The 144,179-nt window shown below is 41.2% G+C and overlaps 5 protein-coding genes across 10 annotated transcripts; all 5 read right to left on the reverse strand.

The window, feature by feature from the left end:
• Positions 1-744: 744 nt before the first annotated feature.
• LOC142938199 (transmembrane protein 65-like) lies at positions 745-29,946 on the reverse strand. The gene is made up of 8 exons (XM_076081453.1): positions 29,675-29,946; positions 29,031-29,356; positions 18,127-18,171; positions 14,930-14,997; positions 13,584-13,638; positions 9,468-9,510; positions 3,570-3,675; positions 745-2,835 (listed from the first exon to the last, which is right to left on the reverse strand). The coding sequence occupies exons 2-8, from the start codon at positions 29,314-29,316 to the stop codon at positions 2,686-2,688; spliced, it is 753 nt and encodes a 250-aa protein (XP_075937568.1). The 5' UTR covers positions 29,317-29,356; positions 29,675-29,946; the 3' UTR covers positions 745-2,685.
• Positions 29,947-31,127: 1,181 nt separating this feature from the next.
• Positions 31,128-80,987, reverse strand: LOC142938196 (protein MTSS 1-like). 5 transcript variants are annotated; one of them, XM_076081450.1, is made up of 17 exons: positions 80,506-80,987; positions 78,894-78,955; positions 73,961-74,034; positions 48,683-48,767; positions 46,962-47,053; positions 46,608-46,682; positions 45,564-45,575; positions 41,211-41,368; positions 40,944-41,051; positions 40,680-40,777; positions 39,026-39,155; positions 37,333-37,446; positions 36,789-37,049; positions 36,355-36,552; positions 35,714-35,873; positions 35,349-35,606; positions 31,128-35,046 (listed from the first exon to the last, which is right to left on the reverse strand). In XM_076081450.1, exons 1-17 carry the CDS (start codon positions 80,575-80,577, stop codon positions 34,490-34,492), a joined length of 2,514 nt encoding a protein of 837 aa, XP_075937565.1. In that variant the 5' UTR covers positions 80,578-80,987; the 3' UTR covers positions 31,128-34,489. The 5 variants fall into 5 exon arrangements, with proteins under 5 accessions (XP_075937565.1, XP_075937562.1, XP_075937566.1 ...); XM_076081447.1 differs by having other exon boundaries at positions 39,026-39,290; XM_076081451.1 differs by lacking the exon at positions 45,564-45,575.
• Positions 80,988-82,168: 1,181 nt separating this feature from the next.
• mal2 (mal, T cell differentiation protein 2) lies at positions 82,169-87,284 on the reverse strand. The gene is made up of 4 exons (XM_076081431.1): positions 86,952-87,284; positions 85,741-85,911; positions 84,450-84,650; positions 82,169-83,790 (listed from the first exon to the last, which is right to left on the reverse strand). The coding sequence occupies exons 1-4, from the start codon at positions 87,066-87,068 to the stop codon at positions 83,719-83,721; spliced, it is 561 nt and encodes a 186-aa protein (XP_075937546.1). The 5' UTR covers positions 87,069-87,284; the 3' UTR covers positions 82,169-83,718.
• A 1,794-nt stretch (positions 87,285-89,078) lies between these two features.
• LOC142938183 (CD209 antigen-like protein C) lies at positions 89,079-97,263 on the reverse strand. Of its 2 annotated transcripts, XM_076081428.1 has the most exons (6): positions 97,066-97,263; positions 95,184-95,364; positions 94,922-94,990; positions 94,549-94,770; positions 90,910-91,131; positions 89,079-89,675 (listed from the first exon to the last, which is right to left on the reverse strand). In XM_076081428.1, exons 2-6 carry the CDS (start codon positions 95,287-95,289, stop codon positions 89,296-89,298), a joined length of 999 nt encoding a protein of 332 aa, XP_075937543.1. In that variant the 5' UTR covers positions 95,290-95,364; positions 97,066-97,263; the 3' UTR covers positions 89,079-89,295. The 2 variants fall into 2 exon arrangements, with proteins under 2 accessions (XP_075937543.1, XP_075937544.1); XM_076081429.1 differs by lacking the exons at positions 89,079-89,675; positions 90,910-91,131 and adding an exon at positions 91,371-91,958 and having other exon boundaries at positions 97,066-97,262.
• A 566-nt stretch (positions 97,264-97,829) lies between these two features.
• Positions 97,830-106,903, reverse strand: colec10 (collectin sub-family member 10 (C-type lectin)). Its single transcript, XM_076081434.1, has 7 exons — positions 106,804-106,903; positions 105,207-105,278; positions 101,801-101,872; positions 99,989-100,042; positions 99,273-99,368; positions 98,303-98,514; positions 97,830-98,081 (listed from the first exon to the last, which is right to left on the reverse strand). The coding sequence occupies exons 1-7, from the start codon at positions 106,901-106,903 to the stop codon at positions 97,830-97,832; spliced, it is 858 nt and encodes a 285-aa protein (XP_075937549.1).
• Positions 106,904-144,179: the final 37,276 nt, after the last annotated feature.

The raw sequence follows: 144,179 nt of genomic DNA on the forward strand, positions 1-144,179 counted from the left end.
AAATCTCCAATTAGTGAAGCTTCCAAATCTTCTGAAACCAAAGCTCCAGGCAAACACGGAAAGCAGACATGATTTAAAAAGAACTTCAAATTTTGTCATTTGTGTCAACAAAATGAATATAGGCAGCCAGCTTACAATGGACAAAAATATCAGCGGACAAATAAGGTCCTTAACTCAAGACCCACGATATTGGCTACTGTATTTCACCAAGGAGGCAACCCATGAAGAATCATTTAATGTGCTTCTTCAGTCTGCTGTGATTTAACATCCCCCTTTTTTTCAAACAATAAAATTACATCACTTCAAGATAATGTATCGACTGAGTTTTCATAAACTGTAAATCGTTTTCCTCCCAGTAACACAAATAAGTTCAGTGATGCAGTGCAAAGTGAAGATAATCGCCCCCAAATTACAGTGTTTTGACACTTAGATTATATTTTCTTACCATGACTGAAATTGCCCAAAAGACGGACTTAAAGCACCGAGACGGGCAATTTAATGATCCGATACTCCTCTGCACGGATACACAAAAACAAACCTGGTTTTATCCGTCCTATTTTCAACTATAGCTTTGTAACTGTTTAGCCATAAAATACATATTTTTATCACATCAGTCAATACATTTTTAATTTGCAAGTTAATCAAGTTACTTGTTCTTTTTTTAATCACCTCTCGTGATTTGGATCCAATGCATCACTTTTAGAACATACTACGTTTTGTTTTGATTCTTACACAGTAAACATGTACAATAGGGTTTGTTTTATTAGCAGTGCATGCAAGGTGGAAATCAAGCAATCAGATCAAAAATCCTAACAACATGAATACGTTCAATTCTTTTCTCCGCTGTTATTACTGTTAGAACAATCTTATACAGGGTAAGTCTTCAGCGCATGTTTAGCATAGGTTTAGACATGGGCCGTAACAGAGCGATCAGTTCCTTCCTGTTGAAAACATACTAAGAAAAGGTGTTTTTGTGCTCACAAATATGTTCTATTATTTACTGTCCTTTGAGATAAAGAGAATATCCAGTGAGAACACACATTAGTACAACTCTGTATATTATAACAAAAATAAATACATTTTCTGCGAGGAACTTCCATTCAGTGGCACGTGCGCTGCTTCCTTTCTTTTCAGCTTCTAAACAGATTCAACACCATCAACAACAGTCCTGCTGATGAGAGTAGCAACCTGTGCCGAGCAGGTGACAAAGAAAACTCTTCAAAAGATAAATTAGGAAATCAGTGAGAGCTGAATGAGGACTTGGCTGGACTAGATGGATGGATAGACTTGGCCTTCATGTTTCATGGCTGACTGATGCTGCAGATTACTTTGTAAAAAACAACAACAACAACAACAATAATCATAGTGATATAGAGGGGCTTGAATACTAAACAGGAAAAGCAGATAACTGATGATTCGCGCTGGAAGAAACTTGCAATTTCCTCTGAATTTCAGCCAGCAGAGGGCAGTAGAGCAAAGACAATATAGCATACAAATGGAGAAAAATGTAGTGTCAGTGTTAAAAAATGTAACATCTTTTTTACAGAATGGAAACAATAGGTAACAAAAGGTAATACTCATCTCATGTACTGTGAAGACACATTTAAACTATCCACAGGGCTGTAGTTGTAAGTAAGGCCCCATAAGAGAAAGTAGACTAGAGGCCTGCTGCTATCTCATCCTGCACAGGAGAGGTGTGCTGTCGTTCAGCTGCAGGTTGGCGAGGAGATAAATCATATCGTATTGGAGCCAGAACATCGGTGCAAATGGGACAGAGGTCTCAGGTGGTTCAGTGTTGCTATTGCTTGTCTACGTGCCACAGCGTCTCCCTGTCTCTTCCTCCCTTTGCCTCTCTGTAATTCTCTCCTTCCCGCTCAACTCTCCAGAAAAAAGTAACAGACTGCTCTTCAAAAGGTCAGATTTCTTTTGAACTGCGCCTACCTGGTTACATTCAGCACACATGGGAGACATTGGGGGCATGTTACCGCTTTGGGTGATCATCACGCAGCATATAATTCTAAGTGAAACCACCAAGAAGAAAAACATAAAAATCTAAAGTGTTAAAGAAGCAGTGAGCAGGTGTCACCTATTTAACAGCCTGCATTCTCACCAACATCAGCTGACTGGTTGTCATGGGGAGTGAATGAGACAGGCAGGACTTATTAAGACTTTGACATCATCAAAAGGCAGACATGCTTGTAAAACTGAAGGGTAATGTACTGGATGTGGAAGTGTGCATCTTAATATGCAGAAGTGACCATCTTTCCTTGGCTCACCACCCTCAAAAACTGACTAGGAATTAGTTTAACACTGGATTGCCTCTTTGTTCAGTCGAACAGACGTTCATATATTCAACAAACCCGAAGCAGAGGAGAGAAAGAGGCCACGGCAGTGTGTTTTAGATAAATGAGTTTCAGCTCGTGTTGGTCAGACAAGACAAAGTGAGGTTACGGTGCAATAGCTGGAGTAGCAGCAGTCCAATGAATCAACCACTTCGTGTCTCTTCAAGAGACGGTCAGGTCCCCGTGCTTTGATCGTTTGACTGGGCCAACCGACGATGATTAGATTGTTACGGGTTCAATTACATTTCCATACACTCCAGTCCACCAGACAAGCGCAATCAGTCCCAGTTTAAAGTATTCTAATGGGCTCCAAATAGATTTTGTCTCAGGCGAAATGAAAGTTTCAGTTTTTGCTGCTCTCTGTTGGAGCAGGTTGTGTTTTCTCCTTTTCCTCCATCTGGCCTTTCTTCTTTTTCTTCTCTTCATCGTCCTTGAAGAAAAAAAGAGGAAACATGCCGAGGATGCAGCCGATGCCAACGCCAATGGCTTTGCCCTGCACAGAGGTGAATGGAAGTAAGGAAATATTACTGATAAGATATTTTGAAATAATCCACACAAATTTTGACATTTAAGTATCAAGACAAGTTCGGTCTAAATGTATCAATAAACAGGGATGATGTATCATCATTTTATTGCACATTGTATTCATGCAGAACCTGGACTGTAAAGATTGAGCAAGAAAACACAACAGGCATTGCCCAACATGCGAGGACAATTGCCATGACCTTTCATTCACTCTCAGCAAAGAGCCTTTCAGTGCTAGACTAATCACTCAACCTAATTACAGATAATTACATTTCACACTTTAGCGGTCACGGCATATTAACAATCATTCGGGTTTTAACGCACAATGAAGGAGCGATCGAAGGGGCACGCCACAGAGACTTGTGTTCCTGTTGTCGCTGCACAAACCCCCTTGACCTGGTTTGATGTTTAACATCCACAACAAACAGTCCCTCAAATGCGGATTGGGGACAGCTTCATTAATATTCACTCTGACTGAGGACTGTTTCTGTTGAGTGTTTATTAGTCTGATAGGCTCTTGTCTGTCCTTCTCACACACACACACACACACACACACACACACACACACACACACACACACACACACACACACACACACACACACACACACACACACACACACACACACACACACACACACACACACACACACACACACACACACACACACACACACACACAGTAAAAGGTGATGATACTGACTGCATGAGAGCTGACTCTGGTCTGCCACATGTCAGCCTGTTTTGGGCTCAAGTCGGGAATCGGCATCCCCAGCCGATAGGCCAAGGCCTCCACATAACCTGCCAGCCTAAAGAGAGGGAGAGACAGACAGAAGAGAGAGGACTCAAACTTAGTTACAACATGAATTACTTCTGGACATTTCCCAAGATGGAAAGCCTGTTCAAGCAGCGCAGAGAGTCGGGGTAGACGCAAAGGTCAGCAATAGAGTCACGTGAATCCGTTATAGACAGAGAAGCCTCAAAATGGGAGTCAGTGTGTTCAGGCATGTGCACAATGCAAAATATAAACACTGTATACATACAGTAGTTGAGTCCTTGGCTCTAAGCTTCGCACTTTATTCAAACGTGAATATAAAGAGATTCAAAAGTTGTCAACATCCTGTAAACATGACAGCAATGACTTATGGGAATAAATTGCATCACTAAAACAATGTGGTAGACACACTCGCAGGCATATTAAAATTGTGTTCAGGGTGTAAATCGCACATAAATTAAATTGACAACCACTCATTTGTCTTTGTTTTGTCTCCTTTAGATGTTCTTCTACATCACGTCATGATCCATTAAACCACACGGCAAAATAGACGACCAAAGTAATCGATATTAACGGGGAAAACAAACAAGTAAATCAGCAGATGAATGTTCCAGTCTGCGCCTTGTGGATGCCATCTCTCATAAAACCAGAGAGAGAGAGAGCGAGAGTGAGAGAGAGAGCGAGAGAGAGAGAATAAATGAAAGAAGTGCTTTACACAGATGACGGAGCAAAGACAGACTGCAGCAGATAAAGAATAGTGTTCACCAAGCAATAAAGAAACTCATTAATCATGCAAAACTTGTTTATTTCAATTGTAAAGTTGTCGGTTTTGTCTGATGTGGATCCCTGAGACTGTGTTTACATGTACAGATGGTGAGTTTAGTGTGTCTGAAAAATAGTCGCAGAGCCACAATTTAGTGTATGCCCCTGATACAGTTTTCTCACAAACAACATTGAGCCTTTGGGACCTCTGAGGGTCTGGGGCCCGGTTCACTTGTCCACCTAACACAGCAACAGTGTGACGAACGTACTAATAACTCAAACTAAAAGTGTATGGAGAACTGTTGTACCTTACTGTCATGTCTCCAGTGTGAGCAAAAAAACAAAGTTGAGAGCATGTCAAGCAGTTCCAGGGTGAGAAAAGAAATTCAAGTGAATATTTTGACCCAGGTCTGGTTCAGTCACTGGCACGAATGGATCCTCAGATCACTGCACACACAAATAAGCTGCAGCTGGAGCTGCCGAGTCAAGGGAGTGATATGCAGCAAGTAGCATATTTGAGAGAGAGATAAGGAGACGAGGAGAGGAGGCCAGAGTGTGTGTGTGTTGAGCTGCATGTGTGTGTCTGGTGGCAATAGACTTTCATCACAGTAAAACAGAAATGGTAAAAGTTATTTAGGAGAGATTTTTATCATTACAGGTAAATCCAAACTAATCATGCGGACAATAATTACACAGCAGACAATCATTATATATAGACAATCATATCATATCATATAATGATTGTACATTGTTCTTCTCATTACCAATCCAAACACTGACTCTCATATTCATACAAAACAATGTAATATATCATACCTTGATGGAACACTAATACAGACACCTGCCTTTGAGTCAAACCCAGTCCAAATATGTCACATATTTGCAACAGAAGACGGCAAAAGAATTACGGGCAGCATCAGAGAATAAAATACCTGCAGTTTTCAAACCACTAAAATGATTACATTTACTTTTATCTCGGGCTTTGGATCATTTGTGAGCCCCAGACTCACAGCGTGAGAAGCAGACAGAAGGCTGAAGCTCAGCCTGGCTGCACCAGAAGCAATAACAAAACCTTCCTGGAACAACAAAGAGAATCTATTAACATCATCAGGTGGGCAATATCTAACTGTGTTGGATTTAAATAGGTGCTGCTCTCATATTCATGGAGCCATCTCTGAAACAGTTTGATGCAGAGAGCAGTGGTGCCATTGGCAGGCATGTGAATCAAAATGAGTGAGAAAGAACTATCAGGAACGAAAATGTTACAATAATAAATGAGCTACAATCGATGGTTACTGGAGTGTCATTACAGGAGTCCTCCTTCGTCAGGATAAACTAGGATAATGCCACGATTTAAAGAAGCATCGGCCCTACTGACGTATCCTTGAGAATTACTGAGTCCCTTCTTGTGTGTAACAGATACTGGGCTTTAAACCTCCTCAGAGGAAGGCAAGCAAACCAGGCTTTCTCTAAGCGGATGGATGAAGTAGCACCCTCTGTTAGTCCTCCTGGTACCCTTATAAAGACAAATAAATGGATGCATTTAACTATTAATCATCCATTCATTAATTGCCTTTATCTGCTTTTTATAATACAAGGTCATGGAGTATGCTCCAACTCAACATGCAATAGTTGTAAAACAGAAATACAGATATGACATCACAGGGTTAAGTCAAGTAAGACCATTCAAATTTGGGACCCCATTTTGTATTCCTAGAGCCCACTAATATGTTTCTTGTAAGTGTTTTTGTCCTGTTTTCTAACTTGGCTGAATGTATTAATGCTTTACTGTCTGCCTCGTCTGCCCCACTAAGGCATTAAGTCCATAAGGAACACTAACAGCAGCTGAGACTAAGCTGTGCAGGAGGAGCATCTGCAGGCTGAACGGTCAGAATGACTCACGAGCTAAATTATGGACTTCAACGAGGTTGAGCTGGTACTTCTGTCAACACACACACACACCCACCCACCCACCCACCCACCCACACCCACACACACACACACACACACACACACACGCGGAGGATAAGGAAAATCTTACAAATCCACCCAAGCATGACCCGCTACACACAAACGCATATGTGGATATAGTTGCACAGATTGCTCACCACAGGCACCAACTCACACACGAGACATTTTATACAAGCGCATAAGTCAGTCAGTCGCTGTCTCTTGGTCGAGGAAGACAGACGTTGAGTGGGTGGTTTACAAACAATCGCTGCAATGTAATCACCACATTATCGACCCAAGAGACTCCAGAGGAACGTGCTGTATTGACAGCTACATTTATTTGTGCTGTTTGACTACCTGACTGAGAAAATCACTCGAGCGGATAAACTGGTTCCTTTGACTTTCACTGGGAGTCCCTGAGGATCAGCTGGATAATTTGCACATGAACCTGTTTCACATCCTCTCCTCATCCCTGCGCTCACCGTTTCCTGTCTCTAAAGAATTTCTTCTTCTTCTTCTTCTTCTTGCGACCAAATGTGAACTAAAGGAAGCTGAGGTTAACACTAAGCATGTTAGCAGCATTTTAATTAATCTCTAGAGATTTTCATTTAGCTTGTTTAGACGGGCGAGGACACTTTTAACTAAACATCATTACAGCCGGACTGCTTGAAAAGAGGGATGTTGATTCTCTTCCAAATTAATTGGTGTGTTTTGTTAGAAGTGAGAGTGTAAACCAAGCCAACTGCAGGAAACAAAAAAATGCAAATTTATGGGTACATGGACAGACTGATAATTCAGTTTTTTTTTTGTTTTTTTTTTACATTTGCTGTTAGCGAAGACACTGAAAGGTTGAGAACAGTGAAGAGTACATGCTAGAGCTGCAACGACTAGTCCATTAAAGGATATGTCAATCAACAGAAAACATTCAAACAAATCATCTAAAAATTTATAATTTGTTTTTCAAGCAAAAAGGCCACGAATTAACTGGTTTCAACGTATACAAATGTTAAATTAGCTGGTCTTCCTCTTGAATATCTTTGGGTTTCGGACTGTTGTTCAGACAATGTTAATTAGTTGCAGCAATAGCTCATTGCACAAGCCATTCACGCTCAGCAAAACTTGTCACTGTAACTGTATCAAAGCCGGGGGAGTAGCAGTCAGGTCCAATGAGCTGTTCAATGTTGAAATGGTTCACTTTGCAAATGGCCAGTGTGGATCGAAACAAACCAAATGAAAATGCAACCAGTTTACAGTAAAGAGGCATCTTGGGTCTCCTCGTCTGTCGGCTTCTGACAAAAGTACCTACAATCCACTGCGCCTCCTATTTAGCTCTCGACTGCTACTAAAGTGCCACTGACTCCCACAGTAATCTGAATCACAGGGTTTATTGTGTGTTTACTTTTGAAAAAAACATTAACGGTGATGCAAATGTTGCAGGGATGGTAGGACTCCTTCAGGAGCTCCACTGGCACTCAGTGGCAGACAAACAGCCTCCACACACACTGGTTTAAATCCATCAAAACAGAAAAGAAGTCTCTCTGGTCTGGTCCAATCGAGTCTCACCTTGACAAACTGGCCACAGGGGCTCTGCTTCCCCATTATGATTGAGTGGCTCACACAGACGCTCACACAGAGACACAGCTGGTGGTGTGTGTCCACTGAGAGCGTTTGCAAAGTCCAGAACAACTTAGCTAATCTATCACACTAAAACAGTGCAAAGGCAACAGCACAGCCTGTCTAGTTGTCTTTCTATTAGTCAGTCTATTTACTACCGTGTCTGTTTTACTGAAATGTCTGTATTTTAATGAGAGCCTGATCCCTGATAATCACTGGAATACAACCAGTAGGTTGCTGGTGACACGTGGCTGGATGCCTCTTCTATTACTGTTGGCAGGTTAGGAAGCTGAGTCGTCAATCAGCTGATTGAACCCAGTAATGCATCGCAATCGTTTGAATTGATCCAAAACTGACGGCTTCCACTTGTGATGGTTCATTATGCTTTTATTGAACAAATCTGATCTCATGCTGCAGACGACCGTGACAGTAATTATTCTGATTCAGTTGTACTTCATTAATTCATTAACTATTTTTAGATTGTTTTGTTTTGTTTCTGTCAGTGGAAATGGAATAAAATGAAGAGAAGTGAGGCAGAAAACAGAGATCAAAACAATGGATTTTAATCCTGGTTAGTATTAATGAGGCACTTTGACAGAGTTAAAACAGAGTATAAGACTGATGATTAGAACCTGACTTACATTAATGCAATAAACTATACTAAATGCATTTATTAATTAAATGCATTTACAACGCACAAACCCAGAATGTCAATACATTACCGGTTGACAAAATGTGCCTGATCAGACCTTAAATAAATAATGTTGCATCACTCCTTGTACAACAACATCCAATGTGATCCCAGTACGATGAAATAAACGAGGAACATAGTTAAGGAATATATACATTTTTTATAGATTCAAATTACTTTGTTGAACAATTTCTTATGATTGTTTTTATGTGCATCAAACTGAAGTGTTCTCAACATGGGTTGATAACTAGTTTAACACCAATATTTAGTTCTACAGTACAGTCTACTGTAGTTTCTTTCTGTAGCTGTAAACTTACACAATTCACAGTTAAGTCGGGCTGCATACTCTCCTCATTTACACCCTTTTTCAGACTGTCTGATAGGTTTAAATTATTTGGCTTTTCTGATTCATAGTAATCACCCCATTTTTTGCTTTGCATATAGTCTTCTGTCCTCACAGAGTCCTCAGAGGGACTCAAACCTCTGTTGACTGTGATTCCTTTCCTCCCTTGCTGCTCGTGCTTATCGTCCTCTGGGCTTATTCAGTAATTACCGTTTAATGTTGAGCAATTTAATGAGTTAGCCTTCACCAAAGGGAGTGGAGTGAGATGATACATCTTTACCTTAGCTTTTCTTCACATTTCATCATTTGAGTGAATGAGGGTAACGACTCTAAATCTTCCGTCAACTTGCCATGATTTGCAGAAACTTTAAGGGTCAAAGCTGCCTGTCTGTATGGTTGCGTGTGTGTGAGTGTGTGTTTTTTGGAAGACAATGTGTGTGTGTGTGAGTGTGTGTGCTATTCTTACCCTAGTCCTGCCAGATCAGACACCAGGTTGCCGAGGGCAGCAGCTGTAGAAAAAGCGAGAAAAGAAAGAGACACGTTTACAAAATGAGTTCGGAAATTGATGTTTGTATCTACGACTCTAAAGAGGCACGACCCTGGAGTCATCTGGTAAATTCATTCCCTTCATTATCAATATAAATAAGGCGTGATGTTCGCAAAAAAGATTTGCTGAATAAGAATAGCGTAGCAACATTACATGTGCATCAGAAATACTAATAGAGTAGGCATAATATTTAGCCCCATAATTACCAATAAAGCCTCTTATCTAAATATAAAGTCAGTAACTACACTGGTTATTTTTTACCATGTTGGGTTTTTGCACAGGACATGATGGACAGCCACAGTGCATTCAAAGCTCATTAAGGAGGCAGATGCATCGCATAATAACTTCTCATGAATATTCAGAGCAGTGTCGGAGGAGAGGGGGATGAGGGAATGCTGAAATGACTAATGAGCAAATATGTGTCAATATCCATGAGTGGGGAGATGTTGCGTTCAAGAATCTGCTTGTTCTGTTGCATGTACGTTACTGTAGTCGTGGCTCCAAAAGGAAAATAAAGTCTGTGCTGGGCTCAGGAGGTGCTCTCTGTTGTCCATGACCCTGAGTTCAGAGTATTGCTCGAGCTGTCGCAGCGACACGGACATCCTCAGGGGAATGGAAACGAAGCAGCAGTGCCATTCCTGCTGAGGAACAATCTCCACCCAACTCTGGCAGGAGGTCTTGGCTGCTTCAATCCAATGCAGTGACTCTCTTCCTACACACAACCTGTAGTTGTACGTCTGAATAAATTACCCACAGAGAGGAGTTCAGATAAGACTTTAAAGAGCCACAGTTTAATTAGTGAAGCCATAGAGTGTTGTTTGCCGTGTGTCTCAGCAGGCTGAGGACCCTGGCCTTGTTGAAGAAGGACTCGCCTGCCTGCTGGAACAAAGCATCAGCTACCAACAAGCTGCAGGTTTGTCTGTATTTGGCTCCAATCAACCTCTTTAGCTTGTTGCTCTTTGAGACGCTCTTTGGATGACTTTATCACTACTTCAGCGTTCAAGGAGAAGGGCAAGACAGGAGGGGGGAAATGTGCAAGTTAGCGATATAAAAAAAACCAAAAAAAAACCCGAGCTGTGTTTTAGAAAGGTAATCTTTTTTTGTGCCAGATTGTATTTGTCAAGCTGTGTGTTTAGTTATTTTCATGTCTGACAAATGTTGCATCACTGTAACGGTATTTTTGCCAAACTATATAATGAACTGTCTGGCTGCAGCACACACTGTATATTCTCTCTATAATATGATGGCTGATACTTTAGAGTAATGACGTCTTCTATTACATGGAGGTACTGTATGTCCTCAATGTGAAATGTACTTTAATAAACTTTGTCGGCTGTCTGCCATTAGCTCGCTGTTCTCCCTGCTGCTCACTGTCTGCATTAGATCAAGTCCATCTCCACAGGGTGCTGAGAGGTGCAATCCAAAGATGTTGCCAACTATGTAACAGACACGTACTTACAACATTCGAAGCCTTGTACTTCGCCCATCACTCTCACTAATTAGAAAAAAGAAAGAGGGACTCGCAAGGGAGAGTAAACTAGGTTTGGGCATAAGTGAGAGAATACAACATACTTTATATTCCCTTCGTCATGATGATAGCTGAATATGAGCAACACCTATCTATAGCCAGAGGCTTTCTACAGCAACAATAACACACACCTACACGTACCTGTCCAGACACAAGTGTTTGATGTATGTGTGCCCACAAGTGTGTTTGTATGCAGTTGCAGCTATGGAGAGGCTTAATTAAGGTAAGGCAGGTGAGTGTGGAAATTGGTCTTAACAAACCAGTAAACCAGAGACCTGGAGGCATTTATACAGTCTGTCATGTTAATGCAGGATGTTATTAAAAGCTGTATTAAAATCATAATGACGCAATATAAACATGTTGATGTATAAAAATGTTCCAACTAGTTGCAATTTGTAATGAAGTGTTTTTTTTTTACATTTTTATCTCTGTTTCAAGTACTATAAACCAATTCAGCAGTAAACCACCATGGAGTGGTGCAGCGTCCACCTTCATTGAGCCAGCTGAGCCACATTTGCCTCCGATAGAACATGTGTGATTGGTGGACTTGACTGCAGGCTTGACACTAGCATTGCATCACTCTGGAATGGGCTAGATAACTGCAGCATCTTGATTTGCACACTCCCACATGTCCCAAATGTAGCAGGAACAAGAAACACTACCACTGCTGTGAAAAAGGAGTCTGAGTGATAGAAACTAGGCTGTGCTTGAGGAAGTACAGACTCTCTTTCTGTTTTTAGTCTTCATGTAGCTGTGCTCAAGCTGGTAGTTTCCTGCAAATCATTTATTTACTGGGGATTTTTGCAGCTAGAGCTCGCTGTCAGATCTCTTAGTAGAGATAACAGGCTCTAGCTGTCAAACTAGCTGAAAAATCAACTTTACATTTTCTGGCTGAGTTTGCAACCTGATAACACTTTGTCGCTAAATCCCACCAGGCCTGGAATTGCTCTCTTGGCTTAATCATAATCCCAATCATCCATTCATTGTAGAAGTTTCAAAAGAAAATGAACAAATACACATTTTTTTAAACTGAATTTCTAATCTACAAGAGCAGGATCAAGTCACAAACGTGTTTGATACAATAAGCACCTCAAGTAAAGATTCAAATACCTCCTCTCTACGGTGGAGGCATCGCTCCTTGCTTTAGTCTGCACTGGTCAAGTTTTCTACATCTCTCCAGTATAAAACAGGCTTCAGGCTTCTCCTCCTCTGCTCTGCGACAGCATCAGCTTTGACTTCTCTTTGTCTTTCAGACGGATCAGTTTACTGAGACAACTTGATCTTTAAAAGCTTGAGCCAAAAGCAACCAAAGCTCACTGTTGCCACAAAAGAAGCAGAAGGGGAAGGCAGAGTAGATGTGGGAATGCCAGCTGACCTTAAACTCAATATTGTTTTTGTACCCCATAGACAAAAACAAAGGGATTTGACTAGGTTCATTAGCAGGACTCCAATGCTGACTGAGTGATGGCGGTGGTTATGATTTGCCAGCAGTTATACATAATGGTTGTTTCTTTCATCACCATTAAGTATGTAAAATGGTGAGAGTCCTTCTGCTTCAGTAGAGTTCATCTCCTCTTCTCAAAGCTCCGGTCTGCATTCACATGCAGTGATATGTGACATAACCTCAGAGTCTCTCCCAGACGCGCTGAATAGAAACAAGTGATAACATTAAAATGTGCCTCTTTGAGCTTAATGGATATTACACCCATTCAACCTGCTCGTGAACAGTATTATCATACATCTCTCCCTCTGATTCCTTTCTCTAATGTTATCCCACTTCCCTTTTTTTGGATTAGTGTCACAGCAGTGTTCAAATTGTGACTTCATCATTAAAGCTTCATTATCAGACTGGCTATTCTGTCAACACTGAAATTGAAAATGCCTCCTTCTATCGTTGTTTTAAGGAGTTGGAGTCCGCTGTGGTTTGGAACACCGTCACTCTAACGAGGAAGCAGACAGGGAGTGTGACTCGCAGTCTGGATGGCAAAATGTATACGTCAACCTAAACCAAGTCGACGGTAATCGTGTGTTTGTGTCAAATCTAGATTTGCTTCAAGATTTTTTTTACCTAAATCTGGCTGTAATGTGAGCAATTCAATTATAAATTTAACTGGACTGATTATGTCTGCAAATATACTAGAAAGCAAACCAGAGGGATTATTAAAAGGCGTGTTTAGAGAACCGATCAAAGTTGGCTTTGCAGCAAGCAACATGGATGTTTCTCTTGTTGTCAGTGCAGGTTTAACTTTGTACAATGAAAACCATTCATGACTATAAATGACATTCAACGAGATAAAAATCAAGGATGTTTTCAAAAGCTAAGATAAGAACAGAATAGTGAAAACACAATGCTTCATTGCCCCTCCAGAACAAAAAACATCTCTCTCCCTCACACTCGTGCTTTTGAAAGCCTTCTGGACTGTCTGAGCAGAGAACTTTATTGATTCAAAAATATAAACATTTGTTATTAGATACTAAGTTACATTAGGGTCATGAGATTCTCTTACCAGCCATAGTTGAAATGCCGAGGATCACGCCGATGGATAACTCAATATGTGTGCCCTGCGAGAAACACACACACACATTATGGTTCATTTGTAAGACAGGAAAGCTTTCAATTTATTTCCGTCATTCTATAATACAAACCATCAGTGCAAGCTAATGTATGACATGAAATGCATTTGTTCACATGTTCTTTCTCAGTTATATTCAGAGAGGAATACAGATGTTACTTATCTAATTGAGGCTAACTTCGTTATCATAAGAGGATAATTTATGGTCCATGATAACAGTATGCTTTAAAAAAAAATATATCTCTAGTATTGACAACTTCCCTGGTTTAATGTCTAATAACATTGGCTATAGGTCTCTCTTCTCTTTACTTTTTAACTTCAAAGGTATTTTCCAAAATGGTTGCTTTAGCCTTTAGCTAAAAATAAGTACTTTTATTGGAAGCTTCCATCGGCCATTTTCTGGAAGCTTTTAGTCTTTCTGTTTATGGTTTCCTGGCTTTAGTGCAGAGCTCTTATGGAAATCAGCCAGAGGTCTTCAGGCAGGATGCATCACATTACCTCGCAGACATTTACACTCACTTCCATTAAAAAGATACATTTTATCAAATGCACATTTCACAGGCAAATCAAATCAAGCCCAAAAATGTGATTACTTATTGATTTGAATTTTCATACTTTTGCAGTCTACTTTATGAAGAGAAAAGGCAAAAAAAATCTACATAGTGTTTATAATACACACATATTCTTACTTTACATTTCATTATACTCAATTTATTGTTTCAGTTTATTCTCTTTTGTTTATTTTATTATATTTTTTCACTGTCAATTTGTTGTTCCATCTCTTTGTAGAGGCCTCCAAGAATTCACTGCATCTGTGTTAAAAAAAAAAAAAAAACTGCAGTGAAGGCACTCTTTTGTTGTTGAAAAAAACATACCGCTCTTCATTCTCCGAGCAGATTGTTCCACTTTATTTGATCAATTTCACAAAGACTTAATAAAGAGTGGGTATAGCTTGTGGCAGGACAATTATAAAAAATTGTGTCAGATGTTAAAAGACAAACGAGAAAAGTAAGGACTCTGAGAAACAGAGACGAGGAAGAGACTGCCAAACAATGACTGAGAGAAAACAGGAAATACACAGAGATGTAAATACAGCAGCAGCAAACAAAAAAAACACTTATTTTTCTTCCTCTCCCTCAATGTTTCCATCCAAAGAAAGCTTCCTACAGTAACTCGTTCTTTGTGCACAGGTTCCCCCTGTGGAAATCAAACTCCCAACACTGAGTAAATCTTTACACCCACTGAGCTGCAGCGGAAACACATGACGCCGACAGACTTACAGCGACAATCATGATGCAGTTGTCCAGGAATCCAAATCCAACGAATGGGATTGCATTGTGCAGCAGAACTGTAAAATAACACAGAAAACAGAAAGTATGCAGATTGTGTTTATGTCTTCTTTAACGAATAACATAATTGAGCCTTGGGGACAGAATTAACACAAAGAAGATACAATAACATTATATCAATGGACGCAAAATGCTTCTGTGCAGAAAAGAAAATGAAAAATATACAGCGCCTGTTGGGAGATGCTCGTAATAAACTTGTATTCATTAATGTTTTTAATATGTTGCTGTTACAGATTGAACCGTGGAAGAATATTACAAAAACAGCTGCAGTGTGCAGATTTAATCCATAATCGTTATACGTGTGACAGAAAATTAATTATTAACCCCCGGATGTTATTTAGAGTGGGTAAGTCATCATATCTGATTTCTGTTGCATGGTCATTAGTAGCATTGGCCACCACACAGACCAGCAACAAAACAATAAAGTCCTTTTTCTAAACTGGAATGGCTTTTATCTTTGAAATAAAAAAAACCTTGACCTTATGTGCAAATAGAGTCATAAATATCAAGCAGCTCCACTTCCAGACCAAACAGGCTATCAGAATGTACACATTTCTACATGCACAAATAGGTCTTTTGTGTGTGTAGATGAGATATAACGTCTAATATACAGCTGGTGGAGTGAAAGTGAATTTTAAACGTCACCCACCGCCCCCAGGGAGGTTGAGTCTATTCTAGTGGAGTGTCTAGTCTGACTTGTTCAAGTCTAGTTCAAGTCAAGTGATTTGCAGAAAGGTGTTGGCTTCGAGCATAATCGCTGCTGAATACCAGTCACTTCTTTTCTCAAGGTCTCGTTCTGCTGCAGCTCTCCTTCATTGCCCATGAAGCATTTTCAATCTTGCTGCGTAAGCTCACAAATCCCCTGTCATATATTCATATCTTAAACACAGACTCTATCATAATATAACACCAGGGGCAACTTTCATTGAATTCTGAAGAGCACTGCATCTCTCGGTGGCGAGACCTGATGCTTCTCTGCAGAGAAGACAAAGTAGAACCTGAGAGTGAAGTCTTCTCTGTGCAGAGAAATTAGACCTTTTGCCTCTTGGCTCGCTCTAGTATCCTTTAGTAGAATATACAATTTAGTGACAACAGGTCACGTGACTGCGTTTTAAACATCCAGCACAGATTTGGTAGCTGACCATGAACTGAACTTCAAACTAGCCACACAGCTTTGATGACGACAGCTATCACCAAGGTCTCAACATTCTAATTTTCCCAATGAGAACCTCTTATCTCCCCCGGACTCCTCTGGCTATAGCAGTTCCAGTTACTGCACTTTTTGATGTACTTGGGAATAAATTATGTAAAGCTGTTTAGGGAAGATTTTTCAGTGTTAGTGCAGAACTTGTAACAGAACTTATAACCTATAACAGAAGTTTTATGGGATTTTTCTTTTAGATTTTTCAAATTTATTTTAGTCAACTGAAGATCTTGACCCTGATGATTTTACCCTCCGGCCACACTTTGCTCATGTGGTCTAGATATCCTGCCTTGCCAGAGGTCCGCTCCCTGTGCTCTCCTGTTTAACAATTGGATCACATCACATCCAACCTGCTGCACCTAATCTTATTTAATGGCAAAGGATAAATTCAGAGCTCTAGAGATTAAAGTCTAAAAACTGCAGAGGCACTGCTCCAACTTCAGAATAAGTTTATACCAATATACGTTTTCAAAAGGTATGTGAATTAAAAACAACAGTCATCATCTTTTTTTTTTGATCCGGTGTGACAAATGAGACCAGAGTTGAGACAATTTCTATTTATTTCATGATTTTTTGGTTTGGATTTTTCAGAATGGATCTGTCTTTATAGTTATGAAAAGAAACTTTTTCCGCTTCGACACTCGAAGCAGGAGAAAAGCAAAGCAACAATACACACAACACTAATTTGCTGTCTCGAGGAAAATCACCTGACAGCCGGCTTCTTTTTAAAGTTTCACTCGGCTGTGTTGTCTTTGTTGTAGAGCCAAAGCCAGAAAAACAGCATTTCAGCTCCAGAGAAGCACCGAGCTTTAGAGGGGAGATTTCTCACATGATGTCTCTGTTTTTTGCTAGCAGTGGAATATCTCTTTTTGTCAAACAAAAGGTTGATATGAACTACATTGGGTTTAACCAGCTTTTCCAACCTCTCAGCAGGAGGAGAGGAATCTGAGGTCATGTCAGTAACTGAGCAGCGCAGTGTGAAGTATGCCTGCATCAGCTTTTAGCTGAGTGTGTGGAGGTGGATTACATGTGTGTGAGTGTCATGATAAATCATCTGCAACACATTCTATAAATTATTACACCAAATACAAAGAGCTTCATATTGCAAGTGAAATTCATTCTTGGTATCATGGCCGGAAGTAAATATCTAAATTGGTTATCTTTCTTTGTGCGTGTCTTTTTTCCCCTCTCTCTGCTATGACTTGTGTAGTTTTCTTTTTTCTGCATTTTTACATTTCGTGTTTCTTTTTTTGAATCCTTTAATTTATGAGTGTTTATTGACCCAAGCAAGAGTTTGAGTGGAAGCAAATGGGGATCTTATAAACCATAAACATGGCTCAATAAATATACTATATAAAGGTCCATTAGCTGTCCAGACAGTGCATATTACTGTGCAGCAGGTGGAGTCTGTTTACAGTCAGGAGTTCATATCTGGACTGTTCTTTAACAGTATGTGTGTGTTTGTGTTGTCCTCTGCTAACCGTGGCCCAGCATAACGGAGCAGCTAAATATTGTGTGCTTTGTGTCATAAAGTGACAGGGCCATCATTTTGCAGCTTGTCATCTTCTCTCACCGTCATTTGTCTCACTTAAACCATGTTCTGTTACTGATATTCTCAGGTACCAATTAGTTTGGGACATCAGGGGCGATAGCTAATCCCATACCTGTTCAACATATAACCCTAATAGCCAGAGCATTTTCTTTTCTTTGGGGAGACCGTGGAAACAAAGTACGAACCACAATAACCTGCTCATTAATTGACGGTTAAATGAGGGAAGTCAATCGAGGCGGTAATGCTACAAGATTAATCATCATTTCTCACATCGGTGTACTCCTTCAATCAGCCCTCTACACGAACAAAAATGGTAAAATAAACATAATCGAAAACATCCACCAGGATGAGGAAAAAAACAAAACTGCTTACCATATCTTAACTCTGCTCTAGTAGGTGGTGCAACTTCCAGCTGCCCTGAAAAAGAAGAGAAGAAGAAGAAAAAATGTATTATAAAGCATCTGCATCTCCTGTGGCCTGTTTTTCTATGGGGGGGGGCAGGATAAATGTCAGACAGTTCTTAAATGGCAAGGCCTATCAGTCAAGACCTTTCAGACACAAGGGGAAAGAGTAGCAAGAGGGGAGAGAGAGACATTTTACATTTTAGCAATGTGTCAGAGGAGATGAAAGGGAGCGAGGGAGAGGAGCGAAGAGCATCTCCCTCGCTGCCAGACGCAAATGAGGGCAAAATTGGCGTCAGCAAGTGATAATTCTGCTGCCAATCAGGCCTCACAGGAGGCTTGCTGGCACACTGATTATAATTGGTGTGTGTGTGTGTGTGTGTGGTGACTGAACAGACACAAAGAGGTCAAAAGGTGTGGGTGCTTTGCTTTCTTCCGTCATGTCAAGTGCTGACCTCATCAGACAAGATGGATGAAAGTAAAATGACTACTGAGATCCGACCACATTTGTTCTACATTTTGACACTAAAGTTAAAGGAAAAGCGGCAAGTTAAAGAGCTGTAACATCCATCTGTTGTCGAGAGGTCGTAAGTGTCACACCGGATGTGCCACATTAACACAACAGTCGATAATTACTTTGGTTATAAGGCTGAAGACAGGGAAGCTAATTTCCTTTGCAGGTTCTGTGAAATTGGATTTGTATTACTGAGGTCAGTGGAAATGTTAGTCCACATAATGAAGTCTGCTCCATCACTTGCAGGTTATTGCACCACTGCAAGGCAAACCAGGCTGGAGCAGATTTCGCCAAACACAATCTGTCTCCAACACCCAGAAACACAAGCGTGCACTGATACACATGCACACTTGCAATCCCCAGGACACTAATCCCACTGAGTTGCTGCAAGTGCAAATGCCAAATATGCTTTCCAAGTACTGACTCTGGGACTAGCTAGGGACCAACTATTTACAATGCCATGTTTTGTGGGGCTTTCTTTCCATCTTAAGGAACTTTTATTTTGTGTTGAATGGTTGGTCCCTGAGCACCAGCGTCTCTTCAGAAAAACCTTTTATTATACTGCAGCAGGAGTCTGACGGTCTGCCCCACTCAGTCCTGGTTCTGGTTCTCCCATGCCTCTCTTCCCTCCAGCAGGTCCAGCAATATCGCCCGGATCTCCAGTTAAACGCTCCACACAGTGGACTCTAACTACATGTTTACATCGCTATCACAGGTACATTTACGTTGAAAACTGGCAAAACTATCCACCTTATAATATTAAAACTTAGGCTGGAAAAAATAAATAAATGCAAAGGCCATAAAAACAACAATATCTGCCTCCATCCTATCTGCTGTCCCCACCCATTTCTAATCTCCTTCTCACTTCCTCCTTTCCTTTCAGGACTCAGTGTCGCATTACAAGCTTCACGCTACGGTCTTCAGTTCAACCCTCGTCTCATATTGCTGACGGGCAACTGCTCGGCCTTTCCATCAGCAAGAGAGTAAAAGCACTGCTGACACCTTCACAGAGACGCACACAAACATAAGCTCACCGTCAGTGCTTACACATACGCAGCCTCTGCAGCAACGCGTGCATCTTATTTCACAGGTCTTTAGAAACTCCTCTCAGGCACTAAACAATAAACTATCAAACTACAAGACAGGAACAAACTGCCATAGAGGGAGAGTTACCCACAGAAGATGGATGGCTTCGGCAATTAATTACCAGAATACATTTATTTCCATACTAATCATCCACGGGTTGTTCTAGGATTTAATTAAAGACTTTCAATGATCCTCCTGTGCTCATCTGTGAGCCGGCGCCGTCAGTGTACTGCTGCATTAACCACACAGCTGTTCTCACTGAAACCTGACGCTGAATTGTTCTCAGCTGTTTTATGATCTAACCGCCAGGCCAGTGATCATTCTGATACATGTTTCTAATCTGTCCCATCTTGACATGATAGAAAATAATGCGATACATCGTTGTGGCCCCAAATCAGAAGCCTGTTCCTGCTACATGTTCAATCACTTAAAAAGAATGAGGCCAAACGAAAACGCAACTGAGTCCCCGACTCATCACTGGTGACATGAAAATTCCCATTAACGAGATACAGAATCTCTTGAAGACGTTTCTCTCCCAGCCCACTGGGCTTCTTCCAGCTATACGTATATTAGAACTGCGATAGCTGACACGGCTGTCTATTCCCCAAAGAACTCCTCTGGTATCAAGTATTGATTGCATGGTCCCTTTAATACCCCCGAGGCTGCTTTCTCCAAAGAATTCGATTCCGGCAGAAACGAGTGGTGAAAGTATCGAACCACGAGCATGATTAAATACCTAAGCAGCCATGTCTCATTCTTCTCAAACCTTCTCTTCTCTTGTATCCTGCTACTGCAGAATCATCTGCGTTGCCGGAATTGTGCTTCTTTTGAAGTGTTGCTGCGGGTTCAATTATATGTCCGCTGGTTTTGTATGCAAATTACATGAATATATAATATCTATGAATAAAAATTCAATATTTTAACTGAAATGATCTACAGTTCCTATTCAGACAGCCAGATGGCATTAACTCTAAAAGGCTCACACTGAGGCGCTCACATCCATCTCCAAACATTTACATCTTTGTGTGGTGGTTGGTTGGCTTTTACCGCAAGAATTCACTTTGCTGTTTTTCTTATTGCTTCCTCAGCTGCTTGCTGCTCAGAAATGTCTGTTTGAGGAATCAAACACTAGCACCCAAGTCCTCTTTAGCTGTGATTGCTGTAAGGCGAGGCAAAAGTCACACGTTCCTGCCTTTGTTTTGCCGTGACAAATGGCTCATTCCACACTTTGTCTCTTGGTGCCGACACACCATGAAATTGAAGTGGGAACAGAGTTTCGGAAATTGGAGATAAGTCTGTAAAGGAACTGAGAAGCCAAGTTCTCTCTCAGCAAAACTGTTATATGATATATAGAGGCAATAAGATTTTCTGCAAATTCAGGTGTTGGTGTTACAGTGGTAGAAACTAGAACATTTTCAGGGGCATTTTTCATCACTGTGCAGCAGTACAACGCAGTTTGTGTGTGTGTGTGTGTTTTGTCTAGCAAATGTAAAATCACTTATTGATTTTTGAGTTGCACTCACACGGAGGAGTGATTCTCATGATCAAGAGTGTGGTTTGATACAGCACCGACTGTTGTGTGAAGGGGCATGGTGTGTGAATATAATGTGTTTCAGTATGAATCTATATCATCTGATTATCTGCAGGTTGTGTGTGACCGAGCATGCATTCATGTGTGTGTGTGTGTGTGTGTGTGTGTGTGTGTGTGTGTGTGTGTGTGTATGGGTTCAGCAGAACAGGAGCAATAGAAGGCTTTAGCAATTCATCAACCGCACTGCACCTTGCTATTCTCCTATGATTTATGCGACAGGAAGGAGCAAATTTCACAGCATGGGTCAAGATGTCAGGGACAATTCTTTTTTTGGTGGCAGCACTTTTGGAAAAGTTTGAGGTTGAAATGAATTTGTGCTAGAATGGGTGATTAGATTTTCGAAATAACTAGCAGAAAATATGTAAAAAATGTCAATTTAATAAGCAATCAATAACAAATGTCTGTGTCTAACTGGATTAGATTTAGCTGGTAGTGTAATGTAGTTTAGACAAAATGACTGAGTCCACCTCAAGGTTGTGATTTGCATATAAACGCTCATTTTGAGGAAAGCCTATTTATTTCTGTTTGTCTGCTGAGCTTTACCAACCCCTCACATACGACTGCTACTGGAGGACACGTCACAATTTAAAATACTTTGTCTGCTGAGGGGAAAATATTAAGTATAATCCAAGTAAATGCAAAATAAATCAGTCAGTATATACTGTACATGTGAGAGGAAAATACAAAGCATTGGGGCATAACGCCACACAAACTGGAGCCTGAGAGTTCAGTGAACTCTATATATGGCAGGTAGACAAATATATATACACACACACACTATTCCCCCAGTGCCAATTAAGAAAGCTGTGGAGGCCTGAAACAAAACACATAAAACCGACAACAAATCCTTGAAAATGTCCCCCTGACAAATGGCAAACCACAAGCGACAGGAGTAACAGACGAAAATAGCCTAATTTCCTCTGCATCTTAAAGTGGGCACCCAGCCAGTAGCAGCAAAGGACAAAGGAAGACGAGAAAAAGAGACACATTTTTAATTGAGCAATGGGCTGCTTATACCTCACACCAAAGGCAGTTTACACTGACTCCCCCTGCGGTTTCTGGTAACCCACACAGATACATAGTTCCTGGGAGACCATGCATTTTACATCACAGGATGATGGTGCTACACAGATTCCACCTATACTGTATTACAGTAAATGCTCACCACATAGTTGTTGCGAGTGGACCCAAATCGTGCAGCAGCCCTCTCGTTCACAGTAATGGTTCTCAATGCTGGCAACAAAAGTCAAGCTGGTTTTCTATCGTTTAAGTTAATTGCAGTTAATTGCACACACCTGGCCTCATAGATGTGTAATAATCGTTGATCAGATTGCTACAATTAACACCCCTACTCACCAACGGTACAAACAGAAACGCATGCACAGGTGTTTTCACTTATTCGTGCTTATGAGAACCGCTGCGTAGGTGTTTACAGACATCTTCCCGACTCCCTTTTTTTTTTTGCTTCTGCTTAGTGTGGGACAACTTTACATTTGCATGATCCAGCATGCTGCATGTTACTGTTCATATCAGCAAGTGCAGGGAAAACTATACTGACTCACAAACCATTGAGAAAGCTGCTTATTGAGGGACAGTTTTACAAGACGAAGCTGCATCTGTCAGCTCGAGCATAACATTTGCAATTGTTATGCAGAATAAAGCAGTAATACTTCCATGTGGTTTCAGCCATGTCTATCTCCATTGTTTACCATACTGCTAGTAAGCTACATGTTGTATTGTGCTTGCCACACTGGAACAATACAATATTCTACAAATAAAGTAGAGCGTTACATTTTGGCAAAAAGCTGTTAGGAGAGTGAATATTGGACTCAGTAACTGCTGGATGTGTAAACACGCTGCTATTATAAATCCCTTCTATCCAACTTCAATATCGTTGAGACAGGCCAGTCAAGGAAGCAGCTAGTGAAGTCAATTCAGCAGCAAGGTAAGCCACTTAGTATCTTCTTGAGCTAAACCTACCAAGCAGTAAATGCAGGGCCTGAAAGGAATACAAACCTTAATACCTACTGTGATATTGGCCCAGGTACAAACCAAGGAGAAAACTGGGAGGTATGATGTGTAGTGTGTTTTGGTACATCTCATGGAAGTGTGAAAGGGAGGGACAGAATGAGAGCAGATAAGAGGAAAAAGACAGCGAGTGAGGAGGTGATACAGCAAAAAGAAAAGAAAGAGGCAACAGTTTGGAGGTAACAAAAAAGTGAAGGTGTGTTGCCTTTAAAAGGTCATATTGTGCCATGAAAAAAGCAGAAAACGATCCATCACTGTCTTTTACGCTCTCAAGATCATGACCTCGTGATTGAATGGAAAAGATCACGAAAACAAACACCACCTTGAATATCAAACACATGTAAAAACTTGGGGATCTCAGCATGCCTCAAGTTCCGTGTGCAGCATGCAATTTGTGTTGATAAATCAGAAAGCCATGCAGTATTATGTTGCTACAGTAGCTCGCTAACGCATAGCATTAGCTCGCTAACAACTTACTCGTCCCGTCATTATTTGAGTCATCTCCTGCACCTCTGGTAGTGCTAAGATAATCTTTTGACACGCTAAAATGTAATGCTTTTAGCTAGCTACAGGCATCTTGTTAGCGCTTCAGCCCTCAGTTGCATATAGAGGGCAAAAGCACACCTGTCTACCATCAGCTCAGCTCATCACTACACCTGCCTGTCATCTGCTCATCAGCTTGCAGTACATCTACCCAGCCATTCAACCACTCCTCGCCAGATTGTCGTTTCAGCCTTAGTGGTAGCTACACTTCAAGGCCAGCTCAGTAGATATTCCCAGTGATTCTGCTTCATCGTGTTTCGTATGACTACCCTGTTTCTCCTGTGTCTGTCTGTCATCCAGCCAGCTATCAACTAGCTTCAAAGCTACAGCTGCTTTCCACGCTTCTCCCACATTTCCCGCTCACGCCATCATCTCTATTCCTTCCCGCTGGCACCAGATCCTCTGTTACGATAAAAACTCTCTTCTTTCCACGTATCCGTGTCCCGTGTCCATGTGTGTTCACAACAAAAGTAAAAGGAGAAAACTTCACTCATCAACATCACACTGCCTATTTTTTTTTTTCCAGCATCAGCAACAACGGGTATCACTTAATGTTTTGGGGTTTAGCACCCACTGCAGTTTAGGGACGTCTCCAATGAAGAACTGCTTAGTCAGACATCTCCTTGGCACACTGACACTGATTAGTTATTAATGACTGCAGCTCTGTTGTTGGCAGCAAACTGCAATCAAAAAATACACACAGCACGTTATTGCAGTCTATGTGATGAATACTGTGTTTTCTGGACACAAATGACCAGACAAATGTCCACAATAGAAATGACTATCTGGCATGTTACTAACACGAGTAATTCAACGTGAATCACTGCTGCTATTTAGAAAGTCAAGTAAAAGCACGATGGCAGCGACATGACACTGCAATTTGGAAATGTTCGACAATGCGGATGCCTCCACTCTTATTTATAACAGACTGAAGAGAGTCACCTGTGTTTGTGCGTGGGTCACAGCAGGTGAACTGTCACCATGGACTACCATTATGCAGCAGCGTATATGAATTAGACATACAACTCGCATAAGACTGCATGAGCTGAGGAAGAATGGAGGAATAAAAAGGTGCTCTCCTTTGTCCCCATAAAGGACACGGCTTCACCTTTCAACAAGGAGGAATATATTATCACCAAGCACCACGAAAGCAATGCTGTAAGCATAGAAAATATGAGCCATGCAGGGTAAGTGCTTCCATCTTGTCTCCTCTCACATTTTCTTCTCCACCAGCAGGACTGAAGGAAAGCTTTAGTGTAGTGGATGTCACTGAGTCACTCAGTAGCTGATGATCACAGAGGGCCAGATGGAACAGAAGGATCTCTGATTGCTCTCTCATTCATTCAGTCATTCATAAAACCTTTGCTTTGTTTCTCTTTAAGGATGGAGGAGGACTCCTGTATTTTTGTAAATTGAACATGATACTTTAATATGCAATAATAGCTTCCTCTATGTTCCTGGTGTGAGAGGTCTGTGAGAAATATGTTTTCCTATTCCCACAAAAACATCAGTATAGATCATCCTTACTCCTGGTAGATTATTTCTCCTCTTCACGGTTTATGAACTATACAGTGTCAAGTATCATATTGATTATGCCTTAAAATGTGTTATAATGTAAAATAAAAATTGCTTTTGTGACCAGGTTTATAGGTTACTTGATAAAGTTTGTCCTTCAGGAACTCGTATCATTCAAACTAATAATTCAACTAATGTTCAAAGGTATATATCGCAGTTCTATTTACCAGAATTATCATGCTTGATTTCAACCATGCCTACTCTGGGTTGAAAATAACGAGGTTAGTATGTTCACTAAAGAAATATATTTTAGTGAAAACGATTTATTTGAGGGTTTACTGAAGGAATCTGGAGATAAGATCCTGATCGTCACAGTTACAGTGAGGTCCTTCTATTCAATATCTCTATCAATATTTTACACTCACAATGAGAATCACTAGAGCATTATCTACTGTATCCTCACTCAATAATTCATATTTTCTTTGTTTGATATGAATATCCCAGTCCCTGCATTAGCTGGTTAGTTATTTCAAATATTTATATTTCTGCTCCATGTAAAGGCCCGTGGAACAATCACTGAGCTGGTCTCTGACAGTGTCATTCCTGAGACTTCATGACAACGAGTCCTCTAAATATCTCTGCCTTCATCTCACCTCACCTCTGTCTTCTAACTGACTTTCTTTTGTTGCCTTCTCTCCTCCTGTTTCTCTTAGAACGAGGCATTTCTACCTGTACAAGAGCTCTTCAAACCTCCTGAATGGACCTTAAATCCCCTCCAGTGATGTGTAAGCAAACAACTGTTTGCTAAAACAAACTGGAAAAAAAAATTTGAATAAACTGACTAAATGTTCTGGCAGGCTTCTTGTATCGTAACATGTGTAACCTAAATCTAAGAGCACAATCCAGAAGGTGAATTCATTCAGTAAACATGCCTCAAACAGCGTGGACTTCCACTAACCCGAGGACTGCCCAGTACAAAGATACAGTATATGTAAGGGAGCTTTAAGCTCAGGCAGACAGCCACTTTCCCCACCATTCAGCAAACCTGCATATAAACATGAGGAGAATAAGGGCTTTGCTCCAGCTGTCCCTGCAGCCTCTGGGTAGAATCATGATGGCTGTTGATGAGCCTGTCTAACAAAAATCAATCTCTCAGCTGGCAAGTCAGTGAGAGAGCGAGTCGACCGGTCCAGCAATCACTGATTCAGCTGGTCTGCAGCCCGGCACATACAGGAGGTAAGACAACCCCAGAGGGTTTTTATAGCGTGAAGGTGAGGATGTCAGGCAGCGCCAGCCAGGCAGGCCCCACAGGTGAGAACAGAGGAAAGGAGCTGTCCTCTATAGTCACCTCAGTACTCTGGCAAACACTATTCTCTCATCTGTGGTTGAGAATTTATGGTGGTTATGAATCCTACAAAATATGAAGTTGTGTGTCGATCTGTTCGGGGGTTGACACAAAAACCTCACTTACTGTATAGGCCTCTTTTTTTGCATTTCACGGAAGCTCAAAATCGAGCAAAAAATGTCATAACATCTCTCCATTTTCGTGCCACGCCGTCTGCTTTTTAAAGAAGCATGATATTCTCCGATATTGCACGACAATGTCATGCTCATGTGGAATTTATCGCCGTTTGCGCGGCGTTGATATTGCACAGGGACGGCTCGCAGCATGTGGTCAGGATGCAATCATCCACATCCGACAGGAAAATAATAATGTACGATTAGGTAGCGCCGGGCGTGGACAATCTTATTGAAACGCCTCGTAATGATGGCCGGCAACAATTGTCTCTGTCATTTCCCCAGAGTCCGGATACACAGTGGGAATGAGGAAAGGGGGCAACTTTCTGTATTTCTTTTCTTCGAAATAAGGTAATTTCCTCTGTGCAATGAGGGGGAAACTATCTAGTTGGAATGGAACAGGGTCAAATGTTATTAGCAATAATGATCACTGAGGATGTGAACACTAAACAACATGGTCTGTGAATAAAACAGAAGTGCTCATCTGTTTAGCAATATAACCCTCCAAGCTTAACAATCATTGCTATTGTCTTCACGGCCATCTCTGTAATCACCACTTTTAACATTATTATCGCTGCCAAAATTACAACTGTAACCTACTGAGAAGAAACAGTACACACATGACATATTCATATAGCAACTGATGCATGTACAGTATGGTCAACATTCAGCAGTGTGATGCTGAATGGCTTAAAGCAGCCTGGTATACAGGGTACCGATAGTCCAGTTAGTTTAGTCAAGTAACAGGAAGAAGAGTATTCATAAAATAAGAACAATCCAATTGTTGGTGCAGTGGAATTGAGAGACTCTCGGGATTATTGTGATTTATAATCTTCTGATGCGTGAGATATTTGAGGCTATACCCTGCAGGGTGTCCCACAAGATGGGAATCATTTGTCCATCATGAGACACGACAGTAAACAAGGCTCCACTGTAAGCTTCTCTTACTCCCCAGAAGTTCTACAGGAATAAAGCAACAGTGCTTTTTTTCCCTTTTATCCGCAATTCTAGAGCTCTCATATCAATATCGATGTTTTCACTGACAAATGCATTTCCAGGATATATAATTCTAATTTTATTTTGCAATAGTTGCAGAGTTGTGCATTCCACATTCAAATCCAATGTCCAACAATTTGGCAGGCATGCAAATTAAAGTCATTGGACAGATTTACGAGAATCTATTTTTAGGTTGAGATGACATGAGCTCAGAGCAGCACAGGACCAGAGAGAACCTCATGTTCTGCAGAGCATCTTCCTCATCACTCATGTCTTTCCTCTTTCCCTCCCTCTATTCTCTTCTATCTCCGTATCGATCGACCCACTTCCTTCTTTCTCTCTGCGTCTGTGTGACATCCTCCGTGCTCCTCCTCTAGTCTCATCATTTCATTCTTATGTTTCATGAAACCCCCCCAAAAATAATCTGATACCGTTTTTAAACATCCGAGTGTCGGCATAATTCATCTGAAAGCCACAACCCTGGGCTTCGGTACTGAGTGACACTGTAGTCTACTCCCCACTGACATACTGTGTGAGTGATGCTTGGTGTGGAAAAAAAGAGTTAAAGTTATGGCGACACGCTGTATTGATCCGTGCCAATAGATTCTCCTTTCTCTCAGGGAGGTCAGAGGTCAGAGATCAGGGATTATCTGTCCGTCTCCGTGGAACTACGGTGTGATGTTTTCGAAAAAAATAGGCTTTACCCAGACTCTTCCAACTTTTTTAGACTTCCATTCCCCATCAGGATATTAAAATCACAGCTGTGATGCTATCAACACTATTCTCTTAACTACACTACATGTTACTCCATCTCATTACAGTCTCATTACAGTCCCCCTGATACTGGAGCCTGAAACTGTAGCTTACGTCAATAGTGATGACACTGACATTTAACCCTGACAATCAATAGCTTGTCAATGCATTTAGTGTCCAGAGGTTGACAATAGTTTTAACTAGGGCGTGCAGTTGATGATGCAAAAAACATTATCAGTTTTAAATGATTTCAATAAGGCATTTTCTGAAGTATTTTATATATTTGTCATGTATTAGGATCGATCACGCTGTACTGTAGCACATCACTTACCTTGAGCGATGGCTATGGACTCGAACTTGTGCAGCTCTCGCAGCAGACAGGTACGCTCAGACGGATGGAGAGTATAAATAAACTCCTTGGCTCCCCGGGACGAGTCGAGGGGCTCCACGGGCTCCTTCAGCGGGTGTGTGCCCAGGTTACACCGCTGCACCAGCATGAACCGCGAAGAAGAGGCTAAAGCGGGTAGATGGTGGCTGCCGAGTCCGGCTGTGGCCAACTGGGTCCCGGCTCTCAGAGAGAGGGCGGGCCGCAGGACTCTCCGCAGGCAGGGCAGCATCGCTGGGATGGGGGGGAAGGTAGAGCAATGCGCCGGGAACCTGATGGAGAAAGAGAGTGGAGGACAGTACAGCAGGCCTAGTTACCACCACATACGACAAGCCGCTTTATGAAATATTTGTGCCATCATTTCAAATATTCGCTGCAACGACGGCTCGATAACAGCCTTCACATCCCCAGTGTGGAGGCAGCTCGGGGTTATCAAAGGGCAAAACGGGCCTCACAGTAACTATTACACATGATTTAAGAACAGAAGGACTCGACAGCATCTCACAAGCCGTTTGGAAAACAAAACAAATTCGGAAAAGATGCGACAGCAGTCCGAAAATCCAACTGAAACTTGTCTTATCCGGACGCACCTCGGTCGACGCTCCGCTGTCCCGTCCGACAACCTCCACAAGAAAAAGAATCTTAAAAACACAGAAGCCGCTCTGGCACGCGCGTTTCCTATTTTCCAGCTGGGGGAAAAATGTCTCAACAGTCTCGCACGAAACCTCAAACAGCAAACTGGCCGATTGCAATTTGTACGGAATCACATATTTGCGAGCGTAAATCCCCGGCTGGTGTAACCTCTGGTTGGCAGGATGGCGTGAGGCGGATGGGAGGGCACGTCAGCGGCCAGCGCGCACGAAAATACGTTCCAATAGCAGCGCCGCTTTCCTCTGTGCGTAACTCTGACGGCACCGACAGACGTACGTCGATGAGGTGAATGAGGACGGTAAATAACAGTCAGCTGTACTCGTGTTATACTACAACACATCTGCCATAACACACAAATAAATACTGATTTGGTGCTGACAATTTAAGTTGGTGAGATAAATGGAGTCTGTTATGATGATATCAGCAGACACTGACATATTATAGTGTTCATACAGTACTGAATGTAACAGACGGACGGCTCTTTCGGTGAGAGGACTGCTTGTCTGTTGGGTGTGTGCCCATCTCTCCCTCTGCTGTTATACACGTGGGGCATTTGAGCTATTCACCCAGACTACAGTCCACACCCGAGGAAAATATGACACCATGTGGAAGATATTTGGGTCAGGGAGGAAACCTGCACACGAGGCAAAAGAGGAAAAAGCCTTTTGTCTTACTCATGAGCCGATGCATTCTTTGTTTCTCGCCTTCTGTGCGACTGTGGCAGATCGGTTGTTTTTGGCTGTACTTGTATTTATTAGACGAGTGTTTCCAGGCCTCTAAGGATGGGAGGAGTGATGCATTGTCCAAGTAGAAGCTATAAACCAGGGTTGGGTGTTAAAAGGAGTTCAGCGCCCCCTGGTGGCCGGAACCAAGCACATCATCAGTTTGCATCCTAATCGAAGGTAGAGAAGGTTTATCTTTTGAAAACGTGTTATTCTACTCTTCAGTTACTTTGAACCTGTACATGACAATATTTCACAAACCCTATCCGTTTACAGACTGGGTGGGTGTAGAGCTCCGTCACAAGCAACACAACGGGCACACAGATCAATGTATTCAGTTACTTCATGAGAGATCAATGTGCAAAAAACTATTCTCCCGATTGATTTTCAGTTGCTGCTTTCAAGGTTAGAAATGAACTGTCAAGCTCAACTCTCAGGTCACAACGGATGAAAAGTCCTAGACAGCTGATAAATGGACGTTGCAGTGAGAGTGTTTTGTCAACTATTCATCTTAAAGTTCAGGAATATCCGAGATGAAATTGATCGGTTTAAGATGTTTTAGGCCTGAAAGAATAGCAAATATGAGGGAGGTGTTGTGGTCTAGTGTTTGATACCCTTGATCCACACAGAGGTCGCACACTTGCACATTCAAGAAGTCAGTGAGGCAAAGCAAAATTTATATTTTTATTATATTGCTAAAGCTGTCATTACACAAAAAATAACAACCCTTTACTTCCTGAAACAAACTGCATTATAGCCTGTTGAACTGTACAGAGAGGTCAACTCTCCTCGGGGGGGAATAACAATAAGCTAAAAACTAAACTAGAAACCAGGGAATATTGTACTTTTAAACCCTCACAAACTATAAACGTCTTAATCATAGGATATACTGGATTTTGGCAACTCTGATAGAATATATATTTATGCTAGCAATTTAAATATGGAAGTTACAGGTCGATAATATACGTTTTAGACAGGTTGGACGGCCAAAAAACAAACAGAAATATTTACATCAACAATCTCCAGAAGCTGGGTTTCCAGAAACATCTAGGAAGTAATATCATCTCTGCTCTGTTGAAATCAGACAGTAGAGGGGCATCATGTATGCAAGTGGTTTGTGGTGCATCTCCCTGTTCACACTATGGTTCTAATGCAGGCAGAGATGAGATCTTTCTTGTTTTACAGCCCTCATCATCACCTCTTTTGCTGACATTTCTGCTATTGTACCTTTGTTTACATTAAACACATAGGAAACCTGTTTAAAATATAGAAAGGATTTTCATGCCGAGATGTCTTTGGAAACTTCAGGTCAGATCAGGCCAGACACTGTGGACAGTGCGCCATTTGTTTAAACCTAATAAGATTTGATGCCGACCAGATGATCAGTTCAATAACATTTTGCCTGAAATGAGTTGTAAATAACAGGTACAAACATTTTAAACTCATTTTCAGGGAACAGCTAAACGTTTGTCACCATCTGTTCCAGCAAACACTTGATATCAGGGCTGTTATCGGTCTGCTCTCAGCTCAGTCGCTCCAAAATATGTGTTAAGCAGAAACATATTCATTTCTAAAAATTAGAAAACGATGATTCAGGCAAACTCCTTCTGAAGATATGCTTGACTTAACTGAAACTGGTCTGGAATCAGCCCTCAATCATGCAAATACCGTTCGTCCCGAACATGTCAACCCATAATACTGATGCAGGCTTCACCATTATACAACCAAAACCTTTCTTTAAATCATGTTTCAAGAGGAACACACTTTGTTGTAGCTACTGCTCATTTTTAAACCAGCCAGCATTTACGCTATTATCAAAATGAAGTGCAATTACGCGTGTGTGAAATATGGGACGTCAATGAATCGTAGCAGGGCGGTCATAAACATTTCACTGATGAAACAACACATCATCAGATAGTACACGCATGGACAGAGGAAACAACTCTATTACTCCGATAGTTTATATATACGTATAAAAATAGGTTGAGGAAAAAACAACAACACTGAGCAGAAGAAAATAAATAAAAAAAGTGAGTTCTTGGACTAACCTGTAAAGCTGAATAACATTTACAGTTTCACACATCTTGTAGTAGCCATGGTCTCACAGTGCTTGAACTGAAATGCAAATGAAAATACAGGCAATGACTCGGAGATACGAACTGGTTTCAGCCGATAGTCTCACAACGCTGCAGTCATCATCTCCCAAACGTCTTATTGTACCCATGGTGATGGACTTCTTAAGTTCCACATCGGTGTGATCGCCGAGTTTTAAGTGTAACAAAATCCACACGTATGTACTTGCCACCTTTGTTGCTCCTGTGACAAATCCAAACACTAGAATTGGAGTTGACGGATGCAAAAGTAAAAACCTAATTAATCAACAGGACACGTGCACGCTACATGCGTTTCAAAGCAGACAACAATGAGTTTGATACAACAGCAACCAGACAGAGCGATAGAACCGGTGTGGCGTTACCAATTACAGCTTTCTACTCAGAACTTCAGAAACATCAAAAAATATTTGTCCTGAAAAAAAAAAAGAAAGTCTGATAAAATAGTTTACAATATATATAAATTTGATTTAATGTTGAGTTTTGACATGGCACATCTGTACTTTGACATTTATTAGTAATGTTATGAGCAATCAATGTGCAGTGGGTAGTAATATGGCTAATAAATGCTACAAAAAACAAGGGGCTAAAATATATATATATATATATATATATATATATATGGGCTAATATATAAACACGAACCACTGAGGAGTTCTACAAAGCTCAGCATGTAGATAATGCAGATTAAATGATTCTTACTGGAAAAAATGATGAAAATAAAATGAATTCCTGCCCAAAGGTAACGAGGTTTGATGATCATTATATGAAATGAATAACTATCCTGTTTAAAGATGTGAAACTTAATGATTGTGCCACTGTGGAGAAGCAGAAGGAAATACACAGTAAGAAGCACCAACATTAGCAACAGAGACATGCAAAAGTATTTACAAATCATGTGAATACTAAAACAACTCAAACAGGACGCAACTCGTAGTAGCTGTTAATGTCACGGCATCAACCATGTGACGCTTTAGTCACACTGTAGTCTCCTCCCACTTTGACTTGGAAGTTCACTTTAGCGTCTCGAGGAGCTCTCCATCGCCCACACCTCTGTCCGTGTCGGCTCTGTGGATATCTCAAGTATGAAGCATTTGAACAGTGAGTGGATGACAACACAGCGCCTTCCTACAGCCATCGGGGCGTCCCCTCCACGGACGCAGACGATGCAATCCAGGAGATGTCAAATGGACGCAGTTAGAAGGATCATTTGTCCCACGATGGTGAAGTGCTCCCAAAACAATGAGAGTTCGTTCACACACAGTGTCCTTTTTACACCGAGAAGAGGCGGACACATTGTCCTTGTCCAACCCTCTGCTTCAGGAAGAATACTGGCTGCATGTGTGTAAAATACGTCTCTGCTGTCGTCTTAAAGAAATGAACATACTGTGGTGTAATGCTGCTCTGTCCTTCTCTTGTGATTTATTAACATAAAAACATCCTCATGTTTGACTCTGGCATTAGACAGCTGTGGGCTCGGATATGCAAAAACTATTTTAGTGCTTAGGCCAACAACCTTTATTCAACCTCATTTCTTAGGTCTTATCTTTGTACTCGTATAATTACTCGACTTACCCCAAGTGGGCCTGTGTCCCACTTTAGGTCAAAACCAGTATTTTAACAAACTTGGCTTTACATTATTTCTGAGGCATCATAGGCCAATTCAGAACCCGTGAAGCGGAACATTAGCATATCTATGTATTTTCCATATTGAATCAAAGATGGCTTCTGCAGTGAGGGACTCTCACAGGTGAACATTTACAGAATGAGAAACAGGTGTAATACATTTCTCATACTAGCAAAAGAAGCCTTTTGATTCTGTACTTTTTTTTCTTTTCTTTTTTTTCCAAAAGCCTTTGACCTCATTTACAAACGCAACGAAGCGAGAGCCGGAGCTCACATGTGTTTTTGTGTCGCGTCATCACGGGATGCGTGGTGCGGAGCGGTCGTTGGTGAGGGTTCTCTTGAGCTTGACCCCCTTGCGGATGGCCACCAGCATGTTACCTTCCAACTCTTCTCCTGCCTCCTCACCTCCTCCTTGCTGCCCTATCTCACTGTGTAGGCGCTGCTGGTTGTGCAGGGGTACATTGGGAGGATTGGTTGTAGCCTGACCACTCCAGGACATCACAGGCAGCGTGCCAGCATCCTCCCTTCCTGCAAATGTTACAGAATCTGGGCTTTCTTCTCCTCTTCCTCCTCCTCTTCCTCTTCCCACCGCCTCTACACTCTTGCTCCCATTTACTGCTCCAGTCATATTGGGTACTGTAGGGATTTTTACTGGGACGACAGGCGTACGAATAGGAATGGGGCCTGTGCCCACAGCTGAGCCTGACCGGCGGGAGGAGGGTTTTGAAGAGGGGGTGCGTCGGATTGTGGCGACCCCCGGGGTGACAATGACAGGACCGTGGCCTGTAGAATACGAGCCACAGGCATTATAGGAGCTGGATCCAGAAAAAAATCCCTGACCTGGACATGTTCCTGCAATGATGGAACACAAATGAGAATTTAACAATTACAAAAATGCATTTAAATCATATTTAAGTGCATTTCAGTATATTATACAGCAGCCTTTGTGATTTGTTAACAATAAGAAGAAGACAATGAAGGACATGAAGAGAGACCTGAACTACTCTTCTGATGAAGTATTACATTTAGTAAATGTGTCTCAAAGGGAGTTGTTGTCATAAACCAACACGACACCGTACAAACGTACAACGTAAACAAAGTGAAAATGGAAAGATTGTACACATCCAAATGTGGCACTATCAGTGCCTCTGTACCTGTAAGGGCTGAAGGATAAGCCCCAGTGTGGACAGGTGTGGGGGGATAGGGCCCTGCAGAGTAGGCCCCCTGTCCATGGTAAGGAGTCTGTGTGCTGGGCAGGCCGGCTGTGGAGGCCGGCCGTTTGCTCTGGAACATGAGTCTGTAGGACTGACTGATGTCACTGTTTCTGGGGATGGTGGAGGACTTGTCAAAGTCAGAATGCTGCTGCTCAGACTCCTGATCCCCGGCCATTGAGAAATAGTCATAGTCTGATACTAGAAAGAACAAACAGAGATGTTAACCATTGAACTGATACAAGATAGTGTTTAGCAGCGTACTTAAACATTGTTAAACCATCCGATTCTTGATTCAAGAGTGTTACCTTGTGAAGGTATTGTGTCTTCAGAGCAGCAGGGTGTGTTGGTCTGCGTGCTGTAGCCACTGGAACACTGGATGGAGTCCCTACTGGACCTCTGGGTGTCCAGCTCCAGACCTCTGGATAAGGCCAGAGCCAATTCCTCATGAGCCTCAATATCACCAGCCTGGAGCAAAGACCAAATGAAAAAACACATTTGGTAGGGCCTGAGAGTCTCGCTGTTTGGATGCAGCCAGGCGCAATTCATTAAAGTCATTAAAAGGGAGCAGTAAATAGTGGGAGGCTCAGTCACATGCTCTAAATGCAATGACTGCAAAAACATCAGGCTGCTGGAAGTTGAATGTGAGGTCGGAAACCTAAGCAACACAGACAGCATTAAATGTAGACTGAACTATGTTAATGTGCTTCTCTCAGTATTGGCAGAAGAAGAGGTAACTGAAGCGCTGAACTATTGAGATAGTTTACAGAAAAACACTAATGTTTTCAAGCACAAAGACTCAACAGACTGTCTGAAATCATAAGGAGCTCCTTTCCATCTAACAACATAAACCAGCAATATATAATAACAATAATAAATACCTGGCAGAAAGCGCGATTGGCTTAATGAAGGCAGGCTGTATTTGAATGAGACAGGGACTACAACTGACCTTGAGCGGTGCAGCCAAAGTTCTGTTCTTCTCCTCCACTGATGACGATGTTTGTAGTGCAGCCAGAGCTGGCGCTGAGGCCGGGCCTGAGGAACGGCTGCTACCATTACTGTCCACTACAGCTGGGGTCTCCTTGTCTTTCTTCCTCCTCAGAGTGTTGACCATGGGCTGGTCATAAGGGCCTGGCTTGGCCCAGTCCTGGAAAGAAAGACATGTCAGTGTTCATTGTATTTCACATTTCTCTGATGTGCATTTGATGAACACCTAGAAATCTTTCTCACATACTGTATTTTCAGCTGCAGATTTAATCCAAAGTATAAAAGAAGCAGACTGATGAACAACAACAACAGTAAAACAAAATGAGCAAGGCTTGCATGTTGAACAAAAGGAGGATGGGAACAAGTCGAACATCAAGACTGAGGTGATGAACAAACCTTCCAGCTGGGGACTCGTGATGAAGGCACCATGGGGGAGCCCAACGGGCCGTTGTGAGGTTGGTCTGGCAGCAAGGCCGAGGGAGGACGTGACCATGAACGAGTGGGGCACGAGGAGGAGGAGGTGGTGGTGGTGGTGTAGGATGAGGAGGAAGGAGGGAAGAAGGGAAAGGCAGTGCCTGACCCTGACCCCAAACTCCCCCCGTTGGTATGCATGTAAGAGGAATTGGCCGGACTGTAGTGGTCAAAGCCATTGGACAACTGGATGTGTGCGCGTTGGTGGGAGGAGGGATGATAACAGAAACAGACCAAACAGAACAAACACAAAATGGGATAAATTATTGAAATGATAAAAACAAAAACACACCACATAACTGGGGAGAAATCATACAAAGGAACATCAACATCAATAATAAATGATAAAGTTGATGCAACGTACAGCCGGGTTTGAAGTTTAGTGTGATGAAGCTGGGGGCGTGTAATGCTGGTACCACACATTCATGTGAAAGAGGAGTGAGGTTTATGGTGGATGAGTGTGTTTCACCTTGTCAGTAGCGTGCTGAGGTGCACTAGCAGCAGCTAGAGGAGAGGGGGAGCTGCAGTCACTGTGGAGCTGCCCAGTTTCTGACACCTCAGAGGAACTGGACCTGGGACATGGCTGGGACAGCGAGAGCAGCAAGCAGGCAGAGGGACGAGACCAGAGGGGGAGGGGGAGGAGGGGGGAGACAGACATGTCAGCAGGTAGACAGAGACAAGCAGAGAGAAGCAGTTTGTTAGAGAGCAGAGGCAACTTTCCACAGTTCTCAGCAGTTAGTGAGGAGTACAGCCAAGTGACGGCTGTAGAGGAGGGCGCACTGGGAGTCGTACCAGATTTAATTGCATGGACATCATCAGCAGTGTTGCAGCTTTGTTATGGGAAGCACAGGCACAGTTCTTCTTCTTTAAGACATTGAAAGTATCCCCACAAACTCAACATGTGGGACATCTATTAGCCCTGGTTATTTTATTACCCTTAAAGGCACAATGAGTAGGATTTGTCGGTTTGCGGTTTGCAAACACAACTTCAAAGTTGGCCCCTTCTCCCCCGGCTCAAAGAGGGTTACGCTGCTCGCCAGCGGGTGAAAGCCTCGTTCTGGAGTGAACTTTGTCTGCTTGGCATTTCCCCCCCGCTAGATATGCGTTATTTTCAGAGCTGTCTGCCATTTTAACCTCCTGGATGCCCGATGTTTTTTAGGAAAATCCTACTCATTGTGCTTTCCATAATATGCCTATAGGGAAATCATCTTTTGCATGCTGCCTTCCAGAGAAGGAGAAGGAGTTTGGGCCAGTTTCAGAACTACACCCTCCATAGAAGTGGGTGTTGAAAATAGAGGGACATTAAAGATATCCACATTAAGTGGCCCAGCCTTATTGGCCCTTGGTTAAGGAGTAAGCCCATGTAAACCCTGTTTGGCCATGAGACTGCTCTCTTTCAAACAAACTACTGTAACTGCACCAAGAGTGAGGCAACAAGAGGGCTGATTCCTAGGACTGTACTGCAAATGGGTCGGGTATGGACTTGCCAAACCACCTTCACTGCATCATAAAATCTTGGAGTCTAACTACACCAATGTGTTCTGGACGGGGGAACTCTGGTCGCTGGCATGCAAAAAATAAAAATGTCTCATGGTTGATCTCAAACCACAAACCCCAAGCAGATAATCCTCTGGACGACCACATTGATGATTATCTGAAACCGTGTGTCAGATGGTTGGATAAAACTGACAGGAGACCTGCTGATGGAGACGCACTCTTGGTGCCTTTAAAATATACTGTTGACACTGTAACATGGTATTTTACTGTGATACATTTAATGAAAATACAACACACAGCATGCTCGAGCCAAACCACAATCTGTCACAGCAGTCAGCTCTTTAATAGCAGGATGGGGCTGACCTGTTTTGCCCTGGGATAGAATGGAGGCCGACTAATTTCCTGGGCATTTATGCTATAATAACAGCAGTAAAATGACTTCACCATGATCGCATACACTTCCTGCTGCCAGCTAACAGCCTCTCATAGTGGCTAGGAAGACGTGTGAGAAAAGAGTGGATTGCTGGTTTGGGGTTCTCTCTCTGTCTCTTACTACAATGACTGGAAAATCATAGGGCATATTTGGTTTTATAGTCTCAACCACGTGAATGTACTTAAAAGGCAAAATGATGGGAAAGTGTGGGTAGCCGAGGGGTTTTTCTTACCTTTGTTTCAGCTGCCATGGGCAAGGAGGATTTGGACGATGTGTATTGGTCGTGTGATGAAGAAATGAAGCCCGAGTCGTGGGAGGAGATGCTAGAGAGCCGGGCCGGGGCTTGCTGGGGTAGCGTGGAGCTACAGTACCGTTGGCGGGGGTGATGGTGGTGGAAGAGGTGGTGTGAGGAAGAGGAGGAAGAAGAGGAGGAAGGAGAATGAGAGTGAGAGCCACTGGATCCCCGGGAGTCACTACTGTTAACGCTGTTCAGACTACTGTGAAAGGGGAAGGGAGTGATGGTTGAGGGGAGGACCAGAGAAGGAGAAGTTTGGCGGTGACAGGCGGGGTGGAGAGAATCAAGTGCACCCAAAGACATGGATTGAAGAAGGAAGGTTGAATAAGAAAGATAAAAGAAATAAAAAAGAGAGGGAATGAAAGCAGGGGGTTGGGGAGAGACAGGGTGGGAAACAATTAACACAGCACACCAAGATGCAGCAGGCAGTGACCGAGGCCAATCCAGTCAAAACAACAAACCAACATAAGAGGCGTGAAACCATAATGACAATAATTACAGGAAACCACAGGATTTCATGCCTTTGAGAATAATCACCAGCGCACCCATGAAAAGCAAAAACAGCATAAACACTGGGTATAATTACTGTGTGAAGTAACTATTTGAATATCTGAAGCGGATATAAAAATGGTATATTGCAAAATGTGTATTGTAAAAAAATACATACAATATGTACCAAATCATGTACAAACAATTATTAATTGCAAAGCATCAAAAATCATAAAAGCGGCTGTGTCATGATGATTTGTGAATTCAAAAATCCCCCATCTAAGGATCAAGAAAAGAAAAGGGCCTGTGGTGTATTAAATACATCCTCTGTAGCGGGTTCAACATGTTGTGAGAACCTGGAAGGCCTTGAAGCACTCCCATCATGACATAACAAGTAATCTAAGTTTCCACTCATTCACAGAAATCCAGCAAGCCCAAAATTGACAAATGCAAAGCAATACACAACCGGAGCTTAACATTATATTTCTTTCTTTAGAGCAGAACAGTTCAGGAAAAAAAATCATTGGGAGACAAACACAAAGCAGGGAGGACAGACGGTAGCAGACGAGGTCTGAACAGCTACTCAACAAAAGTAGGCTTTTTGTCTATTCTGTTAAAGTTCTCTAACCTTCCATCCTTAGTTTTTTAATTTATTTATCTGTGCGTCTTTACTTTGACAAAGTAGGTCCACTGATTTCAGTGGAGTGACTTAATGAACAACTATCACTAACAAAGAGGAGATGAAGCAGCGATACAATGAAACTAGGATAAAGTCGCAAACTACTCCACATTGACCACTGGGTGGCAGACAGAGATTGGACAACACAAAAGCTCTTCTTCATGTCCTTATTCCTGACTGTATTACACTGATGTAGGCGGTCTCCATACCCTTTGAGAGGGTCTACAGGACAGATTTGCAGATTTCAGTAGATCCTATGTGTGTATACATGTCATGCTATCATATAATCTCCAACATGACCTAATAATACATTGTATGCTGGTTCATCTCCTCAAAACAACTCGTATGGGTAAAGTGGGTAAATGTGTACTTGAAAGACGATATTCACGGTTATGAGTCTTGTGATTGGCTGTAGGAGCCTACCTGCACATGCTAGACTTCCGGGACATAGTGGTGCTGGGGGATGAGGGTGGCGTTTGATATGACCAACCATAGTCTGAGCCTTTAAGGTCCATGATCACCTGAGAGGAAGGGACATGTTAGTCACACGTCATACTTGTGAAGAGGAACAGCTCTAAACACAGCTACATTTAATCCCAGAAAGTTAACCAATGATAAGTCATACAGGACCAAAAGGGTACGCTTTGTTTAACCGAGGACGGTTTCATCTCTGGTATTTCCCCTCACCTGTTCACTAGCAGGGGGAAGCTTGTGTGGGTCAGAAGTCAGGGCTTTGAGGTCATCAGAGATCGCCTGGAGATGGGTGACCTCTCCCAACATAGAAATCTCCTCATCCTAACAGAAAGAGAGCAGAGTGGCAGAATGAGCTCTCGTTCTAGGAAAAATAAGTCCTCTTTTGAAAGCAGCGGTTGTTTAAAAAAAAAAGGTCTGTTTTTGTTCTCTGAGTGCTTTCTGGAGGCCGAGTTCTCTCTCTCTCTGCCCCACTGTACTCACCACTACAGGCCGCAGCATGGCTACGAAACAGCAGAACCTCTGTCTGTCCTCTATAAGAGCTTTCCTCAGGGCCTGTTTCTCCGTCTCCTCCAGCAGAATGTATTTATCGCTGACATCCTGCATGGCACTGTCCAACTGGGGCTGGATATCACCACGACCTTTGAAACAAAATGGACACACAAAGAGAATATACACGTTACTACGGGTATAATAAAGTCACCAACTCACAGGAAACACCCGATTGGTCCATTTACTATTTCACAATGTTTAAAAATCAAGACACAGATACATTTTACCACTAAACCAGAGGAACCATAGTCTCCCTTAAACTTCCTTCACCACACAAACACTACAAAGAATAGATTTATACTGTAACATGCATGAAAGATCACAAGCGATATGATCACGTAGCAATGAAAGAACATTTGGTGTTTTCATCACTCTCTAGTGTTGGCTCAGACTGTTACTACTGCTCTACATGTTAATCTTTACACTGTGGACGCTGCTATCTTCAGTGCTACTATTTGAATGTCAACACTACTTTTTGGCTATCACCTCCACGTGAAGGGCCACTCTTGCCATGGAGTGTTTCCCGTCTCTTGTTATCTACTTTAGACTAATCTGTTGCTTGTCTTCAACTTCAAGCCAGTATGTCGAGACAGCCAAAAAGGGAGAACTTTTTTATCTCTGTTACTCTTTGTCAAAGGGTAAAGAGAATCTGTCTGTGCTTTCACGAATGACGGGCGTGCAAGGTGCCTCCACGACCATCTGGTCCTTGTGCCGTCTATGTGTGTGTATGAATATGTAAATCCAGGAAGGTCTTCGTCTACAGTCCCAAGGTGATTCTGTTGTTAAGCACCGTGTGCGTCTTTGTGCTGCGTGTCGTGTTTGTACTGTAGGTGTGTGTGTGTGTGTGTGTGTCTATGGTTGCGTGCACGATTTTAAGAGCGGATAGCCTGAAGCAGAATCAAGCCCTCTTGAGTTCTGTAAGGAGGCAGGACGGCTGGCGACTGCCCAAGATTACATACGGGGGACCTCAAAGGCATTATCTAACCACTTGAACTTACACACAAACGCACGCACACACACACACACACACACAGTCTTGACTTTGATACGTCAAGGTTAACCCACAGTGAACAACTATGCGGCCCGGTCTGTCTGTCTGCTGTTGCATCTGGGCAAAGATAACAAACTGGCGTCTTTTGTCGACACTTGTCCTGCGGCTCTCTATCATGCAAATCCGTAGTAAAGAAACGCTGATAGAGTTACACAGTCAAATCACCTTCACCTGAAATGTAAAACACAAGCTGTGTGCTCTTTCTTCTCCGACGTGTCCGTGCAGTTTATTCATTATGTATGATATACAGCATGTGGTAAGCTTTCCACAACTTTATCTCTCCATCAGTCCACTACACCACAATGAAAATGACAATTAACGTCGACTTCAAGCGCAGACACAAACACTAAGTTGATGGAAACGCGTCCAAATGGAAACATTTACTGTCATTATGCCCCCACTGGCACAACAGCTGACATTACTGAGAAGTGAGTGCGTGTCTGAATCACTCAAGTGCAGTGTGGATGTTGATATCTCGGAAGTATATACTGTGGTGGATTTAAGACAATGTTTGTACCCAAAGTGAGAAGAATGTGCAATTACACTGGACCATTTAGTTTTTCCATTCTTCTACTGAGTGTCCATATGGAGGGAATCCATTTGCCAAGTTAGTTTGGTGACTGCAACACTGAGAGGAATGTGAGTTATGTGTGTTTATGGCGGTTCCTCCTATATTAGTCAACTCTGGAGACCAAGATGAAGTAGATGGACCGTAGAAAGTCCAAATTGCAGAATATATTTTCAGTCTCATATAGATCCAACGACCACTTTTAAAGCAGACAAGTATACAATTACGTTGTACAAGGTTTTGTGGGAGAACTGGTAGTATGACTGAGTCTGAGAGGGCTAGACAGGCCTCAGTCATTAGTCTGGTCTCCACTTCAGGAATGTGTCTTTTTCCTCCTGTTGCCTGAGCTGACATTTCAAGTAATGTTTTGATCACTAGCTATAAAACAGCTGGTCAATCGGGTTTTGAAAGATAATACAAACATGAACCTATCAAGTGCATCTATAAAGTAAAACTGCCAACAGGTACAACTACATTATTTCAACTCTTGATGGAACAATGCTCAATACCTGCCATGACGACTAAAGATGCTTCTAGTGAATCAGGGCACTGTTGTAACGCTCAGATATACATGTTACATGACATTGAAAAATATTCCTGTTACATCACAGCCCTGCTTCTATTAACTCTGTTTAAAATGAATAAAAGACATTAGGCTTTAGGCCGAGCTCAAAGCCAGTGGTGCTGTGGTGTCTCCTTGGCATGCAGTAAAAGCAAAGATCTTACTGAATTCTGGTTTTCTCCCACTAGTTTAAGTCTTGGCCGACTGTATTCTCAGCATAACCACTGTGGGTTTGGAAGGACGCTACTGTAAGCTGCGGCACTTTGTCTGAGACAGACGGAAAGCCAAATATTTTCTTTGTTGCTGTTTTGTTAGCGGTAGAGCTGGAGTAGTGTTTAACATTATCACATCAGTCTCCCATTAGTTCCTCATGTACTCCTGTTAAAGGCTGACCGATCAAGACGCACACCATCACTTCACTCATTTAATTACATTAAAAAGTAGTTTAACAATTCTAAATATGGCTACGCTCATGGTACTAACTCATGTGCAAACTGACCATAAAGTGTAAATATTGTAAACTACTTTCAACTAACCACACAAAGACTGAGAAACATATTTAATATTCAACTACAAGCCATTGTCATTACTCAATCAGCTTGAGGCACACGTCCCTGTTGATGTAAAAGTCATTTCGGGGATGGAGGGGGTGGACACACGCAGCACACACGCACAATGCAGACACATCCTGGCATGAGACGTCAACTTGTGGTGAGCAGAGAGGTTATTAGTGCTGAACTGAACACATTCCCGGTGTCAGTGCCATAACTGGCGCAACTATGTGAATGGCAAGCCTTTGATTGCTACTTCCTCTTTCTGTTCAACCACAGACAAACACAAAGGTTCCTTAAAGGTCAAAGAGCAGCCGACTGGTGCCTGTGACGCGTAGTCTAGACTGAATATTTTGGATTCACGCCCTAAAGATGACTAAGCGATAATACACTGAAGATGTCTGTTAATTGAACTAACAAATGGTAATGCATTTTACCAGTCAATTTAGGTAAGGCTCATCACTAGGTAATTAGCTCATCCACACAACAGCCAGCAGGTAGGAGAAGCTCTGATATGTGTGGGAACGAAAAGGAGACTCCTTCAAAGTGATCAACACAGACAAATCATGTGATCGTACACTAAATACTGCACATGTTCAGTAGATGAGTGGTCACAATGTTTCCATTTATCATTTATTATCTGTTATTTATCAAAACGTTTTAGGTTAAAAACAGTGAATCGAGCTGAAATCTTACTGATAATCTATAATTGTTTTTTCCAAATTCAACTTGCCATAAATTCAGGGACTAAGCCAAGATGAATTTGTTGGGGGCCCGCAGTCTGCACACATGTGTGTGTGTTTGTGTGTGTGCACGGAAATGAGATTAGCTTCTTCAGCTTTCACATGACCAATGATTCCATTTCATTAGGTTGCAGTCACAGGCTGTTCCTTAGCAAGGCCGGGGTCTGAGGTCAGAAAAACACCCTCACAAGACACGCATCAACACATATACATACACAAGTCCCTCTTCATTTAGAGAGACTACAACTACTCGATGCAGTCTTGAACTTGATTCAAATATTTGTGTGTATTTCTGTGATACAGAGGTCACAGAGTTTACAAAGGTTTTGGGTGAAACGGGTGCAGGTAGGTTTAGTGAGGTTATCTTCGCTCAGATCTGGGGGGGGGGGGGGGGAAGAACATCTTTTCTATCTCAACTGTCATGTGGGAAAGAGCAAAGTCTTAGTTATGTAGCACGCCTTGATTTCTTGTTCAACTTCCTTTTTAAGAACACTTCACAGACACTCGAGGTGCTTAACAACAGACAATGAATAATAGGAGCCATAAAAAAAACTAATGAGAGGAGGTAGACTGAAGTAAAAACCTATAGGGGACCTCAGCTTCACAAACCATACATATGTGCTAATACGGAGTAGCAACGACTAACTGTAAACGATAGCTGTCATATGAAATAATTAGCAGCATCCACACATATTAAATCTTTGTATAAAACTCAATATCTGGTTGCTTCTTCACAATGCAACCAATATGCTTGGTTATGCATTCTAAAGTAAAAACGGACAGTGTGTCTATTCCACAAACTGACTTACCCAGATTATCAGCTGCAGTGCAGCATAAGGAGGAGGATGGCATCAGAACCACAGGGGACAGGCAGAGGGGAAAAAGATCCAAGTCAACGGAGAGAGTGCCAGCACTTAACACTAATGCATCACCTAAAGGTGCAGTCTCATGCATCGAGCTGCCAAATCAATGCACCGATATCTTTTTAAAGCAATACCAATATCAAGTCTTTCCCGCCCAGTGTCAGATGATACCGATAGATATAGAAATAAAAATAGTGCACACGTTTCCTAAATTTAAGACAAAAAGCAGAGGAGCATGACAACAATCCTAGTGATGTAGAGTATTGTAGGAAAATGACATGTGTCAGTTTAGAGTGACACGGGCAGTTTAGAGTTAAATCTACTGCATAGTAGGAATAAGAAGAACCATTGGTCTTTTCTGTGTTTTTTTAAGATACAGGTTTCTTGTACTTTTTGCTGTTGACTTTAGGAATGTGAGACATCCCCGTGAGTCATACCTAAATGATCAACATCTCAAACATACTGGAAGCATAATTCTCTAATTCCTTATTTGTGTATAGTATGTGTGTGAATGTATACGAGGAACCGGAGCCAAGAGAACTGCAGAAAGAAAAAGGCCCTTCCCTCTCTGAGTGCTTACCAAGTAAGGTAATGTTTAGCCTTACTAGAGCTGCACAAGTCTGATCACTAACGTCTTCTATACACATCACTGCTGTCTAATGGAAAAACTCAGAACTACTATTTGGGCATTTCCCCTTTTCCTATTTGAGCATATTATGCTATTTAAGAGTAATAGACTGTAGTTTCATTCTTTCTGAATAAGTTGCAAACTAGTAGAGGATAACTAAAGTAACACATTCTCTGACATACGAGCCTCGTCTCATTCTCAGGGCGTCACATCCCTCACCGTCTGATACCATCGGATAGTTTCAGATTGTTGATACAAGATCCGTCTCCCTAATTATTAGATCACTTGCACTTAGCAGTGTTATTTTTGTTAATTCAAATAAGCAGAAACAAAATATGCTTTTTTTTTTTTTTTTTTTTTACCTTTCTTGGCTTTCTTCTGAAGTTTCAGTGTGTCCGAGGACTTCTTCTTAATTTCCTGCCGGGCTCTTTTATACTCTGGTTCAGATGGACATGGTGAAAAATGTAACTGTGTGAAAACTCAGTGTCAAGGTACAATTTCCCATACTCTTGTTATATACTGTGGGACAGAAGCATGAACAAGACCGGTATGATAACCTCCATGTCAAACTATGTTTTAAGTCATAATAACATCATCATTGGGCCTTTACCTTTGCTGTAAATGTTGAACATGCATCCTCATGTCAAAGTAATTTGTGGATCAGCATGTTATGTTACTCTCCTGTGTGTGTGTGTGGTTACATTTCTTTGTCCTACCTTTAGCATGGTCCTTGTCCAAAGTGTTGACTCCTCTTTTCCACTCCTCCATCTGGTCTTGTAGAGGGTTGATCAGACCCTCCAGGAAGGCCCTGTGAAAACACCAGGATACTTACTTCTGATCTGAGGTCAGCTTGACCAGTTAAACAATTCAAGACTATTCAAGACTAACCGTTTAAAATGGTTAAATGTGTCCCAATTTAAATTCATCTAAAACATTAAGTGCTTGGGTTTACAGTTTTCATAAATGATGTTTATCCCAAATACGTCTTTATTGACCAATCAAAGAGCCTAACAACCTATTTATAAGATGTAAAATAGCAAATGCGTCAGTATATCTGTCACCTGATTGTAAAGAGGCAAAGAGAACGCCAGAGTTAAAAACCCATTAGGTCTGGTTTGCCTCTCTGTCTATACACTGTATGGTCCCGTCTGTCAATCATTAACAGCCAGAAGGAAAGGGGAGAAAAACAGACCCGAGAGGATATAATGATATAAAGTCTGCTTACGTCTGACTGTGTGTCACAGGAGGAAGTAAGAAGCTTGTGCAGTCACGTCTGTCGATCATTGCCCAACTGTGTTTGTTGTGTATTTGAGATGCATTTGTGAGTGTGTGGAAGAGGCTGTGAGTGTGAGAGCTAGGCAGCTGCAGGCTTACTGCATGAAACTAAAATTAGACTTCTGCCTCTTGCAGACATTTCTCCAAAGTGCGCGTGTGTTAGTGGGTGGTGACCACGCCCCCCCCCCCCCCTATGTACAGCCCCTGCTATGGAGATCCAAGTGGAATCTTTACTGAAATGCCAACCGAAATTAGAGAGAGACCCTTGTGTAGTGTGAGTGAGGGAGAGAGAGAGAGAGATGTATAGTGTGTGTGTGTGTGTGTGTGTGTGTGTGTGTGTGTGTGTGTGTGTGAGACTACACTGAAACATTACAGATGCTTGTGTTGCCAGACAAATCGTCTCTTGACCAGCATTCCACTACAAGGGGCATTCTCACCCACACACACACACACAAAATGTCAAGACGTGGAACATGTGGCGAGATAGGAATTTGAATGCAGACCATTATATTGGAGTTGCACTGTTCGGGGAACAGTTTAAGTAAAAGTGAACTAACTGCTACTAATATAGGAAACACAGCAAAATGAAATAACCACAACAGAGGGCTGGGCGATAAAAAGAAAATCCAATATCACAATATTTTTGACCAAATACGTCAATTTCGTTGACCATTGGTGCTTTCACATAAATACTTACACAATGATCAGTAACGTGGATACAGTGGGTAATCATCTGGTAAGTTCACAAAATGACATCACTTTACTGTAATGCTGTCTTGAAAAACCAAAAGACGACACTTATCCCATATTACGAAATCCAAAATTCACATTATAAGCAAATGTTGCATCACTTGAAAGTGGAAGTGTTTTAACGTGTGTCGAGGGAAAGTTTACCAGACATAGTGAAGTTCCTGTTAATATTCCACTTTCAGCTCAATAAAACCACCGTGATGGAGCTTATTGACGCGGTAACCCAAATTAAATCCCAGCTCTCATCAAAACCCTCTTACATCCCAGCCAATTCACCAACATTGCACAAGGGATGTATTAGATCAGATCCTGTAGACTGGTAAATGTCATTAGTGTTGTGCTGTGCAGCTGAGGAGAGAGGAATAAAGGGTAAAAGAGCACAGCCATACAGTATGTGTGTAATGTTGCTTACATGGAGAAGTGTTTGAGCTTAGCCTCTATGCTGCGATGTCTCATACACATCCTGGTCAATGCTGATCCAATGTCTTTGGTCCCGCCTGAAAGACATAAAAAATACAAAAAAATAAATCATTTAATTTACATGAATTCCTTTAAGTGACACCGATTTCCATGAGAGTAAAAATAAACAGAGAGATCCAAGTGCATCACATCAGCTTTAGACACAAAGTCTGTTTTTGGGATTAATTGTCGGAATTGAACCACCATCAAAAAGTTTCACATTTGCAACAAACTTTACATTTTTTTTAGGGCTGCAGCCCAATCATTTAGCAGAACCTTTAAATATATACGCAAGTAACTGGAGAAAATGGTTTAGCACAGCGCTAAAATACAAACATTGGGATATTGAAATATGAATAATGATAAAATATACATTTTTTACAATGTGAAAAAGATGCAACTGAACTCCTTCTGCCTCTTATATAAATAAAGTATATATCTATCTATCTCTTGTAGGTTGCTATTTATCTAATTGAATGTAAAGCAGTTTGGTAATTACATTGAAGTACAGTATGCAGAAGTTTAATGCTGTCAATTCATCAACTTCATACTAGACAGAGAGCGACTTCTTGCACTTATTGACTTATTGACCCCACTCTCTCCACTGTGGTAATCAGTGGGACACGCAGAGTTACCAACTGCACACACATGCAGGTCAAGAGAAGTGATGGGAAGTTGGAGCTGGAGCCTTGTACATGTGCTTGAGGCTGGTGTCAGTTTCCTTCACACAGGCTAACTAGCTGTCCACTGGAAGGCTTCAGGCTCTACAGCTAAGCAGGAGCTGACGTTGATTGACAGAACTATTGTCTGGCTGCTCAGTATGACTAGTCTGTTTCTCTGTGGGGTTGAAGCACTACTGTGTGTGTGTGTGTGTGTGTGTGTGTGTGTGTGTGTGTGTGTGTGTGTGTGTGTGTGAGAGAGAGACATGGTGGGGGCACAGATATCTTGTATGAAACTGTGTGGAGTTCTTGCAACATTCTGTTCAGTGTATAAGAAGCAGAGCGATACTCTCTCAGTTTGTGTGTGTGTGTGTGTGTGTGTGTGTGTGTGTTAGAGACAGTTAGGTTGTGATGATCTGATGTGAAGTGTGAATTCCCTCCAACAGAGCAAGCCATTCTGCTGTCAGCGCAGTCCTTGCTGCATGCAGAGACACACACACAGAGCTGTCACTCACTCACACTCACATTTACAACACACACAAAATTGTCTTTTACTTCCGTCAGAATCCGGACAAAACAAATGCGAGAGGCTGCTGGATTGGCCTACAACCCTCATGGTGATTTGGATGGTACAAAAGAAAAGGAAAAAATCCTCTAAACAGGGAATTCTATTAGAACAGGAGGAAAATAGTCATTTGAAGAAAACGTGATCATCATGCTGGTGAAAAAACAATATATTTCTGAAAATATGTGCACCAGGACAATTGTATTACAGACTAATCTAACATCTAATATTGGTGAGATTTTTGAAGCCACCTTGGGTGAACAGTGCATCTTAGGCTGAGGGGGAAAGATGTGTGCAAAGTTTAGAGCATATGTTCCGAATTAGTGCTGAATGTCTAAATTCCACAGGCTCTTGTGTGAAGGAAAGTTTAGAGGATAAAGCATTTTCATGTGCGTTTGTCTGTCGTATGTAAGATATATATTAGATATTTGGAGTCAAGTGTCGTGGAATTGGCACTATAAGACAAGTTTTGTGTTGAATCTCCTCTGCGTTTGTCTCTTTGGCTGAGCTCTGCATGTCTGCCAGACTGAACCAAATTCATCAGTGTGAAAATAAACATCTCCCCGTGTCTCTACTCCAGAACTACACCAGAGGAACAGCATCTGTAGTTTTGGGTCTCCATCACTGTGTGATTATAAACTGGTTTCCAGACAATCTGCATCTGTCCTGCTCTTCCAAAAGAGCAGAATTAGCTCAGTGTGCTTTTGACTGCTCAGTGAGAAGGAGGCCGAGACCAACTGTAACACAGACTTAAGTGATTCTAGATGGCAAATTACAACTTTCTCAACCATGTCACCAAGACATAATTTAACTCCGTCCCATTGAGCCCATTATGTCCTCAACAGTTTTCCTCTATCCATTCATTCATTCCTGGTTTTTCTTTTCACCCCACATGCTTGTTATTGCAGAGGGTGTGGCTACTACATGGCATAACAGACCTTCCTGTTCTACAGCACCATAATGCTCATTCATTCCTGCGTTGACTTGTTTAGTCATCCTATCCAGCCATCCATCCGCCCATCTCACCCTTACTATGACTGCTTGTTATTCTCTAGAGGGTGTGGCGGAGAGATGCCACAGTGCCACAAAGAGGCCACACGGCAGCCGAAAGGAGGAGGATTTAGTGCCGGCAAACGTTTTTCATTAAGAAGTTACTGGAGAGTTGTAGCCCACTCTGGCGAGAAAAGAGTTTGGTTTCAGGTGATTATTCATTTGTCCCACTCACACTCCTGGATTTGATACGAGGCGTATAAGAGAACCAACATGTGCTCTTGGCTATACGCACAGGTGTGCCGTTATGATAGATGGAACTCTAGCTCACACAACTCAGATTTTGTGAGATTATTGAAATAGCCCCATTTCCATTTGAATAGAGTTCCACTGAATAGCGCATTTCCTTTCAAGGGATCCTGTTTATAGACGTTAGCACTGCTCACGACGTGGTGATGGCATAAGAACTCCTCCCATGCTATGAGCATAAACGGGCAGACATTTCAGGTAACTGAGGCTTGAAACTAAAACTGTTTACACAATAGCGACATGACAATCATGAGAAAAGTCTGTTGTTGAACTTAAAAAAAAATTCAGCAATACCACATACTCCATGTGTGAAAGAGACTTGTGCGTCTCACAGCAGGTAGCTAGTCCATGTGGCCTCTGCCATGACTACCAGTCACTGTGGAAACATGTATGATTGTGTATCGTGTGTGTCCACAGCACTGCAGCGTGTGGTCGGACTAAGTCAATATTTTTGTCAGCAACTTGTGCCGGTATGAATTAGTGAAGCTATTTTGTGCGTATGACAGAGATTTGTCTGACGTAAATTTTGTGATTATCTTATATGTGATTTTGCATATTTTGCCACATTGTGATAGTGATATAGTGAAAACTATTATTCTTATTATGATATTGATTTCAACCATTTCTATACGAGCTCAGACATCACATGTGGTCAGAGGAAGTGTTGAAGGTTTGGGTGCAATTTGCCATGTTTGTGGAAAGTTGCTCTGTTGCTTTCAGGATAAAGTGGCTGCTAACACACATCGTCTAGTGCCGACTGACCCCTGGATAGAAATAGTTCCATTGGCAGGTCCAGTTCTACACACACATGAACGTGTGCATGTGTGTTTGTGTGTGTGTGTAGCATAGCTGGCTGTTGACATGGTTGTTTCAGAGGCTTGTAATTATCCCTGAACCACAAACACTTAAATAGTAGAGAACAGACACATACACTTATAGACTATAAGCTGGACTCTTTGGTGCATCTGTGTACAAACGATGCTAAACTGATGTCTTTTTTTAAAATTAAAACCCAGTGAGCAAGTAGACAGCACTAGCAACTTTGACAAAAAAAAAAAAAAGAAATGCAAATTTGGCCACAGAATGTTTGGCTAACGTTTCAAAAACCACCAACCATCCCAGGCCTAGGAAATCAACAACACTCCACAGTAGAGAGAATATACGGGAGGCTATAAAGTCAACAGATTGTCTCACAGCTGTTTATTAATTCTCTCTGTGTCAGGTTGTGATACTAATACTTGTAAGAAACCACTACTTCATACAACCCTAACAAAGCTTTGTCTCTTGGTCTGTGACATTTCGACTTTCTGTGGAAACTTTTGTCTCAATGGCCTAGGGACATTTGTGACAGAGGTGATAGTTTTCTGTGTGTGTCTGTGTCTGTGTCTGTGTGTGTGTGTGTGTGTGTGTGTGTGTGAGAGAGAGAGAGTATGACAATTTGATGTTGAGCTGCCAAGTCTGTCTCTGTCCTCAACCCCCTCCCGGACTGTTCCTTGGAATGTCACACTGTGCTGACACAGACAGCAAATGTCTCTGTGTGTGTGTGTGTGTGTGTGTGTGTGTGCGTGCGTGTTAAGCATTTTGTAAGAAAGCAGAAAAGCGACTTGAAAGGATAGGTTGATGTATCAATGCATTTGAAACATACTGCAAAACACGCATTTATTATCTACTCTCACTATGACACGTAGCCCCTATAGTTCCATTGTATGAACACCCTGTGTGAGTGGCCACTGTTGGTCTTGCAATGAACTCACTTGCTAAATAAGTTTTCTAGACAGTTTTCCCTTCAGGCAGCAGGATATGCAACTCGTTCTCTCCACAGGATTACATAAAGGTGGACAGACAAAGTGACTTCCTTTGTCTGTATTTATACAACAGGAGTACCTTTGTGGTTGCTATGAGAACGTTAAATGATTTAAGAGCATCAATAATAATAATGTCACCAATGCAGCAGGAATCAATAGGACCCTGTATGACCCTCTCCTGTGTGCCTGCAGCTTATACCTGCAGTACAATCTCAATATACCAGCACACTTACAGAACAACACATAGCTAGACCGAGGACTGTTAAAAAAACACAATTGAATTTCTCCTGTTCTAATGCAAAACATTTCAGTCATCAATACAGAAACATCGATGGCAAAAGTGTAAATGATGTAAATGATAACTTGTGCTCATAGCTCAAAGTCAAAAACACCATTATGCTTTAGGATACTGAAATACTAACAATACAACGAATACTAAATAAACTACAAGAACCCTTGTTGTGCCCAACATCACAAGAGGCAGAGGTTCATTTCTGTTTAACCAGCTAACGAAAGTGTGGAACACACTCAGCCAGTGTGCATCTCTACACAGATCTCAGCCTGTCATCAGAGGATGGAGGGAAAGCTGATCTGAAGAGTGAAATGTGAGTGATGTAGGGAGGAGGCGAGACGAAGGAAGGGAGGAAGTGTTTGGAAAGGTATATGTTAAATATCTATAGCGTACATTCATATAAAAACAAACGAAACCGTGAGGAAGAGAGAGTGATGTGGCTCGGGTAGTTTTGACATGAAGATCAGAGAGGCTTGCTCGCTAAAACTCACTCTGTATGGGCACCAGATGGTCGCTGTTAACGACGGGCCAGTGGTTACACTGATAAGAGACTGGAGACCATACAGCCACACACACACACACACACACACACACACACACACACACACACACACACACACACACACACACACACACACACACACACACACACACACACACACACACACACACACACACACACACACACACACACACACCTAATTAGAGAGCTGGAGAAAACACTAAGGCTACTAAGCCGGCTAAATTTAAGAACATATCTTTTCCTCTTCGTGTTGGCCTCCAATCCAACGCGGCTGGGCGGGTTTTCACTCCGGTAAAACGGGAAGTGGCATGATTTCAAAATGATGATGTACGTTAGATACATTCACGGACTGTTCAAGTCATCTTAGTATGATGTCTTTGGAAACATAACCCACACACACACACACTCTTAGCTGAGCAGTTGGCATGCCCAGATGGAGCCACCCACATAGTACAGATACAGGCTAGGATTTCATTCATTGATTTATATTTCTGCTCCGTCAGTGTGTTAGCCTACTCCTCCAAGTCTACAATTTCATTTTTGACTAAACAATAAACTAAGTGGCTGATTGTTAGAGGTTTTAATAATTCTGGGAGCTGTAAATGAATTGATGTAGGAGTGACTGATTACAAACTATACATCAAAGAATGATGTAACTAAAACTAATATACTATTCGTTAAAGGGAGGATATATGTGGGGATACAAGTATGCATGGTCTCCAAGGTCAAGGGCTTATAATAGTCTGCTCTAATAGTCTTCATTCATCAATAGCTGCTGACAGAAAGTGAGCTTCCCCTGACCACACACACACACACACACACACACACACACACACACACACACACACACACACACACACACACACACACACACACACACACACACACACACACACTAAGTCTATAGCCTCAACGGGCACCAACACATGCAAATGTGTGGGCGAGCAAACACACACACCTGCTGCAGTGTGACCAGTGCTGCTGACACACAAAAACTACGGACTGTTTGACTACAGCTCCCGACAGCTGTCACGCTAACACAAGAGAAGGGAAAATGACAAGAGGGTAGAGGAGGAGAAGATGAGCAGAGGTGTTGAAAGAAAAGAGGAGCGGCGGGGCCGAGAATAAAATAATGAGGTCTATTTCACATACTGCAGAAAATGATGCAAGAGTGCAGTTGGGGGAAAAGTAGTTCCTGTAACGAGACACACCTTGGTTGATGGGCGTGATAGAGCACCAATAATATTACATCACAGCTCTATCAACTGATTTTGCTTGTCTTTATGAATGTCTCTAAACTGCAGGCTTTTAAGGTGAAATCTTAATTTACTTTGTGTTGTACGATATCGGTTACAACAATCAGTTGAGCATTCTCTGGTTTTACTTAGGATAGATAGTCTATAGACCAGTGTTGAGCAGAAACAAAAACATGGACATTGGTGAAAATGTGCTGAAATGAACCAAAGAATGGCATCAAAAGAACCAATACTGAATTTACAACATCAGCACAGCTAAAGTATGATTACATTCCCACACTCAGCCCTGAACCTGCTGCCATGAACGTACAGTAGATTGTAAAAGAACATTAACACCAACTACTTCCCATTTCACGTTTTATCAGCCCTTTCTCTTGCTAAATAGCACCATGTATATTGAATAGTGACAGCAGGGATAAGAGAGAGACGGAGGGAAGGGCAGCTCGTGAGCCAGGTTTAAACCCATGATGCAATTTGTTTGTCGATGGTTTGCATCGCAGTCAAACAAGGCCCCACAAAAACTACAGGCTTATATCAGAGTGTCTTTGTGTAGTGAATGACAGTTGGCTGCGTAGCTTAGTGACAAAATATTGACAATGGACCAACAATATAGCAGATCGTTATACCGACTGAAATTTATTCTCCAAAAAATATTCAGTACATTTATGTTTTTTAAAGAACCGATAGAGACTCAATGTGAACTGTAGTTAAAATGTGTGTCACTGCAATGCAGTGAAATGCATCTTGAATAGTGATGCACGAGACTCCCCCGGCCTCCTCCTCCTCCTCCTCCTCCTCCTCCTCCTCCTCCTCCTCCTCCTCCTCCTCCTCCTCCTCCTCCTCCTCCTCCTCCTCCTCCTCCTCCTCCTCCTCCTCCTCCTCCTCCTCCTCCTCCTCCTCCTCCTCCTCCTCCTCCTCCTCCTCCTCCTCCTCCTCCTCCTCCTCCTCCTCCTCCTCCTCCTCCTCCTCCTCCTCCTCCTCCTCCTCCTCCTCCTCCTCCATTTTCCCCTCCTTTTCTGCCCCGATCTAGTTTCTTCTTTTTCCTCTCTGCTCGCCCTCCCTTCCTCTTCTACTTTCATCTCAACCTTTCCTTTCTCAGTCTTCCAAAAACACTCTTGTTCCCTTTCTTCCCCCCCCCCCCCCCTTTTTTTAAATTTTTTTTACTCCCTTCCTGCACTCCTCCACTCTATTCTGTCATCTCACCACTGATGTGGAAAGTACAAGCAGCATAAAGACTCATTACAGTGACAAATGAGTGATGTCGACAAAGATGGTTTAGAGATGTATGAAGAGTTATGGACTGATGTACACTAAACAGAGCTGAGGTTGGTAACAGTAAGTGTGTCAGTGTGCCACTGTAGAGCTGCAGCCTGAACACGAAAGGACTCTGGACAAAATTCCAGCAAAACTTTACACTCTTAACATAATGCTTATTGTAAAATAGAGACAAATGTGTCATGGGTGGGAGAGGAGGGCTGAAGAGAAAGGGGAACATAAGGAAAACATATATGTTGATTTCCGTTGTTAAGATGAGGGGGAGAGGAGAGTATCGATGACGGAGAGTAGTAATGCGAGTGTGACAGTATGTCACCTCTGTGTGGTTCTGGAGGGTGAATGCTAACGAGGTCTCGAGGCCGCAGATAAACAACAAAAGATAGCTGACGAATGCACCCATTGCTCCGCGTCTCTCTCTTCCTCATTTGGAATGCTTACCGAGCTACCGTACATCTCTACATCCCTCCTCCGTTATTCTCCTCTTTCACCATCCGCCTCACAGCACGGTGGTATGAATGGATACCAGAGCGATGGATGGGAACCAATTAAGATAAGAAGAAACGCGCTTCTCCCGACTACAAAACGCCACCATCCTTTTTCCTGCCACACTCTTTGGTGCGCTTTGTGAGATAGTTCTCATCTTGCACAGTTGCTGTATATTCAGCGCCTATTTACAGAGAATGCTGATTTCCATTTGCTCAATACATCCTCATTACAGCTATTGATATTCTGCATCTGAGATCTCTCACTGGAACAATGATATAGGCCAGGGGTGCCCACACTTTTTCGACTTGCGAGCTACTTTTAAAATGACCAAGTCAAAATGATCTACCTACATTAGAAATGCTGAATACCTGAGGACCTGCTGGAGACTGAGCGTCGCGTTCAGCCTAAAACTACCACCGAGGAGGAGATGGAGGTATTTAACTATTATCCACCAAATAATTCAGTTCAGAACAGTTTTAAGGTCTTAAATCCATCAATTGCCTAATTCCCAAACTCAGGTGCAGGTGAGATTTGGGTGTGGCTATAATTACCATACAGTACACGGGATGCAACATATTAGCATTTGAATATGAATTTGCAAACATAGACATCTTAACAATGTAAAAAGGATCATTTGTGGAGTTACTTGCAACAGCTTAAACTTTTGTTGTGACTTGTTGCATGTATGATTTAAAATATCTGCGAAGCAATAGACAAAATTATTTTTTTTAATATATACAGTGTTGTATCATTACTGCTAATGGGTCATAATGGGTGGAGTTTTGTGAAAACTGTGCCATGGAAAACATGATAAACGCTGGACTAGAAAATAGTGAATTCATAAAAGGAGACATTATCTGCCCTTGAGAATAGAACAGAATAGAATAGAATGCTGGCTGGAACTGGAACACAGCAGAGTTCTTGAATAAATTAGAATGTTGAGGTGTCATCTTGTGGATGAAGCCGGGTGCTCCACAGAGGACAGCTGGACAGCTCTGAGGTAAGCCACAGGCAAAACCACTCGTCAAAATTTCTAGTAAAGTATTTTATTTTATTTTATTGGTCAGGCTTCCTGGGGGGCTTATTACCAAATCCCTCCTTGAATGTCAAATTGTTAGCATTGATTATTTACTGAGAGTAAAGTACAGTACAACTTAGAGAGCTTTGCTTAGAGGAGTGATATTTTGAAATGTAGTATTAATTCATTTACAACTGTATGATTATAAACTATGTAAAGTTTGGGGATTTACTCTAACTTCCTACATTAGGACAGTGTTGTTATGCTCTCATTCACTCACACATCTCTCTGGCTCTCGCTCTCTGGCTCCTACTCTATCAGCTGACAGTGGGCGATTTCGCCACGGCCTCCCTCAGCCAATCATATATTTCCCATCAAACTTTAAAGACCTGTTCTCTTCTGTGCAGTCAGCTGTCATTTCAGTACAAACCGATGTGACCCTCCTCCACATTCATCATCGCATCCGGTGCTCAAGGTTTCTTCCACTGAGGGCAGTCCCACTCAAACATGCCATCATCTAGATCTTCAGCCTGCCCCTACTGTCTTCAACAACTCCACCAGCGTGGAGGACAGCTGGACAGCTCTGAGGTAAGCCACAGGCAAAACCACTCGTCAAAATTTCTAGTAAAGTATTTTATTTTATTGGTCAGGCTTCCTGGGGGGCTCCCTGTTGACGTGAAGGTCTATCATCTGGCAAATTGGCAGATGAACTTGCAAGCTTTTCAACCTCACTTCAGGCTTCTGGTGTGTCCGATGTAGGCTGCTGTGGTGAGATACTGGCACCAAACTCCTGTCGCGTAAACCAGCAGCATATCTGACCTGTAACTTTGGATTCAGAATAGACTTTGACTGCTACCACTTTTCATAATTTGGCTCAGGATGTTTGGTGCCACCATGATGATTTTAGGATTACCAAATCCCTCCTTGAATGTCAAATTGTTAGCATTGATCATTTACTGAGAGTTAAGTACAATAAAACTTAGAGAGCTTTGCTTAGAGGAGTGATATTTTGAAATATAGTATTTATAATCATACAGTTGTAAAATAATTAACTATATGTAAAATATTGGGATTTACTCTAACCTCCTACATTAGGACAGTGTTTTTATGCTCTCATTCTCTCACAAGTTTCTATGGATCATCGTTATATCTGGACACTGGTCTTGCCTCTAACGTAGTTGTGACATATGCAAGAGTATACCTCCCTGGTTGCCCTGATCGTGACAGTGAGCGTGAACTGTCGGGGAGAGGCAGACACGTATCTCCTGAGTGAGAGTCCTCCACGGTGACATGTCGCTGTGTTGGGCTGCTGTTTCAATAGTATCAAACAAGGGGATGGCCAGTCTTCAAATCATATGCCAACATGCGTTGGGGTACTTCCGGTGTCCGATGTACGATGATGGGGTAATATACTCTCACCAAACTCCTGTCGTGTAAACCAGTAGCATATCTGACCTGTAACTTTCGATTCAGAATAGATTTTGTCCGTTAGCACTTTTCGTAATTTAGCTTACTATGTTTGGTGCCACTATAATAATTTAAGGATTACCAAATCCCTCCTTGAATGTCAAATTGTTAGCATTGATTATTTACTGAGAGTAAAGTACAGTACAACTTAGAGAGCTTTGCTTAGAGGAGTGATATTTTGAAATGTAGTATTAATTCATTTACAACTGTATGATTATAAACTATGTAAAGTTTGGGGATTTACTCTAACTTCCTACATTAGGACAGTGTTGTTATGCTCTCATTCACTCACACATCTCTCTGGCTCTCGCTCTCTGGCTCCTACTCTATCAGCTGACAGTGGGCGATTTCGCCACGGCCTCCCTCAGCCAATCATATATTTCCCGTCAAACTTTAAAGACCTGTTCTCTTCTGTGCAGTCAGCTGTCATTTCGGTACAAACCGATGTGACCCTCCTCCACATTCATCATCGCATCCGGTGCTCAAGGTTTCTTCCACTGAGGGCAGTCCCACTCAAACATGCCATCATCTAGATCTTCAGCCTGCCCCTACTGTCTTCAACAACTCCACCCGTGTCGACTCTCCAAAATTTTTACTTTACTTTGCACAATTTAATAAATCTATTTGTTCACTGTAAATTAAGTTTCTCCTGATTTAACAACCTGTATAAGTGTTATACCCTGTATAAGTGTGTCAATTATCTCCCGGTGGCTTCAGTTCTCCTATTTATTATGTTTTTTGTGATGTATCTCATGTTATTTCAAACTAATTTGCAATCATAAGAAGCGTGGTCTTTGTTGGTGAAATGTTTCTTCTATACAAAGAACAATTACTTATCATAAAACTCCAAAAATATAGGAGAGTCAAATCTTTTAGGTGTGTTTTCTAGAAACTACAGGTCAGATGAGGAAAGTGGGAACAGGTGTGTAGGTGGGAGGGGATGTCATGTGACCAGGACTGGCAGGTCTGGGGAGTGAGCAGGGGCTGGAGAGAAGGACAGAGAGCCAGGACGGGCAAAACCACCAACCCACTACAAAGTCTCTGCCCTCCCTCGAACTTCTCAGACAGTTTAAGGCAATACATCAAGCATGTCTCGGAGTCCCACTCCCTTCGCACGAATGCTTATGAAGAATCTTCTCTTCTCCCCTTTACAGATATAGCCACATAGTTTTAGGACAATCATCCTGAACATACAGCTGAAATAAGAAGTATTTTATGGCCAAACAGTGGCATGTTCTTTACTGATCAAGCCAGTCGCCTGACCTCAGTCCAACTACGCAGTGACTTAACTAAAAACTAAATGAACATGGCTTCAGTACAGGCCTTGCAGAGCATCACCATAGATGTCAGAGGTCTGCTGATGTCTACTGTATGGGTCACAGTCTTCAGTCGGCCGTCGAATGAGTGAAAGAATTCAGCAAATGCTCTCGTCAGAGAAATTAAACAGCATGGCACTTCTGCAAGGAGACAAACTGTTGAGCGGAGGAGTGCCGTATGGTAATGTGATCTGTAGAATTCACATGGTGCACAAGAGTAGAGAGAGAAAGAGAAATGAATGAGAGCGAGTACAAGAGATATCAGGGTGGTCTCTTCACAGAGTCTCCAGGCAGACTTGACATGGTAATTTATGCTACTGGTTTACTGTACTCTAACAGGGCGATGTCATAACTGCACGTGTTGGCTTCAGCTGTAGATGTAGGTCATGGAGGAATTTCACCCCACCCCCCTTCATTCTACTGTATTCCCTTTATTTCGTCTTTTAAGCTGTTCGCTCTCTGATCTAGTTGTACATCCCAGTCTCTGTGCTCAGTTCAGTTTTCTCTCTTTCTGCACTGGCTTAGTTGTCAGCTACCACCTCTCGTCTCTGATGTCTCTGTGAATGTAGAACCATGACGTTAACACAGTGCCTGAAGTCATCACAAATCCCCACAGTTGCCATTTCTGCCTCATCAGGTATAGGGCATCAAATGTTTATCAAACAAATAACCTCTTAAAGCACAAAAACATCAATTGTTGTAATAGAGCTGGCAATACGGTAATTCAGTCACTGGGCGCCAGTGCCTGCATATTATTCTACACAGCATGTAACAGCTCAACAGCAGCTATAAGTCTGCTGCCCAGAATCTGACCAATCAAATCCCCCAAGGAGGGGGTTTAAGCGTGTCATCAGATGACCAGAGAGAGAGAGAGAGAGAGAGAGAGAGAGAGAGAGAGAGAGAGAGAGAGAGAGAGAGAGAGAGAGAGAGAGAGAGAGAGAGAGAGAGAGAGAGAGAGAGAGAGAGAGAGAGAGAGAGAGAGAGAGAGAGAGAGAGAGAGAGAGAGAGAGAGAGAGAGAGAGAGAGAGAGAGAGAGAGAGAGAGAGAGAGAGAGAGAGAGAGAACGAAAGAGAAAGAGAACGAAAGAGAAAGAGAACGAAAGAGAGAATAGATTACCCCAGAGCCCACTCTTGCTCTTTTTCGGGCTCTGGTGCCCCACTTTCTCTCTAATCTTCCTTTCTGGTTTGACACACATTCCACAGGCAGATATAAAGGATTTACTAGGACCTCTAAATTCATTGCTTTTTTGGTTAGAGTATTTATTGCCATCCTTATTTGGGGTATGCAGAACTGAGAAATGGTGGCAAAGATAACTGCAACTCAAAACAGTCACACCATGAATCAACTTAAAAGCCAACATTGAAGCTGTTATTTATATTTATTTATTGGACAAATAAGACACTGTACGTTCAGAAGTACAGACCAGCATCACCTCAGCATAGGGTCGGAACGTGCAAAAAGTCTTATGTCACGGTTAATCATTTGCAGTGACGAGGACAGAGGTTCATATTTCTAACTGCAATAACTGAAAGCAATAACAACTGAATAGAACGAGGTCTGAGTCATCGGGTCTGAGTCACGTACGTCTTGTTTTTAAGACTTAAGTCAGAGCTAGAGTGGCCTGAATTACTCTCGCAGTCATCTTAAATTACAATTCTGTAATTCATTACATTGTCAACGTGGTAGAGATGTTCAAGTCAGGTTTTAGGTGCAAATATAACAATAACAATACAGTAGAATAAACCAAATGTACCTTTAAGGAAATACCAGCAAACAGAACGTTGTTACAACATGCATGTGTAAATCATACGCAGAAAAACAGGAAAAACTAAATATACACTGCAAGGTCCCCTATACTACCGGCAAAGTCAGTATTTGCCTTGATTTATGGAGGTATTTATTGAGCTTTAGACTAACATGTACCTTTGTGGGTGGTCGAACCTTTCAACTGTTACAGTATAAGGCCCTAAATGTCCCCTCGACATCAAAGCAATTCAGAGAAAACATCAAAATTGGACCTTCAACAATTAAATAGGAAGATGATCTTTAATGAAAGTGACTTTCAAAAGTGTGAAAAATTAGGAAACTTTGGGTGCTGAGGAGAAATCCACCGTGAAACAATTTACAGGCTATCCTTGTTATTTCAAGTATGTATGGAGTCGAGAGGAACGAGTTTTTCTCGAACAAAGTTAAAAACAAGACAGACTGCAGTCTAAGGTGTAATCAACAGAAACATGAAAGCAACTTGTCACCTACCAAACTGGGTATCCAATGTGTATGCGACCTTCCCAGGGAGACTGGGAGGCCTCTAGTCTCGGAGATACTGGTGATAATTTAAACCAGACACACACTAGAGGGACTGAACGGTTTGTCAATACAACACAACACTGCCTTGTTTGCAATAATGACCACCAGATTGTCTGAGCCTTTGCATGCATCATGTGTGTGCATGTGTACGTGCAAGAGCCCTCTATACTGTCAACGAGTTAGTGAGGGGACATTCTCCACCCGAATGTCTCTCTCTCACACACACACACACACGCACACGCACACGCACACGCACACACTCTTCATACAAACACATCATTCATTCAGAGTGCTTTATGAAGTGTCTTTGGGACGACAGGGAACAATCCAGACGCTGAAAGCTCACTGAGTCAACTCACTGAATGAGTAACTTGCATGGACTTAACTTAACCATTACTTCTCCATCTATCAACCAATACAAAGGCTGTATTATCTCACACACTCAACGATAAACTCATACCCATTAGAGCTATTTAAAGAACGGCGTGCAACATGCTAGCTCAGCACATTTGACAGCACATTCACTGAAATCATTATTTCCCTTAATTTAAAAAAAAAAAACTTCAGCTTAAAATGATTATATAGAGAAATATTAGACACAATATAAGCACAGTACAAGTAACCTTGACTGAATGAGGTAACACTTCATCCAAGTTCACCTTGATGGTCATTGCTGCAGCAGATGGCTCACCTGCCCAGTCACACTGTAAGAAGCTGATGATGGTAGCCCACTGTGCATCCGTGTTTCTGTCTTTAAATATTGAGGCAAATGTGTAGCCGTTAGAGGTCGACCGATTTTTAAAGGCCGGTACAATAACGATAGTTCAGAGTAGAACAAAGCTGATTAATCAACCTGTCAAGAGCTGATAGTGTTGCTTTAAAGATATCTGAGAGATAACTTTTGTGGGGTGAAATAAACTGAAAACAAGTCAGATAAACAAATGCCACTCGGCCACACCGAATAATCGGTCAACCTCAGCAGCTGTGGCACTCTATACTCAAGTGTGACACATCACTGGAAAATCTGAGCACAGAAACACACCTTTTATTTCTGCAACCTATATAGCTCCTACTCTCCTCGGCCCCTCTCTAGCTTCCCATCTTTCTCTCTGTCCTTGAGGGGAGTTTCAACTAAGTAGAAAGTTCCTGATGATAAACAGAAGATGGGTCGATGCCGTTGTAACAGAACGGCTGTGTATGCACCTGGTCTCGACAGCCTGGACACAGACAGGAGGTGAGGCTGTAGATGCGGAGGAGTGGAGGACGTGGGGAGGAAACAAAATAAGAACAAAATGAAGGTGAGAAAGTGAGAAACAATGTTGAGGGAGAAGGAGGGGACAGAGGAAAGCAGATAGTCCACCTTAAATTACTTGAAAAAGTAATGAAATACTAAGAATAAAAGACAAACAAGTTACATGCCATAATTGCGTCTACACTGCAGGGGTTGCCAAAATCAGTGCATTAAGAGCCAAAGTTTCCAGACACAAAGTTCTGGATTAATATTCCTCTGAGTCAAGACCGTATTTGGTCTCTCACCAAGGCCTTGGTGGGGCTGTAAGCTCAACCATCTCCATTAGGTCCAGTGAGTCTAGAAGTGCGTGCATGGAGGTATAGAAGAAAAGCAGACTGTGTTAGGTCACAGCCTGGCTGCTGGGATGTGGTCTTGTGTTAATGTGTTCAATGTTAACTTTTACAGGGAGAAAAAGCTAAAATGAGTGCACACAGTCACAACAAATACACTTGTGAGGTTACAAATTAGAAGTTGCGAACACACAGTCAGCAGACAGATGCAATTACACACAAACACACACTTACTGGTGTGTTTGAAGAAAACAAGTGTGACTATTTTGAATGCCCTCAGTTTCACACACACACACACACACACACACACACACACACACACACACACACACACACACACACACACACACACACACACACACACACACACACACACACACACACACACACACACACACACACAGTTATCAGCCCAGGGATTTCTTAGCACTTCATAGAAGTAGAAAATATTTAGGAAAGGCCAATAATTGAGAATCAATAAATGGACGATGACAACATTTTGTGTCAAGTATCACAAGTTTTCCAATTGATTGAGGCCAATTGCACACAAGACAACAGAAGCCAACGTGACTTTCCCTGAAAAAAGACAATCAAACATGAGACAAGTCCATTAATGCCCCCCCCCCCCCTCCAGAAAAGAGTATAAATTTGGCAACTTGGTAAATAAATGCCTATTAAACCGCAGCAGAAAGTCATTACGCTTAAGTAAATTTGCCAAAGACATGCGTTATGAATTCGGCTTTCCAAAGCTCACCGGTCTAACCGGGTTTATGTTTAAACAAAAAACAAAAACAGAGAGCAAACAGTGCGAACATACACACATTGCATGCACGCATAGTCAGGTGCACAGAGCAATCTCTGATTCTTTTCTGGGTCAAGCACTCAACTGGTGTTTGGCCTACTCTTCTCTGTGTCTCGAAAACATGCACAACAAAACCTCTCTCCTGTGTCTTATCCTTCATACACAGAAAAACATACACTCGCACACTTGTGTCCCTTAACTCCATGACAAGGGTATTTAGGAGCCTAACTCTGAATTTGCAATGTCAGTGGCCAGATGTTTGCATTAAAGCAGACACAAAGACACTTCCTTGTAGATCACAACTAAATCATCCTGACGAATCTATATTCTGTTGAGTCTTAGAGGGCGAAAACATATTTTGTGCATTTTAGTCTATATGATTGAGTCTCTACATAATGTTGTATGTTGTAATGCTGTGCCTGAATTGTTATGCGGGTTTATACGTTAGTCTGTGTATTTGACCCGTTGACTGATTTAATTGCTGGTTGCTGTGATCTGTAAGAGTCCCAGGATGGGGTCAGGGTGAACAGAAGAGAACAGAGGGTGGATTGAGAGCCACAGAGCTGGTCCAGGGGACGGGATTTAGGTCTTTTTTAGCTGGACAGTACAGGAAATGTACACAGCCCGGCTGGTCCTGGACTGAAACGGTTAAAGAGGACAGAGCCCTGTCAGAGAGGGCATGAGACAGTGGGGTAGTTCAGGATGTAAGGCTGCTCTGTAACAGAGCCAAGCCATGAACTGAGAGGGGCAACGAGGAAACTGATTTTTTCTCTTTTGGTGAAGCTGTAAGGGGGTCTGTCCGAGGCAGAGCACACAGAGCCTGCTCAGAGAAACCAGCAAATAACTGACAGAATTAGACTGAAGTCTGTTCCACAAAAAACTGCGGTTCAGTGCACTCAAAGTTTGGTTCAGAAAGCCAATGTGTCCACGATAATTTAACAGAAAAATGTTGCTGTTGTCTCGGAGCCTGTCAAGTAGAGTGTCTGATTTCAGACTGAATCACTCATTTACTTTAACTATAGGCTGGATGTGCGCTCGGTCCCAGTAATTGTATGGCCCAGTATCACTGCGTAAAAGGGGATGAGGAACAGAGGCCTCATTGAGAAACAACCAGGGCATGCATGTGCGCACACACACTCACACACATGAATATGTGTAGCATGTGCTTGCCTGTATGTACACACATGCACCCACAAGCTCAAATCCCTGCACACACACACACAAGACAATCAACACACACTTGATTTCTCACTCCCCTGGGACTCATTCAGATTCAAAAGGTTAGATTACAGTGATCTACAGTATCTAGTTCATGCACACACACACACACACACATTAATAACCCTTCTATCTCGCTGTAATTTAGCTTTTAACCATTCTCAATGCATCAACTGAAAAGTTAAATAGAGTGATATGTGAGTATGTCATCTATGTCTGTAATAGTGACAGGCATAGATAACGGATAACAGTTGTGACAGCTTCTACCCTGCTTTAGCAGAGGCACCAAGTGAATTACCAGATGACTGGAAATAGTAGAAGGTAAATATTTAGGGACATCTGGGGTTTAGAACTTACCCTTGATACCTGCCAACACAGCAACACCGCATGGACAACTATTTATACAATATGCATGTAATCGGTTCTCTGTAATCTCTCAAAACGCATAAGAAATATAGTGCAGATAGTTCAAAATGAAGAACATAGGCACCTCTGAAGTGAAAGTTATTTTCGGGTGCTGAACTCATTGTAGGAACTCAAGGGCCTCAGTGGAACTAAGCTATTCCTTAAGGAGGGGCGGCATTGATGTTAATGGGAGAGGTTATACACTAGGCAGTGTATGGAGGTCAGAAAGATGTAGCACATCTACTTTGTCCCAACTAGAAGCAAGCTGGAAATATGGAGCTATGAGAGAACAGAGTACCAGTATGGTAAAAACAGCCCTGGACTATTTTACTGGATTGATACTTTATTCCCAGTATACACAAGTACACTTTAGTGTGAGAAAAGTATGATTTATACTTCATACTGGAGGTTTTGATCTGGGATTCAGCATCTCTATTCCATAACCCTCATTCTCTGCCCCTCCATGTCTACGGAGAGACAAGTCATTAAAGTTTCATAAAGGCTGCAGCTTACTCTGACATACTGGGCTGCTTCCAGTTAACATACTAATGAGGTTTATGTTTGGGCGATGCCACGGTCTTATTGAAATAAAGGAAAATTAAAAAAAAAAAAAACAGGCACAGGCACTGGGGTAACAAAGAAGTATATCTGGATAACAGCAAGTATTAACAGGACTGCAGTAATGACCACAAAATATTTTTCCAAACAGAATGTGTGTAAGAATGATTTGTTTTTTCTTGCTCAAAGCAGCCTCAATAACTGGACAGGTGACTGGAGGATTCCAGTAATGATCGTCTTTGAAAACACGTTTGTACAACTTAATAATCTTTTTAGGTCCAATTAGATCCAACAGGCTTCTACATGCCGGCTCTGTGGTAGGTGTCTATTTCACCTCTGCAGAGTCAGACGTGTCCAAACAGACTCAACACTAGCTGCTGACAGAGCCACTGGGAGTAATATACCACACACACACACACACACACACACTCTGATACAGTGGACACACTGCGTGCGTGTGTGTGTTCCTATAGAGTATGTTAGTATGTCACAAACTCACTCTACATGCCCAGACTGTGTCCTGACAGCTGCCAACCAACATGCGACACAGGCGTGGTTATTTTTACAACTGTGAACAAACTATTATGCTATGGGTGGTGTGAGAAATTCAGTGTAGCGTGTGTGTCCATGTTCTTGAACATGTTATAACCAAGATCAGACTCTGGGCTTTCATACAAGCTATTTAATTAAGTCTCAAAACTGGTACAACTTGCTCTACGTATACTATGAGGATGGTAAGCAGTCTGTCCAGGATGGGATGTGTGTGTACCAGTAACATACTATGGTCTAGTAACCTAGGGTAGGTCATACTGGCCGTCAACTTTATCCAAGTTAACAGCCCTTGACAATATGTTCTTATATAATTCATGTCTGTTTCTAATCCAACAATACGCGCTTCTTGGAAAGAGTCAAAACTGCATTACTGTGTTATTTTTAACATCTGCTCTCCTTGTCTGGTCTGCCGTATGGAATGACCTCATCTCCCTGGGCAGCCTGGTTGCCGTCAGCTGTTTCACCGTGGCTGACTCGAAAGAAATCTCACCCACTCACCCACTCTCTCACTCACACGGTGAATGGAATACCACAAAGACGTAGCACTAGTATGAACACAGAAACACAAGCTAAAAAAAGATGCATACACAAGCACGTAGAAACAAGACACATACACAAACCCATTATACGCAGAAGGAAACTATGACGGACGCATCATTTGGTACAGAATGGAGGGAAAGAGGGGATCTACATGGAAAATGAAACCGTACTTGATGAAACAAGAGAAAGGATTATTCTTCTGCCTCCTCTGTTCTTCTGCGTTTGTTCTCTCTTCACAGATTCAATGGGGCTTTGTCTCATTCTTTACCAATGACGAGTGCAGTTTCAAGTTCTTCAGAGGGAGATAATATGGTTCAGACAGCCCGGGTTCTTCACAGCCAACAGCTGAAAAAGAGCTGGAATGAAGACCGTGAAACACCAAACTGTCTTATTAATTATCGTTTGATTTTTTTCTTGTAAGATGAATTCTTTAAATTGACTTGCATGTCATCTTGCTACATTTTTTTGTATTTAACAAAAGGGTTGTGATAACCTTTAGGTACAAGATAAGAGAACTTTAGGTAGACGATAGCTGTATGCTACATAACCGGCACTCTAAAGTTGTACCCTGTGCTTGGTCTGAACGGTTTCCTAAACCGCTTGCTTACCTAGCAGGGGCGGGACAAATAATTGGATCTTAGAAACCTCATGATTCTCTCTTAAACAGATGCAAAAAACGACTTCATTAGAAATTCATAGGGTTCTCCACGGGTGGCTACTTTTATACGCCGCAGAGAAGTTTGGTGGAGGTGACAATGAGGTAAGGAGATTATTGGCAGAATGTGACGCGACTCAATGTGAGCTGCTCATTTTACTGGATTAGTTTAACCGAGATTGATTAACCGATTCCACCGAGTGCTACAACAGTTTATCGATTTTAGTTTATACAAAAAAGCTTTATCGTGTGCACCATGACTAAAGATTGTTGTGATATGCTCAGATGCTGCTTATAAAATGTGAAACAACAAGATAAATGCATCACTTTCAACTATGTTTCCATGTGGCCTGATGTCTGAGTACTTCTATCGAGTCAGACCCAAAACACTTTCAATCACATGACTTTAAATCAAATAGAACCATTTGACCTGTTGGAGCAAACACTGTCACACTGCTTCAAGGCCAGCAACTGTGTGGGTGGCGTGATGTGGCCGCCCTGGTGTGTGTTTGTGCCAACAGTCCATGGATACAGGCGTATGTCTTATGTAATGGTTTCACCCTTGAGGACAAGTTCATGGTTAAAAAATAGATAAAGCAGATACAGAGTGAAAAGGACAAAGAAAGGGTGACCCATAGAAAGGGAGGAGGAGAAAGGGCGGCAGAAAGTGGCAAAGGAGACAGAGAGAGAGGGGAGCAGAGAGGAAAGGAGACAAACTGTGACAGACTTACGACACTAAAATTGAAGACAAAAAATATATACATTTATAAATTCAGTTCCTCAGTTAACGAGTGAGAAGATCAGTGCTCTCTCTTTCTAACACGAGCTCTTCAATGCTTTACAATTACATTTGAGTTCCGGTGATGTTTTGGTTTGTCCCATTTCAGTGCTCATGTTGGTTTCCTTGGAGCTGATATTGTAAACTTTCCTAAATGATTAACCGGTGTTGAAAGTGTGCTCAGGTCGCTTCATGAGAAACTTGCTGTTGACAGACAAAGTGAGACAATCTGTGTTTTAGACCATACTGACAAAAGTGAAAATACATGGAGATGCCAAAGCTGAGCAGTGCTCAGCATCTACAGCTAAAATAAACAAAGCTGCAGAGACAGAAGAGGAAGGCTGAAAAACAACAGGATGAATAAATGCCCACAGGGATATGCTATATGACAAAGATCATGAAAAGAGCAGCTTTATTTTAAGGGATGAACATGTACAGTTAACCCCGACATACTAAGAATGAACCTGCAAAATTGTTTCGCATATGAAGAATAAAAAAACAAAACATGCAGAGGTTTAAAACACAGCTGGAACACAAGTCAAAACGAGAGGTAATGGGGAGACGCCAAAGCACACTTCAATGTACTTCATCAGAATGAGACAACAAAGAAAAGTGAGGCCTTTGTGCGGGTAGAAAGTCTACATCCCAACAGACCACAACAGAGCGCAGCGAAACAGGTGGTTTCAGCTAATCCTGTCTGTGCGTGTGGCCGTGAATGTACGAGTCTTTGTCTGAACACATTGGAAGATGCAGACCTGTGAGCATCTCTGGCTACGAGTGTGCAGCTCTCTGTTCATTAGCAGGTGTGTGTGTGTGTGTGTGTGTGTGTGTGTGTGTGTGTGTATATATTTATCTATAAATACATACAGTATATTGTTGCTGTATCTGTGTTCACTGTAAACTCCAATAGAGCGGAAAGGAAAGGCTTTGTCTGGAAACTTAAGTATTTCTTTCTTTCATTCATTCAAACTTTCTCCACTTGCCATTCCGGGTTATTTTATTTCACTCTGTAAACTGGTAAGCTGGACTTCACCTTTACAAATCTTGACAATGAAAAGAAGCATACTCACTCAGAGTTTATTTTGGTAATACGAATTAATCCTTTCATCTTAATCCTCATCTCTTTCCCAACCTGAACTATGCTTTAATTGGATATTTTCAACCTGGCCCATGTGATGCAAAAAAGCACTTAAACAAATGCAGAAACACAAACAGCATCAAACAGCTGAGAGTTACATGAAGCTGCAGACTTTTGCTGTTTTCAAAACTCAGCCAAACGGTTTTTACTGCACCACAGTGATTAGCTCATGCAATGAGCATTGACTGGTGTTTATACTGGAAGATTGTTTCACAACTCTGTTGTGTTTTGCATGATCCAACTACAGCGACAGTGCTGACACAACTTTTTCACCATAAATCAAAAAGCACATTTTAATTAAAAGCCATTTCAATTATTGTTAAGATCATAATATCTTTGATAGCTGTTGCAATCAAAGATATTTATAAATTCATAAATAAATCTTGGGCAAAGTTTCAGCTTCTGTGAATAAGGTTTTCTTCCTGTTACTGTACCTTAATAGTCTGAGCTTAATGAAATCATTGAGGTATTTGAAGACCTTGAATCCACCTTTCATGAATTTCAAATGGGAACAAAAGTTCCATATTTAGATGGTATTAAGCACTGGAAATGTATTAAGGACCTGAGTGAGACAGGTCTTGCCCGGGGCTACCTGTGTCCCTGCAGAAGAATGTTTCATTAGTAGTTATTCCAGGTTTTATCCACATTGGGAACTGAGCGAAAAGAAAATGGACTGGTCCTTAAATGGAAGTGTTATTGTAAAATGGTTGGTATGCATTGAACATATAAATAATTGAGCAGAGATGCATATGAGAACACAGCTTTGCGGTCCAAGGTTCACGTTTGAAAAAGACTTCTGTGTCTTTCAAGCTTGTGATCGTGCTGCTTCAGTGATAACACTGATAAAAAGGTCCCCAAGTCACTTTCATCTAAACACCTATAAACATAACTGCCGTCTCATATCAAAGTCTGCTGAGTCAAGTGCTCAAGCTTTGAATTTTTATGAGCTCCCATCACTGCCAATGTCTGCAAGGCTCGACAATAGTTCAACCGTTTACAAAAGGCGGACGAAAGCCTTGTTCTCCTGATTAAGAGACTAAATAACCTTCAACAGGTGCACTGTCAAAGCTCAGGTTACCTTTATATTGGTGCGCTTTCATTACTGTTATTATTACAGCAGCACTTTAACAGTTGGCGGTCTCTATGGTGTGGTGGTGATAAAGGGATGTTTCCTTTTTTTACTTTAGCACCCACACACACACAAACACACACACACGCACACCTGAATACAGGTTTCAGACACACAGGAGGACAAGAAGCAAGAACACGGAGAAGATAGAAAAGATGAAGGAAAGAAGTCATCATCTTTGTATAGTGTGGCCTCAGCAGCCTCTGGCTTATCATGATGAGCAAACATAAAATGGTGTGTGTGTCAGTACTAGCCTAACCACCATTATCTAATCTAGACACTAAACCCTGCAGATGCTCTTTAACATCAAACCTACGCACGCACACACAAGTTTATAAATTTCAGCAGATATTTGAACTACTTCAAAGAATAAATCAAGCTGAAGGTTGTTATGAGCACTGAACTAGTCTACAGAGCATTATAAATACAACTGTTTGAAGACAAAGAATAACACAGATAGATATACACATATTAAAAGCTATTTGCTATACTATGTTGTCAAAGCATTCATAAGCTTATACAAAGTATGATAAGCTATTAAGAAAGGCTTACAGGCTTAAGTAGTGCCCTTACAGTGTACAGCACCAGTCTGAGGTACAGGGTGTGATACAAACGTTTTAGGAATTTGCAAAAGAAAGATATACAACTGGAGCCTAAAATGAAAATATAATCCGTAATCCAGGTAATAAAGACTCCTTATAATACCCTGGTACAATTATCAGGTGGACAGGGTTATCCATCTCTGATACAGACAGCAGTGTGTCAGCAAACAGTGCACTATAACACATTATCCATGAGGAGCTCAGGTGTACAGCGAAGCCGGTGTAATGCAATACTGCGAACATAAGATATGTGGAGGGCGTGGTAAGAGAAAGTGATGAAAGATGACGCTCTTCAGCTCAGTGAATCTGACTCCTTCGCAGTAAACATCCATACTGTGTGCGTTAAGACAGAGGAGGAGGGAGCGAGAGAATTATGACTCTTCCCCCCCCCCCCCCCCCATCTCTCTCTCTCCCCCCTATTTTTCTCCACAGAAAGTGAGGTGATGAATGTGCGTGCCTGTCTCAGTTCACATTAATAGTATTAATAGTATGAAGCAGGGTCTGAGGTGTCAAAGCTAGGGAGGGATGAGAGCTCTCATTCTCTCTCTCTCTCATACGCGTACAGAGTTGGAGCAGACTCTACGGGGAGAGTCCAGATGTAGCAGAGGTGGAGTATATGTGGGGGTGGGGGGTGGGGGGTAGGGGGGCAGAAAGCAGGGGGAAAGGGGGCAGAGGTCGAAGACAAAAGCCAGCAGCAGATCTTCAAAACAGCATAGTGACGGATTTACTACCCATGCGATAAAGCAAACAACCCACAAAACGTCTCAGCACAGCGGGGTGAAAGACTGGAGCTGCACAGTCGGGCTACACTAACACACATACTGACACTTAGGTGCCCAGACACACATACCGTTTTAACAGCGAGTTAAATGATTTAACCCTTCCAGCACTGTGTCTATCAAGACTGAAAGTGACACCGATTCCTTTCAGAGATCATGGGTAGTTTTGCAGTAGAAGACCACTAGTCATACACTCCGGCCTTTAAATCGTTGTGCATGTTCCTACCTCGTGAGTTGGTAGCCAGGTCGGCCACTTTCTGAAAGGCATCGAGGAAGGCCGCCACAGCAAACACCGTCGCCCTGGGAGAAAAGAGTAAAACGGAGGTTCAGTATGGAAGTAAATACGTCACACTTTAAAGAGGAGAGACAATACACGGCACCATGTTTTATAAAACTGTCCAAAAAAAAGGAACATCACAGTGCAATAGTGACGGCAGAAGCAGTACTTTGATTCAGCCAGAGGTGACATAAACACAGGTGGCTGATCAACAAGTGTGCTACATTTTAGATTATGAAGCTAACATCAACCCTGATCATTTGAAATGTTAAGTATGTATAAGAGTGTCTGCAGTTACTGCGAGTGTCTGAGTGAGTTAAGACTGAAACGTGCCCTGCTGTGTGAGGAATGTCTAAGTCTACCGCTGGAATCTGTCCGGCTCAGCAGAGCAGCTCAGAGCTGAGTTTGCTGCTCTTACAGGTCAATGAAAGGATCAATGTGTGGTCTGCGGGATCATACCTGCTTCTGTCATCTTGTAGGGTTGACCAAGTTTTTACAAATTGTGGTATAATATAATAGACTGACGAAAGGGCAAAATTCAATCTCATAAAAAAAAGTAGTGGAAACTTGGTGTAGGATTGCTTTCTGTCTTTCTCATTACAGATACTATCTTGCCTGTCTGACCGACCGGCTACTTTGCTCGCTGGCAACAAGTCGCCTCATTGGCGGGCCAGCTGACTGGTTAACTGGCAAATACTAACTCACCTACTTCAGAAACAAAAGGGCTCTCACGATTAAGATCACAGGTATGGAGATGACGCTCTTTGAGTCTGTAAGTGTGTGTGTGTGTGTGTGTGTGTGTGTGTGTGTGCACGTGCATTTGTGATACCTAATCTCCACAAACAGAGACAATACAGCAGTCATGCGTTCAAAAAAAACAGAAACAAAAATGGTCCTGGACAAAAGAGCATGTTTGTTCTAACCCCGAGTACCTTCATTTGTAAACACTTGTTATATTCCAAAGGGCCAACAAGAAACCATCATTACACAACTTGTGATATTCCATAAACAAGCCTTACAGGTAGTTTTCACAACTGTGCAACAACAAGAGCTGAACACAGGTTGGTGGCATTTCTAAAGTGTGACTGGCACATGGAACAAAAGCGTTTTTAATCCTCAATCTGCCAACACCATGACACACCTATGAGTTTACGGAGTATGTTTGGTTTTTTACTGTGTGTTTATCTTAAGACACATGCAAGGCAACGGCAGAAGTGCTCCTGACGCATGGCCTCTGTGGTGGGGTGATATCCTTATAGGGAGAAGGGTATCAGTTTTACACACCAAAGTGTGTTTACAGATCTTGGAGAGTACTACTGCGCATGTGAGGCGTCGGGGCAACATCGGTCTGGGCTGAACACTACAAGTCTGAAAAGAATCTGGGGCTCAGCACCCAGAACCGGTGCCGACCACAGAGCCACTTTGAGTCGTGCACTCTCAAAATGACTTGCGTAAGGAAAAGATTTGAAATAGACTGAAGGTTTATTGTGTTTACAATGTGTTCCTAAGGCTGAGTTGCACTGTATTTTTTTTAAAACGTCTTTCCTCAACTGTCTCAAGACTGCTTGAGTTGTTAGCTGCTTAATGGAGTTACAGTTAACAGCTCAGAAGGGCCTCCATACGAAAGAAAGGTAAAAACAACAGAACACAGCTGTTAAACAAACCTAGAATAGAATAGAATAGTACTTTATTCATCCCCAAGGGGAAATTTGTCAATTTGTCAATCCTGATCCAAAACTTAGTTTCAGGCCTAAATATTCTCCTAGATTTGAGTGACAGTTAAGTCGTAGCATTCAGTAAATAATGGAACTTTCTTTATCACTCAAAAGCGTCATATAATTGGCTGATAAGTGCTGTTTTGTTGTAGAGCTCACCAGAAGATCCTCGGGCGTGTCCTGCAAATGGAAAAAGAAACATGCACACAGATTCCTTTCTATTTAAAGCCAAGTGCAGCCACTCAAGCAACCTTCAACCGATATCTGTCTCCACTAATATATTCCCAGTATACATCGGTGGGTGGATTATAATTTACATGCACTAGTAGCAAAAGTCTTGTTCAGTCAAGTTTAAGTCATTAATCCAAAACAGGTTTGTGTGTGAAGTGGTTTTAACAGAAGCAGACTTTTGGTATTAATGGCTCCGGCCCAGTGAAGTACAATGTGCAGACGTTTTCAATTACAAGCCATAATGACCTGCTGTAACCTGCTCCGTTCGTAGAGAGATGCCAAACTATTAAACTGGTTCACGACACATTCAACTATCCTCAGCATAAGATGGAAAAATCATGGTTTTACATAACATTCAAAATCTTCTTTTTTTTTTGGCTCAATTGACAATGAAATTGGGTAACCTCTCAACAAATAAATGGATATTAAGTTGCACCAAAGGCAGAATAATCAGGTTTTCATTTCAGCTCTGACGGTCAGCCAAAAAACCCCAAGACTTCTGTGGCTGTGAAGAAAAAAAGAACTCATTGCTGCTACAAACCTTCAGCTCTGCACAGTGCTCCAACAATGACCCGCCTGCTACCATTGGCCTTAACATCTGCAAACGCCCCCTGTGCTGGAGTCAAGACAAACGACTTTTACATCTATACCGCAAGGCCTTGGCCGAGCCAATCTAAACTCCCCATAGACCCTGAGGTAGTGTAGCAGCTTGCTATTTCTGACAATGATATATTCAGCACTGCTGCCCCCATCTATTCTTAGATCAACAGAAACTGGAATGTGACTGTAGTAAATCTAAATCATAGGAAGAGGTTGTCTTCAACTCCCCTTGTTTGACACAACAGGCAAAGACTCATGACACAGATAATGTGCTTTAGGAGATTTTTCTACACGCATGTATGTTTGTACCGTATGTATCTGTTGGTGTACCGTATATCAATCCACTTGTCCATTTACCGACTAAACTTTTAGGGCTCCTAGTTGAGTCCAAATACGTTTTATAACCATACAGTTCATGAGCTGAATTTGAAGTTTTGAGGTGGTCTGTTTTTCACAAAATGTTCTTCTTCTGAAGCAGAGAGAGCGAGAGAGAGAGAGAGAGAACTCTGTGTACGCCTCGCTCTGCAGCTGCATCAACCATGATCCACTAAACAGACCAAACACTGACAAGTTAAAAGAGAACTGTGATTAGAAATCAGCTAGCCTATATTCCACCCTGCCCTCTTTCTTCAAAGCTGTTGTGTGTGTGTGTGTGTGTGTGTGTGTGTGTGTGATGGTTGCTTAAAACCAGAATGGGCAGGAAAAAACACACCATATTTGAACCAAAAAAAAAATGACAGAACAGGTCCACCACTGTAATTGGTTGATTTCCTAGTTGCTTTGTGAGAGGGGAGCAGAGGGTCTAAATTACAGAGTAGCCTGCTTTAGGACGTCATTAGACACACAGACATATGCCGCTACCACTGCTGGATAGTCACTTATCCAGGCCGAGGAGGGAAGGTGTGTGTGTGTGTGTGTGTGTCCTTCTATGGAGCCTAAAGCAGATTATAGAGGTCCTTGGGTGTGGGTTATGCTGTAGTCGAAGAGGCTAGTTTGGGTGTGAAGGAAGATAGTCGCACACGTGTAGCCGCGACGCAAAAAAGATATTTAATAACTACCAACGTTTCTTTTTGTTGGAACATTGGTGATGTATTAAATTCAGTAAAACCAAAGGTTGATCAAATGATCAGGCCAAATCGTTTTTTTTGCATCGTGGCAGTGTTCGACTGTTCCTTCACACTTGTACTTTTATCTTGGTAATATTATGGTGTGCGTTCCTCCTCACTCTCATCTTGAAGGGGCTAGTTTTGCCAAAGTTTTATTTGCCTGAAACAATGTTAAAAGCAGACAGAAAAGGCCGTATTTGTAGGTCACCGTGAGCAAGCCCAGATAGCACACTCTTAATGCTACAGCAGCATCGCTAAAGCCAGCCATGGTGGCTTAGTAATGGAAAACCAATAGGTTAAATAAAAGGACAGCGATCAGACATTATAACATAGTCATATATTGGACAGAAGGCAAATTTTTACAAGCATCTCCATTATCAAACTGCCACTAACCTACTCGGACTGGATAAAAAGATCTCATTGACTTACAGTACTGTAGGTTCAACCGACCTTTTCACCAGTACAATTACTGCTAGATTTGTTCTTTTATCATTGCCCTGGTGCCCAGGCACACAGCCATCCTACTGCCAAACAAGCAGTCATTAGCAACAAGGCTACAAATACTCCCCTGAGCTTTAGCATGGCAGGGTCACATATTTAACCCCCGAATAATGGAGACACTTGAATAACATATCACCATTAATCAGCCTTAATACTGACACAAATGGAAGAATGGGACACTGAGTGGCCCCTGGGAAGTATTGTTAAGTCCCTGAGCCTTTATCCAACCGTCACTATTAGTCTGTCTCAGGACACGTGGACACTTAAAGGGCTAGAGAACTGCCATGCATTGTTAATCAAAGGATAATTTAGGCCACAGGACATCCATATTTACAGTACTTGCTGGACAATAAGCTTTTATTTCAGCTGTCATAAAGTGTTCGTCTCCTGACATGTGGCCACTTAAAACCAACTAGGGGAGGTGGCTGGGATTGGCATTCATTGTTAACAGAAGACTTGGAATAATTTTGGCAGGAGGTGTGCAAATTTACAGCATTTGAAATACTAATTTAATCAGGCTTAAAGAGGACTAACTGGGGGAGAGGGGCACATAATGACCCCTGGACGGCATTGTTAAGAGATTAGGCTTTTATGTAGACTGTCACTGCTTGTTAGTCTAAGGACACGTGGCAATTTAAAACTTCTTCAGAGGGAAATTGACTGAGATCTAATGTAAAAGCCCAAATAAAGCACAAAAATAGGTTGAAAGCACGAGTACACAAGTCTCACCTGAGCTGGGACTGCAGTTTGCCGGCCTTTGTGATAAAGTCCTCCCAAATAGGGTAGCTGCTCTGTGGGGGGAAAAGAGACACAAACTCGGATGACACAATCGTCAGAACAGATTTCATTATTCCCAGAGTTACACAACAGTTCGATCAACATGATGCCTCGCCTCACCTGCAAGGCTTAGGCTTTCCCCATACATGTGACCATGTTTATCACCCAAAAATGATGTTTTTCCCATGAGAGTAGACATGAGGGAATCAGAAAACTGAAGCCATTGGATGAAAATGTGTTTAACAGAGGTGCATGCAACTGAAAAGCATGAGGCTTGATACGGTCATGTCCTGCATGTGACAGGTTGCAAAATGGGTCGCCGGCCTCTTTTGGAAAGATCCCCACACAACAAGAGCACTAATTCATGCGATAATGAGCCTGGTTCCCGACGGGACTCTAAATTTACCTAATTCAGGTCCTGGGCTGAAAATAAGCTGAAGAGCCTCCTATTGAAACCACCTCAGAGAACAAGTGGCCCAATGCATCATCTCAGTAAGACAGCACCAGATATCATGCGATGAGCACATGCTCGTCACTGATGTGCTACTACTGTCAGGGGTCTGAGGAATGTCATGTTATGCTGTCAAACATTACACCCAACAACCAACTCTCTCGACCCACAGTACCTCTCTCTCTCTCCCATTCTCCCTGACATCACTTTTGTACCTCTCTCTCTCTCTCTCTCTCTCTCTCTCTCTCTCTCTCTCTCTTTAAAAAGAAAAGACTTCACTGAAAGAGAGTGTGGCTTATGTACAGACAAAGCAAATACACTAAGCGTTCGCTTATTTTCACTGTATTTCCTGGCGGCATAGTTACCCGACAGTTAAGAGACAGGACTACCCAAGTGAGACACGAGAGGTGCTGCATGTCTGAGCAGTATTCATAACAAACTTCCTGACTCCAGCAGACCCGATGGCTGGCCATTTGACCTCCGCATGTCAGAGCCTTCAGACCCTGCGGGTCATGTTCTACCCTGACAGCTACATTCCCAGAATTCCTTCGGGCAAGTAACGTTACAACAGCTGGAAGAATTAGCTAATTATCGTCCCATCGACCAAGCTGCAACGCTGAGCGATAACAGCTAAATAAGATCGCGCTATTCAGCATTCATGATGCATCCACTTCAAACTGGACAACAACCACCCTGTATTAATTAACAACCCAGAGATTACAATGCAAAGAGCGCATTAAAATATAATAATGCAAGTTAGCTAGCTAACGTTACCACAACACGAAAACGTACGTAGGTTAATATGAGACCAGGTAGACTACGGGGCTGCTAACCAAGCTATCATAAACATCAGTAATATCTCAAATTAACTCAGCTCTGACGTCACTCCGTGTTGTTTATCGACTCCTACGGAAGGGTGGGTTCAGAAGTCGGTCTCACGTTAAATTGCCGTGGGTTCAGCTAACTTAAATAAGAGTCACGTTATCTGTTGAAGCAAACAGCTACACTGGTGTTTGGGAAGTTACCTGGCTGGGGTAGCTAACGTTAGTGTGTGTACGTCTCGTAGCAGCTCTCGGGTAACATAAGGTGTGCTGAAAAGTTAACTTGGCTTACCTTCATGTCTCCGATAACAGTTTGGAAGAGTCCTCCAAGCGCGCTGCATTCCTTCTCGATCACAGCCTCCATTTTCAGGACCAAGTCCAGCGGTCAATCCTGACTGGGTGAGCCGCTATCCAGGAAAACCAAAATACTTCCCAAAAACGGACTCGTTTATAAAGATTCTGTTGTTCCGTAATCGAGGTACAACAACTTTTTTTTGTATCGCAGACAAACACTGAAACGCAAGGAAAAGCAGCTCGGTTCTGCTCTGGTGCGTTTAGTTCAAATCAAAAGAGAAATTTAAATCCTCTCCCCTCCACGCCGTCCCGCTCATACCCATGGCTGGGGCGTGAAGATAATATTTTGCAGTTTGCTAGTCGGAACTAGAAATATTCCCAATGCTAGGCTTGTAACGTTAATCCGTATCTTGACAGGTAAATGCCGACACTCACGGGGTTTCTTACTGCCTACCCGACACTGACTGAGTGGGAGAAAAACGAGTCAAGAAACAAGCGTCAATGTGCCCAAATAAAGAGGGGGGGGGAAGCATTTCCGGTTGATTATTTTTCACCAAAATAAATCACCAAATTAATGGTGGTTTTAAAGTCGTTTTGAACCATTTTATGTAATAAGAATTACAATTGAAAATTAGGAAATAAGTATTTGGCGTAAATCAGTAAAACAGGTGCAATCCCAGCAGGTTACTCTCAAAGGGGTATTATATATATATATATATATATATATATATATATATATATATATATATATATATATATATATATATAAATATAAAAAAAACATGAGGCCAATGATATCACAACACACAAACAGCAGTGCAGACGTGCACATCAGTTAAATGCAACATAAATTAAACATGACACGCTTTAAGTAAAGCTTTAAATTGTTTGACACTGGACGCGTTGTTGTTTTTTATTGTGAAGGAATACACTCGATACGTTCGGTATTATTCTGTTTGACTTGACCACGGTGATGGGAAAGCAAGGTGAGCAGTAGCGAGCGAGCGCAGGGGAAGTAAAGTTGATTGATGTTTTTCATTTGGTAGCATTGAACTGCATAAAACAGGGATTAAACAATGAATGGATGTTTGAACTAGGGTTCTAAATGAGCAAACATGACTTTTGTAAGAATAAAACATAGTATTTTATTCCCTTCAAGTTTTGTCTGACCTCATAAGTGTCGAGGGTGCATGATACAAGCACAATATTGTATAGCGCCTCCAACTCTTTTTGTTGATGATGCCAACCTTTTACTATTTATGTATAAACATTGGATAAACATGGACATGTTGAGCAGTTGTAGATAACGGGCGACATCTAGTGGCTGAAAGAAAACAAGAAAAAAAAGAACTGCAGTGAGTTAAAATGTAATATGATATTCGAACGTTAATGAAAATTAAATACATGTACAGTAAGGGCAAGTGCTACTGGCTGGAAGGTCAAGTGAATGACAGTACCTGCTGTGTCCTCAAGATACATCAATGTCTATGCCAAGTGAAATGGGCCAATGTGCATAAGAATATGTCGTTTAACTCCAGTTGTGGTACTGAATTAATTTTAATACACAAGCAAAGAATTGAATTGTGCAACCTGAGGAATTGTGTGGGAAACGACACTGCCTGGATCACTGCTGTACGCCAGTATATCCCTGGACACTCTCATAAAGCCCATAGTGTCGGACTTCACATTTTCGGACTTTGGCGACGCCTAGTGGTAGCATCAAAAAAGACACTGTGGCAGAAAAACAATGCACCGAATAATGATGCAAAGACAAAAGCTTCTTCTTTTTCAAAACCTTTATTTCGGTAGTTCTAAAATTAAGACATTAAAAATGGCAAAACCCAACAGGCAGCAGGTGTCAAAAAACAGAAAAAAATAATTGCAAACGATTTTTAAATCAATAACATTTAATAGTCTGATGAAAACAAAATTAAACAGTAAATACAGCTACTAAATCATGGAGCAAGATAGTTATTGATTTTGGATTTTATAATGCATCATCACAGTTACAATAAGGATCAAACCCTATACACATACTATACGTACTTAAATGATCCATTAGATAATGGTCACTGTTTAATATATAGTAGTTGACAAAGGCTTTTTTTTATTGATGGTCAGATTAAATGATTAGTTTGAAGTGGAATTCAATAGAATGACAGATGTATTTAACTAATACCTTGGACAGATGATATGTATCAGTAAGTCACAGTGGAGTTAGCCACATAGGACAGCACTCAGAAAGAACAGTTAAACAGTAGCAGATATTATTTTGTGACTAATGTTAACCGGGAATATACAATACTTACAATGTTGTGAAAAACATTGTATGCGGGATAAAACAATTTGACAAAAAGCTCACGAAAAGAAATTACAATTTTGAAATTTAAATATCAGATCAACTCTCATATTAAATAGTGGCCACATACAAATGTAATAACAGTCAGTCATGTGACAGCTAGAGTGAGTTTACAGCTCCTTAGCACCAAGGTAACCAGAGGACAGAGGAAACACTCATGTTGCCTTTTAGGCTCTTTCTGACAAATTGCACCATCACATTAATGCTCTATTGTGGATAACCCATTAGCAAAATAGGCATGTTTTTTTGTGATAGGAAAAGGGAAACATTCCCTCCAATGAGGATGTGACTCAGGAAATGGGGCAATCTTATGGTCTTAAATTGCACCATCACTTTAATGTTCTGCTGTGCAAGAACCTACAAGCAGCATACATAGACGTGCTTATGTGTTATTGGAAATGGGAAGTATTCCCTTCCAATGAGGAAGAAATGGGGCAATATTTGTATGATTGACAAAATGGACCAAAAAGCAAAACCATAACTGTCACAAGCATCGATCATATCTTGCAAAATCAGCCTGTATAGCCTTGTACATACAAGGTTATGTTAACAACCTGCTCTTCTTTAACCCTGTCCTAAAATTCCTTTAACAGCCCAGACTGTGACTACCTGAACCCAAACCTTCCAATAGCACAGAAGTAGAATCTCTGCAGGAGTATTATTGTTCAGAAATCTTCTCATCTATATTGTTCCTCTGAGGATATTAGTTCCCCATCAGGAAATAACATTGTTGTCACTGAACTGAACTGAATAGTAGGACTTTCAATGGAGATCTAGATGGTGTGGCTGATGTTTTAATACACGCTGAAGTTACGAAGCAGTTATAAAACTAGTTTGTGCTGGATTTCAAGGTTACATCCTCCACCTCTTGAAGCCCATCACCATGCTGCAGCCGTAGCATAGTGTCACCACAAATGCAAATACCTGGGACAAACAGACAAAAGGAGAGAAAGCAAAAACAATTGGTCAGACAAAACCAGTCAATTTTACTTACATGTGCGAACTGAAACTTCATTAACTAACATTACAAAGATGAATCCATTACTAGTGTCAACAGGCTCATCTCAAGACGTCTTTGTTATTCTAATCAGCAGCTAAAACGACCTACTGGAACCTCACGTAACCCTACACATCCTACCGAACTTACTGTTGTATTAGTTGTAGCTGATAGCATGCGCACAATATTCTGTTTATTGAAGGACATGTATGGTCTTTCACATTCAAAAGTTGCATGCAAAGATAAAAACCCAAACAAGACAAAAAGCAGGGAGGATACTATGTTCATGCAGATGAGTTTCTCTGACAGCCTGAAAGAGTAACAAGGCTGATGTCAGATTTTAGTTTTACTTTAAAGATTATAATGAATTCACCTTTAGTAATAACATGAGAACTATTATTATTATCTTTATTCTTTCAGGAACTACCCTACCTCAGCAAACAAAGTCAACAAAGAAGTTTGACATCGAGCTGTAGTCATTCAGACAGTACTGTGGGTGCGTTATGATCATATTAGTTCAAATGCACAAATGATGCATATGCACTGTGCTACAGACGTCATTTGAAACGATATATATAGCACTCACCGTGGCTGCAACATTAATACTGTACTGCTTCTCACTCATGACTGTGAATATATTGCCCCGAGGGTGGGTTATACACAAGACGGTGTCAGTGCTGTTGGGCAGTGGCTTGATGTTGGCTCCTCCATTCGCTGCTGTAGTTGCTGCCTCCAACACAAAGGCAGCAAAGTAGAAAAGCAAAGCCATAAAATGGTAAAACACATCCTGAAGGAAAAGAAGAGAGAACGCATTAGAAATAAATACCAAAAAAGTTCACGTAGGTGCAGCAGATGGGAACAAAGAATGGGCAACATGTGTGTTTCATCCCATTGGACAATTATCAGACAACGCTCTGAGCTCTGAAGCTACCTGGACTTTGGCATTCACATAACAAACCGGGCCAATCTGTCAAAGCATCAAGTGTTTACATTAATTACAAAGCACAACACGGGAGACACAACAAACACGGCAAAAAAAGAACGAGAGAATAAAAAAGTGATTTGGAAACCTTCCTATGAAGAAAGAATAAAGGTGGATTGTTAGTCACAGAGGGAGAGAGAGAGGGAGTGTCAGAGAGTCAAGAAGGTTAATGAGAGTTTGTGCTGTCGACTGTGCGACCCGGGCGGGCCTACAGGCAGGCCTTTGTTGCCTTTTGGTGTGAGCTCATCATCCATGTCACTCATTGTTCAGCTGAAAACAAACAACCAACCCCACACGCCTGGCTACTCCTGGGAGCAAGGCCCGGAGCCTGAGGAAGGGCTTGTTGTGTCTGAGAGCCCAGACTTAACACAGAGTACACTACAATGACATAAGACGACAGCATGGCACAGGTTCTCACTTTAATCTCTCATAGATATAATCATAGCAGTTACTGCACTAATAGAATATGCTCTACAATGATACAATCAGACTGTTTTCTAGTAGTGATTTCTTGTTATTTACATTTGATAAGCTATACGTCACATCTAGATGTCGGTTATTATCGATTGATCTGAAGACTATTTGCTCAATTAAGCAATTAATCATCTAACAAGTTAATCTACTGTATAAAACACCAGAGAACAGAAAAAAAACACTAAATCACAATTACCAAAAGCCTGAATTGATGCCATTTGCAGAGTCCCTTTAAATTTCAGTGCTAATTTCAGTCTGGTTATTTTTTCGTGCCAGGTCAATCCTGGACAGATCGACTGCACGCTAAAAAGACAGACAGCTAGACAGCTGTGCATATATCTAGCTCGACTGATAGATGGAAGGATGGATGAATGCATGACTAATCTGACTGATCAGCTATCCCGCTGTATCGACGTCTCACCAAGACATTCCAGTCGGTGTTGATGCGGTCAGCCAGGCCGGTGACGAAGAGCAAGAGGTAGGCGGAGGACAGGAGGAAGGTGGTGAGGGACACAAACATCACCCAGCCCTGCAGCAGAGGCACGGGCACGTTGGAGGAAGCCACCAGGATCCATACCAGACCCCCAAATAACTGGGGATAGAATCAAACACTCACATTGGTCATCATGTCGAAGAGGACTCAGCAACATAGTCACAGGCTGGTTGTCAACTATTTATGATAACTCTAGATATTGTATTGCACCTACGAATGCCAAATCTAAAATCTGTATACGTCACTGATATGGAAATCTTCGGAATATTGTGAATGTAAGGTGACCTGTAACAGCTGTGACTCAATGAATATCACCACGTCTGTTGGTGCATCAATAACTTACGAGGTTTCGCATTATCTGAAAATGTTGCTTATAATACACTCTGCTTTTCACACCAGTGTTGTCTCCTGCTAACAGCACTGGTGACAGAATCCAAGGCAGAGCAACACATGTGATGTTTGACATGGTGCATTCTGGACATATAGGGGCAAACATGAAGTCAACACAGTGGATTAAAACACGAAAGAAGATGGTGTTATGGAACTTCCCAACTATCTATAGCCATACCTCCTGTGATTAATGATAGGCGTTGGGAAAGACATTAAATGGGTGCACGCTGATAACAGCCACAACCCGGCATTTAAATGGCACTCTTTCCATCTGAGGGTCTATTATAATATATATATGCAGGCACTGAACTGCAAACAGGCCGATAGATAAGTAGTCAAATCATCATTTGCTTAGATAGCATGTAAAGACACCGTTAAACACTGTGATGTTCATTAGAAATGAAGCCTTTTACAGGCCTGCACTGGTCTATGACACAGTCTTGGCGACATTGCTCGAGGCGACATTTGCCCTTGCTTTGGCTGTCAAGCGAAAGTAAAAAAAAAAAGAAGAAAAAAGAAGTGAGGCAATGACAGTGAAGATCAGTGTGTTCACGAGGTTTAAACAGTGAGCAGTCTGCACATCACAGATGAACAGCCTGACAACATATAAGGTCATCACTTATTGATAGTGACTAAAGGTCCTGCAGAGTAGCCTGTTACTACAACAGCACTGAGGTCACTGATAAGACTATAACACGCAGCTGTTACATAAATAAGCTCTCTATTTCAAAAAAAAAAAACACACTTACTATTTCTACACAAATGAGGGCTCCAGAGTAAGTTCTGAATACTTCCAGTCCCAAAGGTAGGGAAACAATTGGCGCTGGGAACGAGGTGGCAGCGGGATTAGTGGCTGGTTCCGACATCTCTATATCGCCCTCTCTCTCTTCTCTCTAACTCCCCCTCTCCTCTGGCTCTCACCCTCCGACTCCCACTGAAAACACTCCGTCGGACAAAGGACGGGAGCAGCGGGGGAAATTCCTCCGGAGTCATGTGGTGCCCTGGAACAGGTCGGACAGGTGCAGGTGCCACTCCCTGGAAACCAGCGCTGCATTCAAGGACCTCACGGAAGCTCCTACACCCAGATACTCCTTTCATAAATGCCATAATGTCCGTGTGAGAAATAATGACAACGTGGACACCAGAACTTAAGTGGTTTAAATTGCTTGTGATGATGATTATAATAGATCATAGATGGAGTAGATTCAATTATACCCATACATTTAAAACAGATGATCATAATCCATCCAACACCATAGCCTATCATTTATTATCTAAGATAAATAAACTATTTCAAAGCCCTCTTAGACACATACAATACATCATGATAGTCAAACACTGTCAGGGATCAATGAGTACTTTTACTTTTGATACTTTAAGTAGGTTTTTGGTAATAATACATTCACCTAAGTAAGTATATGAATGCAGGACGTTTACTTGTGGTGGAGTTTTGTCTCTGTGTTGAGGCAGGATGAAGCCCATAAAATGTGATAAAAAATCCTGAAACTAAGATTTGAATGAATTTATTAGGTAGAAGTTGCTTTTAGAGAGGGAGGCTTAAATCCATTGCCCATAATGAATTACAATCAAATGTATTTTCATCTCCGTCCAGACAAGCCTTGAATTGATATAAATGTTTTTCAAAGGTTATAACATGCCAATAGATTTGATTTTGGCCGAATAAATCTGCTGTCTGCATCAGACATAAGTAAGGTAGTATATCAATTATGTTATAAAAGACTTCAGGGTGTGTTTGCAATGATGAAACACCATTGACGGATTACTCCTTTACTCCTCCAATTGTTTACATGGTTTTATGCTCTCCACACCCTAAATGTCAATTATTGATAACTGCGCAATCATTCACATTATAAACGGTATATTCATCTTGTATTTCTGGTAATTCCAACACCAACTGAAGGCAGCAATTTTACTCCCATTTTGTCAGTGTGTTGGAGCACTTGGCTCCTGTCTGAGCATTTACCAGCAGAGAACAGAAACATTAGTGAGAGGAAAAATCAAATAGTTGGAGTCATGGCTATACTGATGACATTGATTTCACACTGAGGCTAAGAAACAATGGCATGTGCACTGGTTAACTTTCCCAGTGCATGAGCAAATAAGTTTGAAAAGTAAATATTACCTTAAAGGTTAGCGTAACAGCTGAGGAGAGAAGGGAACATATTGCCAAAGCAACATTTACCATGTTTGCACTAAGACATGGAACTGAAACGTTAAGTATTGGAGGGTATTTTGTTGGGAACACAGTTTTTCTTCATCAAACGGTGACGTCAAATTGCTATGTTGTTAATTCAGTTGGTGAGCAGTTTCTTAAAATCCACATAGAGTTAATGTTTAGCCAGGACTTGGTTTGTGTGAACCAATGTTGATATAACCTCTTAAAGGGCACTGAGCGTAGTTCACTTTAGTGGCTGGCAGTTAGAATCAATACGACCGGTGTAAGACCCCTGTATCCTGACATGCAATAAAAGACAATTGTTTAACAGATCAGCACTGCTAGATTAGAAATCTTTTTCAGGGCCGATTCTTTTTTTTTCGAGCATGAAAGAAGTTTTGAGATCACATATTTGTCACAGTTCACATGGAAAGTCATTTAGTCTCCGGTTAGTCTATGGAGGCCGCACAGTCATCTATGGAACAACAGGAAGCCAGATTTAAATAAGTAAATTGTGAAATATAGCATGAGTCTATAAATTATATAATTTTCCGGGTTTTTATTGTTCATTTTAGAATCAGCGGAAGAAACATTAAGAAGACACAACAATGTGCATTACACTTTTCGCTTTGAAATACTAATAATTGATAAAAGCAGGAACAAAATATGAACAGGCAATGTGAGAATAAAAGAAAACTCATTCAGTGTCTTTTTTAAATGGATAAATCACCTTTATTTATATTTTAGTGCCTTTTATATCATTTCTGAATTCACAGTATATTTGACACTAAAAGGAACAGTTGTAATCAGACTACAACCATATTTATTTCCAGAGAAGTAAGCGTATTAATAATCAGATAAAAAGTGGTGGGCACTAAATGGCATCAACTGAAAAACAAACAAATGCCCACAGGACCTTATTTCTCACACGCCCATGAAAATTTTCTAGTACAAGGCGCGTCATTAAATTTCATTGTTGAACGCGAGACCTCGGCACAATCCTCATTGTCACCATGATCATTGGGCTCCCCTTTTTGCCAGAATTCGTCACTTAACAGATCAGTCCCATCCACCCACTTCCATTTGCCCTCTTGCTCATTATCAAACAGACCGATCCAGGTTATCTCAATCGTTCTGATGACAAAATCCAGCTCTTCTTTTGTGGTTATGATCATCAGGTCCGCTCCTTTCTCTTTACAGTAGTTTCTGCTGCTTTCCCAGGTTTTAGTCACTCCATTAGGAGAGAAAAAGTAGCACTTGTCTCTGAATAATTCCCATCCTTTGTGGCAAGGTTGATCTAGAAACAGCACATGTGTATTTTAGTAATTGTGATCCTGAAACTGTTTTCGTTTTAAGCTAAGATGTGGGGACCAGCAGGGAACAAGTTTTGTGAGCTTAAGACCAGGTTCTCAAGACTAATTTCTGTAAGTGACACGAGTCAAGGTGGTCACTCCTCACACCCCAGAACACATAAGCCTATCAGACCAAAGAGAAACTGTAACATTGAACGATATTTTTAAAAATCTGATAAAGAGGCAGTCATAGAAATAGTTGACACTCTCCACATCGTACAGGCTACTGTACCTAAATGAGGGCAGAAGCTCCTGTAGATTTAGCCTCCCATTTCAAAGTCCTATTCATTTTTGAAACAATGGGTCCTTGATTTCAGACCGTGGGAGACAAAACAAGGCTTCTCATTTCTACTCTGCAACCATTTATTTTGTTGGCAGAAATGACAGCTATATGTTTTCACTTTTACCGTTACTTGTAAAGTTTGGTCATGAGGACTAACCAAAGAGAGTGGGAAACACATATCTCAGATAATGAGTATGGCTGGGACTGCTAGAGTGTAAACTTCTCTAAACCCAACAGAGACGATTGCTAATGCTAGCCTTCACTCTGTTACAGTAGCATCCACGACTGCCTTTCACACAGGAGGCACAATCATAAATGGCACTTATATCATAATATTAATTCTCTATAATGTGGCAACACAAAGATCAAGCTTCAGTGTGTTGTAAAGACTCATAGCTCCACTATCATGCAGTGAGCCTGCACTTGGTTAAATGATTCCTACACAACTGTGCTGAATATTGTAGTTGTAGTTAGAATTTAACAGTGATGCAGATTAATCTTTCACTTTTGCTGCAAAAAGCCTGCTGTTTACAAAACGTGGACTCTGAGAGTTGTTATTTTGGATACAACACTTTTGTGTTGTCTGTTTAAAGTTACACAGGAAGTGTTCAGTAATTCTGTTTAACATTAAACAGACAATACAGGAATATTTAGACCAGTTAGATTCAGAGATAAATAAGACCAGCAGAAAATGTAATGGGTTGCCTGAAATGATGCTGCATTAGTTAAAATTACTCACGTTATCATCCTGGTCCTTGTGCTTAATGGAGTATACCAGCATGCATTGTGTGATCCATCCAAGTCTATTTTCTGCATCTAAGTTCAATTTCCTTTCTACAGTAGTGAATCTACGATTCCATTCAAGTTTTAATGTCTTGCATAAGTACATTTCTTACCTGTTCTGTTGAGATTCAACCCGTTGACCTCCTCCTGTAGCTTATCTCGACTCTCCGCCATAGCGTTGTATTGGCTCTGGAGCACCTCCATCTCTTTTGTCAGGTTGCCGGAGTTAATCTTCAGTTGATCTCGCTCATCGCTCAGAGTGTCTTTGTCTATGGTCAGGTTGTAGATCAGGTTTTCACACTTTAAGTCCAGATGATCGCCGATAGCCCTGCAAACTGCAACAAGTTCATTTAGAATCAATGAAAAAACATGAAAATCATCAAATGACTCGTGAGTCTATAAATTATTAAATTTTCTGGGTTTTTATTGTTCATTTTAGAATCAGCGGAAGAAACATTAAGAAGACACAACAATGTGCATTACACTTTTCACTTTGAAATACTAATAATTGATAAAAGCAGGAACAAAATATGAACAGGCAATGTGAGGATAAAAGAAAACTCATTCAGTGTCATTTTTTAAATGGATAAATCACCTTTATTTATATTTTAGTGCCTTTTACATCATTTCTGAATTCACAGTATATTTGACACTAAAAGGAACAGTTGTAATTCGACTATAACCATATTTATTTCCAGACCAGTAAGAGTATTAATAATCAGATAAAAAGTGGTGGGCACTAAATGGCATCAACTGAAAAACAAACAAATGCCCACAGGACCTTATTTCTCACACGCCCATGAAAATTTTCTAGTACAAGGCACGTCATTAAATTTCATTGTTGAACGCGAGACCTCGGCACAATCCTCATTGTCACCATGATCATTGGGCTCCCCTTTTTGCCAGAATTCGTCACTTAACAGATCAGTCCCATCCACCCACTTCCATTTGCCCTCTTGCTCATTATCAGACAGACCGATCCAGGTTATCTCAGTCGTTCTGGCGACAAAATTCAGCTCTTCTTTTGTGGTTATGATCACCAGGTCCGCTCCTTTCTCTTTACAGTAGTTTCTGCTGCTTTCCCAGGTTTTAGTCACTCCATTAGGAGAGAAAAAGTAGCACTTGTCTCTGAATGATTCCCATCCTTGGTGGCAAGGTTGATCTAGAAACAGCACATGTGTATTTTAGTAATTGTGATCCTGAAACTGTTTTTGGTTTAACCTCTTAATCTCGGAGCCGTTTTTGAGGTCTCTGAGCGAAAAAGCATAGCCCTACAAAACTGACCATAGCTCTGTAACTACAAGGTCGATTTTAATAATTGTTGTTGATATAATCAGATCACAACACCTGTGACATAGTTTACATTGGTCATATTGTGAATATGTTGCTGGTTAATATAGAGAATAAGACATAACACAGCTGAAAGTGAAAATATTCAGCCTCGCCTGGGAAAAATGCACTTTCAGTGATAAAAGGTTATTGAAATAATGCAGCTAGCTCCCTGATTCTTTCCCAAGTCATAGCATAACTGATCAGTAGTTATTAAAAAAAGGTTAAAGTGGAATAAAGTGGAATAAAGTTAAGAATAAGAGGTTTTAGTCAGGCGAGGCATCATTTTCGAACCAGCTGTTGCAGCTCTTACATTGTACTTTTATACACTATATAACTATATATTTCACTTTCTTTATCACTCATATGATTCAATACATCCAAATACAGATAATAGGAATCATATTCATATTCATAACATCATCAGAGCCAGTTTTGGCTGTCATCTGTAGGATTTTCTCAGTTCATGTGTGTGTGTGTGGCTGGATCTCAGCCTATCCTCGGTCGATTTCCAAAAACAACCCCTCCTTAGACGCGTCACAGGCTTAGGAAGACTCATGCCAAATTTGGTGGTGATCGACAAAAGATTTCGTACAATAAAGTTGCCAGAAGTGAGGCGTGTACCCCGGCGGAAATTTCCGGTCGCAGGCAGTCTGACCACTCGCCCAAGCCCCCTTGACCGCTCTTATTCTGGAAACAAGTCGGAAGTCAACAGTATGCAGTTGGCAGCAATGACTACAGCTTTGGAACGGAAATTCCGCGACGTTATTATCCATATTTTGAGAAAACTTGGGCGCATAACCACGATTTTTGTCGGCGAAGTTCAGCATGAAGGTACGTTTGATCATCCACAACGGGTTAGTGCTTCTACGGATCGTAAAACAGAAGTTAGTTACGTGTTCCGCCACGTGTGCTAATGCTAATAAATGCATTGTATGACTGGGTAGCCGTTAGCATGAGGGTACAAACATTGATTTACTGTACTCATAGCGCCGATTTCGGGCCAGGATTTGGTGCTTTTATGCCACGATATTTTTGTGCTTATATGAGTAGCCTATAGTTGTCTTTGGAGTTTATAATAAGTGACTTATATGATGTTGTTGTCCACACGTTGCTGGTTCATCGAAAATAAAAAGTGGCCGTGTCCACACTACTGGCTAATAATAAGGCTATTTGCTGCATGTGAGTTTGAGGGGTTCTGAGCCCGAGAGCCCCCAAATTTGGGGGCGTCGTGCTTATTAAGCTAAGATGTGGGGACCAGCAGGGAACAAGTTTTGTGAGCTTAAGACCAGGTTCTCAAGACTAATTTCTGTAAGTGACACGAGTCAAGGTGGTCACTCCTCACACCCCAGAACACATAAGCCTATCAGACCAAAGAGAAACTGTAACATTGAACGATATTTTTAAAAATCTGATAAAGAGGCAGTCATAGAAATAGTTGACACTCTCCACATCGTACAGGCTACTGTACCTAAATGTACAGGGGGCAGAAGCTCCTGTAGATTTAGCCTCCCATTTCAAAGTTCTATTCATTTTTGAAACAATGGGTCCTTGATTTCAGACCGTGGGAGACAAAACAAGGCTTCTCATTTCTACTCTGCAACCATTTATTTTGTTGGCAGAAATGACAGCTATATGTTTTCACTTTTACCGTTACTTGTAAAGTTTGGTCATGAGGACTAACCAAAGAGAGTGGGAAACACATATCTCAGATAATGAGTATGGCTGGGACTGCTAGAGTGTAAACTTCTCTAAACCCAACAGAGACGATTGCTAATGCTAGCCTTCACTCTGTTACAGTAGCATCCACGACTGCCTTTCACACAGGAGGCACAATCATAAATGGCACTTATATCATAATATTAATTCTCTATAATGTGGCAACACAAAGATCAAGCTTCAGTGTGTTGTAAAGACTCATAGCTCCACTATCATGCAGTGAGCCTGCACTTGGTTAAATGATTCCTACACAACTGTGCTGAATATTGTAGTTGTGGTTAGAATTTAACAGTGATGCAGATTAATCTTTCACTTTTGCTGCAAAAAGCCTGCTGTTTACAAAACGTGGACTCTGAGAGTTGTTATTTTGGATACAACACTTTTGTGTTGTCTGTTTAAAGTTACACAGGAAGTGTTCAGTAATTCTGTTTAACATTAAACAGACAATACAGGAATATTTAGACCAGTTGGATTCACAGATAAATAAGACCAGCAGAAAATGTAATGGGTTGCCTGAAATGATGCTGCATTAGTTAAAATTACTCACGTTATCATCCTGGTCCTTGTGCTTAATGGAGTATACCAGCATGCATTGTGTGATCCATCCAAGTCTATTTTCTGCATCTAAGTTCAATTTCCTTTCTACAGTAGTGAATCTACGATTCCATTCAAGTTTTAATGTCTTGCATAAGTACATTTCTTACCTGTTCTGTTGAGATTCAACTCGTTGACCTCCTCCTGTAGCTTATCTCGACTCTCCGCCATAGCGTTGTATTGGCTCTGGAGCACCTCCATCTCTTTTGTCAGGTTGCCGGAGTTAATCTTCAGTTGATCTCGCTCATCTCTCAGAGTGTCTTTGTCTATGGTCAGGCTGTAGATCAGGTTTTCAAACTTTGAGTCCTGATGATCGCCGATAGCCCTGGAATCTGCAACAAGTTCATTTAGAATCAATGAAAAAACATGAAAATCATCAAGTGACCACTGCTACACCGAGTTAAACTCAGTGATTTATTTCAAGTGTTCAAAGGAGTATTTGCTGTGTACTTATGCTCATTGTTGAGGCAGTATTGTACTTACTGTGTGCCACCACGCCTAAGATCAAAATCAGCAGAAGAAACCCCACTGCAGCAGCTCCAATCCACCACACTAAATCACAAAATTGTCACAATAAGGTAATGAAAAATCACGGACAAGCAGTGCAGATGTCTAATTTAGCTGAATGGTTTAACTTTGTCCCCATCCACATTTCATCAAGCACTTTCATAATTACTATGGCTACTGTTTCTGTTAAATGTTGTGCTGTATATTGGCAGGAATATGTTTATATGTGTACTCTTACCTGAGATGTGAGATCGCCATCCGTACTTTGGTCTATTGTCAGAAGTCATCAGATTCAGACTATCTTCCCCAACCTCCCCTGACTTGCTGCTGAATGTCACTGACATCTCCCAAATTTGTGGTCAATATTTGTGTCAGTTGCTCTTCAGGCTCAATGATTTGCTGAGACTGCAAATGCAGACCTGTGGGAAGGACATGGTTGGTTTGTGTTAGAGTCAGCAGAACTCTGGGATTTTTTAAATATTAGTTGTGAGTTGTGGTGGATATGTGAAGCCTTTAGTTACATAAATGTTTATCATTTGTTAAGATTACTGTGCACATTAATTCACATTTACCATCTATACTTCACAGTTGTATTTGCATCAGGATTGCGGCTGAGCATTTAATGATGGCACACTTACAGTACAGTCAGCAATTTATTTATTGTTTAAAAAAACAGGATGTAAGGGGTAAGCCTTGATAGCTCGCCATGTGACCTTGCAGATTATACAGAGTAGGGCAAAGCAACTTGAAATATATTGTTCCATATTTAAATATTTAAAGTCTCCATATGGACAGCGCCGTTTTTGTACAAATAAAGACAATTGTTCATGTTCAACACCATAACAAACAACAATGATACATGATTGATTTTTCATAATGTCTTGGTTCAAGGTCAATAACGTTGAATGTGAACGGCAGGAGATGTCCTCCCATTCAATCCATAGAACCATGTATTAACTAATCGGACACAACCAACAAGTGCAGCACCTGCAATAACATGCAGTTGGTTTGTTATTCATTGTCATTAGTCAACTGAGGCAAAATCACAAAAAACCAAACAATACAAGAATAATCATATACATATTGTAACCACTGCAATTTTAATGCTTACATGGCAGCGAATTGAAAGGAACTTTTTTTTAAGTGTTTTAAGGAAGTGGCAATTTTGTCTATAATATGTTGCGCACCTCAGTGCGCAACACTGAGGTGCGCAACACTCAAAAATCTGACAAAGGGCAGAAACATCAGCAGCAGCAAAAGAGGAAGCATGTCATGGGAATAAGCAGCCTGTTACTGGAACAAAATAAGAAAAGTGCTGACGTCCACACTGATTGCGGTGCATGAAGAAATGTTAAGGATCACCAAATATATTACAGTTCCTCCTGAGGAGAAATTACCAGTTTTCATGGCAATACATTCAATAGTTGTCAGTAATATGTTGTAATATTTAATGTATGTAATGTTAAAGTCAGATTACAGAAAGGGCATATTGGCTAGAACATTTTTTGTCTTCTGCTACTCATTTTAAAATAATATTATTAATGGAAGTATCCATCCATTTAAAAAAAACACAAACAGAAAAACAACTTTATCTCTTTTTTTGTGTTTCACATACATGTGTAACTCAGTGACACTTCACCATTCTCAAAGTCGCATTTCTCTTCACTGACAGGTTAATGCAGTTGAATCTGGCTTTTTCCCATGAAGTCATCTTTGCCATTCAAACCCTCGTCTTCGTCCCAGACCTCAATCTCCAGGATGTCGCTTTGGGCATCCTTGAAGTCAAACCACTGTTTAAATACTGCGGCTTGATTGTTGTCAATGACTGTGCTTGTCCTCATCACTTTGCAGACTGTCATCTTTGAATTAATGTAGCTACATTTTATTTTAGAACAATAGTGACACACATTAGACAAACCTTTTCACATTTATTACTACTCTAATATCCCCATTATTGTATTTCAAGGTAATTTCCCAACTTTTTGTTGCCAGAGATTGATCATTTCAAATTGTGAAATCAGTTTTTTGACCATGTAAAACATCAAATGTATGATTGCTTTAACCTGCCCATCATTGCGTACTAACTCACTTGCTTATGTAAAGAGATGGAGGTGTCCTACCTTATATGTGTCTGGAGAAGAGAAGATATCCCCACGATGTAGAAAGGACTTATTCAGAAACACTTTTGCTGTTTTTCCTTTGCATTCACCAGATCCATCAGTAACTTCAAAGTGGGACAGTACCATCAACAGCAGGGAAACCACAAGAGTCGCACACTTCATCCTCACTCTTCACTTCTTCACGTGTGTGTGTGTGTGTGTGTGTGACAGAGAGCTAGAGAGCTGTACAAACAGGCAGAGGCTCCTGGAGGAGATGTGTGACAGGCTGGTATCTGCCAAAGAGATGGAGGGGAGGGCTAGTGTGTGTGTATGACTAGCACAGGTCTGCATGCAAATGCCTGATTTGCTTAGCACGTTGTGAACACTTACTTGGGTGAAGGAAGGGAGCACAAATAAAGGTTCAAGTGCCTTTTGCATTTTGTGTTTGAATGATACACCTTTAGTTGGACTTTTGTTATTTCTAATTCGAATGAGGCTTTGCTTAACAGCTAAAATATAAAATAAGGAGTAGCCGAATGCGAGAAAATTGAATGTGCTCAATATGTGCACATATACAGGCACTTAATGGCAGGAAGAAGAAGATGAATCAATTAATCAAGAAAGCAATGTGCATATTAATCGGCAATGAGTATTGTTGCAACCAAAATTATAACTCTTATTTTGAAAAGACTTTGAATTTAATGCTTATGTTTTTATAAATGCCAGTTTTAAACAACATGTCTACTTATATCTCTTTTGCATGCAAGTCTGAATGTCTCATTGACTCATGATGATGCCAGGGCAGGTGTCCCTCCTCTTCCTCCTCCTCCTCCTCTTCTCCTGCTCTTTGGGAACTCGCAGATGAAAAACATGGTGGCTTCACACTCCACATGACTCCATGCCCCAGTGGGGAGCAGCTCCACACAGCTTGAGTTTGTGGTGGGAGCTACTCTAGAGCTGAGCTCCTCTTCTTGGCTCCACCCTGCAAACCCCTGCAGAGGGCTGGAGTCTGCATACACATAAGTGCTTGTTTCATTCTGATGACAAAAACAGACAGAGAGAGAGAAATTATTAGAAAGTTCATCGAAAGGTTTCCGGAGCCTTTGGCCCTAAATATTCACCTTCCTTTAGAAAACAGTGGCAAAAGAGGATAAAAGACAAAAATTGGAAACCACCCGCTACCGTGTGTGTGTGTGTGTGTGTGTGTGTGTGTGTGTGTCTGTGTGTACATTATGAGCATCTGATGGGGACCACTTACTGTGTCCTTGCTTTGAGCCAGTACTCCTATATAAACTCTTGTCAGTCCTGCCTGACTGACATAGTCTGCCATTAGATGGTTGGTGTTGCTGGTTTTTGGCATGGCTAGGGTGCCTCCTCTCAACTTGCAGTTCATTGAAGCCTCTCTGAACCTCTTAGGCTCCTTCACCAGCAGGTAGTACCTCTCTTCTGTTTCCTTCAGCCCCAAGATGACTGCACAGCACAGGGTTAAAAGTCTTTAGAAGGTAGGTAATTTAATGTATTTACATGATCATCTACTCAATAGTTTTCTTTGGAGAGAATGTTTATGTTTAAAGAAAAAAAAGAAAAGAACTACACAACAATATGTATTTGGTAAAAAGAAAAAAAGACATTAAATTAAAAAAACAAGAAACAAATAAAATCAGAAGCCAGGCCAGTGTGAGGTGCCACTAAACCTTTTCTATAACGGGCTTTAGCCTCATGATTGTCGGGGCATTGACATGGCATTATGAATGAAAACAAGGACGTAGTTTCATCGTATCTAAATTGCAGCTCCACTATGCTTCTCAGACCAGTAATCACAAGAAAAGGGACAGAAAACTGAAGAGAGAAAAGCTGCGTCTCTTTGTCAAAATCTAATTACATGCCAGGGGTAAACACAGGCATGAGAAGAAAAGTACATAATGTAAGTCTATCAGACATGCGAACAAAAGGCAAATCAGGAGTGGTGCTGTACATTGAAAATATCAACAACGTAAGGGAAGGTAATAGGAAGAAAAGAAAGACCATATTGAGTTGCAAAACATTGTTTTTTCTTAGATGGCCTACAAATTCATAAATTCAATATCAAGTCAATATAGCTTTTTCTTTTTATCTTTAGAGCTACATGTTATGCTTTTCACACTTTTGAGGATACTGAGGTGGCTCACGTCCACTTAACTTACTGTACAGTGTAGTGTGCTAAACCATAGATATTACTCGGCACTCACCATTCTTCACAAACTTGACAGCATTCCTCAGCTTGCCAACATTGACATCCAGCTGTCCAACCACCTTCCTGTATCTGCCACAGTCACATGTTGTGCCTGGCAGTAAACAAAGGCCAGCACACGTTTATTTGAGTGTGTACAGGATTTAATAGTACACAATTAACCTTTCTGTTTTATGACTGAGACAAAACTCTACCACTTTAAATTAGTGTACGGCTTGACAGTGGAACACCGCTGTGCTTTCTTTGTTGTGTGCTTTCATAGCCATTCGAGAGCCTACAAGTTCTCAGTCACTCTATGCAGACAAGTCCTGCTGCATAGCAAATGCCTCCTCCACCCTAGCCTTGGGTTGTTAGAATTAGGTTCATAGCATTGAAGGATTATTTGCAATGCTATCCATAAGTTTTGAATGATAAGTACGCTTCTAAGTCTGTGACCATCAGACATTAGCCAATATTTGGTATCGTCCCAGGTTTGTACTGCAGCCTTCTTCTTCTTCTTGCTTGCTCCAAGGCTGTTGTCGTACACGGCCAAAACAAACAAAGAACATCACCTAATCCTAATATTCTGTGACAGCTGAGCTGTATTTACAGCTGTTCTACATGTATTTCTGCAGTAAGAAGAATGTCCAGAGTCATTTACCATTTAATAGGTGGGTATTGTAACATATATAGGATATGAAAAAAGCAATGTCTGCATGCTTTAAACTTACTCACCTGGTTTCCCTTTTAAACCACTGGGTCCCTCCAAACCTGTATCTCCTTTGTTACCTACAGAGCAATAGAAATCACATGTGAGACTATTCCTAACATTCTGTGATGCTGGTAATTCACCTTTTCTTGTTTTTAATCACTTAGAATATAACTAAATAACACAGTACTATCACTGACTACCCATTTACTAATAATAATTGAACATACTGACAGCCTCTTGTGTTATGTGACATTGGTATGCAGTTACAGCAGGTGACCACCAGATGGCTGTATCATACATGAAACATTTAAAATATGGCTGCACACAGATATAGATTTACTCAGGTCAAATTTTGACCTATTGTGACTGAGATGCAATTGCTCCAAATAGGTCTCAACATGATAAGACAAATACTTAAAAAAAATATAGAAATAAGGGTAAATAGTAGCTTTATGTGTATATAAAATCAAGAACATACTCTCTTATACTTGCGCTTTACTTAGGAAATGAACAAACATCACAATTGGCTGGTTTTATATGTGGACCACAATCTGATCAGGCTCAGCGGCTTTTGTCAACAGTTTTGGTTTCAGACGTATTATCCTGTTTCCAGTAGCTCCATGGGTTATCAAGACAAATGTCATCTCTGGAGCATATAGTTCAATTCACCCCAAACATTTCTGTTTCTGCAGTCCGATGGTTGGCTTTCCACATTGCACATGGTTTTAAAGCTTTAGATAGTTTTGCCCAGCAAAATGTAAGCCCTGTAAACTAATAATAGGATGACATAGAATTATAGCAGATACAAAGGATACTTTCTCATGTATCATAATAATCTTTACTGTATCTATACTATAGATTCTATAGTGTATCTTAAATGAAAAGTTTTCTGTGAGTGAGCATGAAATTCAGTAAAAGAGCAGCTGCATTTCAGTTTGTGATTCTGCTAAAGCGGATATTGCCCTAAAAATATGTTTTTTTGTCTCTAGGTGTTTTATGAGCTACCGGTGCTCAGGATCAAGGGAAATCCAAACCTGTGACCTCACTCCTTTGCCTGAGATGGCTGATGCACTGCCACTTTCCTGTAAGTGTATTAAACATAACGAATACTGAGAAAAGTAAATGCGTGAAGAGGCAGGGGAACATGACTGCTCATAAAAAATAAAAATAAAGCTTGAAATTGTTTCAGCCACCCTGGGCAAAGCAGCCGGATGACCTCATACTGTAGGATTATGTTTTCTTCTATCTTTGGATGTGATCTAAAACATAAAATAGATGTGAAACGTTCCTCCTCGTGCGTATTAGTCTTGGGACTAATTCGATTTGTGTAGAGATGTCTGTTCTACTTATTCTAATGTTTTGAGTCTATGATTATGGAGCTGCAGTCCAGGCTGAGGAGGAGTTCAGGAAAATATATTTCTTCTTTTAGGCAATTATAAAGTCACTAAAATCCTGTAGAAACCTCACAGCTACATTTTTGCCAATTTTGTAGCCTGTTGTTGACAACTGCATGCAGGTTGAAAAAGTGTCATGGCACCAGAACAAGGATACATTTATACACGGGATGGTTTTAAAGTCAAATCAATCTTTTACTCATTTTGTAAATATTTTTTTCCACAGGGCACTGAGGATACAGGAGGTTTTCCACTTGATGCACTCTCCTCTTTGATTTACTGGATACAATCTATTTGACTTAATGTGAATCCATAAGGCCTATGCTTATAGTAGTAGTATAGTATGGAGTTAACTATAAATAAAGAGAAAATGAAGGGGATACAAAGACAGGAACAGTGTTTACATTAAAAGTGCTTATAGAAACTACTTTTTAGTTTTACCTTTGTCTCCAATGGGCCCCATCTTTCCTGTGTGGCCCACCTCTCCTTTAAGCCCCGGCTCTCCTGACGCTCCTGAGGAAGAAGAGAAAGACAGAGGATGAGAGGAGGGGAGAGAGGAGGAAGAATATATGGAGATAATTCCGAGAACACGGCAAATAAATCTCATCATTTCAGTTTGAGATTATGACTTTCCAACACAGAGGGATGATTATACAGAAAAGGGTAGTGTACAGTGTACACGATGCAACATTTTGCAGAATATGGTAGATATCACTGTGAAATCTCTTCATTGTATCTTATAAAGCCCCCTTATTGTTAGGCATACATTATATTATTATGACAGTTTCTCATGGCTTTCATCAGTTCTCTTTGTTTTTTGGTTATTTTGTTGTTTTAAAGCCTAATCAATATAATTGCATGCTTCCAGAAATTGCAAGCCCCGAGGCTTTTTTCCAACAATCTCTGCATAGTTTGGTTTCAAGTGATGCTGCTATTGCTGTTATTATTATGCCAGTAAAACAATTAGAGGGAAAATGCTGATTGATTTTGGGCACAGACGTAAGTTTTTTGTGTTGAGAGGCTGCTTGTGGAGTGAAGATAGTCTGTGAGAAATTGTGCTTTGTTGCAGGTTTAGTCAAAGTGGAAGTCCACCTTTAAATGTAATAAACAGAGTAAATGCATTTATTATTTATTTATGTAATTGTGTTACATTCTGTTTCCTGTAAAAAGTGTGTAATCAACAATGATCTGGTGCACAGAGTACGATTATTACGAACTGTCACTGCACAATCCTATTGAGGCTTTAGTTTGGTGTTAAAAGAGAATATCAGTGTGTGAGAGAGATTGTGCGTGTGTGTGTGTGTGTGTGTGTGTGTGTGGGAAAAGTACAGAGCAGACTGAGGCTTTCTGCCAGCACTTGAATGAGTATTTCCTCAGGAAACTATTCAACTGGAAATTGATGGGGTTTGAAATACTAAGTGACACAAGAGAGGGATTCACTACACACACACGCACACAAAGCCAGATTTTCACTAGGATTTCCCATTTCCCACTTTCTCGTGTGGATTTTCTACTTGATGATTTGTGAGAAGTGTTGGCAGATGGTGTGAGGTCTTATGGATTGTGTGAGGTCTGGTAGACTATGTAAAGCTCTGGCCTATGGGAAACGTTTTCACTGTTATCTGTGTGCAATTTTCTGCATAATTAATTCAGTGTGAACGCCTGAGAAGCACCATCTCAAAGTCAATATTTTGACAGTATGGACATGAGAACTGATTGTGAACCATGATTATAGGTATTTGTTTTTTGCTATATGCAGAAATTGAATCTATTGGTCTCTTGTTATTCCTTCTGTGTCTATAAAAGTTGATAAATGTTGTTTTCGCATGTGACTATGCTTGCCAGTTAAACCGTCTATCTAAACGTCCAGATAACAGTGCTCCCTATCACTGCAGTCGCTCTTTATAATGGCCAACCCCTCCAACCGGTCTAACGTCTGGATTCTCCAGCTGCTGGAGGATAAAGAAGGTGAAAGCCATATTTTTCATTTTAATTATAGAGCCTCAAGCTATTTCCAAAACGCTCAATGGACTAAATGTTTTCAAGGCTTAATATAACAAAAATACAAGAGGTTAAAATGCTAAGCAGATCATTCATTACACTTTGTTTGCTCAAAGACAATGAGCAAAAATGAATACTGGTATTTCTGTTTACAGAGGAAATAGAGCTGGGGCTAATGAAATAAATTAAGGCTTCAGCTAGATTTTCCATTTGTTGTACATATGGTTCATTACTTGCTGTCCCAAAAGTTTCTTCCCCTTACATAACACTTAACTTTATTTTTTGTAACGCTGATAAACTTTAGCAGCAGTTTTACAGTAAGTAAAGCACAATTAACAAATGCAGAAATCCAGCACCACACTTTGTCGACGTTATTAAGTTTGGAGCAACAAATAGTTTTTGTTGCCCACCAGAGCATTCAGTCATGTATTCCCTTTTAACATTCCAAAATTAATCAACTGCTTCCTGTAAAACGGCCCTAACTTAAGACGGGGAATACATGCGTCATCTGTTGAGCTGTTGGCATACTGCAGTTACAAAGTCATCACAGGAACCTGCCTTCATCCTACAGCAAGCATACACACAGAGAAACCATAATGATTGGGTTTGCTACACTGTTGAAAAGTTGAAAAGGGTTCACATAGACTTTCTTTCTCTTTGCAGTTTTGGAAAAGACTCAAGCAGTCTTGGCATGTGTCTTTCTGTTGTTGTAGAGTGTGTGTGCGTGTATGTGTGTGTGTGTGTGTGTGTGTGTTGACCTCTGTGTGAAGTTATTGAATAAAACAAACATCTGCAGAGAGCAAGAGGGCAGCCAGAAACCAGTGCTTTTATACAGTGTGTGTGTGTGTAAATACAATCATGTATTGTGTCTTTGTGCGGGTACGTCTGCCTCCTTGTGTCTACAGGCTTGCTTGCCTTGTGTGCATATAGCTCATTTTATGCCTCAGTGTGTGTGTGTGTGTGTGTGTGTGCGCAGACATGTATATCATATGGCTGCTTGATTGGCTAGCTCATCTACCAGCCCACTTGGAACACATATGGCAAAGTGGGACGCCATTGCTTTCCTCAGCAGCAATTAATACGTCTGCTTCCTCCACAGACACACAGCAGTGCAGGTCTGTCTGTCTGTCTGTCTGTCTGTCTGTCTGTCACTCACAGAGCAAAGCTGTTTCTACCGCGCAGCAAAGGAAAGCAAACTGTCTGGAGCAGGAAAAAGCAGAAGCTGCTGCCAGGGCAAAGTCACACAGGCTGTCTGGAAGCTCACAGTACAGAAAGTAAGACGTGATTATTTGTTCAGGTTACAGCAGCAATGCAAATTACATTTTTGAGTTACAGACGGGTGAAGTCAGACTTTACGCTTCTGTGCAAACATAAGAGAAGTGAGGCCTTATCAGCCATTACTTTTATTCCCCTTGCAGTTGTCTTTAGCCCTTGTTACACATGTTGCTAATAAAGACAGAAGCACAGGAAGTAGACTTTATTGTCATATCACTATTTTGCACCATTTTCCACAGAGGACATTTTGACATATCACACTAGGAAAAGCATAGGTAAATAAATATTATTATTAACTGTCATGTTCACTGTCATGCCTTACTGGGACAGTTTTAAATAAAACAAAGCTATCGTTAATCTCATGAGTAAAACCTGTGCTTTTCCTACTATGAAATGCCAAAATGTCTGCTGTGTAAAAGGCAAAACAGCTCAAAGTCTGTTTACAGGTCTTGGGTACTACATATTTTGAAAACAGTTGTATGAAGACGTTTGTGGTGATGCAATTTGAGTCAGCATCAGTTGGGGTTGAAGACTACAAGTTCGAAAATCCAAAAAAAAATGTGTTCGATACCTGGAAGTCCTGGTGGTCCATTCTTTCCCAGTTTCCCCTGATCTCCCTCCTCTCCAATCTCACCTTGGTCTCCTGGATTAAAAGACAGTCGAGAGGATGAAAGTGAGTTGTCCAAGAACAACTACAGCAGAGCACACGGTGATTGAGTGTTTGTGTACAAGATTCAGTGCACACCCAGTTGTGGCTTTAGGTGCACTGCTACTGTAAGGTTACATTTGAAACAACTTTGGATGTTTAAAAAAGTATTTTGACTCTTCATATTCCCTTATAATCTATGTTCATCCAAGTCACCATCATTCTCAAAAGCACTAACTCATTTGAAGTATTAATGACATCACACAATTGAGCGTGAGAGCTGCTCAAAGAGCTCTTGGCAAGAAATCCTGAGGTTTCATATTGTCTATGAGAGTAAATATGTAAATATGCCCCAGTCGTGGATGCCAACAGCACTCTATATCTTGTACGTGCTGGGCATTGAAATGAAGGATGGTAACAAACTCCCTCTATTAGACCGCAGGAGTACTTAGGAAATGTATTATTCTATTCATTGCAATTTCAAGTGTTTCTTCTTGTGGACAGCTGAACTGAAAACATGTCGGGTAAAACTACTAACATGCCTTGCTTGTGTGATTAAGGTATCAAATCACAGAGAGATTTGTGAGTAAAAGAGAATTCAAAGTTTGTCATGTAACCTTTCTCAAATGTTTTGACATTCTTATGTTTCAATAAAAAAAAGAAAAATGGCGGTAAATCTATTTAAAAAGTCAAAGTTCCAGTAAATGCAATAAAAGTATGTTTGTTGGAAAAGTGAAAACACCCACTCAAATACGCAGACGTGAGAATACAAACAGTCAGACTGACTCTGTGGTCAGCGGTGTATCTGGGATGAGTTTTGTACAAATAATCATTCAGTTCAGTGGCAGCTGTCTAAATACACTCTGTGACATTGGGACTTTCTTACTAGTACAGAAAACTGTAAAATGTACACTCACTTCCTACTGAGTGTACATGATATTACTTTTGCATATTCACTTCAGCCATGCTGCCACTTGACTTTGTAGTTCAGTAACTACTTTTGTAAAACTATTTGTCCACAAGAATGAAACAAATATATATTTTTTTTATATTCAAGAACTGTAAAATTCAGATAAAGGTGTCTTTTGCTCAGTTTCTGCATGTCGTCTGCTGGAGTAACACCGTAAGCCATGTTTTTCAGTAGCGTGAATGGAGCTGAAAAAATGGTGCTCTGCTTAAGTGTGTATTTTATTAGGTCTGTCTGTCTGAATCAGCAGGGGAACAAGCTACTGGATGTCGTAAAACGGGGAGGCATTCCCTCCAAAAGTCTATGGGGTAGCAGACTGCTAGCTAATAAACTGCAGGACATTACATGCTTGCTACCTTTATCATCAGCCCTGTAAACCCTGAAGAACGTGAGGGGTGTTTCCTCAGAATTTTCCATTTGACGCATATACAGATATTAGTCCTCTTCTATCACACAAATGTGTGCAATTAATAAGATCTGACTACGATGTCAGTCAGGTTTAAACACCAACACACACACAGGCAAACTCGTAGCACATTCTGGGACAAGTCTTACCTTTAGCTCCAGGCAGGAAGGTATTGGTGCAGACTTCTGTAGAGGCAGAGATGCAGTTGAACACGGCTGCAAACACACAGAGCACCAACAGCACCATCATCTCCCAATCATCACGAGCCACTGAAGAAGATCCTGGCTTTCAGATTTGCAGGAGTATCTCATGTGCCAGTATGCACCGATTGACTGTTTTGACTTTAAAACCAGAGGATGCAGCACTAATGAGCAAACGTACTGCAGAGAGGGTAGAAACAGAGACGCGCTGTTGTAGAACACACACACACACACACGCACACACACACTTGTTTATAGAGTCTTATCAGTTACTTGTCATAATGTCAAACAACACTAAACAGAGAGTTGCATTCCTGTATGTCTTGCCAAAGTGCCGTTTTTTAAAATATATGCACTATAGTACCCTAAAATATTCCAACAGTGGAGGGAAAAGTAGTGTCAACAGCTTGGTCACATGGTCACATTTCTTTGTTTTTGGATGTTTACGTAACAGTTATACAACAGTACACCAGTCAGCACTAACACAAAATGGTGACGATTCATACATCTCAGTGTACTACTAACTAGAGACACAGTGACGTCAAGATAGTCGACGAAATGAAGATGGGAAATGTCAGATTTGCAGAGTACATTACAACACATATTTGACTGTCCCAGTCCATTTGCTTTTGCACTGTAATGCATTCTTCCTTGACGCTTGATAAAGAAAAGGAAAAATGTTTTTCCAATAACAATATAATGCAATTCATTGCAGTGAAAATAAGTAAATAGTGTCAATTGACACAAATAGGTTATAAAAGTGCAACTTGCTCTGCTTAAGATATCGCAGTATGGTCAGGATGACAATGAATTGACTGTGACGTGCTGGATATTTTTGATGAATCAACAAAAAAATAACGTAAATATTTAGGCTAAATGGTGTGTGCACAGTATGTAATATTAGACATGCCTAAAGCAACTGGGATGTTTTCTTAACAACAACAAGGGAGTAGCACCTCTGGGCCTGCACATAGTTCCTCTTCTCTCTCGTGTTCTTTTACTCTTCCTCCCACCCTTCAGACCACAAACCATTTAGTGGGAGAGGTTTACGCTCACCATGCACACACACACACAGAAACAAACACACAGATGTATATTACGTAAATGCACGCATGCCCACAAACACATGAGACACCAAAAGTGTCCATGCACGCACACACACACACACACACACACACACACACACACAGATTCTTGCATAATTGCATCCTCTGGTTTGTCACTATGTGATGAAAACATACAGGGATTAGAGGGTTTGGAGGCCTCAGAGGGACAGCGAGAAAGGAGGAAGGGCGGGTGGCAGAAAACGAGAAAAGAGACATGATGTGAAAGAATGAGACATGATTAGAGAAGGAGACAGAAAGACAAGAGACAGAGCAAAGAACAAAGCGGGATAGCAAGTAAGGAAGGCAGTGTGGTCAGAGCCACATGTCTTGGCACAAAGAGGGATTTCCTTATTCAAGAGTTATGCTTTCTGGGATGTCTTAAGCTCTCCATCAGTAAGGCAGGTTATTAGGGGCATTTGTGTGCTCGCTTCTTTGAAGAACAGGGAGGAGCCAATGTTATTTAAATTATTATTATTATTTTCTTTTTTATACTATATTGATCCCGGAAGGGGAAATTTGTCTCTGCATTTGACCCATCCCTGGGAGCAGTGGGCTAGGGAGCAGTGGGCTGCCAATGACAGGCGCCTGGGGAGCCGTTAGGGGTTCAGTGTCTTGCTCAGGGACACTTCGACACGTGACACGTCCCAGTCAGGGATCGAACCATTGACCCTGCGGTTACCAGACAACCGCATTGAAAAAACAACAACAGGGAGATTCATCTTAACCAGACATGGGCTGTTGTTCCCTGAGGGATTGAGTTGGCAAGTTGTCACTTTGAAAAGCAGCCATTTTGAGGAGAAGAGTTAAATGGTTCGTTGCTTTTAATGTGGTTGGCCTCTCATACTGATATTTGTATTTACAAAAATCTTTGAAATACACCCAGTAATGGCTGGGAAATTCCAACACATTTTTCTGCTTACAGACACGTTACTATTTATTTCAACTCTTGCAGTCGCTGTGCTCTTCAAAGAAAAAAAAGATATCATCAAATTTAGGCCTGTTACACAGTCGTAGTCATTAATCAGATCTTGCTGCTGATTGCAATGTTTGTTTCTTTTGGGTTATCCTTAAAAAAACATTTTCAAACACACAGACCACGAACCACACACAGAGTTGAAAATATTTCAAGACTGACACACTTGATATCAGTCTGACAAAGGTTTCTTTTGGCTTCTACCACTGTTTGCTCCAAGCTTCGAAGTCCATGTCATTTCTGCGAAGGAATTTGTTGATGTTGAGAGCTGTGTATTTTGGGACGAGAGCTCTTTTATGACTCTGGCTTTTGGTGTCGCTAACAACAACTGGCTAGTTGGTGCAGCATTTTCAATTACAGTTCAATAGAAACAATGCTGGTGAAGTGGTGAGAGTGAACCAAGTTCAAGTTCGAGTTCAAGAGAACTGCAAAGTTGAATAATTAATCATCTGTGAAGTTATCACTACGGGGGACACCATTCAGATACCACGAGATGGGTGATCCATTGATAATGTGAAAATATAAATAAAAATGATAAAAGCCACTTTAAGGAAATGGAAATTACGAGTTTTACTTTGGACTTTCTGTTCAAAGTTCAAGGTCAGATTCTGATAGGTAGATGATGATGTCTCAAAGTGATGCAGAGAAATTAGTTCATGCATTTGTTACCTCTAGACTAGATTACTGCAATTCCTTATTTTCAGGCTGCTCTATTAAGTCTCTTAAATCTCTCCAGTTGATCCAGAATGCTGCAGCTCGTGTACTAACAAGAACTAAGAAAAGAGATCATATTACTCCTGTATTAGCTTCTCTGCACTGGCTCCCTGTAAAATCTAGAATAGAATTTAAAATCCTTTTACTTACCTACAAAGCCCGAATTGGTCAGGCACATCATATCTTAAAGAGCTTATAGTACCATACCGCCCTACTAGAGAGCTGCGCTACATTAATTCAGGGTTACTTGTGGTTCCTAGAGTCTTAAAAAGTAGGATGGGAGCCAGAGCCTTCAGTTATCAAGCTCCTCTTTTGTGGAACCAGCTTCCCGTTTCAGTCCGGGGGGGCAGACACACTCAGCACATTTAAGAGTAGGCTTAAGACTTTCCTCTTTGATCGTGCTTATAGTTAGGGCTGGCTCTGGCTTGCCTTGGACCGGCCCTTAGACAAACTGGTATAGGCAAAAACTACAGGGGGACTTCCTTAGGATACACTGAGCACCTCTCTCCTCCTCTTCTTCACCTCTGTCTGTATGCATTGATGTCCCATTAATGCTCATTACTAACTTTACTTCTTCCCCGGGGTATTTGTGCTTTCTCGTCTCACAGGTTACCATGACCGCAGTTTTATCTGGACACTGGTCCTTCAACCATCCATGGCCCTGCTGACACCTACTACGATCTTCATTATTAACCCTATTACCGATACCATTAATGCACAGTACTGATTTTGTCTCTTCCCCGGAGTCCTTGTGCTTTCTCTCCTCACAGGTTTCCATGGAGCATGGTTTCATCTGGACCCTGGTCCTTCCTCCTACCATGGCCCTGCTGACTCCAACTGCTAATATCACTTTTATTATTACTCGCATTACTATTTCATATTACCGATACCATTAATGCACATTATTGACCTGCTTCTTCACCAGAGTCTCTGTGCTTTCTCGCCTCACAGGTTCCTGTGTATCCGGGTTATACCTGGACCAGGTCTTGCCTCCTACCGTGGTTCTGTCATACATTGAATGTGCTGTAATTACATTGAATGTGTTGTAATTCACTATCCTGTTCTACACATGACATCTATTGCACTTCTGTCCATCCTGGGAGAGGGATCCCTCCTCTATTGCTCTCCCACAGGTTTCTTCCTATTTTCTCCCTGTTTTTTGGGGGAGTTTTTCCCGTTCCGATGTGAGGGTTCCGGGACAAGAGGATGTCAAATGTGTACATATTGTAAAGCCCTCTGAGGCAAACTTGTAATTTGTGATTTTGGGCTATACAAAAATAAATTGAATTGAATTGAATTGAATGATGATTAAGAGACATGAATCAAAATTTAAAAAAATGCTGGAATACATAATCAGCTCCCAATTGATGGCATTCCTCTCAGAACACTACTAAGTCAACATCAAATGATAGCACCATTTCAGAAGTTATCCTTGAATGTCCTAATTACTGGTTTAAACAACAGCCTCCATATTTATAGATTCATCAGAAGCATTTGATGCTGTCGATCATCCCTTGCTTTTGCAAAGATCATCCTCTGTCGGCCTGTAACATGGCTCCGCAGCAGATTGATCAGTGTGTGAAGGTAAGAACGGCCAAAGTTGAATTCCTACCGGTTACGAATGGTGTGCCGCAGGGATCCAATATGGGACCTGTCTTGCTTTTTATTTTTAAACATTTTATGAATGAGATTATCTCTGCTCTGTCGAACAATGAATTCCTCTTTACTCAGTTGGTAGTGTTTCTTCATGTGCAGATGTTACTGTGTTGCTGATTCTGTTAAATCTGCAATTGAAACTAACTATTTTTCAGGCACTGCAACGTGCCCTCATCAATCGTCATTAGATGTAATTATTTCTAATGACAATAAAACAGTTAATGCCCTTTTTTCAGATCCAGATGTACGGATTATAATGATTTCTTCATCTCCACTCTGACTGGTTTTATTCATGAGAGGGTCACAGAATACAAATGTCTCGGCGTCGAGGGGAAACACAATTAATATCACATAGAAATGCTTGTTTGTAAAATACTAAAAAACCATCACTTTTTTGCAACAGAAACAAACACAGTTTACACTGGACCCTTGAAGCAGTTCACTGTCTGCTCTGGATTATGGGGATGTGATATATCAACATGCTGCTGCCTCCATTCTGAGGAAATGTAATTTACAGTGCTGCCCTCAGGTTTATTACAACACTCAGCACTGCATTCAATATGATAAAGTTGGTTGGCCTTCCCTGCCCGAGAGATGTAATAATCGGTGGTACTTATTTATCTACAAAGCCCCAATTGGAAAATTACCATCCTACAGTAACATGCTCCAGTGATTAGTTGAAGCTGTAGGAACCCCGTGGCACAACTAATCTAGGAAAAAAAAACTGCCTTTGCTGTTAATGCATGTAATAGTCTACAATGTTGACTGAAAATCAAAACACATCGCGGTAACCTCATTTACAGTTCTCTACCTGCTTACGAATGCTTTCACGTTGTACATTGTCTGATTTCTATTTTAAATATGCGTCTGTCCAGCATTGTATGCTCAACCAACCTACGCTGTATGAATAAAGGTAAAATAAATAGAATACATCAATAGATAATATAATGAGCATGTACAGTAGTATATAGTGTACTGTATGTGTCTATACCATCAGTGGTTAATCATCCTTTGAATGTGTGTGGACTTCCTCTGGTACAAAAGTGCAGCATTCTTACTCCGTGTGCACACCACACACACACACACACCCACACACACACGCACACAAACAACCCTGCTATCCTGAAGGCTAATTGTTTACATGTGGTTTAGATTGCGTTCTCCAATTAAGAATGTGATTCACACTCCTGGATTGAGGGTTGACTCCATAGTGGTAGCCACACCACAAAGCAGCCCTGTCTCCTCTGCTGCTTCAATACCCATTTACAACACTGGAAGTACCATTCGTGGCATAAACTGGCCACATGTGTGTCAGTGACAAATCTGTTGACAGCAACTTCAACATATAAAATGTTTACCTAGCCTCTGCTCTAAACCACATTAATTTACTGTAGAGCATGAATGTCACAGTTGGCCCAGTTACAGCTGTGGAAGCGACTGATACCCGTGCTTTCTGGTATTTTTCTGGGGAAATCGGGCTCAGGCAAAGCGTTTTCTCGGGGAAGCAGCAACGCACTACGTGACAGCCAAAGTCACACTGTGATGTGTCTTTCTGTGTTTTTATGATTTCACTTTTCTGAGGAAGTGAGTCAGATGATTTTTTACCATAATGTTTCAGTCATGTTTGCTTCAGCGCTGAATCTTTTGTGTGCTCTGACGACTTCCCGAGCAGTCAACCATTAACACTGGTGGTCTAAAACATTTAAAAAAACATTTAAACAGCGACAAGTATAGTGACAGCAAAATACTAGGATTGTACTGAAATTAAATTGAGGTTAACTACAGTTATAAGTCTTATTAATGCCTATTCCACAGGGGTTTTCTTGACTCTTAAAATGCTAGTCCTAACAGGGCCTGCAATATGCATAAAGATGTTGCTTACCCTATTATGTTTCTTACCAGTTTGAAGCTCATCCAGACTCCAACCCAGTTTGGATTTGATGAAAGAAATGCAAGGAAGCTAATGTTAGATGTTACAAATTGTACATGCAAAACAGCAGAAGAGGATAGAGTCATCTGTTTTAAAATATTGACTGATATAAGAAGCATTTTTCTCCATAGTATAATTCATAATGTGACACTTTTTAAAGCAAAATTTAGGATGCTTTTACTTCCAAGTTCCTGAATAAATCACATTTCAAACAGATACAACAAACAAAACAGTACAGTAAACTCAAATGTGTTGATTCAAAGTAAGCACAAGGGTAACATTCTTAAAAAATATCTGCATCCCTAGGACCTGGTCCAGCCTGACGCACTGTACTCTACTGCACTTACCAATTGTGGAAAGACTTCTCTTTGTCTTTTGAAACACTCCTCCCACAGGATGATTTACCCTTTTTACTCATTGTGATTGCTTTGAAAAACAAATAAAAAGAAACCATACATAGTTTGTAGCAAAACTCACAGAATATTTGTTGTTGCCACCACTAGGGAACCAACATCATGTCTGGCCTGGGCGTGAACCGCATTACTGGATTTGGGTTACTTAGCATGCTTGCTGGGTGGTGCATCAAATCGATGATTAATGGAGGTCTATGCCGAGGTATAAAAATACTTACCTTCATCATAACCCATATGTCAATCTTCATTTTACTGCATATGAGTGGCCTCCCTAGATCTCAGGCCGGTGCGGCTAAGTTCCCCGTAAAGCCTGACTCTCCTCTAGTGGTTGGTGACATATTAGGCAGATGGAGCCAATCCCTGAACACACCAGGCAGGAGGCAAAGTACAAAGATTTGCACAGATTGAAGATTGGTCTATTACACAGCCAGAGGAAAAGATAAAGGACAAAAAAACAGCTGGTTATGCTTTTTAAACAGAAAGCACATGTCTTGAGGAACTACTTACATCAAGCACAAACATCTAAACGTTCCTCAGAGAGCCACCAGTGGCTAAAATTAAGATTAGTTCACCCTTTTAAGTAGCCTCAGTTGATGACGTGCACATGGAGCAAAGCAAACGTGGTCATGAGTATGTGCTTGTGACGGATCCCTTCAGATGTTTTGGGCAATCTCACCCGTTCAAAATTAAATCTGGGAAGACTGTTGCAGAGAAGATCTTAACACACACATCCCACTGTTTTCCACACTATTTTAGAAATTTCTTTGTGTGTCATAATCAGGGCTGGAATTTTAAAACAGTCTCTTCAAAAACGTATCCACTGATAACTTCATACACCAGCCACAATACGACTGTGTGGAGAGAGTGCTTGACTGGAGTGGCCCATGTAATACATGCTTACAATTGCACAAGGCACGATACCACATTGTTAGCCAGTTTAGTTGTATAAACTAAACGACACCCTGTTAGTACATCAAAATGAGCAGAATGAGACACATCAGCTGTTCGGATACAATTGCAATATATTGACAGGGGTTTGACCAACAGTTAGTACGTTAGTCCAGACTCATATCACACATGCAGCATCAATACAGACGAGTCTGGTCCTCTGAAATTTTGATTAATGCCATCTTGAAAAGCAAGTATGTGGAACCTGCATGAAAGATGAGAGGCACATTGTTCCTCCCCATGAATAGATGATGTTTCTTCAACAAAATCAGCAGATTTGTTTGACATAGAAACACTACGATGGAAAGTAATAGTGTTGTGTTTGGGGTGATGGATGGGTGTTTACATCTGCCTTAACTCTGCTGACTTTGGTTCAATATCCTTTTCAGGAAGACGTTTACTAAAAGAAGTTTTCCTTTTTAGGCAAAAGTTGGTCTTTTTAAACCATGACCAATGGCTCTAAGTTGTTTTAACTGGTTACCATTATGTCACCTGTATGTCATCTACAGTGTATGACACAGAGACATATTCACTGTAATGTTCACAGCTCATAAACTGTGTTCCAGTTTGTGCTCACACCATGAAATCTAATGTTACTGTGTTGAACAGACACACTTCAGTGTATCTAATGTCAACGGTGTTGTCATAGTGGTAAAACGTTAACCACCTATTCAAATGAAGAGGGAGAAAAAAGCCCCTCAAGATAAAGCACGTACGCCTCACTATACTGTATAAGCCGTTAAAACTCTGTGCTGAATATAGATTATTTCCCCATTTTTAAGAGTTTTCCTTTTTTTCCAACAGCTTGTCCTGTCGTTTAAAAGAAAATCTGTCAGAGTCGTAAAACAAACTTTCTTTGCTGGACAAAATGTTTGCGTTCATCTAGCTGTCTTCATTTCTCTTCAGTGTTGTATTCTGTGGCACTTGATCAAACCAGGTTTCTGGACACACTTTTACCCTCTGGACAAAACAGTTACACTCGAGGAAAATTATAAACAGCAGCAGCAGTACTAAACTCATGCCTTGCCATGTCTACAGAAAAATATGTTTGTTTTTGTTCAAACAAAAGTGAGTCATCGCACAGGCTACTTATTTATTTACCAAACAGCAGCAGTAATTTCGTCACTTCTACTATGTTGCTTGGAGGCTTTTGACCCTTTATACTGCATGACAAGTAAAACAGTAAAAGTTAAATAGGCGTCTCTGTATCTGTTAGCACAAATGTGTGAGTGTCTTGTTAAAATCAAGTCCCAGGGGGAAGTTTGATCAGCTTCACTGAACCCTGTAAATGGACACCAAGGGTTTAAGTATAAAAACACCATCCATTTTTAGAAGTCAGTGGGCACACACCGCTCTGCGTGTAGGAACTTTATCTGTAAAGAGGAGAGGGTTTTTATGAAACAGATTAATCACATACATTTATGGTAGATAGACAGACACAGGCAGGCAGACATTCAGGTAGACGTTCGCAGAGGAAGATACATGCACTCACTGTCTAGAAGTGAGAGAGCATGTGCATTACTGAATGATTGACTTAATCACCATCATTATCACCTTTGGGCTGTTAGACCTGCCACTGAAATCACTGGCTTTGTTTTCACCGGCCTTACTACAACTAATTTAAAACAGCCTTTTGGTACATGTTTTAAAGATTACTGTGTTTTTACATCTTCAGAGCGTTGCAGAGCTGCTCTACTTTTAAAAACTAGAGTCTATTCCATAATTGTTTTGAGGAAAATTCATTTTGAACGCACAGTGAAGACACTGCCAAGATAAGACCCGCTTCCAGTAACAAATCAAACATATCAGACCATTTTCTCCTCCTTGACAACCAACAGTGTGGCAATGCTATGAACACACACACACACACACACACACGCACACGCACACACACACACACACACACCACTACATTTATCATTATAAGAAATGTAGAAATCTTTTAATCAAATTCTGATCTGACTGAGATTACAAACCCCTCGTAAAGTAACCTTTCAGGATTTAAGGCACTGTTTGAAGCGACCGATTGCGCAAACGGCTCTCGATGCGCACTCTCGATGACACGCTAGATTAGATAGGGAGCTTTAAGCCGCAAATTGTCGTGTGCAAGTAGCTGGCAATATTAAATAATATGAGTCAGATGGGTGTTGAGAAAACCACCTCTGGAGTCCTCACCGTTTCTCACGACTCCACCTTACAGCTTTGGATGTCATGCTGTTTTCATAGTATACCTCAGCCAGACCTGTGGTTGCACTTAAATATAAAAAATCCTTCCTGTTCTCCATGATTGACTGAAGCTTAAATTCCTCCTGTGTGTGTCTGAACTACACCTAGAAGTTTGGAAATAACCTCTGTTTAAGAACAAGTAATAACTAGGGAATCAACTAAAGTTGAACACACATCATATTATGCTAAATTGTTCCCTCCACTAATTTATCAATACCTCGATGTTCAGCAAATAGAAACTAAAGTAATTAGATCCACAATTGTTTTTCATTACAAGCTTGTCTACAAATACATGTATGTGTATTCATCATGTGTTTATTGAAGTGGCTCACCTTATTGCACAATAACTACACAAGAGCTATCCTGACTTACATGAGTTTTGTGAGAATATTAGTCACAAAATCATATATCATATAGTATCTACAATATATAAGTAGTGCCTATATCAATAGCTTCTGCGCTGTAACCTGCTAGAATTAGGTCAAAATGGTGGCTTAATGTGGAAGTGGATTTACATGTTTAAATGTTTTATAGCCCTGTAAACCTCTGTATGCATGACTTGGGACATGGTCTCACTTTTAGGATATTGCTAACCACTGATGTTTACTTAATATTTTGTAATCTAATATGCACTCCAGACAACGCAGGCTGCCAGAGACACAGACAGATTTGGTGCTAATCATCTTGTCAGTTGTTGGATAAAGCGATTAAAGGAACAAACTGTCTTGTGTGAGCATGTGCTGATCATCTTTAGGGCCGTTACTATAGCAACATAATATACACTTGTAGTTCACATTGTTATATAATATATAAAATGAAGACAAGATCATTTTGAAATATTTGTATCCAGTGTTTTTGTTCAAGTCCGATCTTTGTTTAGCACATGGAATATCTGTTTATTGTAATGGTTCTTTTGGTTATTTGTTTCAGACAATTAGTCATTTTTGCTCATTGTAACAGTCCGTTAAACACAGCCCACGCACAGTTTGATGGAATTAACAGAAAATAAGATGATGGAAAACCTTGAATGGTACTTTCATGTCACTGTGGACAAGTTTGTCTTTTGGAGAATTCCCCTCGCGCTCCCTTGAACACGTTGTGAAAGTGGTTTGGTTTCCGTTTAAAAGCCTCCCAGTCTTCTACATTAGTGTCTTGACAGCACGGCCTGTTTGTCTCATGCTGAGTCTTTGGAGGGTGACCGAATGACTGATTTCAACATCAATGGCTGACACTAAAACACAAACACATGTTGAACCACTTCTCACATTCTAACTGCAAGGTGACCTCAGCTTACCTTTGAGTTTACGTCTTGATTCTGTCTCGTCTTGTAAATACAACCATGTAAAATACGCCATTAAGGTACTGTTAAGGTTTCCCTTCATACTTTTACTTAAAATGCAGCAAAAGTTAACATGCTCATTAGGCGAGAAAATGGCTGTTTGATTATTATCAATATATCACTGTGAAAGCAACATTTCATATACTGTTGGATAGTTTTATTTATAACAATGCATGATCATCAGTTTCCTAGATATGAATCAGAAAAGTAACTGGTAATGTAGCGGCAAAGAATTTCAAAATAGCAGATGAATGGGAAAAAAGTACAGCACAGTACTCTTTCCACCATGAATATATATGTGTGTGTGTTTGTGTGTGTGTGTGTTTGTGTGTGTGTGTGTGTGTGTGTGTGTGTGTGTGTGTGTGTGTGTGTGTGTGTGTGTGTGTGTGTGCCGGACAATGGGAGGAAAAGTATATGATCTGTATTGAATAGACGTCAGTGAATTACTGAAACAAAATTAAAAAACATAAAATGCACCTTCTGTATCAATCTAAGGCTGGAGATATACTTGCTTCTTACTACGCATTTGCGAGAGCATGGCATTGATTGTGGACGTCCTAATAAACTCGATGCAAAATGCGTTGCTAAAAAGCAAGTACATCTCCAGCCATAATGACAACGGGCGGTAGCAGCAGAGAAAAGCAAGAACAGTTTTGTCCTTTCCTTTCTCCAAAAATACAAGACTTTGAAAGGACAAAATACTGCACATACACCTCTTGATGTTCAATGATTTAGGCTGCTCTGTGATTTCTCAGAATAAGAAAAATATAACTTTAATAGGAGGTTGCTAGAAGTCCTTGGACTCAAACAGAGATTTTTCTTTGTATGGCTTTTTCTTCACGGTATAAATCACTGACACAGAAAATTTAATTTGTGGTGGATGACTTATGGAATGACAACAGACGGCTGGAGTGACTTTTGAAGGCTGAGGTTGGAGCCACTATTGTTGCTTTAAGCACAGCTAAGTATTGCATGTGTGTGTGTTAAAGTGTGTGTGGGTGTGTCTTAAACACGGATTTGATATTCTCTGTCTGGATTCAGAGTACACACAGCAGCCGTAATCATGTATTTCATGTATGTAGCACAAGTAACGCAAACGATGTTTACCTCTGTATTGACTGCTTCAGTTTTTTGTATGCAAATTAACTACTGTATATCTACACTGGCGGGGCATGTAGCAGTGTGTGTTACAGTTTGTACCATGATGTGTGGGCTAGGATCATAGTGTGTGGCTTCAAACTGGGATGTGCGGTTTTAAGGGCTGCTTGAAATATGGGTCCACATGTGAGAGTTTGCAAAAAAGACCTACTATGCCTTTTGCTCTCACATTCATCCTGTCAATCTTACCAAAAGGTGAATTGTTCAACTGTGACAGGAGGAAGGGTGGAGAGGCACATTCTTGAGGGTGTATTGCTGTAGCATCTTGATTCCTGTTGAAATGTGTTAAAATGTTATTGAAGCAGTTACTGAGAGGCACAGTCATGTTACTAACCTGACTGGTTTGAAAAAGTATAGGGACCAGATACGCAAAAGATCTTAACTCAGGTGAATTGAATTTCCTCGAGAGGGCTGCTCAGATGTCCATGGAGTTGGAGGTATGGACAAGCCTATACACACAATGGACTCATCAAACACACTTCTCTACAAGAGAGTGAATTAGTTTGAAACTCACCGGTCAAAAAGAAACCACTTATTGTGTTTTCTTTTGGTTTGCAGGATTATCCTTGTGTTATGTTTGGGGCTCAGGGTATTTGGTTCTGCTCTGTGTCCGAGATTTGTTGCATACAAAATCTTTTTTTAGGATCAGATGACATTGATCTTCTTTTACTTCTGCCGTTCCAAATAGTATTTTTTCTTTGCCTAATATATCTTTCTTTATGTTTTTCCTTATATTCGGGTTGAGGTGGGGAAACGTTTTCTTGACTGCAGAGAGAAGAAATGGCATGAATCAGCATTAAGTTGTCCCATGTGTCAGAAAATAGATCCAGCCTCATATGCAGACAATAATACATGTGAACATGCACACACAGCTTTGCAAAAAACGCAGGAATCCACATGTATAAACTCTAGTCCAGGGAACTTGATCATACAGCACTGGAGAGGATTCACATTTATGAGGTCTACCATCTAAAATGTTTCCAAAAATGATTTGAATCTTAAATGTTTAAACATAACTCACTTTGAAGGAGAGTATGCACTTTAAGAACTTGACAGAACCAATTTAAGGTCAGACATTCTGAAGACATCCTGTGATGAGCATCCACTAAGTCGTCGTGTTTTTCCCCTGTCTCTTTCCTCCTGTGTTTCCATGTCTCCATTCCCACTATATGTTTTCTATTACTGGTCTACTGAAATTTCATGAGCTTAATGACCAAAAATTAAGGTTTATGTGAAGTAGGCACAACAAACTGCTGTAGTTTAACACTGAAATAGTGCCTTGGAAAGTACAAGTGTGTGCATATAAATTCCTTTTCAACTCAGACATGGGTTCGTGCTAAAGTCATGCTTAGAAATTCCACTAATCATGACCAAAATGTTCCTCAGTTTCAAGGAAAATGTTTCAATTTTACTCACATCTGCACGTGAAAAGCAGGGAGACAAAAACAGGATTCTCATTTCTAGCCAGTGACTGTTAATTGAATTGCCGACTGAAATGAAAACTGTCTGGCATATTGTATCCCCGTTTGTTCCTGTTAAAGTTGCTCAGTGGAGCATGAGGCAAAAAAAGTTTAACTTCTGAATATAAAATTCACAAAAAAATTGGCCGGCTGTTTTGTTGATTTTCTGCATCCATCGGCCGAAAGACCAAGCACACTAGCGTTTTCTTTAACTTCGCCGACCAGCCCTCGGCTCAGCCTCCTTCTCAGACTCACTTAGTTTACAACTTTTAGTACCAAATGATTAAAAATAATGGCTATTCAAGTGTTCCTACTAGGGAGTTGGTTTACCTAAAAAAAAAAAAAGATCTGCTGAGTTAGAGACATCTCTTTCCCAGTTGAAGTCTATGGGAAAAAGCGTTTTTGGGCCCCAATGGCATCAAGTTACGGACACAGAAATTGTAATTCCATTGTTTAGCCACTGTGTAAACTTTGCTTCAAAGACCGGTGCTCTTGATGTTGATGTTAAAGCTACATGTCTTAGATAAAAAGACAACATCCTCCTAAGGTATGTAAATCCAAAGCTTGACAGGCTTGCTGTGCCTAGTTATGACTAGAGAGTCACTGTGTGGGGCAGGGGTTTTCTCAAATGGTCTTGTTAACAAGTTACGGTCTGAAAGTGAACACTACAAAGGCTTTCTTGCCTTTCTATTATATATGGCATTACAGACTGCCCCTGGTGAACAAGGTGCCACCATGACCTCCATTCATTAGTGGCCCTGTTCATACCTGGCCTGTCCACACCTCACTGAGATCCAACTCAATGTCACATCGCCATGTGGTCTGGCTGATCAAATCCCACTGCGAGCAGGATCTGTTCTCATACCATACCGACTTGACAGCTAATTGAGGACGTATTGAGATCTGATCACATTAGGAGGTGGCCTCGGCTACATGTGGCCACATTCTTTGAGCAGTGTGTACGGAAACGTGTCCTGGGTCACAATTAAGGAACGCCTACTAAACTGATATGTGTGTGCATAGGTGTTGTGCTACCGGAAGTGTTAATGTTGCAGCGGGGAAGTGATATCCGATCGCCATTGGTCACTCGAGACGCATGTGGAGACACTTTCTAATACCAGGTGTGAACTGACGTACTTAGAACTATTCACTGTGTTGACGCCAGGTCTGAACGGGGCCAGTGGTGCAGCTGAGGGTGTCGTCTTCAGTTCATTTTCCCTGGCTCAGGGTCACGATGGTGAATCAACATTTCTCCAGAGATTGATGGGCTTGGTAGGTAATCACAGACAGCTTGGGCAATTATTGTGATGTGCTCATCTCATCTGTGCTCTTTGCTGTCCTCTTTCCATCATCCTGCTGGCTCAGATTTCAGATTCCTCCTCCTGGACTAACTTGTGCTCATCTTTGCCTTCAATGTTGTTAAATTGTGTGACTGCAACACTGCGAGGGCAGCTCTCTCCAGAGCCCGCTGGCCCCACCCACCAGCACCTAAAGACCCGGGAAATAACTCGTAGAACGTCTCTTGTACAAACTGCATCTTCAGTGCAAGACTACATACAGAGGCTGAGCTTTTCTGCTGTTCAGAAGTGAAGAAAAAAAATGAATGATTACATTTAAAATTTTAGAAAAGCTCACCCTTAAATTAACCTCCCCACAAACACATCTTTCCGTCTGTCTGTGCATATTTCAGGCTCTGCGCGTTTCCCACCGCATCTAAATAGAGGTGACATCTCTAATTACATTTCGCTTAATTCTCACTCGTTCTCTCTCCATCTTTCTGTCCTTCTTCTCCCTCCACCCAACCAGTGATGACAGCAAGTCACTTACAGATGAAAGCTCTGTTTCCCCAGGGCATATGGTGGAACATATGATACGGCAAATAGCAGGAAGGGAGGGGTAAGGCAGGAAAATGAAAAGCGGATTGGGATAGATGATTGATTTTATGGAACATCGGAGCCGACGTATGAATGTTCATTCATGCTGTCGGCTCTGGGTTTAAGATTATACTGCTGTCTGTTAGGATCCTGGACAATTGTTCTCCCTCGGAATACTGACTGTTCCTCTTAAAATAATCATTACAAACAGCAGATTCCAGGTCACCAGCTTTGCCTTATTTGGGCAACATTTTAAGTGGAAATAAAGAGGGCCGGTAGAATCAGGAGCTGCTCTTGTAAAGTGTTTTATTATGACTATTCAAACGAGTGTTCCTTAATGACTTAATATGAAAACTATAAATAAGTCTTGCAGGTAATAAAAAGTCCAACAACTTTAGTTTTCAAGAGATTTTCATATCCTCAAATGGATGTGTCATATTTTACACAAAGGCGTGTGCTGTTTGACGCAGAAACATCTTGAGCTACTTTTCACCACAACATGTGGTAATGTGATTTTTGCATATAAATCTTTGTCACATGCTGTGCTGAAAGTTCTCACCACCTGAAGAAAACCGGTCCGGTTCGAAAAGCTGAGCTCAGTCTCTTTGAAAATGTCTCATTTGATTGATATTTTTTTAGCTTAAATTTACATTATATCTTTTCTATTGTTTCACAATGGACTTCTCTTTGTTCAAAATGTAGCTGATATGCTTCATGTGTGGTGTGATTGAACCAGATTTGATTGAAAGTAGCCGCAGAGGCAAACAACTCACCTCCTGCCAGCACATTTTGAATCAAAGATTGTTGAACTCTTATAGGAGCATGGAAAAACGTCACAACTTTGTCCACATCCAACTAGTAAGAAGAGCGCAGACAAAAACAAAAATGCAGCATTCTCTTATGTCAAATAGTCCAAACTGTTCTAGCTTTGGCAGAACATTATGTGTTCCTGTTGGACCTCATCTCTCACAGTGAGAAGCTGTTTGAGAAAACAGGTTTTCTGGGTCTTTAATTTAACATGTTTTACATTATTTCATCTTATACACTACTGTATTTTTTCCGTCATCCATTTCCAAGAAGAATTATTTATCATCTTAATTTGTTTAGACTCCGACTGGGACCAACTGACATCATGCCCATAATAACATAGACCCTTATAGCGGTTGTTCAGCCCATTTGCATTAACAAAAGACTGTTGAGCTTCTCTGGAAGTGGACAGATTAGATCCACAGGAGCTACAATAACTTTATTCCATTCATAATTTTTTCTCTATCATTTTACCATCGTCCCCGCTTTCTTCCTGTATAACTTATTTTCATTTCTCCTCCCAGTTGGTCTCTCCTTCTCTTCTTGTCTGATGGGCTAAATGTGTCACTGTCCTGTTAGAGAAACAAACAGAGCGCCAAAGTAAAAGCAGGAGGACAGAGAGCAACTGTGTCCTCGTCTCACCGGTTCTGATGAGAGGAGCAGACAGAGGGCTGGCAACACTACAGTGAGGTTTTCTGGGAGAAAGGGACCGTGAGGACGAAAACATTACGTCATCAAAGCAGACTACAGAGGTCACTTTAGATGCTCGGGGACAAATACAACCTTGCTCCAGTGAAAAGGAAAAAACAGGAGAGTTTTAAGCATGAAACCAGGAAACCAGTGATAGAAGTTATGCATCTGAGAAAATCTGAGAAAGTCAAACTTTGAACTCGAAATTTGAATTGTCCTTACTTTTTCATAAATCGGGCTGTAAATATGTGTTATGTAATGACAAAAAAAGAAATACGATGCTCAGCCTCACCCATCACTGCCTGCCATTATGAATCATAATTTACTGTATTCACGGACATATTTCCTCACCACACGCTTTGGAGCTTTTACTCGCGCAGGATCGTCTCCAACATCACTTTTTCACTTATAAACAACGATGCATTTTGTGTCACTGCATAGACGAGACGTTACATCTCATTTACCGGTATATGTTATTGCAACATCTGCTGAGTTATTTGCAGCTCTCAAAAATTCAGTGCGGTTTGTTCTGCATTGTATAAAAGTAGAGGATCTAACTGCCTTTAGCTGTCTCTCTTTCATGGGTCCAGTTGTGTTGATGGAAAATGACGAGACTGTAACAACTCACAGCAACAGGTAGTCCTGTTGCTGTGAGTTGTTACAGTCTATAACAACTGTAATATTTAGGTATTTATACATATTTTCAATTCAATTTTGACTAATCCTTTTCTCTTTTTATCTGCTCTTGCAGCCCTCTGTTATTATCCTTTTAATGTGTGTGTATTTTACTTCAGTTCTGCTTCTCCAAATCTTCTTTGCCCTTCTTCTCTGTCGCTCTCTGTCATCTGTATGCAAGATAGTAGTTGTTCAAATGGACCAGACGTTTAGAGGAGAAGGCAAAGCTGCAGCTCTGCAACAAAAATAAATTCCAGACTGTTTCCAGTATTCAGGGGATAAAGTGATGTTTCAACCCCTTCAAATGTAAAGGACATGGTTCACCGACCTCTTTCATGTGTTGAACTACAGTAGATTTATGAACTCTGGCCACTGGAACAAATAAAGTCCTGCAGTGCGACAACTGAACCTGGCTTTGGTCATTAGTGGCATCATGATCAAAGCCCATCCTTGCACAAATTCATGGTCTTCATTTAGAACGAGGATCATTGCTTCGTGGCAGAAATCACTGGAAATATTCAGGCCCAATGCATCATATTTGACTGGGGTTTGAGGGTTTCTGCAAGTCGTAGCCTGTTAATCTGGGTAGCCACAGTAGCTTGGAACCTTATTGATATTTATCACGGTCGTGTGTCTGGAGGCCGAGCAGACTGCCACTAGTCGGTGGGTGTGAGTCAGGAAAATGGACTAGCGGTTGATGATGTTCTGGGTCAGAAATTATCCATGCCATGACCGGAGTAGGGACGTCTAGCAGGTGAAATAACAAGCTCTCGTGAATCACACAGTTCACATAAAATGAGTGTGGATATTGTAATGGTGCAACATCTGTCCGATGGCATGTTGTGAGTGTGTTAGTTGGATCGTGCGGTGGTGAGAGAAAGGATCAGAACTTTGAGGGACAGCATATTTTACATTGATGAGAAAACAAGGGTGCAAATGTTACAGTTGACCACACACACACACACACGTCTGCACACACACGGACATACAGTGACCCATTCATCAGGGTCTGCGGAGTCTGGAAACTCCCCTGTCACAGCCAAACACACACAGAGAGAGACACACACACACACACAGTATATGCTGAAAGACTGTGAGAAACACATAACCAGTTGGCCTGCTGTATCCGTCTGTCACATTTCATATACTTAAAGAAATTTGCACCTTGAATAAATCTGTTGGATTTTTCTTGTCTAACATGCAAAGCTTCATATAATATTATGGGTCTGTTTTCACGCCATCTAAATCACTGAGGCCTGGGATTGCTTTGGCTAATTTTTATGTCGTATGTTTTTGTATTTTTGGCTGAAATTTGATTTATTCGTGGGTGTGGTATCCTTTTGCACTTTGCAAAAACTATGTAAGGAAAGCTTTAGTGCTATTTAAAAAGGCTTAATTCATAAACCAGAGTAGGAAGACGTAAATCATCCATCAGTAAGCGACCAAAAAAGGTATTTTCGTTTTTAATCGTAAATTACTCCTGAAATTCAGTGCTCAGAGGTGTTTTCTTGACTACGCCTCAGGAAATTTTCATTTGTATTAGTAGAAGACTCCCATATTGCTAAATACTGGAGTTTGATGTTGGCCTTAAAAAGTGCTGCTGCACTTTCAGTGTTGGGAAGTTGGAAGGAAAACAGTAGAGGCAGTAAGAACCTCAAACCTCTGTGCATATTTCTATTTAGCCGTTAATAAGAAATTGTTTTTTTTAGTCTGTTCTGCTGTCCAAAGCAGTAAGAAAAAACATAAATCAAACACAACATAATGACAGAATAAACATAAATGATAATACCTGTGAAGGGAATAAGATTGTATTTGCATTACAGAATTTTGGCCGTTTACTGTGTTTCCAGCAGTTTGTCTCACAAAACCACAGAAGTAAGAAAGAATCATTATCATCACCATAAAGTACCATCATCATCACCATAAAGTGTCATCATCATCATATCATTATCATCACGGGAAATCAAGCTCTCAGATTTCTGTTTTTACCCCAAGTTTTCTTTCGTTCTTTACAACCTCAAAGCAATTTTCAGCCCTTGATAGAAACACGAGACGTTATCCTACTCATGAGGATTTTCTGGGCCAACGCAGACACCATACGACTGTATTACCGTTCATTACATTGAGGCCAGTCCTAGAGCAGTATGAACTTATATTTCCTCCAAAATTCCCGAAACCTGAGTAAAAAACTATGTTGCTCTTCCGATTGACCCAATGAATCCGGACCGGTAGTATGATTAGAGCTTTGACTTTGGACGTCTAATTTGGCGGCTCCTTGATGTGATGGCAGAATAAAGACAGCGAGAGGAGAGGAGAGGAGAGGAGAGGAGAAAAGAGGAGAGAAGAGAAGAGGAGGACTTGAAGTGAAGAGGACAAAATTGGAACATTGTGTGACCACAGAAAGGCCATAGATGGTTTTAATATGCCCCTCTTAAAAGAAGGGGAAAGCCAGAAAAACAAAAGGGGGTTTCAGCAGCGCCTCTTTCGCAAGCGTACTGGCCAGCTGCTCAGGAAGGGTGCAGGGTGAGTGGGGTGTGTCACACACATGGAGGCTGCAGGAATGCGCTTTCCTCCTAACCATCCCACTCTCTCTCTCAAATTATCTGGATCCATCCCTCCTGTTATCCTATCCTGAGAGTGTTTTTATGGAATTTAATTAATGACTTGTTGCATTTTTAATATTGTATCTGTAGAACTTTTCTTTCCACAAAATCACACTAAACAGGTAGATCCAATGAGCAGGAGCTCACCTTGCCTACATCATCAGCATACAGCAGTCAATTCAGGCTTAAGAATTTTACCAACTTCAGGGAAATTGTTCTGGAAATCTTTAGCTGTAAGGTGGCAATAATGTGGTGAATGCCTAATGTGCCCAATTTGTCACACGGCAACTCAGGTCAACTTACTACTCGGACATTTTAAAAAGAAAAGGCACAAGTTTGACAAGTTAACTACCACGACGGATCACAAAGCCACATCAACCATCTTAGCTTCCGAGAATACACACAGAGACCAGGGTAAATTAAGAAAATATTCCTGTCTTTCTTTAGCTATTTAAATCTTATTACGTTGCCCAGAGGAATATAGTTAATTACTAAAACAGAAACTTGGAAAGAAGTTTCCCAATGGCAGGAATCAGGGACATCTGAACCACATTTTTAGGAGGGACAGGGATCTACTGCAAAGCACACTGCACAGATAGACACATATACTGTACATGCTCACAGAAGCCTACATACATTAACAGAAACACACACGGAGATCAAAACATTTGCCAACCTCAAAGGGACACACATGGTGCTTGCATGACATGCACACGGGAACTTATATACACATGTGTGCACATACAACCACTGGCATTGCATGTTCCAGGATTTGTGTGTGCTACATTTACCAGAAACTGTATTAACAATAAGAACTCTAACAAGATGATTATATGATTATTACTGTCTTGGCCCGAGAGAGAGTTCAAATCGACGAGAGGGCAGCTGCGGTTGGAAGGAAATGACATGAAAGACTCGGGGAGGAGTTCTGGATGTCCTTGAAGGGCTTTTACATTTTTCTTTAACTTTCAAGGATTTTCTGATCTTTAAAAACAGGAAAAACCGGCCTGAACCTCAATGAGACACAAAGACCATGTATCTTTCAGTATTTACTGGTAATGTCCCCACAATAAAACCAGAAAAAAGCAGGGGAATACTTAAATACTGTGTGTTCTTGGAGACCTTAGTTCAAAAACAGATTACATCTTCCAGCACACACAATAAACGCCTTTATCTTACTTCCATGTTTTCTGGAGAGCTGTCAACCAAAACAAGTTTTTTTGCATCATAGGTGTGAAGTGACATTCTTGACACATCTTTCCTCAGGGAAAAATCTCACACACTGTTGCTCAACTCTTGCACTTCTTTACCTCATTCTGACATTTGCTCTCACAGGATTTTCAGAAATTCAGATCAAAAGGCAATTTTATCATTGTTTCAATTTCACTGAATCCTGCCGCAGAACACAAGGTCTGATAGAGGATTTAAGATCGTCATTGACCATTTGAACCAGGGTCCACGCGCAGACCAGGTTTCCAGATGTTCATTGATAAACTATGGACCCGATTTGGCCAATCCACTCACACCGGACCACAATACTCAGCCATCTGAATGGGAGCATGACAGAGTGGCCTTCTCCCCAAACCTCACCGCTGCTTTGAACCTCTAGAAGGTTTAGAGAGAGAGACTTAGGAGCTCAGCTCATAATATGGTTACTGGTTAGCCACCAGCAACCACACTCTGCTCTCTGATGTTGCCTTCAGAGGCCCAATGCAGCTGGCGGATGGTTGAGGCTTGGCTGAGCAAAGCTCTTTGTAGTGTGGCAGGTTGAAAATCAGGGAATGTCCCTTTCCTGGATTCCTGCCCCCCTAAAACAATTGAAACCTTAGACAAAGGAACTGTGACTCATTGATTTGCATCGTGTCTCAGAACAAGTATGTTCTGCAATGTCAAATGCCGTTAAAGATCTGTTCTGTTGGCGTGGGTGATGGCTTACTTTATTAATCAAAACGTCCATGACTTCACTGACAGTGGAAATGGGTTCAGTTCGACTCTGCCACAACCGTAATGGGGGGGGAGGGGTTGCTAAAGATCACCACACATAATAAATCCCAAGATGAGTCTTTATTTTCCCCATGTTCATGTGGGCTTCTTTCAACTGTGCAAGGAAGCTGAATTTAACACGATAAATTGCCTGTAGGTGATAATGTATTTCTCCTTTAATGCAGTGTTAGACTGGGGTTCGGGCCAGTGTGTTTTCCTGCCTTTCCCAAAACTATTATGGGAAGGCTCCAGCCCCTTCTCGGACAGTAATAAGTGAGTTTGTCCAAAATGGACAGAATAAATTGATCTAAAGGCAAGCCTGGCTTTTGGAGCGTCCCAGGCTGGGCTGTGCCCTCTCATTTGAACTCCTTGGCAACTGGTCCAAGCTCAAATGTTAAAATGTTATTAACAATTATGTTTTAGAATCGAATATTGGAAGGTTGAGATTTGAATTAGGTTGATAGGTGGAGTTACTACAGAAATGTAAGAAAGCTGTCTAGAACGCTATTTTACCAGTCGCTAAACCTAGGTTACCGAAAAACTTGATAGTTGTCGCCGACAACAACAACAGGACATCAGAAGATGGTTAAACAAAAGTAAACCACGCTCCTCAACTGGCACACAAGCATCGTCGCTCTCTGCACCACTTTCGGTCTGTGAGCCCACCTCCCTTGATCCTACACCGCCAGCACCACCACCAAAGATGTTGGATTTTCTGACAGTCCAGAACTCCCAGACCCAGCTTCAACAGTCGTTCTGACTGATAGCTCTACTAGGAATGAAATTCAAGCTCTAAGTTACAGTACTGCACTGCCGTAAGTGAACTGCGTATGTTTAGTTTGTTTTAAACTGATCTGTGCAGATGCATAGCTGTGTTTGTTAAAGTTACTGTGAGGAACTTTAACTGGTTATGAAACACTCTCAAGTTAATACTGATGCCAATATATAACAGACATAAGTAAACGAGATATTCAGAGAGAAGACTGTCTATTTCTTTATGCCATTCTCAATGTTTGTCATCAGGTCTCCTTCCGCACAACATCAAATCATTGTGTTAATTAGCGAGCTTCACAGGTGCTGGTAGGCGGGCTTCTGAACTTTTTCCTGCCAGGTCAGCTGATTCTCCCTGCCTTTAGCTTTTATGCTAATCTAAGATAACCATCTCTGTTTCAATCAGGAGAGACAAGTCAGATGAAGAAAAGATGATGGATTGATGAGTAGATGAAACTGATGAATCTGCGAAGACTGGGCGGAGATGGGGAGGTGGAGGGGCGAGTAACAGCAGCATGAACGTACTGAAAGTAGAGAGACCATCATATTTAAAAGAGACAGCAGCAGGATGATAGGCTAACGATGTAATTGTGTCGTTGTGCTATTGGACAAAAGAGAAAGAAAACCATCTTATTTCCCGAAATGCCAAATCATTTCTTCAAATGGGATTGGTACACCTTAAATACGCTGAAGCTGTTTGGTGAAATCAAACTGAGTAGAAGAAAACTAAAAATAACTGAATCAAGTTGAGCCCGCAGCTCAGTGGGTCTGGCTGCCAAACTCATCAGTTACCACACAACGGCAACTGGGAAATACAGCAGGAACAGGGATCGGTTAGCATCACAATGTGAGAATGCTCAGCCACAGAGAAACCCATGATTCACACAATAAATATGTGGTGTCTACGATCAGTCATGCACCAAGGATGTTCTGCTGGTTAGGTTCATTGACAGAATAAATAGGACACTTTCACATCAGTGAGTTTATGTTCGGGAATCATGTCACTTGGCTAGATTTTGCTTTCACTTCCTGAAAAAAACATGCCCTTACATACACACACACACACACACACACACACACACTCACACACACACACACACACACACACACACACACACACACACATACTCTCACTTCATAACGTTCAGTGAATATTTCACTAGTGACTCGTGTGTTTGTCACAGCAGCCATGGTCTTGTTAAAGCTTGGCAAGATATAAATACACTTATTGGAGAGTTCACATGCTGGTGCCTCCTCATCGGCTACAGGGAAGTGAGGTTGTCCCATAGGTTTTTGATTTTGCTTGGGCATGTAACTCACAACTGACAGGACATCAGTCGACCAGATCTCTCCTTAGGACGAGTGTTTCTTACATAAATTAGACTACCACTTCAATATGTAGAATTATTCAATATTTATGGTGTGAGCAGCTTAAGCCAGAGCTGTCTGATGTATCTTTTTATTTATCTTGTATTTGAGCCCGACAGACCCAGTACTGGGTCCAACTCTGTGGCATAGTAACAAAAAGTCCCAATGGAAGATGCCTGTTTTAAAAACATTGGATCTTCAGCTATCTGTATGTTCTCCAAATCATGTCTCATTGTTCATTGTTAAGTGGTAACAGTAAAGTCATACAGATAAACTTGATAAATATAGGAGCTAGTTGTGTTCAAAAGATCTGGGATCATTTTCTCATCAGTCTACAATAACATGTTTGGTGTGGGTAGAAAGTAAAAATTACAAGCTTTCTAATGTACCACGCACCATGACCTGAAACACACAGCTGCCAATAACGGGGAGACGAAGCAGTCAAACTTTACGTTTTACAGTCAACACCAAGATAAATCTATGTTCTAGCCCAATATTTCACTAAAGAAGATGTTATTTTAAGAAATGTGCCTGGTCAGTGCTCCTCGGCATCTGATACCGACGCACCAAAGCACCCTTCAGCCTCTGTATGAGACGCACCGGGCTTTAACTAACTAGACTATAAACCCGCCCGCATCTTTATTAGACGGTCAGAGCAACTGATGTGGTTTAAAGTACGAGAAAGTCTGCGTAGGGCGGAGAGGAGTGGAGGTTGGATGGGTCAAACAAACACAGGACTTTCATCCAGGAGTCCACTGGTTGTGTCCCCAAATCAAAGGTAACTTATTTTACCATAGTTGTATTACGTGTTCCATGTTTACGACAGATACCAGGGGAAATAGTGAGTGTTTTTCAAGGCCAAACCCTAAAATTATACATGTCAGTAATTATGACAAACATGACAGAAACTGTGCAATAGTGTGAAAAGAACAGCAGTGAGTCAGATTGAGGGCTTTAAAGAGCAGGATTGTGTGCGGAAAAGGGGGCTGGGTAGGTGGTTGCTGGTTGGGCTTGACCTGGTATGTCAGAGGATCAGTTGAAGGTGTGCCCACATGAGAAGTATTGTAGCTCTGCCCAAGCAGGTTAATGCATGAGACTATGGTGTGCTCACTCACTGTTCAAGCACATTCTGTACACTGAATCATTTAGCAGAAATGTCCCAAAAGCCAGATATTACTCAAACTTAAATAGCAGACTGGGTGTTCTATGGGGTAGCTCTATATTGTGAGTCAACTAAACTACAAACTGCAGCAGAATTCGCCTACTGTAAGTATTAGAGCGTGACTAAACCGCCACTGTGGTTTTGAGGAGGACATTGATAATTAAGGGTTTCAAATGTGATTGCGATGTTTGATAAGGATCATTTTATAGGATATATTTATTACAAAATGTTGACAAAGAAAAGTACTAAACTGAACATTTTATAAGGGACCAATATCCTGTCAGTGCTCTATGATTTACCCAATCCACTTACAATAACCTTCAGCATTATTTGGAAAATATGTATTTCTGCTACATGATCTCATAGACATCTAGAAATTGAGCTGAATTTAACTAATCTCATTGTATAATATACCCTCAAACTGCATGCACCAGTCTCAAGCACAGATTGTATGAGAAAAGAAAGCAAATCAAAACATTTCATCATTTGTAAGATTGTCCCTTTTGATAAAACTCAGATATTCACTGCCTCTCCAAACACTCTTCAGCCCTCTATTTAACCTTCGCTAAACATACACACTATTTCTCACCATTGAAATGCTTCACGATTCACATGCTACTGTCGGTTACTGCTGGAGGCATAGGCTCCTTGGTCAAGAGCAGTTTGACACTTATTCTTCAGGGAAGCGAGACGCTTGTTAATTTCGCTTTCCCACAGATTTTCCAACCTTGTGCTGAGATTATATCTTTCAGCGCTACAGTCACCACACTGTTAGCTACGCCAAACACCTCCGTCCACCATGACTCTAATAACTTGCAAAGCCCGACCTCAGTTTAATCAAACTCACAGAGGTCCGGAGAACATACTGAGAAAAACAAAGCACAAGACTTTAGAAATCCTCAGCAGCCGTTGAATTGACTGAGTTTGAAAAATCCTGCAGAAGGAAACAACATTTCAGTAAGTCTCCTGTTTGGGTACAAACTAAAGCTCTGTGGTGTAGTTTTATTGGTTTGTAGTACCGTATAACACACAACAGCCATGATGTGATCCAGGCCACACAGCTCTGCCAGATTTTACAGTAGAAAGCCTTTGTTTCATCACCTATTAGCCTACACAAGCTAACTCTACCACCATTATTGTAAGTTACGAGCTATCATGCCAGCCAGAGCCAACTTTGGGCTTTGTGGACCCACACTGAACTGCCTATTATTAAGGCCAAGGCATTTGAAGCACTGATTTAATGCTGTATCAGCACCAGCAAGCAACTATTTTTCCTTTGAATAATTGTGTGCTATGTTTGTCTGTTCAAACATGCCTGTCTTGCTACACTATTTTCTGCCAGGCATGTCTTTCTTGAGAAATAAACATCTGTTTAGAAACAATAGGAAAAGAGTACGATTGCAGAAACAGAATATGGCTGAAAAGAGTAAGAGAGGGGAGACATTACAGGTGTGCTAAAGTAAAGTATTGTCCTATAGTTTAGTTAAAATATATTTCAGTCTGGACCAAAGACAGACTGACATGACATCACAGGAGCCACGCAGCTATAGCATGACTAAAAACACATTTGTCAACACAATAGAATAAAAATGTATCTTAACCAAAGATTTTGTCTCATTTATACTCGTCTGCCGTCCTTATAAAGACAGTGTTTCCAATATATTATCCTTTTAGAGTTGTACATTTTCCATGCTGGCCAAACAAACACACTACTTTGCTACCAGAAAATAATTATTAGCTACCTACTGTGGTTATACCCTTGTAATTCTAGTTTACATGTGATGCATTGCAGCTAATAAAGTGAGTCTAACTGCGAGAACCTTTGCCAACCATTACAGCAGCAGACATCACCTCGCTGTTTATTTACCCCTGACACATAAGTGCTCCCCACCACTCTACCACCCATTGCTTAGCATTACCATTAGAGGCACTGGCTGGCCCACACACCAATTCATGACCAGTCTCTTCTCCTGGCTGGCCCACTCTGCCTTCCCAGCACCGAGCAACTGTTTGATTCTACTGGGAAACATCCATTTATGTTGCTCATTGCCTTTGAATGTGGAAATAAATAGTTTCCGACCAGACGGGGATCACTAAGCTGTTTTTAGAGGCATCACCAGAGCGTTGCTGATTATGGCCTCTAAGGCTGCATTTACACACAGACAAATCCGATTTTTAACTGTTTATAGCACAGACGATATGTGACAAGATGTCTCATATAATGAATCCTGATGGAAGCTCACTTACTTGCTTCTTCATTAGTCCGGTTTTGACATCACTTCTGTGAACAAAGAGAAAAAAACATAAATAGTTTCAGTATAAATCCCCCCCTTCAACTCTAAGCTCATACAGTAAATTGATGACAAATACCAGCATGAATTTCTATAACTAGCTCATATTACACTTGCTATGTATTTTCCCAGCGCCACTCGTATTCTGTGTGCGGTGAGGATTGATGGTAAAATAATAATATTATGCAGATTTACCACAGTAGGAATTGAATAACCTCAAATTGTGCCTGGACTCCATGAAATGACGTGTCCGACCTACTGTACGTTTAGAAAGGATGTTGCGACCAGAGAGGCAGATTAAGGGAAATAACCCAAAAAGCTGTCTGTAATTCAAGGCCTTCATATTAATCCAAAGGCAGAGAGAGAAAAGAACAGTTGTTTGATTGGTGTAGATGTAGCACTCAGAGAAATATTAAAAACAATATCTTTAAAAGTCTTCAAAATGTCTTTTTTACAGAAGATATGCACTTTATGATGTATACCTGAGAGTTAATCTTTAGATATTTTCAAAAGATTATTGTGCCATTCACAACCAATACATGTTCTCTTCTCAATGTGGAGACACTAGCAGGACATTTGTGACCAATTAGGGATAATCCAAACATACACACCCTTTGAACACATCTGATGTAATTAAAAACATCAAATCTGGATAAGCTCATGTGTCTGCGACCTAAATGTTTGTGACGGTGGAACATTTAGGAACTTGTTTTTGTTTTATTTAGTTTAAAGCCTTTCAGTCTTTTGACAAAAAATGGTTGTATTTATTAGTTAAAGTCACATCTTAGACATTTAATTATGTAAGTTTAGTGTTTCAGTCAACGAAAGCTGAAGACACTTTACTTTTACTGAATGAATTATTTCATGTGCTTTTTTATTTTTGTAGTTTTACAAAATATTGAAAATGTTTGTTTTTTTACTGTATTCTTAAATTGACTTTGCATTAAATGATGAGGCCTTTTCATAGCAAGCACAGGTGTTACTAATAACATTGAAGATGGCTTTGTTTTAATCAAGTGTCCCAGTGAGCCATGTGACGGTGAGCCAGCACGCACAAGGACCTTGAAGCAGCCAAATGGAATTCAAACATCATTAAATGTATTTTTCACACCTACATTTGTACTGTGACATGTCAAAATGTCCTCTGTGAAAATGTCATCTACAATGTGTACAGGAAGGTTGAATAATTCTCATGATGACGAGAAATTGACATGCGAGACACAGTGCTGTAAGACAGCGCTTTCATTTAGTTCAGACATGCATTTCAGATTATTTATTTTAGTGCACTTTAGCGTGCCCCACCGGTTAGCTCATGGCCGCTACGTTGCACTGCTCTCAAGTGGCGGTTACAGTTGATAACACCTTCCCAACCAACAGCGCCGTCAAGAAAGCGTAGCACTCTCCCTCCGGTTCTCCCTCAGGTAAACACTTTTAGCTCAGTCAGTACCTTTGCTGTAGTTTGCACTATTCAGTGCTGTTAGTGGTCTTAGCTATGAGCCACAGTCTCGCCATCGACATGTTGAGAGCCGTTGAGAGGTGATCAAAATACTCCCAATCTCAGATCTTGCACCTTTAAAAACAAGCCATGAAATCCTAAAATCAATCCTGAAACGGACAGGATGTCAGTGGAGGGAGGCCACTACTGGTGTTTTGTGATCCTGTTTTCTTTTCACAGTGAGAAGACGAGCAGCTGCATTTTGTACTAACTGCAGATGACGACGTTATTGGCCTCAACGGTAAAGGCGTTGTCTCTTGACACTATATTGTAGACACCACCCACAACCTGCTCCAAGACTTCAAATGAAAAGGAATGTGAGGAATCTAACTTCCTCCAATGAGAGCAGAGAGATATGAGACATGTGACTCCACCCTGAATAAAAACAACATACAAAGAATGGGAATCTTATTATGGATTTAACAACATGCACTATATATAGAAAGCTGGGGTGGAGTGTTTCTCGTGTTGGTCTCACTTGACCTGGACATTGAATCATGCTCAAAGTCACAGGGTAGAAACAGTCGACCTGTTATTGTTAAGTCCCGTCTTATTCATGAAGGTGGATGTAAGTCGCCTCTTTGTTCTTCCTTCCAAGAGATCTATGAAAACAGGTGGAGTTCACATCTGCTCTCAATTAAACCGATTCGCAAAAGCATTCAAAGTATTAAAGTAAGTAACAGCAATCAGACAAACAACTGACCAAATAACAATTGAGACTATCACGTTGCGTCCCCTTTCTTTCTCTCTCCCTCCTTCATGCACACACAGTGGTGATACTATTCCTGGCAGGCAGCTGCTCTGGTGATGATTCCCATCCCACCTCTTTTTTCTAGCGTCAGAGGTCATTTGTCATTTGTGTACGAGGGTGTAAAGGTTCCTGCCCTGCACACATGCGTTCAGGTCCTTCTCTTCTTTTAACAGAACAATATGGTATTCCCTCTTTCTCTTCATGTGGTCGTGATGACGTTTCCAAGAAAGTTGAGCATCCCGAGAGTTTGGCCGCGGCGCGACCGTCAGCAGACCGCTGCTGTGGTCAGAGAGGGAGACCTTGCTGAAAAGAACGCCTCCCATGGAAGGATGGGGCGCAGCCTAACACAATTCTCCTCCTGACAACCTCTGTTAAACAAACACACAGTGTGGTGAAGGCCAAAAGGAACACATTCATTGATATTTATTCATCCCCCAATCTCTTTTTCCATATTTGTCATCTCTGAGTTGAGATCTATATATCAGATTAACTATTCTTGTATTTTCTTTCTTCATATTCCTTTGCTGTCTCTATTTTTCCCCCTCTTTCCCTCTCTCATTTTTGTGGCATTTTTCCATTAGTGCACCTATCAATTTCTCTCTGCTGAAGGATTCAACGGTTTCCTCTGTGCCTTTTCCAGTCAGTCAGACCCCAGCTCAGACAAATATAGTTTTCAACTCCCTTTTACTGGTAATGAACCCATCAGTGGATTTAGCTCACACTCGTAGCAGGCTGGCAATTTAACATGTCAAAAAATATGAATGAAAGCATGCGTCTGTCTATCTGCCTGTGCATTACAATCTAGCAGTGTACTCCATTCACACTGCAGTGGATCACCATAAAATTAACCTGAGCATAAGTGTGTCTCATCAGAAAAGCAAACAAGTGTAATTGGTTGTAAATGAGGTAAAGGATGACTGGAAGTCCTGTGCTGGCCCCTGGGCCTCCTAAATTTATATATATTGGTAAGAATAAGCAAAGACGGGAACCATTATTTAAGGATTTCTTTTAACGACCTGGGTCTTATTTTTCGAACGGTTGCGATAATGTTTTATTCCTCAAACTTAATTGCTGCAATTTAGGGAAGGTGACGACATTGCTAGAAGATAGTCCAACAAGGCAAGCAGCACAAGCAGTCAGAAAATCAAACACGCTGTTCGTTGTGTAGAGAAAGCTATAGACTTTACGTTTTTATAACATGTCAGGTTCAACACGGGTGGTTTCATCAATGATGAGCACATCTTTGAGCAGATGTTTTTTATGTTCAGGTTTAACATCTGTATTTCTGTTTACAGCAGATAAGTGCAGTCATGTATTGTGAATGAGAGTCAGCTGATTCCAATGAGGTCAACAGGATAACTTCAAAGTTATTACATTTTCTACAGGTTGTTTCATGAGGTGTGTGACTCACTTAATGTCCTGTTATGCTTCTGTTGGAATCCCTGTTGCAACATCTGACAGGTCATTGTTCCATTAAATGTAATGTTGTTAGCTCAGAAAAGTCTGACTGCATTGTCAAGAGAATTTTACTGGTGCTGTAGTTGAAATTGCTCGCATTTGTGTTTTTATTAAGCAAAATAAACACTTCTTTTCAAACATATTGTGTTTTGGTTGTTTATCTTGTGGCTTCTGCCAGATGAAAACCAAAACAAATATTTCCTCATCTGCTGTGAGGGTCCAAGGAGAGAAGGTGTCGTATGCTGTACTTGTAAAGATCCGTGAGGCAAATTTGTGATTTGTGATAATAGGAATATTAAGCCCCAGATTGCTCTGAGCATGGCACAATGTTAGTATGCTGTAATGTTTATTTAGGGTTTGAAAGGGATGTTGAGAAATGAAGAAATATGGGCTTTCTTCATTCAGTGACCCAGACCTGCATGTCAATTTCTTATTTTGGCAAGAAGTGGAGCGGGCAAGACAACAAAAATAAGGACAAAAAATGTGGGCCAAAAGTTCAAACATCAGTTTGAACAACTACACACAACATGTTGCCTGTTCCCACTCCACACACACTAGCACCTCCACACATTTACCTTCTCTGGTGGGGTCTGTTTCACCCCTTACCCACATGCAAAACACACGCGCCCACCCACACACTCCCCGACACACACTTGCATGCAGACAGGCAGGCAGGCCATTCCTTTAAGCAGAGCTACAGTAAGTGGCCGGTGCTGGGAAAGCCTCGTGGCCTGGATGCCAGTGGCATCCTGGTGAGAGAGCCGGAAAACATGCTGCTGTTTCAGAGGCTGCTGGCCTGTTTGTCATCTTTTCCAAGGTAACCATGCACTGCAGGAGATTAAGGCAGTGGAAAATACTCACAGGTAATGATGGAAAAAGACTCTGTCATTTTTGAATAAGCATACTTCACATTAAAGAAGCTGTATTTAACATTCTGAACATTAATATAGCAGCAAACAACTGTTTGCTATGTAAAGACATAGGGGGGTGATGTCTACCTGAGCAGAGGATGAAGTAACTCTCCGTGTGTTGTCATCCAAGCTTCATCTTGCTTTGTTGACATAGCCGGCCTGCCGCACATGCGTGTCTCAAACCAGCTGATACGTGATCACACAGGAGGAAAAAAAATGTTTCGTTACGTTTATGGCATCGATGTCAGCAAATAAATAAGAAGAGTAAAGATAAATGAATGATTCTTACCAACTCTGCAATCCACGACAGTTAGTACTGTAGGTAACCTATATAGACGGCCTTTCCTTTACTCTGGTGACTCTCTTTACAGACAGGTACAGGCATCATTTTTGGTTTAACAAGTCTGGACAAAGTGATGATGACAAATGCATTAATAAAAACACTTTGTGTAACAACTACATTATGGTGTGTTTTAAGCCATTCATTAAATGTGTACTGCTTATAAATGCTAATTTAAAGCTTAAAGTAAAATACGAATTGGAAGTAGTCATTGTGACACCACCCATTGGTTTGTGGACTGGTTTTTTGAAGCCTTGAGTTCTCCGATTTTGCCGCCGCCATCTTGGATTACGGCAGACTCCATGTCATTTTTTTGCAACCAATGAACGGAAGTTACGCGGAACGCGGAGGAGTGACATAGAAACGCTTCTGGTAACGGCAACGACCTGTCAATCACAGTAAGCCCGCCCTAAAGCATACTTAATGGTCTATTTTACTCTAAATGGACCATAACTTACGAAATAAACATCATGCTGTATTGAAGAAGACTTGAAACTAGCGATCTATTGACCAAAACCTCATGTTCACAATGTTTACTGAGGTTATAAATCTCGTGAGAAGTAGGGTCATATTCTCATAGACTTTCATACAATCAGACTTCTTTTTGCAACCGGAGGAGTCGCCCCCTAGTTGTCAGTAGAGAGAATGCAAGTTGTAAGACACTTCCGCATTTCACTTCACTCGGCAGAACCAGAGGTTGCAGCCTGGTTACTGCTTTCACTTATTCAGCAGTGTGTAACCTTGCTAAAAGGGGTATATGTTCTTTTCAGCACAAAGTTCTTCAACATTTTTCTGACGATCTGGTTTGGCTTTGGGTAGTTTTGAATATTCCTTAGTGAAACAGAAATATTCCCAAATTATGTGTCAGATTAGAGACCTGCAGCCAAAATCGACTTCCTCTTTCTTTATGGTTGGTGTTTTATTTTTACTCTGGTTATTTTATGGAGGTGAGGCCTTGTAATGTACACTGTAAGTACAGTAGTTGCACAGTAAGGCCAACTTTACTTTGGGTCCATGCCACAGTAGATTGTGGCCGGTGAGTAAGAACTTCTCTGCCACACGCTAGTTTTGGACAGTAAACATCAGGCACAAACGCACACATTCAGTGCTCCTCTCATGAAACGAACTAGACAAACAGGGAAGCAGGCGGCTGCCTCTTGTCTGTTGACTTTCCCTGACTGTTACTTTTCCCCTGCTGGCGGTAAAATAATTCAGGTTGAAAATACGCCCTTCTAATTTAACTGTTAGCTTATTTGAGATGCATCTGGCAGTGTCCTAGTAGAGAATTGTTTGTAAAACACTTCATTCGTTACACTCTAATAGTCCATCTTCTGAGAGCTGCAATGCTGCATTGCACCTGACTTTATGGACCTCATAAATATCACTACTTATAGCTTGAATCTAAATTCCTATTGGTGCATATTTCACGGTCTAGTTCACAGCAAAGTTTATAATGGCCAGGAGTTTCAATATCACATTTCCCCCTCAAAACAATACATGTGTTGTTTCAGCAACATCAACTTCAATCTCCTTTAATTACGCAATCTCTTTCTCTCTGTGCTTCTGATAAGATGTCATTCTTAAACACACTGTTGGCACTCAAATTGTTTAATATATTGCACTGCCAGAAATCCCTTATTAGCTTGTCAATCAGTGTCAGGAATGTGAAATATATCTTATTTTGTACATTACAGTGCATGCCAGGGAATGTCAAGGTCAACTGGGAACCAGGAGGAACACTGAACTAAAGTCCATTCATTTGAATGCAGCATTTAGTGGGAAGCAACTGCTAAAGAGTAGGTGTGTTTGTCAAAATGAGAAAAACAGTACACACTAGTAAACAGTCCGTTTGTGTGGTTGCTTTCCCTGCAGGTATCGGAGGTGGGCGTGGCAGAGGGTCATCAGCAGAGTGGAAACACCTGAGCTCATCAGCAACACTGGCAACACATGGGCCCTGTGTGCCAGTGCACGCTGTTAATAACCCTCTTTAGCCTCAGTTGGTCCCTCTCTCCTTCCTGTTTATTTTGTGTTTGTTAAACTTACAAGGTGAAGATGAATGCATAAATACGGCTTGTGATCATATTGGGTGCAAAGGGGCTCAATGACTCAGAATGCTCTGAGAATGACACCTCTCCATCACACAGGCATGCAAACATCTCCCGAGAATAAGCCTCGTTGCATGCGTCACTCTCAACGCCACAGTTCACAAGCCCAGTAGAGTTTCCCCTAAATCCGTAGCAGAAACCTCACCAGAGAAAACAAGGTGACCACATCAGCTTCCGTGGAAGTCCAGGGATCCCTGTGCTGTTATTTCTTCTCTCAAGGTCACATGTGACTCACTGCTTTGACTGGCAACACTTCCAACACTGGGCACAAGGTCTGCTCAAACCCTCATCCTTTTTTCAGGCCTGTCTCTCTGTTTCTCTCTGCTACTGCTTCCCTTTCACACTCTCTCAATATGGATGTCATGGGCCTTCATCAGATACACCACCACATAATTTTCACTCTCCATTCTTCTGCACTTCATTCTAATCTGCCTCGCGCCTCCATGAGTCCACATTCACTCTGGGTATCTTTGCCACACATTGATAATTTAAGTATCCGGTTGAGGCTTTTTCATCAGTTAGCAAAATAAGGACTTGTCCACTGTGATTTCCAACTGAGAGGCCCAGGCAGTGAGAGATATAAAATATCCTGAAACAAGAACTCTGAGGTGGACCGCAGGAAGGCGGAGAGGAGAATAAGAGAAGGTCAAGAAATCTTTACAAGGCAACATGCTTCTTCTCTGTCTGTACAACAACACAGAATAAAGTGGTGTGGCTTGAGCTTCCTAAAAGCCTTTTGCACAAAGGTCACAATAGCCCACTGACTTACAGCAAGAACTAAACTGACCTTAATTCAAAAAAATTATAATAAAAGAAATCTGTCGTCTGTTGGATTTCTGAACATCAGTGTTTTATAGCTGCCATGAAAACCAACTTCCACCTCCACTTTCCCTTGTTAGCTTAGTATAATTAAAGATTTTTTTGTTTTGTTTTGTTTTTGTTGAATTATGTATGTGTGTGTGTATAGAATTACAGATAAAATGATAACAGTCTATTTTAATCATTTCTTGGGGCATTTTATGCATTAGATAGCACCAGTAGATAGATGACTGGAAATGACTCAACTAGTTTTGTCTGCATGCCATTTGTGTGTTATGTGTGAAATACAAATGTAATGCCACTGGGAAGTAGAGAAATGGGATCACATCTGCACATTTGCGCATCATAATTACACAACGAACCACATTTATGATGTTTATAGGCTCCATACAGACTTATAATGCTCCAATCACACATTCAGTAATCAAGATTAATGGCTAATAACATTATGCTAGGGGCAAATTAAAACTTTTAAGTCAAGTCAGTTTAAATGATGTGGCCCAAAACCATATACATTTCTCTTCGAGAGCTCTAAACATTATGCCACACCCTCTATCTTCTATCACGAACATGGATAGGGAAAACCTCCACACAAACAAAACGTTACCACAACATCAGAGCGAGGATTCCACCTCCAGGGTGAACAGATAAAAAACACTATAATGTTACTTAACATTAATCAAACGATGCAAATGATTAGTGATCAGTCAGGGATGTCGTCGACGACACCAAAAATATTCTCACTTCTATATTTACAATATCTCTGGAATGGCCTAGCCCCTCCCTTTAAATGGCCTCCACCCTGTCACCATTGTAGCTTTCCAACGACGGCTCCAGTGCGATAGTGTCCCTTTCAGGAGATATTTAATTCAACATTGAAAAAGAGACTTAATAAAACTAAAAATCCAACAATGAATGTCTTCTGTGGTTATTTCTCTTTATTTCTGTTAAAAGTAGTTTTAGTTGTCTTTAGCCATTAGTCGGAGCCTACGGAGAGCAAGATTTATCACTTATTTAGATTTAGCTCTTAGAGATACAGTACATGGTGGTTTCCAACCTTTACTTTTAAGTTGCTATCTACCATAATGCAATCAACCGTATGCAATTTTTATCATTTTAATAACTGACGTTATCACTGCTGTTAATTCCAGGTTCTTTGTGGGCCTGTCAAGAGGATGTTTGGATCCTCTTCTTCTTCTATCTTTTTCTCTCTCAGGTAACCATCAACACAACAACAGTTATCAGTTCCCTTTTCCATTCATTTGTTTATGGAAATGAGTGGGACTCCAATGTCTGCGG

This window comes from Anarhichas minor, unplaced genomic scaffold (genome assembly GCF_050575085.1).
Source record: "Anarhichas minor isolate MPS153535 unplaced genomic scaffold, ASM5057508v1 ptg000080l, whole genome shotgun sequence".
In the NCBI taxonomy this organism is placed as follows: Eukaryota; Metazoa; Chordata; class Actinopteri; order Perciformes; family Anarhichadidae; genus Anarhichas; species Anarhichas minor.

Coding starts and splice junctions, on each gene's coding strand:
- LOC142938199 (XM_076081453.1), bottom strand. CDS start 29,316: ATGCTGCCCTGCCTGCGGAGAGTCCTGCGGCCCGCCCTCTCTCTGAGA. Junction 14,998..18,126: donor TAGAGCAGAGTTAAGATATG/GTAAGCAGTTTT, acceptor GTTATTTTACAG/TTCTGCTGCACAATGCAATC. Junction 13,639..14,929: donor ACTGCATCATGATTGTCGCT/GTAAGTCTGTCG, acceptor TGTTTCTCGCAG/GGCACACATATTGAGTTATC.
- LOC142938196 (XM_076081447.1), bottom strand. CDS start 80,577: ATGGAGGCTGTGATCGAGAAGGAATGCAGCGCGCTTGGAGGACTCTTC. Junction 74,035..78,893: donor AAACTGCAGTCCCAGCTCAG/GTGAGACTTGTG, acceptor CTTTTCTCCCAG/GGCGACGGTGTTTGCTGTGG. Junction 36,553..36,788: donor CACGAGTCCCCAGCTGGAAG/GTTTGTTCATCA, acceptor CTTTCTTTCCAG/GACTGGGCCAAGCCAGGCCC.
- mal2 (XM_076081431.1), bottom strand. CDS start 87,068: ATGTCGGAACCAGCCACTAATCCCGCTGCCACCTCGTTCCCAGCGCCA. Junction 85,912..86,951: donor CCCTCATTTGTGTAGAAATA/GTAAGTGTGTTT, acceptor TTCTATCCCCAG/TTATTTGGGGGTCTGGTATG. Junction 83,791..84,449: donor GTATTAATGTTGCAGCCACG/GTGAGTGCTATA, acceptor TGTTTGTCCCAG/GTATTTGCATTTGTGGTGAC.
- LOC142938183 (XM_076081428.1), bottom strand. CDS start 95,289: ATGTCAGTGACATTCAGCAGCAAGTCAGGGGAGGTTGGGGAAGATAGT. Junction 94,771..94,921: donor CTTAGGCGTGGTGGCACACA/GTAAGTACAATA, acceptor AACTTGTTGCAG/ATTCCAGGGCTATCGGCGAT. Junction 89,676..90,909: donor GTTGAATCTCAACAGAACAG/GTAAGAAATGTA, acceptor TGCTGTTTCTAG/ATCAACCTTGCCACAAAGGA.
- colec10 (XM_076081434.1), bottom strand. CDS start 106,903: ATGATGGTGCTGTTGGTGCTCTGTGTGTTTGCAGCCGTGTTCAACTGC. Junction 99,369..99,988: donor TGGTTTAAAAGGGAAACCAG/GTGAGTAAGTTT, acceptor GTTTACTGCCAG/GCACAACATGTGACTGTGGC. Junction 98,082..98,302: donor TGGCTCAAAGCAAGGACACA/GTAAGTGGTCCC, acceptor TTTTGTCATCAG/AATGAAACAAGCACTTATGT.